Source organism: Battus philenor, unplaced genomic scaffold (assembly GCF_028537555.1).
Source record: "Battus philenor isolate CCGP_79_NKW_IND1 unplaced genomic scaffold, ilBatPhil1.0.hap1 SCAF_24, whole genome shotgun sequence".
Lineage (NCBI taxonomy): Eukaryota > Metazoa > Arthropoda > Insecta > Lepidoptera > Papilionidae > Battus > Battus philenor.
In genome coordinates, this window is record NW_027181687.1 from 1,548,742 (window position 1) to 1,692,920 (window position 144,179).

The 144,179-nt window shown below is 33.5% G+C and overlaps 4 protein-coding genes and 4 non-coding genes across 8 annotated transcripts; 7 read left to right on the top strand and 1 right to left on the bottom strand.

The window, feature by feature from the left end:
• Positions 1 to 1,023: 1,023 nt before the first annotated feature.
• Positions 1,024 to 32,357, top strand: LOC137924478 (odorant receptor 10-like). Its single transcript, XM_068767863.1, has 5 exons — positions 1,024 to 1,247; positions 27,582 to 27,678; positions 28,383 to 28,487; positions 30,825 to 30,980; positions 32,316 to 32,357. Exons 1-5 carry the CDS (start codon positions 1,024 to 1,026, stop codon positions 32,355 to 32,357), a joined length of 624 nt encoding a protein of 207 aa, XP_068623964.1.
• An 11,022-nt stretch (positions 32,358 to 43,379) lies between these two features.
• Positions 43,380 to 46,439, top strand: LOC137924479 (odorant receptor 10-like). The gene is made up of 3 exons (XM_068767864.1): positions 43,380 to 43,469; positions 45,112 to 45,267; positions 46,398 to 46,439. The coding sequence occupies exons 1-3, from the start codon at positions 43,380 to 43,382 to the stop codon at positions 46,437 to 46,439; spliced, it is 288 nt and encodes a 95-aa protein (XP_068623965.1).
• Positions 46,440 to 57,565: 11,126 nt separating this feature from the next.
• Positions 57,566 to 64,496, top strand: LOC137924480 (odorant receptor 10-like). Its single transcript, XM_068767865.1, has 6 exons — positions 57,566 to 57,776; positions 58,005 to 58,356; positions 58,764 to 58,860; positions 59,601 to 59,705; positions 61,566 to 61,721; positions 64,455 to 64,496. Exons 1-6 carry the CDS (start codon positions 57,566 to 57,568, stop codon positions 64,494 to 64,496), a joined length of 963 nt encoding a protein of 320 aa, XP_068623966.1.
• Positions 64,497 to 71,440: 6,944 nt separating this feature from the next.
• Positions 71,441 to 71,514, top strand: TRNAN-GUU (transfer RNA asparagine (anticodon GUU)). The gene has a single exon. It is a non-coding gene; the product is annotated as a tRNA-Asn (tRNA).
• Positions 71,515 to 74,507: 2,993 nt separating this feature from the next.
• On the top strand, positions 74,508 to 74,581 carry TRNAN-GUU (transfer RNA asparagine (anticodon GUU)). The gene has a single exon. It is a non-coding gene; the product is annotated as a tRNA-Asn (tRNA).
• A 2,544-nt stretch (positions 74,582 to 77,125) lies between these two features.
• Positions 77,126 to 77,199, top strand: TRNAN-GUU (transfer RNA asparagine (anticodon GUU)). The gene has a single exon. It is a non-coding gene; the product is annotated as a tRNA-Asn (tRNA).
• Positions 77,200 to 79,880: 2,681 nt separating this feature from the next.
• On the top strand, positions 79,881 to 79,954 carry TRNAN-GUU (transfer RNA asparagine (anticodon GUU)). Its single transcript has one exon. It is a non-coding gene; the product is annotated as a tRNA-Asn (tRNA).
• Positions 79,955 to 96,366: 16,412 nt separating this feature from the next.
• On the bottom strand, positions 96,367 to 103,848 carry LOC137924481 (odorant receptor 4-like). Its single transcript, XM_068767866.1, has 5 exons — positions 103,055 to 103,848; positions 100,782 to 100,878; positions 99,114 to 99,218; positions 97,451 to 97,606; positions 96,367 to 96,414 (listed from the first exon to the last, which is right to left on the bottom strand). Exons 1-5 carry the CDS (start codon positions 103,846 to 103,848, stop codon positions 96,367 to 96,369), a joined length of 1,200 nt encoding a protein of 399 aa, XP_068623967.1.
• Between the last annotated feature and the right edge of the window lie 40,331 nt (positions 103,849 to 144,179).

The following is a 144,179-nucleotide window of genomic DNA, read 5'->3' on the forward strand; positions in this document are numbered from 1 at the left end:
AGTTATTGGTGTAAAAATGTAAAGGGGTGAATGTAAATCACATTATTCAAATAATTTTAAAGCTTTTCCAATTTTTATCACAATTTTTATCACTTTATATAGGATAAAGTGATTATCACGAATTATCTTACGTAATTTTTTTATATCGTCTGCGGGGATAGTAAACAATGATTAATATTTATATGTAATAAACGGAATTTTTGAAATGTTACTTTTACTATATTAACATTATATTACATAATTTCAGAAAGCATTAATTCTTTGGATAGGGTGTACATTAATTGATATATTGTATGTAGATGCTACATACTATATATATATATTGCACAAAAAATAAGGTACGCTGATTTATTTAGTAGATATAATAAATGTTTTAAATCGCTAAACAAACGAGGTATTTGTTGTGTGCCATTAATTCCCGATCTCTCTGCGGACGATGCCAAATACCTCATGTACTTATTTATGATCAAACGGACAGTTGATTTATAAATGAAACGGAGTCAGCTAGCTTTTGAAACATAAACAGGGATTCGCGAAGTTCAAATCGTCTGTAACTTAGGTGAGCGATCAATATGCTAAGTTAATTTTATATAAAATAGGCTTCAAATAGATAAGAAATACATAAATTAGATATATGCCACGCCCACTATAAGGTATGTTTATTCCTCGAAGATATTTGTGGGGGGATGTACCATAATCGCCACGCATGGCAGGTGGAGTGATTGCGGTGTAGTATTATGATGCGTAGAGAACGCTTTTTCTCATCCTCTAGAAACTTGCCTGTGAGCAGTGCCAATTCTATATAATTAATGCTCAATTGTTGAATTATATGTAAAATTATAATCCCGGGAATCAAATCTGAAACCTGTGATCGCAAGTATCAGTCGAGGGAGTTTAGGGCCCCCAGAGTTTAGAGCACCATTCAACGCAGGGCCGTCGCGAGGCGCGTTCCTGCGCTGACGGCGACGTCTGTGAGCGGGATCTGTCCTCTGCCGATCCCGTTCGGCCTCCTTCTTCTGGATCATGACGGTCTCACAGAAAGAGGCCACGGCCCTCCAAGCCGATGACCTGCTCAGCATCGCCTACATGACTGCTGGCAAGGAAAGGTCCTGTCCGATTTCGTCCGTCAGGATCTGCCGCTCCGGCTGCCACGCCGGGCAGTCCGCGTGCAAGGCGGAATCCTGGGCGGCCCCGCCGCAAAGGAAGCAGCAGCAGTTCGTCATTGCTTGGCCTTCAATCCTACACAGGTAGTCTCCGAAGCAACCGTGCCCGGTGATCACCTGCGTAAGCCTGTAGGTGAGCTTTCCGTCTCGTCGATGCATCCAGGCCTCGAAGACAAGCAGGATCGCTCCAACGACGCATTTGCGCGTATAGCGCTTTTCCGACTACTAATAGTCTCTTTTAACCGCGCCATTACCATGCGGCACATTCGCAACACCAATGATGATGACTACACAGCTGAACGCGCAGCAACACACCAAATCAGGCTGATAAACTAATCCAAAGTCCAAATAGCCAATACAAATCCGACACCAATAATCAGTACCTGCAACTCAAGCGATAGGCGGGCTACTTGTCTTCGTAGTACCAAACCGCAATTTGTCATTTTGTTTAGATAATTACACTTGTAATATTCTCACTGCTAAAAGCATCAGCCAATAAAGTCTACCGACGGTAACCCACGCGAGAAAATTGCGGATTTGTGAATGTTTTATTCAGAAATAAAATAAAATTACGTCTCTGTTTTCTTTCACATCGAAACGCCAACTATTTGTTACCAAAAAGGTGTAACATATTGAGCGTGAAATATTGGCATTTATAGAGTAAAGATAGCTTTGTTTTTTATAGGTAAATAAATTGTATTGAGAGGAAAATGGTTTGGGATGCCATTATTATAGAAATATTGTTATTTACTTCCGGCATTTGTTTTACGACTCCTACCTACGGCAGAATATTCTTCTTCAATAAGTAGCAAATGAAGAACGAAAAAGAATGTTATGTAATTCAAAATTCGAAACATTCTAAATTTAAATTTTTTTTTTGAATTAGATATGCACTTTTGATTCGGCAATTATTAAAATATTATATATAGTAAGCTACCACCAGCTAAGATACTGATCTGATGAAAGGTCAGACAGAAACTCAACAGTTGCTCTTTTTAAACAAAATAAAACTATTTTTGATGCAATCATTATTATATCAATCATGTAAATGAGTCAACAAACCTGGGTACACACACTTCGAGTAGCTAATAAAAATCGGTAAAAAAACTTTAAAGTTAAACGGTTTTTTAAACAATTTTATTTGATACCCATATTGTGGTTGTTGTGGTAAAATATGTACCTAGTCCGCCATATTGGAACGGCGTCCATCTTGAATTTTAAATTTTGACATAATCATCGTGTTTTACTAGTGTAGCCCTTTCATTTGATACCCATATTGAGGAAAAATATGAAATTTGCCATTTTGTATCGGCGGCCATCTTAGATTTGTAATGTTATTGATTTTATTATATTGTATTGTCATCTAAATTAAATATGTGTACCAAATTTCAGATCAATCTGACAACGGGAAGGTGCTTAAATTTCAATTTATAATTAAGACCCAAATAAACAAATTCCGTACGGGTCGAACTAAATAAAACTGTTTAAAAATTCTTGAATGTTTTAAGACTTATTTAATAATATCATTTCAAAATTAAGAAAAACCAGTTTGCGATACGAAATCACAAAATAAAATATAATAATTCAAATGCCAAATGAACAGGGACAGTCTCAATTAGATCTTGCCAGGTTAGTGTCAATTGCGAGAATTGCTTTGCAATCAACCATGAAAAGGTTTACGAAGACTGGTTCCCGCGTAAATGAAAATGAAAACGGACAGAAGTCGCCTTTTCAGGTATATAAATATCTCACTTAATGTATTTAATACAAATAAATGTATTTAAAATAAAAAAAAACAATTATTATGTGACATTAGTAATGATGTCGCTTGCTTATTTTGTTTTAATTTAACCTATTTCTGACTATAAAGTATATACATAAATCAATATTGCTAGTTACGTTTAAAAAAGGCTCCACAACTATAACACTACGGATCTCTACTTGGGCTAAGTCATTCGGACTAGTAGTAAACCCGAAAAAGTCACAGGCTTTGCTTATTGGGAGCGCATATATGTATAAGCGTCTTGGCGCTGTCACTGCTATCCGTCCATTGCTTTACGATGGCGTTATTATACCTTTTAGCAAATCTGCAAAGAATCTAGGGGTAATCATCGATTCCAATTTGTCTTGGCTCCCGCACGTCAATGAGGTCAGCAAAAAATTACATTTTTCACTTCACTCGCTCAAATGCCTCCAGAACTTTTTACCTCTGAAAACCAAGATCTCCCTCGTACAGACTCTCCTTTTCCCCATTCTTGACTACGCTGACGCGTGCTACCTGGATGCCACTGAGAAGCTTCTAAACAAACTAGAGCGTCTCCAAAATGTATGTATTAGATTTATTTTCGGTTTACGTAAGTACGATCATATTTCCCAGTTCCGATCGCAACTCAAGTGGCTTCCAATTCGTCACCGCAGGAACGCTCATGTTCTTTCTACTCTCTATAACATCCTATACAATCCCTCTGCTCCTTCTTATCTCCGTAACCTCTTCCACTTCTCCCGGGCCCAGGACAAACCTTGTCGTACGAACGTAAGGACGTCACTGGCCATCCCCACCCATCACTCTGATTTCTTTTCCTATTCCTTCACTGTCCATGCCGCAAGATTATGGAACGCTCTCCCCTACAAAGTACGTGATTGTCCATCATTACCTGTATTTAAAAAGCGAGTCAAAGAGCACTATTTATCGCTAGTTGTCTAGTATATATAATATTTTTAGTTATATATGTTATATATGTATTTATGCTTATATTATGTATATATATTATTTATTATGCTTATTTATGTAAGTATATAATATGTAAGTATACATTTATGTTCATGTTAAGTATGTAATTATGGTCAAAAGTCGTATCTATTGTAAATATTTCAATTTAATTATTGTGCACGTTGTGTCTGCCTTACTTTTTATGAATCTCCTTCCGTAGGCCTACTGGAAGAAATTTCTGGTTAGAAATAAGTAGTGCCTGTTGTGTCAGTTATATTTGTATTGTTACTTTAATGTTTTTGTTGTGTACAATAAACTGTTAAATAAATAAATAAATAAAACACCTTGCGAAAAAAGTAAAGTTTAAAGATAAAGATAAAGATAAAGATAAAGATAAAGATAAAGATAAAGATAAAGATAAAGATAAAGATAAAGATAAAGATAAAGATAAAGATAAAGATAAAGATAAAGATAAAGATAAAGATGAAGATAAAGATGAAGATAAAGATGAAGATAAAGATGAAGATAAAGATAAAGATAAAGATAAAGATAAAGATAAAGATAAAGATAAAGATAAAGATAAAGATAAAGATAAAGATAAAGATAAAGATAAAGATAAAGATAAAGATAAAGATAAAGATAAAGATAAAGATAAAGATAAAGATAAAGATAAAGATAAAGATAAAGATAAAGATAAAGATAAAGATAAAGATAAAGATAAAGATAAAGATAAAGATAAAGATAAAGATAAAGATAAAGATAAAGATAAAGATAAAGATAAAGATAAAGATAAAGATAAAGATAAAGATAAAGATAAAGATAAAGATAAAGATAAAGATAAAGATAAAGATAAAGATAAAGATAAAGATAAAGATAAAGATAAAGATAAAGATAAAGATAAAGATAAAGATAAAGATAAAGATAAAGATAAAGATAAAGATAAAGATAAAGATAAAGATAAAGATAAAGATAAAGATAAAGATAAAGATAAAGATAAAGATAAAGATAAAGATAAAGATAAAGATAAAGATAAAGATTTTAACAGAACTCATATTGACCGTCAACATGTTTTGTAAATAATTTTTTAAAAATACCAAACTATTATTAATCTATATTTTATCTTACTAAAGAAGTTTTAAATAACATTTCAAATCTCTGCAATAATTTCCAATAAATTAAATTAAACCAACAAGAGCGGAGTAGGTGTCGGATTCTTGAGAGATTCTGAATATATAGAATTCCGAAGTAAGCCAGGAGCAACACTGTATCAAATTATTACGTTAATAGAATTATTAAATACGGGATATTTCAAATATCAACTTGCTAGTTAGTTTAATTGTGAGAGAAAGCTCACTGCGCCACCGGAACAATTTAAGGCTTTTCTTGAAGCCTCTCCTTCCACTGGGGAATAATTTTTGAGTATTTTGTTCTTTATTTTACTTCTTCCATCCTTCACATAGTCCAGCATTCTCTCTTCTATCTTCCGTAACAATATCTTTCACTCTATTACTTTTATTTACATTCTGTTCTTACATCGCCTTCTATACGTCGCTACATTTCTCACATTATATTTCTATAACTGTGAAAATTTGTTTTCTTATTACTATCATCAGCACATTTTTGGTCTAGTAAGTTCACAGTTGGACATAGGCTTCCATAGATTTCTTATAGAACCTGGAAGCAGTTTGATCTTAACAAGGTATTCTGTTTACCTTGTGCGTTTGTCAGTCATATTTTCAGCCGTAGGACTGCTACTGCTAGATATCAGACTCTTCTGTTGATTTGTACAAGGATCGGTAGAGAACGAGCAGCTGCAATCATAGTTCGAGAGTAAGATTCCCAGAATAAAATCATATATCTTTGATCATCTATACATAAAGCATTTGACTTATATCTCGTCTGGTATTAAACTATGAACCTTTTTACTCCTGATCTAAATTGTCTAGAAACAAGTAGTTTGTTCCACATATAGTACATAGTAGTAGAAATCCACCTAATATGATTCACCACTCTTTCCATTAATTACATATAATTGCCGACACAAACAAGTTTCCAGGCTAAAGATAAAATAAATGTAAGATAAAATTAAAGAATAAAAATAAATAAAATGTACCTAGCCACCTTAGAGTAAGAAGATGATGGAAGAAAGGCGAGGAAAGAAAGAAGGTATGAAAGAGCAAAACGAAAGATATTGTGAAGGACAAAAGTTAAGAATGAAAGATATTGTGACGCGTGAAAGAAAGTGATAAATAAAGAAAAGACTGAAAAAAATATATTATAAAGTCCCTGATACCAAAAAGTTAGGGGTACGAGAGGCCCCCAATAGCGGGGCCAATAAAAAAAAAACAAGTTTCCAGGGTATGGGCAGCAGCGTCTGCATGCCATAATACCACACTGCAATTGAAACCCGGCAGGCAGGTGATGATGGTATATCCTCCGAAGCTTAAATTTTATACTAGGTGTCTATGTGCTGAAACAACAATAGAAAGCGATCTGCATCGATAATTATCTCACGACCTTCACAATTATTGTTCATGACCTGGGTGGCGGTTTAATCATCACTCCTGATCTTTAAGACCTCAGTGACTGATGTTATAGATATTAAATCATCATTATTAACAAGAGATCGACTGCTAAATAAAGTTCTTCTACATAGATTCCCAATAACATCGTTTGAAAGCATTTTGCATTCAAAAATGCTTTTGCAAATATACAGTAAGATATAACCAGATTATTGAAGGAGAAAGTGTAAAAATATTTACACACGCACTTTAACATTCCTGCAAACAAAGCAGAGGGTGCGTAAATATTAAATAGACCTCTCCTATTACTGGTTCTATTGGAAAAAGAAATCTATTTGCATCAATAGATGTCTTTATCATTGTTCTAACTTAATCCAAGACCTTTATCTCGTTCTAATATTGTTGTATATACGCAAACATGGTAAACAATAGTGACTATTGTTGATACTTATTGTTTAAAACAAAACATTTTAATTACGAAGTTAGAAAACAATTACCTATGAAGCCTTAACCCTTTTGTTGATGTGGATGTTCCGTGGAAATTTTGTCCTTTATTTGCTTTAATTTAAACTGATAAATTACGCTTCACTCATAATTATCGTAAAATGTTTCAGGTTGATTTGGAAAACGATGAAAAAATTTTATGAAGTGAGGGCCGGTTTTTCATAGACCCACCAAGCTAAACCTAAAATTTACTGTACTTCTAATTTTCAGCCGATGGATGCCCATCTGCAAGGCACAAGCATTTCCTAAATATCGCAAAGGCAGCGACTCCCCGCAACTTTAATATCTTATACCATCTTGATAGCACTACAAGTCCTGGACGAGGTATCTATTATACACTGCAAGTTGTTCTTTATCATAATCATGTTACCTATAGGTGATCACTGCAGGCTTAGACCTTCCCCAAAGATAGCCACAATGGCATGATTTGTGCTGCCAGCATTTAGGGACTTCCCGGAACGTTCATTATGTCATCGGTCTATCTAGTTGGCGACGTATCCACGCCACGTCTACTAATCCGTGATAGCCTCTCGAAATCGTGTAAAAGCGTAAAATAATAAAAAAAGGTTCTATTTAGATTTTACTATAAAAAAGTAAAATTTTAACATGAATCTGATAACTCTCACAACTGTCGTAAATGAGAGATATTTAATTTAAATAGATTGTTGATATAAGTCGACAGACGAAAATCAACAGTTTTTAGTTAAAAGAAAATATACAATCGAGATAAGGCTTTGTTTATCACATTCATACTTTTAAGGCTTTTATCAGATCGAGGTACGTTTGGAACCTTTGTAGCTTTGAGTTGAAAGGTGCTTTTATAAGGTAGAATAATTTGAATATTTTTTTTTTTTCAAATTGGGCTCATCTCCTCAAGGTACTCCTTTCATGACGATAAAATATTATTAAAGTCCAGTCCTTACTTCGCAACACATACACCACACTACAGTGACCACACTATACACCTACACGGCTGCAGTCCCTCTTAGTGTAAACGACATCGTTGTAACTGGGACACCATTTGCACCATAAAATCTTTTAGATCGCGGACCACTGCACAAAGACAAAATGATTAGTTGCATAAATTCAAACATGTCACATACTCTCAATTTTATTGCTTTATATATTTCCAAATTTAGATCATCCTGACTAAGTCATCATCATTATTTAAGCCGTAAAACGTCCACAGATGGACAAAGACGTCTCTCATGTATTTTCAATAGGGCCGATACTAAAAGGCCTGAATCTTATGTCAGACGACGTTAATGAAGTCGTCTGTCCACGGATGGACGTCATGCGATTTTTTTGTCGGGCCATGATTTCCACTCCGTGATTTTAAGATTCCTATCGCTATTCTTTGATCTACTTGACCTTCTCACTGTTGCTCTTGTTTATTCGCTAGTCTGTGCTAGTTACATTCAAAATATATTCATTCAAGTGAACATTTACATTTGCTTTTAAATCGTCTATTGTTTTAACATTATTAGTAGTAAGCTACCGCCGGCTCTGAACGCTGTTTTGCTAACAGTCGGAGAAATACTCAACAGTTAAAAGATTAAAGTAGATTTAACAATTTTTTTATGTGTACATTATAATATCAATCATCTAAATGAGTCCACAAAAAATTAACTAAAAACTCTTGAACGGTTTAAGATTGATTAAATAACATACTTTCTATTTTAGATTAGGAACTAAGAAACGGAAGGTCTAATATATCTTGAACTTTGTTATATATGCGTACACCCTATGTATGCGTCGTGATGTTATCTCGACGAAATTTTATTCAATAAAGTTATCAATTCTCATATTATAGATTACACAAACTTAAAAAAGATGCAATATAATGTAGAAAATTACACAGAACATTTCTTATACCTATGATTTTTTTCACTGCTGCTCAAATATATATATCTAATATATGAAATTCTCGTGTCACGGTGTGCGTGATTGAACTCCTCCGAAACGGCTGTACTGATTTTTGTGAATGTTAGCGTGCATATCGGCCAGGGTGGAGAATCGGAGATTTTCATCCCCATAAATGTTAAAGGTGGTCTACCCCTTAATTTTGTTTTTCTTTTTTATACATGTAGTTGGTACAGCATACCAAAATATATGCAACCCTAAATTTTCATCCCTTCGCGATCAACCCTTATTATATATTTGTTTTTTTAATGTTTCCTAGAAATAACATACATGGTAAAACAACGTTTGCGGGATCAGCTAGTATATATATATATATATTTATATATATATATATATATGTATATATATATATATATATATATATATATATATATATATATATATATATATATATATATGTGTGTACAAATATAATGGAACTTCATTATGTATATAACAGAGTTTACTTTTATTACTTTTATTTATTTCTATTTATTTATTTTATCTAGTAAAGAAATCTCTGATGTTACAATCTACAAAGACTCAATCATCTATACGTATTTGTAAGATAAAGTGATAATTATTATCAGATAAAATTCCAAACAAAGAATGATGTTATAAAATACTTTTATTAATACAAGCACTTGCTTTTTAAAAGGTATTATCTTATTTCCAATACGTTAAATGAGGATTATCGAAACTTCAGCGTGTTCACAGATTACCGGAGCTTTGGCCCGGCATTAAAGCTCTCAGTTTCTGATGCCGGTGGATTAAAATGAAAGTTTCTCGTGAAAACACCAAAAATCTCTGTCATCGGCTTCATATTAAAAGTTCAGTTAACTTTAACTTTAATTTATTACCCGTAGATACATTAAACTCAAACTTGATTAATTTTTGAGATTATATGTAAATTTATACATGAATGTTTGTTAATTAAAACCTTAAAAAGGTTGTACATTCACCTTATGCTTATACCTAAAATGCTTTAAAATAACGTGATAACTCTGAAATTTGTTACATTTCTTTCGCGCCTTCAACGTGAAATTAATTCAGAAAGAATATTTTGTGTACAAAGTTTCACTTTTCGTTTATAATTTTTTAAAATAAAAGCAGCCTAAGTGACTTTATAACATCAGCTACCTGCCAGCATAAGTCTCGTCAAAATCGGTACAGCCGTTTTAGAGATTTACTGGAACAAACAGATGTACAGACAGATAGAGATTTAAAATAAAAAAAGTCACGTAATTTTTGTGTATGTACCGTATATATATATACATGTAGTAAAATGCGACTTTTTAATATTATAAACAGACACTCAAATTGTATTTATTTCTATAGATATTAGAATGCAACAGACTAATAACTATTGGCAGGGAGAATTCTGCAGGGAAACACAGAAAAGAATAATTAATTTTAATATATAATAATTCAAATTTCGAACGCATTTTCTTACTATATCATCATTACATTATTTATTACTTCTGCATTTATTTATTTTAATAGGGTGTCCTTTTAGCCCATAAATGAAGGCATATTCCTCTGTCCAAAGATGACGGGGAGGGGATATACCATAATCGCAATTCTAAGCAGGCGGGTTGGTGATCGCTATGTGATAGTATGGTACGCAGAGGACGCAGCTGCACATCGTCTGGAAACTTGTTTGTGAGCAGTTTCAATTCTATATAATTAATGCAATAGTTAGAGTTATCGTGTCCCGGGAATTGAACCCGCGACCTACAATCCTGCATATATCCTGCGTATTTAATCATCACGACTTCAACTATAATTCGTCTACTACTAGAAATAAGCTACCTCTATTTTTTTTCCAGCAGGACATATTGGAAGTGGCTTGAGTCCAATGTCTTTCAGCGACTTTAACAACGTCTTCGGTTCACTTTGCTCTCGATCGGCCGGGCTTACAGGCTTGCCAGTTTGTGATCTCCTATACATAACTGTATATACCATATAGCATGTCTACTGCCAGTTCATCTTGTTTCGCCGAACATACCCCTGTTTATGGTTCATTGGGCTTGCCAGTCAGTCTCACTGAGATACCGCTTTGGCGTAAGTCATGGCTGGCAACATAAAAATAAAAAATAAAATATTGTTGTACATTTATTAACACGTTCACTGCGGCTTGAGGTCGATTCAGCCTCATGGTAAACTTCGCACTGGTGCGGCGCGTAAAACTCGGATTTTCTCTCTAGTGCGGCGGCTGTTTACACTCAATCGTATGAGGTATGACAAAGACAAATATAGCTTTCTTTATGTCTGCGAAGCATTGACTCAATATTGTTAAAAAAATATTGATGAACATGAGGCAGAAAAGGCCTCAACCGCACTACTAGAAGTTCAGCTTGAGGCTGATTCGACCTCAGCCGCACCAGCTGAAAGTTCTTCAAAATTGGGCCCGCAGTGAACGTGTTAATTAAAATAATACAATATAAACATAAATAACAACATGTCGTCTCTGGTTAAAAGTTACGGCATCCTGTTCTTGTCTGGAAACATAATCTTTGTAGGATTTCCGTAATTGGTCTTCTTTGTTGTCGTGTTGAAAGCAAAGTTTTGAAGATTATTGTATTATTATAGCGAATCTGGCCTTCTCATTGTTACACGGTACGAAGTTAAAATAGCCTAACATTAAACTCCGTTCCTTTCTGTGTTTAAATGTAAGCATTCCCCCATTCAATGCGAGACATTTTAGATATTTCATTCCTCAAAGTGACTATATAAATAAAATGTAAATTTTTCGAGTAGCGAACATAAGCCCGTAGACGCGGCGTGGGAGAGCCCCTCCCACCCCCATTAGTGGACTAATGTCATAGTTAATGTAGCCCCAAGTCATCGTGGCGACATCTGGAGAAGGCCTATCCCTTGCAATGGGGGCCTATTAATTTAACACACCCATTGGAGCATTATAGTGAGCAGCAAGACGGGAGGCGAAGGCTAGTTATATATATATATATATATATATATATATATATATATATATATATATATATATATATATATATATATATATAACTAGACACCCTCTAAGATATGCAAACAACTAGACGGGGTAGGTAGAAAAACGTCAATCTATCTGTTCTTATATACCTAGTCTGCGTTCTTCCGCTTACATACCTCATGAGGTAACAATAGTACGTGCTAAAATACTAATCACCTCCTACCACACTTATTGGAGCAACATAGTGAGCAGCAAAACGGGAGAGAAAGGCAAACATAAAGCTGTCTGTTCTCAAAATCCTCATGTGCGTGTCGCCTCTTACATACCTCAGGGGGTAACTGTAGTATATGAGCAAATGCTTGACAACCTCTGATATAAAACAGCAGCAGCAGCAAAAGGGGCAGGTAATTAAACGTCAAGCTGCCTGTTCTTATATACCTCGTGTGCGTCTCACCGTTTAGATAATTCTGGCAGTATCTTTAACACGTTCACTGCGTGCCCAATTTTGAAGAACTTTCAGCTGGTGCGGCTGAGGTCGAATCAGCCTCAAGCTGAACTTCCTAGTAGTGCGGTTGAGGCCTTTTCTGCCTCATGTTCATCAATATTTTTTTACAATATTGAGTCAACGCTTCGCAGACATAAAGAAAGCTATATTTGTCTTTGTCATACCTCATACGGTTGAGTGTAAAGAGCCGCCGCACTAGAGAGAAAACACGAGTTTTACGCGCCGCACCAGTGCAAAGTTTACCATGAGGCTGAATCGACCTCAAGCCGCAGTGAACGTGTTAATGAATGCACAAATTCTAGTCCTGTTGTGGTATGTGGTATACAGGACAGAGCGAGTAGAAAAATGTCTGGCTGTCTGTTTTAATACCTCGTGTGCGTTGTGTACATCACGCATTTAACTGTGCACTTGAAAAAGAACAAATAATATGTATAAAAACCTTGTTATGTCTTCGATCTAATAAAATTTACTTTGAATTTTATTTTATACATTTTTAGTTTCGTGTAAATAATTCAAAAATATAATAAAATAAAAACCACATGATATCGAATACTAAAGTTTGCTTTGTAGAAAAAATACAAATTGAATGGGCTTATTCGTTGGATATCAAAGAGACTTTTTGTAATAAAAAACACACACGGTTCCATTAACGACTTATTTGTGTACACTAAAAAATTTTTATTCTAAAAGAAATTCTTACGTATTTCAAGCCATCTTTATTACAGTATGAATCCTATTTTTCGTACAACATATAAAATTCAAGTCGATGTAAAAGAGAGCAAAGCTATATTGATTTCAATATAAAACTAAATGGATTCGTATATTTGAATTATTTTTTATAGCATCTGTTATAGTTAGATCAGTTTCAGTCATCATTTCTGCTATCTTCTCGTGAACAAGAACCTTCGTATAGATTTTTTTAAATAGAGGATTAGATTAGATTCCATATAGAGGAATCATTCGCAGTACAATATAATATATATAATAAAATTATTTATACAGAGAATAAAGCAAAAAGAGATATCGTATTTAAAAATTTCAGGTAAATGTGTTTTTCAGGTTTTTAAATTTTTATTTATATACTCCTTCTTTTTTCATATCTTTTGTCCTTCTTATGTTTATTCGTCATTTGCAAATCTTATATACATCGCCTCTCTTTTCTTGTCTGCCACAGTTTTAAATTACATATCACGGATCTTTTTATCTATTTTTTATTTTGATACTCGTATTATACTGCTATTAGAAACAAACTATACCACATACCATTGTATATAGATCGCTTACATTAGGTTCCGTTAAAAAGACGTCAAACATTTAATGGAATCAGGCGTCACCTTACGGAAGTCCATCCTAAGTAAGAAAAGGACCAATATTTAGCCACTTCCGCACATGCAGTGGTAGTCGTGCAATAAAGTGCACCGCCCGCCAGCCCGCTGATAAATGCGTATGCGGCAAACAATGCGAATCAAACAACCGCCACCGCCAAATTACTCAACACGTGTTTCACCCCCCCACGGGGCATCTTCAGGAGTTATGTTACACCGATTAGTGCCAAACAGAGTCACGTCTCGTTAAACAACTTCAAACGTCAACCTTTGGCTATGATGTAATTACATTATCTTTATAACAGAAATTTTATCTAAAAATCTGTTACACTTTTTGAAAAATGGCACGTGAATGGAAATGAATGTTCTAAAAATGCGTCTTTCGTACAATTTATGTTATTTTATTTTTCACTTACACTTCGGACAAAGGCCACAAAAGAATTTTATTACTGCGGAACGTAAAACTCACCCATCGCGTTAGCTTCTTTGGGACAAAATTTATTTTAAGCATTCATGTTAGTTGTCCTCACATATTTGCGGCTTCCAGGCCACCGCCTCAACGCCGCGTACAATGTTTATGGTTTCTGTTCTCTCTCCTTTTGTGTGTGAAAAACTTTTCAATCTACCACGCGTATTTTAAACTGCATACATATTCTAGAAATCAAATTTTAAATTAGATTATTTCTTAATTAGATTCACTTATTTGTCACAAATACAAAAAGAGATTCTGAACAAAATTTAAGTAAACTTGATTTTTAATTTAGAATGCTTCATTTTCAATGTCATCAAAATCAGCCAATTACTAATAATACAAGTAAAAATATTTTATTAATAAATTAATACAAGTAACAATAAATATTAATACAAGTAATCGAGCTTACAAACTATTCGTGTAAAAATTTTCTCCAAACCTAATTTAAGTATAATAATCTGAAATTATATATATATATGGACTAGATTATATATATTTATCCCTATCTCTATTTCTACACATACTTATACAAATATAGCACACACACACACACACACACATATAAATATATATATATATATATATATATATTACGAAGTAATAGGCTTCAAAGATTGCCGCAGATAAAATTTAACTAACTTCACCTCTCTCTCTCTCTCTCTCTCTCTATAACAATCTTTGAAGCCTATTATTTCGTAAATTATTATGAAGTAATAATATAGTTAGGAAATGAATATATATATAATAACTGCTTTATGAATATTGTAAAGGTGTTTACATAAAAACCAGTCTGAGTTTGCTAAGGGATATTTTTAGATTAAAGCGTGATAGGAACCTTTGTAGGTTTAACTTGATGGATGCAATTATGGGAGAAGTTAATTTGATTCATGTTAACGTCGAATTGGGTTTCGTCATTTTATTATGACGTAGACAATTGATATCCTTCTCCTTCTTATTTTCAGTCGACAGATGCCCACTGCAAGGCAATGTCTAAGCCGTTCCTAAAGATCGACACAACCTTAAACCGTCTATCGCCACTTGAGAACCTTTCGCTCACAATCACCATCGGTCGCCCGAGCGATATGCCCCCTCCACTACAGACGACCAATCCTTCTACTTTCTTTTATTCGAGTGTTAAATAAAAGAAAGATGCGCAGAAGATATTGAGGATAAAAGATGAGGATAAAAATAAAATTATATAGTGATATTTAAGATAATATATAGTGATAAGTTAACATTAGTGTATCTATAAATATATGGTAAAATTATACTATGAATCTGTAGTGTATAAATATTTTGGACTGCAGAAAGATAAGCATTATTGCAATGCCGGAATTCGAAACTGTTTTAGATATAATATTATATACACTAAAATATATAAGCAAGGAAGTGACTAATATACAGCTACTTCCGCTATTCAGCAGTAGTCATGCAATGAAGTGCACCGTCCGCAAGCCCGCTGATAATTGCACGACTACTGCTACATAGCGGAAGTAGCTATACATTAGTCCCTTTCTTACTTAGAATGGAATGCAAAGTAACGCCCGAATATATTAGATAAAATATATAAAGGAAAAGATCCCCCGATCTACGAATATGTGTCACATTCTCTAACCTCTAAGCTAACACGGCTCTATTAATTACTTCCTTTGAAAACTGTCAAGTAAATAACTCGAACGCCGGCGTTGCGGTTTGCGGGTAGTCGGGTTTTTTATGCTAAGCGAGGGTAGAACAAAAAAGGAAAACACGATGGGAATGTTACTCTTTTAACAGTCTGTTAAAGTGGTCGCCGCATTTATTTGCGCCGTTTACATGAATATGTAAAAGTATTGTACATTGTTACCAGAGTGTCCATGAAACGATACGACATTTTCAGGATAATTGGCTCACATTTCAGGATGAATGACTTTTTTACTAGCACAGCAATATAATTGCAGCTAGTTATCAATGTTTGGCATATGATAGACCTCAAAATATGTTAATATTGCACAGTATACATCGTCGTAATGGTTGTTTCAACCCCTACACTTCCATTGGAGGCGGTATAGGCCTCTTATTACAATAATTCTTATTTTTGTAAAAAAAATTATTTATATACTGTTTCAACAATGTCTATTATCGTCGTCATTGCATCCTATAGATCTCCACTGCAAGGCACAGGGTCTTCCCCAAATATATCTCGAGGCACCATAATCGCCACGCTTTTCAGGCGAGTTTATCGTCGTTATATTGCTATTTAACTAACGCACAAAATGTATATATTATTGTACCCGAGGACAGCTGACAATGATCAAAAGTATATATATATTTAACAAATTAAAAAGTTACAATGAACATAATATATAATAAATATAACTAATCGCTCGCTTACTATTCCAGCTTTGTATTAGCTTAATTGTAAATAATATTTATAAAGAATATAAAATTTTGCTACAGTATGTATTTTCGTGTCGTCTGGTCTGAAATATCTCGTGTGCGTCTTGTTTATTGCGCTCTTCCTTCTCTCTTGCCGTTCACATATCTTGGGCAGTGACTAAAATAAGAAGCAAACTATAGAATACGATTATATCATTTAAGATTTGTTTAGTCAAATGATTCATCCGACAAAAAAGTACTGACGTAATCGGCTGATTTCTTTACTCTTTTATAATTTTTTGGGACAGGAAGTTTGATTTTACTAAGTTTTTTAGTACAGTTTTATTTATTTTTCTTCTTTCGTCTGTTACAATTTCTGACATCTTCTGCGTTCCATCACATTTTCTTTTATTCTTATTGCTTCTATTTGCATTTAATTTTATATCCCTATTTACATTTTCTGTTACAATGCATTTTTCTTTAAAAGTATTTATTCTCAATTCGAAATTGAATATATCTTCTTTCTATACCACAGTTAACTTTATATACCTGTTTATAATATTTTTACTACCTCCTTTATTATTATAATTTATTATAATTTTTGCATATTGTCAGAAAGTGTGGCGGTATACTACGCCCCTCGCCAATGAGGCGATATTGTCACTCTCTATTTTGACTCCCAATTGTATTTCCAGATCTATTCTCATACCGCAAAATACGGGACTGTAGGCGATTACTTCCACCACTTCTGGTGCACTGAAGGGTGAGTGATGCATAAGGGAGTCCCCTTTGAGTTTAAACCTATGTCGGCACTCGGAAAATTCACCGTGCCCAAACATTTGGGCACCAAACGTGTGCAGCTCGATGCTCCGAAGCGAATATTGCGAAAATTGTTCTCTTGCCCAGCGGATTAGCAAGAAGGAGCAGTGAAGAGTTCTGTAACGAAGACCACGGCCCAACAAAGGCTGAGTAGGCTGTTAAGGTCCCTGGATACAAGCCACCTGGATGTTCTTAGGCAAAAATATGATCATGGTACTTATGTATAAATATCTTAAGACTTAATTATTATTTAATACTCTTTATTGTACACGTTAGAAAATATATACATAACTACATAATCTTCTTCTTCTTGAAGTGCCTCTCCAACTAGTGGAGGTTGGCTATTAGCTTCCTGCTCTCTTCCTTATTTTTGGTTCTGCGTAATAGCTCAGCAGCCCTGGCGATTCCGGCCCACTCTCTAATGTTACGAAGCCACGACTTCTTTCTCCTACCGACCTTCCTTTTACCAGCGACCTTTCCCATCATGATAAGTTGAAGGAGATTGTATCGTTGGTGTCGAAGTAATACTACATAATAGTGAATGTCAACCAATGGCAGACGATGGCGCAAGATAGAGGAAAGTGGAAGTCTCTCGCTTCGAAGGCCAAGACCCACTTTGGGTCACTCAGCCAGCGGAGTAAGTATATAATGGTAAGGAAAAATCTACAATGGGCGGTCTTATCACACGATGCAATTTCTTTAAGACAGTGGTGATATATAAGGAGAAGTTAACGTGGACATGTTTTAGAAAATATTTATGTATACCTATAATAAATACAGTATAATATAATAAAGGGTGGGCCATAAATTGTTGCACTTTTGAATCATGTGTAGAAATAAAAGTACAAATGCTATTTTGTTTATGATTTATTTACCGTAATTATCATTTATTAAAATTTATTTTTTAGAAATTACATCGTCGAGATGTGCTCCGTCTCGCCGTTGGCACACGGTTTTGGAGAAATCAAGTGTTGCTATTTGCAAAAATTTTTGGCCCACCCTTTATATATTTATATTAAGTGGACGGGAAAGTAATGTTGGTTTCTTAAGTTAAATTCACACGACTATATTTTTAAAAAGTTTTTATTTCTAATCAACAATATATTCAACTCCATTATTAACAACTTGTTGCCATCTAGTATACATTTTCAATGCCGGAGCAGTAAAAATCAGTCGGTTTTTTAATTAAATATGTCGACAGAAACGACATTACTTTCTGGTCTCCCTAATAAAAACAATAATAAATAAAACTAGTCTTCAAAATAATTGAAAGATAAATAATAAATGGTATAATTACTATTCATATAGTTTATTATAAGATGTATAATATATAAATGAATGCAAAAATAAATCAACTGCGTTTGAATTTCGAACGGCTAACTTAGCGCATAACTTTGGCGTCAAATATGCACCGCATCTTCACTTGAATGCGCTCGTTAGTTAGGTCCTGTCACCGTTGTAATTTCCAAGTCTCCGGGAAGCTGCGAACTCGCAAGTCACGTGTCATTTATCTGTCGAGAAAATCCATTAGGGCGTTTTTTATTGCCCTCCTTTATCTCTCTGCTTTAATTGGCCTTGACCCTTCTTTGAGGTCACTGTTTAAGCAAAACATCAATTTTTTTAACATAATACCAGCAGTTGAATTATCTTTTGGGGTGTACAGCATTAAAAAAGAGTAGAAACAATGGTGGGGCCGACTTAGGACTTTTTTTTGGGTTTTTTCACTTATTTTCATAGTGTAATATTTGATTGACAATCACCTGAAAGAATAAAAATTGCATGTTTATAATTTTTAGATTTAATTATCTTCTCAATGGGCAACTATCGGTAAATGTTTACATTGCATTCGAGTAGTATTGTGGTGGAGTTTAACAGGTTAGGTAGGCAATGTTAGAGACAACATCTAACCAGCTGGAGCACAAAAATTAAAACGCTTGAACAAAGGTTAGATACAATTTATTTTAAAGGTCATCCGCCTACAACTTCAGATGCACCAACGCCGTAATAAATTATTTGTTATGCGAATGAAATAATAATTAAATTAAATTAAACATTAAATAATTCCGTATTCCATCACAGCACCAAAGATTTAATATATATAAATAACAACATGTATGTCACTTGACGCCGTTCGCCATTATTATATTATATAACATTTTCCGGCGTGAGACGCGGTTTTGACAACCGCCTACAAATCATACGCCGCGCGTCCTTAGTTTTTGCGCATGCGTAGACCGATGGATTGACAGATAAGCGAAAGAATTTTGACAACTTGTGTAAGGTTTCAAAGGTGGATCGATTTTAACTTAGCAGTAAATTACTTGTTTTGGTGCAGATCCCTAAACAAAAAAACTTAAACAATTTTTTTCTGAACTACCAGGTTTACAAAAATACACATAGAATAACTTCGATTAAGCTTTACTTGATCGATCGTTTAAAAAAAAAGTGAAATCAAAAAAGTCCCAAGTCCGCCCTATCATGGTTACAATCCACCGTGTGTTGACTTAGCATTCAAACGAAAAATAAAACCTTTTTTGTTCCGTTTGTTCTACTAATATTTGTTTTACTATTAGCTGTTTATTTAAAACATAACGATAAGTAAGAAATTAAATAAAGAAACTTAAAGAAAACTTACTCCACGATCAGACTGATGACTCATGAGTAACTGTTTGAAATTTTTATTTATTTTCAAGTTTATATCTCTATACATCATACAGGGTAAGTCACTGTACTAATTTATATGTAGAACAACTTTAACCCTTTGAGGTACAGAATTTTAGAAAATAAAAATACCCTTGTTGCGCAGAAATTTTATTTCGTTTAAAATTTAACAAAATTGACGTGTTATTATTAATAAGGATACACCATGATATAAAAAAGTAAAAAAATAATTTATTCTGTTATTATCTACTAAAAATTTTTGGTTTCAACACTTGATGAACCTGTCATATGATGATAAACCTTGCCAACGCAATCGAGTATATTTTTAACAATTGCTAATAGTGTTGCCAATTACTTTAAATAATAAAGTTCAGAAAAAAAATGTATGAGCGTGCAATTATTCCAATATTTACAGGTGGGTCGAGAAATGTCCCACCATGCGTTATTACGCATCAAAAAGGTGGGACATTTTTAATATTTAATGGATTCAGGCGTTGCCTCGCGGAAGTCCATCCTAAGTAAGAAAAGGACCAATATTCTGCCACTTCCGCACATGCAATGGTAGTCATGCAATAAAATGCACCGCTCGCCAGCCCGCTGAAAAATGTGTATGCAGCAAACAATGCGAATGACACAACCGCCACCGCCAAATTACTCAACACGTGTTTCACCGATTAGTGTCTGGCACTAAGCGGGCTGAATATTGGTCCTAAAAGGACCAATATTCAGCCCTTAGGACATTTTTAATACCAGCTTGCCCCAAAGGGTTAAACAGTTGATTGAACAGATCATTTGCTATCAATACATGTAATGGTACATGATAAAAAAGGCTTTCAAAATTCGAATATCTACATATTTAAATTGGTTATTGTTGACTATCTATCCCTGTAGTTTTTTTAATCACAAATTATTGTCCAGTTTTATTCCAATAGAAATAATAAATAAATGTAACATGTTTAGGAGGTTCATATACATCACTTAAAGCCTTTATTAATGGTCCAGTTTTTGGGAGCCTTCCTTTCCCCTTTACAGCTATAATAGGATCTTTTTGTGCAATAATTATTAAGTTGTAACTTACGATGAACCTCCAAAGACGGCTCAAGGTCATTCAGAAAGCAATCGAATTCGAATCGAATTCCTGCAGCAAGAACGCGTTCTGGATCTCTCTTTTTTTATCAATGGCTAGGACAAATATCGGTAAACGTGCACCCTTATACAGAATGTGTGACCTACACAATTCATATGTTAGTGATATTGATACATTCTCGTGCTCTCTCGTATCTTTTAAAAAACAATTTCGTTCGAAATTATTACAATGCAATTTAAACCATTATAAATATATAAACAAACATATAAACCATAGTCTTTGATCCCTATTTAGTAATGTTTTTATTTGTTTTTTCATTGTTTAACTATAAATCATTATATGTTCTCAGTGAGATAGTTATAAGGTAACAACTGTTACTAATTTTATATTTCTAAGCTTCTAAGTTTGTACTTTCTTACTGATGTTTGTTACTGTTTATCTCCAATAAAGTAAATAAATAGATAAAGCCTATCGAGACGGCAAATTTGAAAAAAAAAAGGCTATGCTTGGAGTTTCACTGCGGAATCGAATTAAAAATGACGAGATCCGCAGAAGAACCAAGGTCACAAAGGTAGCTCGAAGAATTTCACGTGTGAAGTGGCAGTGTGAGTATCATCATTCGTGCAACTAATAGTCATTGGGGCCTAGAGGTTCTTGCGGCGTGCGTAAACCCCCCCCCCCCACTAGGTAGACCGACCACATAATTAAGGGCGCGGTGATGTTTGTAGCTAGGTAAGAAAAAGGACCAATATTTAGCTACTTCCGCACATGCAGTGGTAGTCGTGCAACAAAGTGTACCGCCCGCCAGTCCACTAATAAATGCGTATGCGGCAAACAATGCGAATCACACAACCGCCACCGCCAAATTACTCAACACGTGTTTCACCCCTCCACGGGGCATCTTCAGGAGTTATGTTACACCGATAAGTGCAAAACACATAGTTTTTAGCTAGCCTATACCTTGCATTGGGCATCCATCGGCTGAAAAAGAAAGAGAAGAATGTCCCATTATTCGTTTCGTTTTTTTCTTCTTTTAAATTGATAATTATATGTAATTAACGCATTTAATCTACTATTAAAGCTTTATTAGCTTTTGTATGAATTGTCAGATGTGTAGGTTATGAAAATATTTAAATAAATTTACTAAGATTTCATCTTCTATTCACGAGGCTTCTATTTTCAAAATGATAAGTGGTTTAAGTTGGTAAAGTTACGCCGCGAACGTATGCCAAACCCGCCCAAGCAGTTAGGAAGCTGGGCGGACGTTTTGGATTATATCCAAAGATACACATGTATGTGGCTATCCACGGTTGTAAATTTTTACTTAGTGTTATAAATTACAGAAACGCAATGACTAACATCTAGTCTATTTTAAATTACTACATTTACTTTTGGATTCATTACCAATTTAACAGTTTCTGAAAGACTTATGTAGAAGGTTATGCCCAAGATACGTCGTACTAAATCTACATTTTGTGGGTTGGGCCGATATATTGTCCTAAACCTCAAGGCATTAAACTGTCTGTAACGCTTGGGCAACGACTTGAAATAAAATAATGCTGAAATTAATGTATAATAGACCAAAAGTCTTCAAATTATATTGTTTACATGTATTTAGCTATGTTCATCAATAAGAAAATGTTTAAATAATAAAACACGCCGTGACTTGCAGCTGGGAGAAGAAAGATCCGTATCGAATAGCAACAATCTCTCTCCTAACTGAATAAACACATGACGAATTACAGAAGGAAAAGTAAGAAATGGAGTTTGGATATTACGAAGAGAAAAAAAGAAAAACGAATAGAAGATATTAAGAAGGAAGAGAGAGCAGAACGAAAGGTACCCAAAAAGGAAAGCAATAAAAAAAAGTAAAATTAAACTCTTACACTTAGGTCTTTCAAACGAAGTATAGTCAGATCACCATTTCGTACATTCGTGGATGTTATGGTTATGACTGTACCAAACGTTTATTGAATAAATAATAAATTAATGTTACCTGTGAAGTGATAATTACATGGTGTCATACAAAATTGTTTGTTTTGTTAACACCTCAGCGCATAGTGTTGTATCCTCTTTATCTTACTTAGTAATTTACACATGTTTCTATCATTTTTTAAATGTACATTATATATTTTTAATTTACCTAGGTACAATCCTCGATGATCCCAAAAGAGCCTCCGGACAAGGAGGCTTTGAAACAAACATGGATAAGACGATGTCTAATATCCTTGTCTTACATGTCGAAGGTACTACACTCGAAGTTGTAGACGACTGTATATAACTTGAACAAACCTTCCAGCTTGATGAGTTAAACTTCTAGATATAGATTACCTATCGAATCAAATCGGATTCGCAGCGTTCAGAAAGCTCCGAAACCTCTTCTTGTCCAAAATGACCAAAGTGTTTTGCCGGTGATGACATACGGATTCGACATGTGGTCGCTTACGACGGACCTCGTACAAAGGCTCAATAGTAAGAAAAGGACCAATATTTAACCACTTCCGCACATGCAGTGGAAGACAAACACAGAGTCGATTGGCACTAATCGGTGTAACATAACTCCTGAAGATGCCCCGTGGAGGTGTGAAACACGTGTTGAGTAATTTGGCGGTGGCGGTTGTGTGATTCGCATTGTTTGCCGCATACGCATTTATCAGCGGGCTGGCGGGCGGTGCATTTTATTGCACGACTACCACTGCATATGCGGAAGTGGCTAAATATTGGTCTTTTTCTTACTTAGGATGAACTTCCGCGAGGTAACGCCTGATTCCATTAAATATATGTATATATAAATATATGTCACCCAGAGAGCAAAGGAGAGAGCTATGTTTAGAGGAGATTCGCATAAGAAATAAGATGACTGACACAGCTCGAAAAATTGGTCGCTTGAAATGGCAGAGGGCAGGTAACAGATGGACCGACGACATAGGTTACATTGCGGGAAATAGCAAGATGCAGTCAGCGCGGGATCGATTGTGATGTTTTTTGGCGGAGTCCAATGGCTTGCAGTGAGCGCCTATCTGCTGAAAAAAACATATGAAGAATTTACGAACGTAATTTTAACTAATCGTAACGTTTTATCTTATTAATTATATATCTATATATTACTTTAATATAAATCTCATGAGATAAACCGCTGGGCTACCACTGGTGTAGCCAAGTTTCTTTGCTTGATCATATGTTCTATAATGCTATTCGCAACTGCCTATGAGATTACAGAATAATTTTAAACACATTAACCTTTTTTATAATTATTCATAAATAAAAACTCACTGAAACTTAAGGTAGCTCCGATCCACAGCAAATTACAGGAAAATAGATTGCGACGGTATGGCCACATTCAACGAAAACCAGATGACCACGTGGTAAAAACTGCCTTAAGCCTCCCAGAATTCCCAAGAAGGAGATGGAGTCCAAAAGCTACGTGGTGGTCTAATATCGGAAAGGAACTGGAAACCCTTCAGCTTGATGCAGAGATAATCCAGGATAGAGTGGCCTGGTTGCCATTAATAAGGAGACCCGACCAAATAAAGGGAAAACGGAAGGAAGAAGAAGAAGAGAAAAACTCACTGGAACTATGGAGATAATCAATACAAAAATTGTTTTATAAACCAAATATAGCAGAACGGAATAGTGGTAGCTCAACGGTTGAGGATTGAGATAATTACACAATAGTAGGTCGCGGGTTCGATTCCTGGGTTATTATCTCAGATAATTAAAATTTTATGCATTAATTATGTAGCATTCCACTGCACCTAAATTTCCCGAGGATAGCCAGCAGTGTCCTTTGCGTACTATTATATGACATAGCAATCGCTAACCTGCTAAACGTAGCAATTATCGTATATCTTCCATAGATAGAAGAAGAGAGAGAGAAGACCTGTGGTTTGGAGTGGAACTATGGCCAGAAATAACAAAAGTGGCTGGTGGCCGCTGAGGTCGAGACGAGTGGTGAAAAACCTTCTTAATGTCGAAATCATGGCGGTCTGGGGGGAGATTCAGGTCTAGCAGCTGATATAATAATGTTGAAAACTTTTGTAGTATGTACTACTACTACTACTACTACTACTACCACCACTAGTAGTAGTAGTAGTAGTAGTAGTAGTAGTAGTAGTAGTAGTAGTAGTAGTAGTAGTAGTAGTAGTAGTGTCAACTACTACTAAGTAGTATTAAAATTAATATTATTAATTTATCGTCATTCACAACACTAATACAGCTATTATTAATTCTTAAATTGGTTTTGACCTATAAATATCTGTACAAATATCCAAATACCTATAAACCTATCCTACGGTCGCTATTAACATGGTATCACAGATTTTAAATAAATTTGAGAATACCAAACATCCTTTACTGAGTCCTAATTTATTATCATTGAAATATTGGGGCATGATAACACCGGAGAGTAAAGTAAAGAAAGCCTTTGTTTATTTTTTAGATTTACTTATGATGATTTTTATTGTAACTGAGTACATCGATATATGGGTCATTAGATCCGATATTAATACAGTGTTGAACAACGTAAAAGCCTCCATGGTAAGCTTAGTCACTGTGTTTAAAGTGATAACATTCTGTATTTGGCAGAAAAATTGGAAAAGTATCATAGATTATATATCAAGAACTGATCTGAAACAAAGACGTAGTAAAGATAGTACCAATATTAAAATAATCGAGGAGAATACAAAATATTGTCGATTTGTTACTTACATTTATTGGACGCTGACATATTTTACGGCATTTTTGATTATAATCAAACCTCTTATCAAATATTTAGTGTCCAAAACGTACAGAATGAATTTAAGAAATGGTACAGAAAACTATCAAGACATTGTGAGATCTTGGATGCCTTTTGATAAAACAAATATATTTGGTTACCTGCTCGCTTGCTTCTATCAAGCATATGCTACTATTCATGTAAGTGGTTGCGTTTCTTCCTTCGACACGGCAGCTATAGTTTTCATGAGGTTCTTTAAAACTGAACTTTTGATTCTCGAAAATGAAAGTTCTAAGATATTTAATTATCACCCATTACATGATGAAAACGTACAGATTAAAATTGAAAAATGCCAAAGAAGGCATATGGAATTAGTGAAGTAAGTTTTATATTTACCTATTATGTCATTCGAAAGTTTTTACATTTTAACACGTTCACTGTGGCTTGAGGCCGATTCAGCCTCATGGTAGACTTTGCACTGGTGCGGCGCGTAAAACTCGTGTTTTCTCTCTAGTGCGGCGGCTGTTTACACTCAACCGAAACATGAGGCAGAAAAGGCCTCAACCGCACTACTAGGAAGTTCAGCTTGAGGCTGATTCGACCTCAGCCGCACCAGCTGAAAGTTCTTCAAAATTGGGCCCGCAGTGAACGTGTTAATAATTGGACAAAGGCGTACCATAGATTTGTAATAGGTCTGGCTGAAAGCAGCCTGCATACAATGTCTTCTGAAGACCTCAGCAAGGACCACCTTGTTCATGGACGTCTCCCTAGCATTTATCTGTTTTGCACGCTATGTCACCTGCTTATTGCCACTTCAACCATGAGTCTGCCGTTTACTTATATCGATCTATGGTTCTCCTTATTCATGATTAGATTTCATAGAAAAATCCGGAGTAAGGCATTTCGTGTTACATTCGACTGTGAACTTACCCATTATATAAACATTATACAGCACAAACTACAAGTAAGAAAAGGAACAATATTTAGCCACTTTCGCACATGCAGTGGTAGTCGTGCAATAAAGTGCACTGCCCGCCAGTCCGCTGATAAATGCGTATGCGGCAAACAATGCGAATCACACAACCGCCACTGCCAAATTACTCAACACGAGTTTCACCCCTCCACGGGGCATCTTTCGGGAGTTATGTTACACCGATTAGTGCCAAACACAGAACTTTTAACTTTTCATATATAATTAATGCAAAAATTGTCTACTTAGTAAAAATATACGATATAATATATAGAAGATGCCCCGATGACTTAGGATGGACTTCCGCGAGGTAACGCCTGATTCCATTAAAAACACAAATTATAAAAACTCGTATACAAAAAAAGCATGGTGCGAAATTCACACACTTAGAAGACATAAAACAACGATAAACAATTATTTATAATACAAAAATTTTATCCAAAGCTACCTTGGTTATCCATCAACGCTATATCGCCTAAAATCTGGTACTTTTTTCCTTTATAGGCGAAGCATTTGACATTTCTTTCGCGTGATGTTAAGCGATGTCAAAGTCTACGATGGTTGTTTGTTTAGATGTAACCTATTCACTCATGTCTTGAAGATTCCTAAGTTGTAATTGTCTGGAAATAATGACGTCATTAGGGTACTGGACCCTCTCGTTTACTCCTATCTTAGGAGATACAACGGTTTTTTTTTTTAATTCAATATTTTTTTCTGTTCTATTTTTTTTAGTCTCTTATTTCCGTCACAATCTGAGTCATACATTTATTACATCTCGTCAAGACGCCTGCATGTTGTTCCACTCCTTGGCTGTTCACTTTGACTGATGAGAGAAAGATGTTGGAATAATTGAAGTTCAAGAATTAATTGAGTCAAAAAAAATATACTTAATGACTTTTTATCACGATTGTACTTACAGGTACGCCCGCTTATTCAACTCATGTCTATCTTCTGTGATGTTTTTCTACGTTTTCGTATGTTCGGTGATGCTCTGCGCGACTGCCTATGAAACGACGGTAAGTTATATTAACTTAATATTATTTATTTATTTATTATTGTATTATATTTATAATATGTATTAAACCTTTTTTATTATAAGTATATATGTTATATACGTATGTATGTATGTTTAAGTATGTATGTCTATGTATGTTTATGTATATTTATGTTCATTTGTCTGTGAATATGTATTTTTTTGTACACGTGAACTACCCTTCATAAGTACTATTACCTTTTCCATACTATGGTTGTCTGTAAGAGATTGCCTTGTATGATAAGACCGCCCATTGTACTTTTCTGTATATTATTGTATCTGTATATTATGTATCTTATCGTGTACAATAAAGAATATTAAATAAATATTCAACGCTTTTTCCATCCATCGAAATTTCTGACTGACAGTAAAAATATTTTATATATAAAATTTATTATAAAACATAACTATGCGTCTTTCTACTTCCCCGGCAATGCCATTCAAATACGACAGAAGATCACTTGCATTTGCACGCACATGAGACATGTGAACGGAGAAACACAGAAGACTACTATTGACAAGGTATACACGAGATATAGGAGAAAAGACCGCTTGACGTCTTGCTGGTTATGTACCAAAAGATTCAACAACCGTTTGCGCTCTCTACACGTGTAAAATAAATTCGTATTAGTGGTTTTAAAAACCGAAACCAGCACATTCGTTGTCAGGTTATATTTTAATTTTCAGATGGAGACCAGTAATATGAATCGGTTTATAGCTATGGAGTATTTCATTTTTGGTGTCGCCCAGCTGTTGATGTTCTGTTGGCATAGCAATGAAGTTATGGAGGCGGTAAGGTATTCTTAAAACTAAATCTAGAAAATCTATAAACCAGAGGTGACCAAACAACTTGATGGAGTGATTTCCCAAAATTTTTTAATTTTTGCTAGCCACAATTAAATACGTGTTTAAAAAATATACAGAATAGGATAGGATTGAATAATAAATAGAAAGAGAATAGTACATTTATGAAGTACCACTAGCATTCCTTCAAAGATCAGCATTTGGCTTGCGAGCCGCAGGTTTGACTACCCCTGCTATAGGCATTATTTATTTGAGTAAATTCAACTATTATACATGTACTTACAAATCACCTCTTCATGTATTTAATGACACTAATACTACATTCATAAAAGAATACAAAAATAAAGTTAAAGCAAAAGTTCCAGCACAAGCTTATCTAAGAATAAAACTGCCATTGTTAGCTGACTGAATCAATTAAAACCTCTTTACGTTTTCATTTGTTTTTTTATACTTTTCATATTGACAGTTAGTGTCGCGATGCAGTTTTGTTAGTTCGTTTGTTCTGTCAATTTATTATTTCGTATAATTTTACTGTCACCTACTTTTATATAATTATAATTAAATTACTAGTACGATTTTAATTTATTTATTTAATGGAATCAGGCGTTACCTTGCGGAAGTCCATCCTAAGTAAGAAAAGGACCAATGTTTAGCCACTTCCGCACATGCAGTGGTAGTCGTGCAATAAAGTGTATCGCCCGCCAGCCCGCTGATAAATGCGTATGCGGTAAACAATGCGAATATTGGTCTTTTTCTTATTTAATTTATTTATTCTGTTTATATAGTCCACACGCTCGCCAATAGCGATCTCTTAACAAACATAAAGCTGCCGAGTAGACAAAGGACAGCTAAGGATAAATAAAAATCGATAGTGAAAAGATTAGTAGTTTTCCAGTGAAAGTGTAAAAATAAAGTGTATGTGTATTAATATTTATTAAAAGATGTATTGTTGTGGAGTTTCTTCCTGCTTCTTCTCCACAACTATAAAGCGAAGCAGAGTAGATAATAAAGTATAATAGATTAAAAAAATAAATAAATAAAAAGTGGACGATCTATAAGAGTTCTGTTAAAAGTTCCATTGTTGAAAAAACTAATTATATCTTTATCTTATATAAATAAAACAATTTAATGGACTCAGGCGTTACTTTGCGGAAGTCCATCCTAAGTAAGAAAAGGACCAATATTTAGCCACTTCCGCACATGCAGTGGTAGTCTTGCAACAAAGTGCACCGCCCGCCAGCCCGCTGATAAATGCATATGCGGCAAACTATGCGAATCACACAACCGCCACCGCCAAATCACTAACACGTGTTTTACTCCTCCACGGGGCATCTTCAGGAGTTATGTTACACCGAAAAATAAAACAATATTGCCCATTAATTTTAAAAGTGAAAAGTTCATAATTTTTGATAAGTATAGTCTGTTCTGTCTTTAATGTTTCCTTCATAAATATCTATACTAAATTCAAAATGACCTAATATACTAAAGGAACTTGTGATCGTAGGTCGTGGATTCGGTTTCCGGGAAACAACCTTATATATTTCGCACTTTGTTTATTTTATTATACAGGACTCATTGTTCTGCATTACTACCAAATAGATCACAGTAAGAATAACTCTAAGCTCTTAGATTATTTTTTATAATTACTTGTAATTTGTAACTTACTAAAACTTGAGTTATTTAACAAAAATTTTGTTTGATATACCAAATATAGCAGAGTGGAGCAGTAATAGCCGCCATAGGTCATGGGTCCGATTTTTTCATTATTTTTTATATATTATTAATTAGACATTTATTTATATATCACATAATATACATATATATTATATTTAATGGAATCATGCGTTACATTGCGGAAGTCCATCTTAAGTAAGAAAAGGACCAATATTTAGCCACTTCCGCACATGCAGTGGTAGTCGTGCAACAAAGTGCACTGCCCGCCTGCCCGCTAATAAATGCATGCGGCAAACAATGCGAATCACACAACTGCCACCGCCAAATCACTCAACACGTGTTTCACCCCTCCACGGGTCATCTTTTATACATTATATTATATATTTTTATTAAGTAGACAATTTGTGCATTAATTATATAGGAAAAGTTTCCAAAGGAGGAACAGCAGCGTCCTATGAGTACCATATTATCACATTATGACCACCAATCCTTTTTCAAGTGTAGCTATTATGGTATATCATCATATAGATAACTTTCAGTGAAGCCTATGCCATGTAGTAGGCGTCTTTAGACTGAAACAAAGACATATAAAAAACAAAATTACAAAATTGTGATTATAAGGAAGGTGTTAAAAGTATATTGTATTTAAAGAGTGAAAAGCTGATGATTGGACCATACAAATCGATGTGGTTCGGCCAGAGGGGGCGGCACCTATCAAGCATGCGTATCTTGGTTTACCAATTCAAAGCTAAGATAAAATTCACAGCGGGTCCATTCACGGAACTTACATTGGCTATATTCATGAACGTAAGTACCTTTTAGTATAACATTTTGATCAAAAAGTAACGTGAATTTTGTATATAATATATAAATTATTTATTTATTATTCCAAATCGATTTCATCCCTTTCAAAGTAATACCCGTCTGATAAAATGAACTTTTGCTAACGCTTTTTTCAGCCATCAAAAAGTCGTGTCAAAATGGCGTCACCATATTGGTTTTTGAGTTTGCCATACAGCCAGAAGTCAGACGAAGTTATATTAAATCAGGCGAATACGGTGGTTGCAAATCAGTCGAGTTTTTGATGCTTTATTTTATAAAAAAATTGCGTTTGAAACACAAAACATTATTCAAAATGATATCCAAACTTTTGTCAAATAGAAGCTTGGACAATGTTATAGACAATCCTAAGAATGTAGGAAAATTTACCTGCATTCGTGCATTCTTGTTTGGTAGTTTTGAATGACAACACTACTTTACTTTTTGATTACAGTGCAGTATATATACTATACATACAAAATTTTACATCTACGTTTTGTTTATATATATATATATATATGTAAATATATATATATATATATATATATATATATATATATATATATATATATATATATATGTATACGTTCATTACTAATAAGAAAATTACTTTACTGTATATAGAATACAGTTTCTTCACCGTCCCATAGCCCGCGAATACAGAAGTAAGTAAATAAATATTGTGTTTACGAATATGTAATCTTGAAGATATATAATGTCTCCCTACTGTATATATATATATATACATATATATATAATATATACATTACTTTAAATCATATTCTGTACTATTTATACTGTGAAAGAGTAGCAAATACATACTGATATTTCGTAAAGGTATTTCATATTTCGAACACCTAGTTTAAATATTAATACGTTGGTAAAGTGTATTTCTATCAGACTAGACGTCTAAGCAGGCTTTTGTTTGTAGACGTCTGAAACGATGTTAATATTGCGAAACCTATATTCAATTCAATTTAACAAGACAGCATCTTTGTTATACAAAATTTCAACAGTACACTTGTGTTTAAATATTAACATATTGAAATAGTGACGACCGTATAAACCTACTTTGAGTTTGTTATAATCTGTTCTCAGACTATATCGTGTTTAAAAGTCTTGTATGTTCAAAATGAAGGACTCATTTATATGGGAGATCAATTTGAATTTATTCTCTATTATATTTTACTCTTTTTTTCATTCTACTCACAACAAAGTTTCAATGTCAAGAATAATATAAACAGATAAATAATTGTGTCAATTCGCAGTTAAAAAATATTTATTACTCTTAAACAAACTTTAAAAAAATGTTTTTTTTTTCAGATTTTAAAAGGAGCCTATAGCTACTATACATTAATAAATTAAGATATTCTGATAATTCGAATTCATAAACATTTATTGCAATCTTCACTAATAATCACTTAGACTGGCCATAAACACTGTTGTTATTAAAAATAAACGAAATTGTACTTTTTAATTTGGAATCTGTCATTTTTATATGACATTGTTGTTTTTTTTTATTTTTTCGTCACAATGTAGTAAAATATTTCGAAATTGTAAAATGCAATGGAGTGATAAAGAGAACCGAATTGCTGTGATTAAATTACATGAAGTAGGTATGTCAAATACAATTTTTTAAAATATTCCACACGCTTGGTATTAGTCAAATGTTTCTGTACCGGGATATTGATAGATGCAATGAAACCTCCTCTGTTTGTGACAGAAAAAGATCTGGCCATTCACTTCGTCTCGTACGAAAAGGAAGATCAAAGCAATTAGAAAAAAAAAAAATATTTTATCTCACTAGATGTAGATAGCACCTGGAACCTAGTCGCTTATTTTCCAAAATGACTTAGGCCTTGAACCCTATAAGACACGCACTGGTAATTTCTTAATCGTTAATTTAAAAAAGGGTGGTAAAATTAAAACAACTGCTTGGGCGATACACAAAGGGAGGTGACAGAAAAAATTTGTTTTCGTATGATAATTTTTTTACAATTGAGCAGTACTATAAAAAATTGGCTGCATTTATGCTAAAAGCTCTGAAGAAGTTTCCCAATTAGTAAACATAGTACAACGTGGACTTATCCGGCTTTAATGATGGTTTAGTGGGGTGTGAGCTATGAAGGAATGATTGGGCCATATTTTTTTTAAGAAGATAATTAAGACCATAAATCTCGATTCACGCAAGCTTAGTTAGAAACGAACATTCTGGACTTCATCAGAGCTACAGACTGGCCGTCATTTAGACCTGATCTTGAACCACTATGTTATAATTTATAATTAGTTTCAGAGAGCAGAGTTTCTAAAACAATCCATACCATTGACAGTGAAGAATATTTTCATATAAATAGTGCGTGCTTCTATTAACAACCGGCTTCATAGTTTAAAGAACTCTATTGTAGTAACCCTTTGCTTTATACATTTTTAACGGGATTTATAGTAATGTATTATATCAACACATTGTAATAATAATAAATGTTATGTAGAATAAAAATATTTTGTTTTTATTTCTAACAATACTTATGGCAACACTTAATATACAATTACAGGAGGTTTTAGAAATATTTACTTTTATTATGAAGCACTAGATTACATACCGTACCTGTACATAACCGGCTACAAAAACGTTGACATGCCTTTGGTGTTAATGAATTATTTCTCTAGAAGTAGTTGCTGTTAGCTTGGAAGCTTTTACAGCTTCCTCGAAACTGAGTTCACGGAACGGAAGGGTCCTTGAACTTTTTAAAAATTATTACTGGCCATTCACATTCCAGTGGCATGATGACGTTTGTACGTAGGAAACAGCTCTACCCGTGTAGAGCTGTGTGGTGTGGTTGTTGTGTATGCAGCTTTGGACGGCATGGAACACTCGGAAATCTGAGGAAGGTTCCGGTTTCTTTCTCGGATCGCCCACACTGTTCGTGGTGAGGAAGCCGGATACCACCCCTTCAACTTATTATTACTTCACATATATTACTTCACATATATTACTTCACATTATTCTTATATATATAGATAATGAATAAGAGTAATTACCACCGAGCTCACTAAGTGGACCGATGACATAATCAAGATCTGTGTCGTCGAGTGTGTTGTCAAGACAAGTCATTGTGACTTGGTTTAAGTTGAAGTTGATGCTGTTAGCCTGGGGATTTTTACAGCTTCAGGAACTGAGTTCACGGAGCGGAATGGTCAGTGAACTTAGTAATAAAACAGAAACTTGAAGGACGCATTCCAGTTGTACGATGATATTTGCACGAAGTAAACCGCTCTACCCGAGTAGAGCTGTGTAGTGGTGATGTTGTGTATATGCGGCTTGGTTCAGCAACGTGGACTACAGGCGAGTCCAAGATGAAACCGAATCAAACCTCAGTTCATCCACGCTGTTCGCGGTTAGGAAGCGGGCAGCCTCCCCCTAAGAACGGGTGTTTTGGTGTGGTAAATACTGTTTTGTTTTATTGTGACTGACACAATGTCCTGTGCGGAGTATCGCAGGTGAAGTGGCTGTGATGCTGTGTGATTGCCGCTTGCAGTGTTGTGAGTGTCTGCAGTCTGTTCTGTGGAAACCCTGTGGTGAGAGTGAAGAGTACGTCTTTGGGATGTCTCATGGCCTTTGCTGAGGTACAGGCGAGAGGCATTCGCCATGAGAGGGTTTGGGCAAGAAGATTCTGACTCAAAGTTAGTCTCTCAGCTAACTAAATAACTCCTGAAGATGCCCCGTGGAGGGGTGAAACACGTGTTGAGTAATTTGACGGTGGCGGTTGTGTGATTCGCATTTTTTGCCGCATAAGCATTTATCAGCCGGCTGGGGGGCGGTGCACTTTGTTGCACGACTACCACTGCATGTGCGGAAGTGGCTATGCCTTAAAGTGGGTGGATAGCGCCTGACCCACTACCAGCTCTTTACTAACAGCTTATCATTTGGTGCCATAATTATAAGTTTGTCAAACCACGGGCGTATGAATAAAAAACATTATACAAGTGGATCCAGTGGACATATATTTTACAGACTTGTCCGGAGAAATCCAAATATTTACATTTCACACGCAGAACTTGTATCCGATGACAGAGTACTATGAAAATATTGTTGATAAATCGCCAATAAAACTAAAAATATGTTCTTTGCGGACTCACGGGGCTTATCCTTTTTTTTACTTTTTTCCCTGACGTTGTGAATCCCGGATATGTAAAACTTTTCCGGCTTTTCTAGTGTACAGTTTTATTCACACTTTTTTCTGCCAGTATAATTTAGCCAATATTTTATTAACTACAATTATGTTCGTGTATGTGATATTTGAAACACAAAATCGTGTTCAAATTAAAAAAAATTAAAACCTACTTTAAAAAAATAAGCAGTAAAAAGTTTTAGTTGAGAATCCTGATACAAAGGTTCACAAAAATATAATTCTGTTACGTTGGCGACACTGAAAGTTTTTAAAACTGGTAAATTAAAACGTAAAACTTAAAAAAATATGTTTTTAAAATTCGAAAACGCTTTCATGTTACTTTTTTTTTATTTTGTATATTTTCATTCATGATAGTCGTCGGATATTTCATGTAAATGAAACTGTAAAATATTTCAGCCGACGGTTGTGAGTACATAATCCATCAAATAAAAAATTAAGTTAAAATTAATTTATTAAAAATTCTAACTTTAAAAAAACACTGTCGATTAATTATATAGGATTGATACTGTTCATAAACATTTTTTTTAATGAAATCAGGCGTTACCTCGCGGAAATCCATCCTAAGTAAGAAAAGGACCAATATTTAGTCACTTCCGCACATGTAGTGGTAGTCGTGCTATAAAGTGACTCTGTGTTTGGCACTAATCGGTGTAACATAGCTCTTGGGGATGCCCCGTGGAAGGGTGAAACACGTGTTGAGTGATTTGGCGGTGGCGGTTGTGTGATTCGCATTGTTTGCCGCATACGCATTTATCAGCGGGCTGGCGGGCGGTGCACTTTATTGCACGACTACCACTGCATATGCGGAAGTGACTAAATATTGGTCCTTTTCTTACTGTTCATAAACAAGTTTCTAGAGGATGGTAGCTGCGTATTTTGCGTACCATAATATCACACAGAGCTTACTAATCCACTTACCAGGCGAGTCAATTATAGTGTATCACCATAAATATATTTAGGGCAGGCCTACACATTACACCAGGTGTCTATGGGCTAAAAAGACAATGGTAATGATTTCTGTAGCATAGCAGTAAAAGAACAAAGTACAGTCCACAACCCTTTCGTTTAGCCGTAAATTATATGAAAATGAGTGTACCAGTGTACCGTTTATATGATAAATAATATATTAACGTGAATTACGTAGTAATAATTGTACGGTATCATAAAAACACCTTGTTAACGTTGTCAACACGTAAGTGTTTAGTGATGTTACGTTATTTGTTACGTTACTTATTTTTTTATTAAAATATATTTTGATTAATTTACTACGTATCTCACTGAATTAAATGATAATCGACGGTAATAATTTTTAACGAGTTTTTATATATTTGCGAAATACCAGTTTCAATAAACCTTGTCAGTTTATTTCATAATTTCTGAAAATGGCATGGAAATAAGCAAAGTTATCTCCTTTTTCCTCTAAGTAATTAATAATAAAAAAGATTATGTATAAATAAAAAACTTTATACCTATCAACATGCTGAGAATAAATACAATAATGTTCTTATAAACATTTCCACTGTTTTATGTAGCCAAAATTTTTGAGATACAAAAGTTGCATTTTCGGACTTATCATTTTATTTGCTAAGAGTGGCGATGTTACTGAATTTTTCAGATGAAGCAAAAAAAAAACACTTAAAAGTTAAAAAATATATTACAGACACTACATAAAACTATGATCTAAAAGTAAGGTGAAATTGTCATTTAAAACACGCGGGCGTTAGGTATACCTTTTCCTATGTTGGTAGAACTGTCTATAACATTTGCACCTGTGTATCAATGGAATATCCTTTTGCTCAGTCCAAATGATTATACAGGAAGGCTATACCGGAAAAAATACTATTCCGAATGTTGCGAGGATTGAAAAAAGCATTAGTAAAAGTGAGTTTTATTGGACGGGGATTACTTTCACGTTGTTTAAATTGATTTGGAACAATTAATAAAGAATTTACATATTACAAACAAATTCATCTTACTTTTTGATCATTGTATTACATATAGCTACACATACATATTATATAGGGTGATTGGTCCATATGTAGATCATTTATTATTATATATCTAAAATACACTCATCAATGTTTAATAAATAATAAAAAACGTAATGATATAAATGCATTTAAAAAACTTTTAAGTTAAACGGTTTTTTAATACCCATATTGTGGTGATTGTGGAAAAATATGTACCTAGTCCGCCATATTGGAACGGCGTCCATCTTGAATTTTTAATTTTGATATAATCATCGTGTTTTATTAGTGTAGCCCTTTCATTTGATACCCATATTGAGGGGGTTAAGGAAAAATACGTAATCCGCCATTTTGTATCGGCGGCCATCTTAGATTTATAATGTTATTGATTTTATTATATTATATTGTCATCTAGATTAAATGTGTGTACCAAATTTTAGATCAATCTGACAACGGGAAGGTGCTTAAATTTCAATTTCTAAATTTGATCCAAATAAATTCCGTACGGGTCGAACTAAATAAAACCGTTTAATAAGAAGCAATCGTTTTCAAAATTCGAATTATTAAAAATTAACTTTTGTTTATTATCTGTCCCTGCAGACTTTGTAGTTCCAGAAGTTAAATTAAGAGATATTAACAGAAATCAGTGAAGCCTTTTGCTGACTATTGGGTATATATTTATAACTTTAAAACCCTTTTTAGACCCTGTAATAGGTTATAAATTGAAAAAGAAAGAATACAGAATCTGTAAAATTAAATCAAGAAGCAAATTTTATTTATTATTTAGATGTAAAGTAATTAGATATAGATAATTGAAACAAAACAACCAAACACACGACCGGTCCTGTATACTGACCGTATCCAGCAAGTTCAACCTTTGCGATATTGTAGGTACACTTAGTGGATTCCAATTATCATAATTATCTACACTAGTTCAGCTGTATAACGTCCAAAGTTGGATGTATTGTCGAAAAAGTCCCTATAAAAGGTAGGAAGTGAACGAGCGTTCCCAAAAAACGTAGGTCATAAAAAACACACGTAGGCTTTCTTAATAGAATAGAACCTGTTAGAAGCGACCTGGATCCCGTATCTTTCAGTTACCTCAACAAAATTGTCTGTTCACCATTTATATTTAATGGAATCAGGCGTTATTTTGCGGAAGTCCATCATAAGTAAAAAATGGACCAATATTTAGCCACTTCCGCAAATGCAGTCGTTGTCGTGCAACAAAGTGCACCGCCCGCCAGCCCGGTGATGATTGCGCATTTATCAGCGGGCTGGCGGGCGGTGCATTTTGTTGCACGGCTATTCACCTTTTATTATAGATCACTTATTTTTTTTTGGTTGACAATTTTTTTTTATCATATATATCTATATATTGTAATGTTTAGACATTACAATATATAGATATACACTAGATTCTACAACATTATTTAAGTTAAAACTGAAAATAAACTTTACGTAATTAAGCTGTAAGACGTCCGCTGATATATAGATCTTGTCTATAAATTTCCAATAAAATCTGTGTGAAGCTGTCAGTTATAATAAATCCTGTATTATCTATGATTCTTCTATCGCCTCCATCATAAAAAGGAAGAAGGGTGAGAAACCTTACTCTACTTCTGCAGAAAGGTAATTAAAGATGCTATAAATAGGAATAAGTAAGTATAACAGTGTAAGAATGAAACGTATATTAGAAGTAAAGTATAGTAAGGAACAAACTAGATGTAAATAAAAATAATGTAACTGTGATAAAATAAAAGAATTGTGATACACAAATATAAGACAGTAAGTAGATCTAACTGCAGTGAAGATAGATGAAAGGTAATTAAAAGTGGAAGAAAGAAAATAGATCGAATTGTGTAATGAAAGAGTAGGAACATAAATATTTTGAGGAATGAAAGAAGAGAATGGAATTAAAAATTAAGGTAAGTGAAAAAATTCTTCGTCACCAACCAGATAGGGGTGGAAGTAAAGGTCCTCAATAGTGAGGGCCAGAAAATATAGATATATAAATTGAGAAGAAAATTGCGAGCACAGATAACCGTTAAACGTGTTTACAAAGGAGTAATTTATTTAAAAATAAATTACAATTTCAAAAATGGAATATTGCTAATATTGGTTTAGCGAAATCGATATATTTTAACTTAGACATCATTATAAAGTTAATTGTAAAACGTGTACAGCAATTAAAAAAATAATCAACAATAATTTTATTAATTACTTATCCTCACTTTGCTACAGTTATAATTAATAGAAAAAAATTGCTAGCGTATAAATATCAGTAAGTGAAAATATATTATTAAACCTTTCCGAGAAATACTAACAGTATGTTGTCAAGGTTGTTAAATAAACTGGAGGATGATAAAAATCCTTTATTAGGTCCTAATTTATTATCCCTTAAATATTGGGGCATGTTAATACCGAAGGATAAAATAATGAGATTTATTGCATTTTCATCAGAATTTTTAATGATACTATTCATTGTTACCGAATATATTGATTTATGGATCATGAGATCCGATATTAAGACCGTATCTAATAATTTAAAGACCTCTATGGTAAGTCCGGTCACGGTCTTCAAAGTTTCAACGTTTTATATTTGGCAGAAACATTGGAAAAGTATCATAGAGTATATATCCAAGACAGATATAATGCAGAGAGAGAGTAAAGATCCAATTAATATGAAAATAATTGAGATTAATACGAAATATAGTCGATACGTGACATATATATACTGGTTTCTTATATATTTTACAGCGTTTTTGATTATAATTAAACCGCTTGTTAAGTATTTACTATCTGAAACATACAGAATGAATTTGAAAGACGGTACGGAAAATTATGAAGATGTTATAAGATCGTGGATGCCGTTCGATAAAACAAAAATTCTTGGTTACCTGGTCGCATGCGTCTACCAAATATCCGCTACCGTGTACGTCAGTGGCTGTGTTTCGTCGTTCGATACAGCCGCAATAGTTATAATGAGATTTTTTAAAACGGAACTTTTGGTTTTGGAAAATGAAAGTACTAAAATTTTTGATTCCGATCAACTACAAGATGAAGATGTTGAAAGTAAAATCAAAGAATGCCAAAGAAGACATCATGATTTAGTGAAGTGAGTTATATACCTTTTCGTCAAGTGTCACTTGTACCTGATACATCTCAAGTAACACTAGCAAAACACTTTGACGAAATTTATAAATATAATTATAACACATACTACACTTCCATTAAATTCCTTTTATTCTTCTATGCCTTTACAATAGTTTCTTACACCAATGCGTATATTTGGCATCAAATTATAAAGACTGGATCTCCGGCGATGAAATTAAGTCTAGTGTGATTATTAGCACTTTATTCAGTGAGTATGAAATATTAACATCAACATGCGTGAAATATAACATTATTATAAGAAAATATCCTAATTTGAAAGTAAACTGGCGTTCATATGTGTACAAGCATACGTGTCGGCTTTGCTTATATATAAAACATCTATTAATATCTGTATTGAATTGTTTCGGAAGATCTTTATGCTATTGGCTCTAAGGCTTCATCAGTCAATAGTTCACGGAGCCGATGGGTCCGTGAACTTTAAATAATATAATATTATTATTATCTTCTGAATATCACTTACATGTCCAAACACACAAACATACACACATAACAAATTTACAAGATATTAATAGATGTTTTTGCTCGTTAAAATTACTTGGACCTTTCGTAAGCGTGTTTTTTTTATCTAATAGTTAGCCCAAAGATCATCACAATGACTGGTCCCGCGCTGCCCGTATTCAGCTAATTCCGGTGACCTAAACTATATCATCGGTCTACCTAGTGAGGGGGTCTACCTAAACGTCGTCTACCGGCTTGTGGTCACCATTGGAAAACTTTTTGACCCCATCACCCATCGGTGGCTCGATCAATGTGCTATTAAAACAAACAGATGAGCATTTCTCAGAGGATAGCTCTCTGTATTGTTCTCTGTGTGATATTGAGGCGGTTTACAAAGCGCATTAACCACGTCTTGGATCCATAAATCATCACCAGCAACACACACTGTTCAAAAGCCTTTATCTCCAGGCTTTGTTACACTATGTAACATTAATAATCTGATTTCAAATCTTCTTTTACAATCCGCTTTCGCTTATTAAGATTATTTTCTCGTAAATATTTAGTAATTGAATTTATATCATGAGTTTACTTCCAGGTACGCCGGCTTATTCAATTCCTGTTTATCTTCTGTTATGTTTTTTTACGTTTTCGTATGCTCTGTTTTGATCTGCGCAGCTGCAACTGAAACCACGGTAAGCTGATTGAAAAGGTTTTATCTTCTTATTTATTACTTTAATCGCCTTTCGCACTAATTTACTTCGATCTAGATTGAAAAATCTAGTATTGAAGATGTGTTACAATATACTTGGGAATTTTTTAGTAAAATGATGCTAAATTAGATATAGTTGTTTATAATACTGTACAGTACAGCGATAAATATTGAACATCGACCTTTGGAAAGAGACAATCTTACTTCGGCTTCGTACAGCACTATCTCTGTCGCACACTACCTATGTGACGTTTTGTCAGTCGTATTTCGTGCGACAGAGATAACGCTCTACGAAGTTGAAACTATCCGATTATCTCTTTCCAAAGGTCGATGTGCAATATTTATCGCTGGGTATTGTATAATTTTTTTTTGTGTATGTATTGTACATAATACTGTAATTAAAAATCTGAACTGATAAAGATATGTACTTCGCTATTGGTGTGGGTAATCAATGTTTATATTTTATTTGTTATGTACGAACCTGTCAGATGTGATGGACCTTGGAATAAATAAATAAATGATCAATTTTTCCACTCACTTCTGTATCCTTATACTCAAAATATATTTTTTTTATGGTAGGGGGAGAAAGGATAGTTATTTCATTTATTTATATTATTTCACATTTATAATCGTTTACTATTATCACCTATGTATCGGAAAGTGCAGCATAGGACGTTCAAACATAAACTGGACAGTCTGACTAGTTAAGGTTGTTGAAAGTCGCTAGAAGGCTTATGTGTTCAGTTTTCAATGCATTCTCGGTGATGAAATTATGTTAATGATGATGATCTAAGTATGTTAAGAGAAGAGTCAATTTCCTTAGAAATTTGAACCCGTACTATTGGAAACCTATGGAGTAAGCTAATGCTCAGCACTAAACATCTCGTCACTGAAATGATGACATAATACTGTGATCAAAAAGTAAGGTGAATTTGTTTATAAAATTTAAATTATTAATTTATCCTTTCAAATCAATTTCATTCCATTCACAGTAATCCCCTTCCGATAAAACGAACTTTTATTAAGTTTTTGTAGTCCTCGAAACACCTGGAATAGTAGTTTTCTTGTATGACCTTTAAAACCTTCTTGAATTCGGTTTTTATTTACTCAATCGTCTCAAAACAGCGTTTTTTGAGTTTGCTGAATAGACAGAAGTCGCACGGGGCTAAATCAAGCGAATACAGTGGTTGTAATATAATATATGTCGAGTTTTTATATTCCAACATTTGACATACAGACACTTAACAAACGGTACGAGTATAGACAGTCCTATCAACTTAAAAAAATACCGGCCTTCCTAATGCCAGGGCGTTTGAAATATCATCACCTTACGTTTTGATCACAGTAGTGTCATAAATTTAAGGTCCCTAAAGATTTTTTTTAAATATTATTAAATGGTGAATAAATATTAGAATATAATTGATTAATTACTGTATTAAGAATATAGTTCAAATTAAGACAAAAAAACTAGTGTGAGATTGTTTTGGATGCATTTCTCAAGTCGCTTTTAGATGCGTGATGCCATTAAAAAAATGAAACAAGAAACGAAATGTCAAAAAATATGTGGACCTTGATTATTTGCGTAAATACCGTTATGGGTATGGCATTGTATCCTATCTTTCTAAACCTATGTTCAAATTAAGTTACTCTGGAATCAGTTTAAATGATCTAAAATTTATATTCGCATATTTTATAAAATGTAATTGAAAATTAAGTAATAAATCTAGATTTTTGAACCCCACTCTATCATGAAAATAAAAACTAAAGTAATCGAATCATTTTTTAATATTTTTTTTTTAAATCACAAACAAAATAACATTTCGAATACACAGATAAAACAGAAATTGATAAAATAATAAAAAATAAAGTAATATAAAACCTCTTTTCGTAGATTGAGACATCTACAATGGATCAGTTTATAACGATGGAATATTTAACCTTTGGTGTTGCACAGCTGTTGATGTTCTGTTGGCACAGCAACGAAGTCATGGTGGCGGTAAGATGTTTTAAAGAAAATCAGGCTTTAATGCAAACCTAAATTCAATACTGTCTGGTATAAGTCTTCGTAAGCCATTAAGTGCAAAATTGTACAAAAAGACTGAAGAGCCTTGGTTACTAAGTAATTTTAATAACACAGATTGCTTATTCAACAACACATTATTAATTAAAATACTAAACTACTCAACAAATTTAGTTTTAACATAGGCCTATTGCAAGTTCCCCTAATTTATTAAAACTTAACTATTGTTACGTACTGTAGGTTCTGACTCGAAATGAAACACAAGTTCACAAGGAGTCCTTCTTTATTCACAAATCAGATGGTCACCCTACTTTAACCTCAAAAGTATACTATCGATTAGTCCAAACTACGCTTCCAAATCGCTTAAAAAATGACTGTCTAAATAACTTACTAAATAGTCACTTTATATCACTGATCGTAGATCTTAATATTATAACTCGAAAAACAACACTGAACTGTCGACATAGGGAGTACACTTATACTACAGATAAGGTTTTAGTAAGTTCGAGTTAGTACCCAGTTAGAATTTCCGAGAGCCGTACACAAAAAAATATAAATAAATTCAAGGTTACGCGTGTTTTTGATTCTAGAGTTCAGTGTTTATTGTTTAGAGGGTTCTGTAACTCGTGCTTTGTAACATTATTAATCGATGTACATATAGAATTCGACGGTTATCTACATTTTTTGTTACTAGATTAGTTTAAGTTACTAATTTAGTCAAAAACCACACAAAAGTCTACTAAACAAATCTTTTTTTCTTGCCTCTCGTTTCCTCTGCTCTGTGTGGGACAGAGACGTTACAGTTTCAGTTTAAATTATTTGAAATTTGAACGTCTTTTTTTAAATATCTCCTTTCTTTATTTAATTTTTTTTTTCTATTTGCTTGCATATTTCACGTTCTCTCTCATTTATCATTATCTAAAACAAATCTTGTTTACTAACGTCTTAACTACACAAATTGTTGAAGTGCTACCGAAACCGCTGTACTGCGCCTTAGGTTCATGTTCGGCGAGACGGGGGAGGGAAGGTATCAGTCCTTCTCGTTCTCTCTGCAGGAATTCAGTTAATTTAGTACAACTATTTAGGATTTTTACTGTGGTCGCCTTCATCGATTTTGATAGGGAATATTGTATGCAGTATATACTTTTATTTCAACATATAACCAATATATATATGCAAGTATAAGATGATGTTATTGGGGAAGAAAAATGTATATTGCTGAACGGCCTGGTTGTCCGGTGACGTGTATTATACTGTAGTCATCTGTGAGATGGACCGAAGTAACAGCTCGAAGGTTTGGACTCCATACAGAGACGAGCCAAGAGCTGAAGCATCGGCGAAAAGTTTCCAGTTTATCAGTATTCTGTAGACTGTATTTTGGTGAATATACGTCGAAAGTACACCAAATAAATCCCTCCATCTCTTTCTTCTAACTAGAAGTACGGATTCTCAACATCCAGGGTTGAAATCCAACCAAGTAGCAGAACAATCTATCGTCTTCATTGTATTCAACTTTAACTTAGGAGTCTTTGAAAAAAGAGTGAATAAGTATATTCTTGTATAATAAATCTGTGGTTAAAATATGGCCAATATTAATATGTTTATATTTAAATTGCAGAGTCAAAACCTTATGATTGGGCCGTACAAGTCTATATGGTATGGGCAGAAGAAGAAGCATCTTTCGAGCATGCGTATCTTGGTTGAACAGTACAACACCAAGATTATATTTACCGCCGGTCCTTTCACGGATCTAACTTTAGCTACATTTATGAACGTAAATGAATTTCATTATACTACACACACACTCGCGCACAAACACGCACACACACAAACACACACACACACACACACACACACACACACACACACACACACACACATAAATAAATATATATATATATATATATATACCTAATTTAGCGCAAGTTTCGATGTGGAAAGCGTCTTTGAAATGGATACGTCATTTTGATTTTTATATACAGGTTGATTGTAAATAGATATAAAAGCTTTAAAGGAGTAAATATGCAGTAAGGAAAATTAAATAGTGATGAGAATTTCAAAATTAATTATTGTTTACTAAAACTCTCTTTACTGCCAGAAGTTATTTATCTATCGCATTCCAGGAGAAAATATAAATGAATGTCTCATTTTTTAGGGTGGTCAGTTTATAAAGGTTGTTTGGTAATAGATCTACAATCTTTAAAGAGTTTTGCTGACAAATGAGATATCGATTCACCTTTTAAATCTTGTACTGTAATCAACTAGTTGACTCCGCTAGCTTCGTACAAAATTTCTTGTTAATTTTTAACATGCAATAAAAACATTTTAACCAAGTTTAATACCTTTATGAGATATACTTTAAAAATATATGCACTTTTAATGAACGTTCCATCAAACGCTGTTGCAGATAAAATATCGTAAAACCGTTCTTAGCTGATCTTTACTTGGCTAAAGAAATTTCATGAACAAATGTAGAATTTCTTAACTTTATGATTTCAGAGTTATCGTGATGACGTGATGAGTCAGTATATATGTAAAGATAAGAATAAAGACGTAATAGCGCATACAAGCTCGAATATTTATATATATATATATATATATATATATATATATATAAGTGTATATATATATATATATATATGTGTATGTATATATATACAAATTTTCATTGCCAGAGCGGTAACAAATTCATCGGTTTGTCAAGTATGGCGACAGAAACGACATTACTTTCCATTCTCTATAACATATATATATATATATTAGGGGGGACATTAAAATTAAAACACCTCATTATGAAAACTTTCGGAATGTAAATGTTGAGAGGCAGAGTTGTATGTGTCATATTTTATCATCCGATTTTGTTATAATATCGCATGACTATTTATTAATATAATTTTTTTTCAGATTTTGAAAGGAGCATACAGTTATTACACTTTAATAAATTAGGCAATTCGCAAATATTTAGTCTACACCTCTATTGCACCTTTTTAAACATCGTTTCAATCTGCAGTAATTAATACAGATTCAAATAAAAAGTGCTATCTTATAAGTTCAGTACTTGTTTTATTAAAATAAATAAATATTGGATCTGTTGTTTTATTTTATGGCTGCCATACTTGAAGCTACATGCAATCGCCCATTTACTTCTTCGAGAATCATTACAATAGGTATAGGCCGAGAAGTAAGGTGTGCTATGGGATGATCGCCACTAGCATGGCTGCGAATGTATCAAACCGTTCCTAGGACAGCTAGTAGCAATGATGGAGAAACTTTTTGGAGGTTTTAGTAGGTTTAACTCAAATATAATCCGTGTTTGTCAGCCTGAAAAACTGTATAATATAAGTATATTCTAGTATCACAGTAGCGAAAGATTTATTCGGTCGGAATGTGAAGAAAATCTTTCATTGATCCTGGATCGAAGAATATCCTATGTAGAATTTCTCTCGAGTGGTATTGGTCCGAACACATGACGTACAGAACAGTCGCCAATGTAACCTTACAGATCGACAAACGCAGCTTGGAATATAGACTTTAAATATGAACATACGACTGTAATATAAATATGTTATATACGTATGTATGTATGTTTAAGTATGTATGTCTATATATGTTTATGTATATTTATGTTCATTTATTTGTGAATATGTTTTTTTTGTACACGTGAACTACCCTTTATAAGTACTATTATCTTTTCCTTACTATGGTTGTCTGTTAGAGATTGCCTTGTGTGATAAGACCGCCCATTGTACTTTTCTGTATATTATTGTATCTGTATATTATGTATCTTATCGTGTGCAATAAAGAATATTAAATAAATAAATAAATAAAATATCCTTTTGTAAATCTATGGAGAGGTCAATGCTCAGCAGTGGACGTGATACAGTTGAAATAACGATGATTATGACATCCAAAAAATTCACGATGTCACAAATTATATTCTCTCTTATTCATGGTACACGATTAAAACTTAAAAATCTTATTAAAACATAGATCCGTCTAATTATCCAAGTTTTAGAGCAGTTCCGGCATAACTACGGAGCCAGTAATCAGTGAATAGTTGGGAAAGGAAATATAGGAGGAAGAGATTGCAAAGTGAACTTCACAGTTGGATAATGGTTCTACTGGCATAATGCTTAGTTTCGCTTATATAAGAGTACAAGTAATTAAAGTATGAAAGAATAATAAGAGATGATGTCTTGTATGAAAAGAGGCCAGTATCACATTGTACATAGTCAAAAACACTTACGAAATTTTTTTTTATATAAATATAGTAACTTACATTGAAGTTACTGTATTATGTATTCAATCTAATCTTTTCGAACTGATTGAGCCATCTCCATTCCTTTGTCGAACTACTAGGCGCAGGCAAAAGTTTCATCCATACGTTGTTGACATACCCAAAAGTCGAACTACACGGTTTGACAGTTCGTTTATGGTGAGAGTCGCCAAGATTTGGAACGATCTGTCTGGGTCTATTTTTCCTTATGAGTTAAACTCTGGAACCTTTAAGAGTAGAGTGAACAGGTTTCTTTTGGACGGGTGTTTACCACTTTCGTCTTCATCTACACTTTCCATCAGGTGAGATGGAAGACAAACGCCTATTCCATTACAACTATATAAAAAACATATCTTAGTATCGATAGGAATGAATTAATATTTATGTTAGCCTGGATACTATAGAAGCTAATAAACACTTTGTATCAGGTGAGATGGAAGACAAACGCTTATTCCATTATAACTATATTTAAAAAAACTATTATACACTTAGGATCATTTACAATCACTATTTGTAAATATCATAAAAATGCCAGAAGAGTTCAATTTACTACAAATTAGAGCCACATTGAGTTCCCTTATAATCTAATAGATTCAGGCGTTACTTTGCGAAAGTCTATCCTAAGTAAGAAAGGGACAAATATATAGCTAGTTCTGCTATGCCGCTATGCGGTGTAACATTACTCCTGAGGATGCCCCGAGGAGGGGTGAAACACGTGTTGAGTGAATTAACGGTGGTAGTTGTATAATTCGCATTGTTTACCGCACGCGCATTTATCAGCGGGCTGGCGGGCGGTGCACTTCATTGCACGACTACTGCTGCATAGTGGAAGTAGCTATATATTAGTCCCTTACTTCCCTTATAATAGCAGCGTTTAACTTTAATATTAAAATAAGGCAAATGATATAAAAATCTAAAATTAAAGAAACAAAAATAAATGAAAACGTGAGGAGATATATGAAAGGAAAGTTAAGAAAAGGAATGTAAGATATTGTTAAGAGAATTAAATGGGAGATATTGTCACGAAGACAGGAAACGTCAATATGCTGTCACACAGAATGTCTATAAAAGATTCAAGAAGTTGATATGACAACTCCATTAGAACGAGTATCCAAATTATAGTTTTGTAACGATTGCAGAGGTTTTATATTGTAGCTGGATTTCAAGAAAATTGATAATGTCATTTTCAAACTTTCAAATATCAAAATTATTACATTATAGAATGCAAGTTGACGACTATAAAAGCCGATACTGGGGGCATTCTAGGTCAGTCTACAACCTGAAAAGAAGTGAAGAACAATAAGACACATAATAGCGAGAACTGTAGGGAAAGTGTTGTTGTGGACAGAATCGCAGCCAGTTTCGTTGCCCGAACTCTAGAACCTTAAAATGCGTATTTTTATTGAGTCTACGTTTCTCTATTCCCAACCTACGGTAGTGATAATATTAAGAAGAATAAGAGAGAAGCATGATAATAATAATATTCAGTTTCGTTGCCCGAACTCTAGAAAGTTAAAATGCGTATTTATATTAAGTATACGTTTCTTTATCCCCAACCTTTGATAGTGACAATATTAATAAGAATGAGAGAGAAGCATGTTAATAATAATATTCAGTTTCGTTGCTCAAACTCTAAAACGTTAAAATGCGTATTTTTATTGAGTCTACGTTTTTTTATACCCAACCTACGGTGGTGACAATGTTAAGAAGAATGAGAGAGAAGCATGTTAATAATAATATTCAGTTTCGTTGCCCGAACTCTAGAAAGTTAAAATGCGTATTTATATTAAGTATACGTTTCTTTATCCCCAACCTTTGATAGTGACAATATTAATAAGAATGAGAGAGAAGCATGTTAATAATAATATTCAGTTTCGTTGCTCAAACTCTAAAACGTTAAAATGCGTATTTTTATTGAGTCTACGTTTTTTTATACCCAACCTACGGTGGTGACAATGTTAAGAAGAATGAGAGAGAAGCATGTTAATAATAATATTCAGTTTCGTTGCCCGAACTCTAGAAAGTTAAAATGCGTATTTATATTAAGTATACGTTTCTTTATCCCCAACCTTTGATAGTGACAATATTAATAAGAATGAGAGAGAAGCATGATAATAATAATATTCAGTTTCGTTGCCCGAACTCTAGAAAGTTAAAATGCGTATTTAATTGAGTCTACGTTTCTCTATACCCAACCTACGGTGGTGACAATGTTAAGAAGAATAAGAGAGAAGAATGATAATAATAATATTCAGTTAAATTTTATTAATTGTATAAATAGTCCTTTATCCTGGTAGGGAAGGACGAGAGGACGAGAGGTGGGATATAGCTGCTTGAATATGTTTATTGTAATATGTTAATATATTTATAAGACATGGAATAATAAATTAAATACATTGCTATTTTCGTCTTCAACCGCAGGTCTTTGTAATTAACTTAATAATTTTCCTTTAAATTTTCCCTCTTCCGAGTTGTATGAGTTGGTAATTAACTTTAGCAAGTTACTACTTCGTGGTGAGAAGAGAAAGAAAATAAAATTTTTATATTAATTATTTTTATATATTATTAAGTAAATTTAGTCCTTGACTTTCATATGTTATATTTAAGAACAATCAACTAATTGATATAGTTAAAAAAAATCCTTTGAATATATTCTCTTTGACAAGTTTTCCGGTGGTATCCTCTTAGCGGACAGCAAACTGGCAAATTTAATACGTTATGTAAAGTTCTTGTGTTCAAAATGTCAAAAAAATAATAGAATTTCACTAAAATCGCTTTTAAATAAATAAATAAATGTAACGTCATATAAAATTGCCCCGTATTGCCTCAACGGCCAAAACACTTTTAAAAATACGTATTTACTTTGATTGAATTAAATTTAAAAAAAAACCGGACGTTGACAATGATGTCCTTCTTCCTGGGCGTCGTAGCAGCCTATCGCGTACTCCGGAAAGTCGTGCAGGACAAGTCTGGTCTAGATGTTGACAATACCCTGGGGATTCTTAGAACACCTGCATAGCTTCAAGCTCATGCAGAATCCTATTGCATCTACTCGTATGACGGACGTTGACAGTGATGTCCTTTTTCCTGGGCATCGTAGCAGCCTATCGCGTACTCCGAAAAGTCGTGCAGGACAAGTCTGGTCTAGATGTTCACAATACCCTGGGGATTCTCAGAACACCTGCATAGGTTCAAGCTCAAGGGCAATCCTTTTGCATCTGTGATCTGGAGGTGGACTATATCTTGGTGCACATTACCGTTAGCTGTCTTGAGAATCCAGCTTTGATTTTAAAGTCGACATGGGGAGAATGATAGATGGAGCAAGCATCGCTTCCCTGATGGGCGACGACAATCTGCTACCTCCATTCCATGAGCTTTATAAAAAGATGGTGCAGATCACAGTAAATAGGACGAAGACTCGACACTAAATACTGAGGGTCGGTAAGACATGCAGAAAATAAACAAAACAACAATAAAAATGGTATTAAATGCAATACAGGAAAAACAATGATTTTTTTTTTAAAAAGATTGTTTTTTATCTCTAATTGTAAAACTAAAAATAAAATGAGTCATATAAAAACGAGTCAAAAAAAACTGTGTATATATAAAGTAAAATTGTGATCAGAGAATATACATGAGAGAACAAAGGCGACGTATTTAAGAGGATTTACAAATGAGAAAAGATAAAACATGTGATGGACTAAAGGAAAATTTATATGTAAAAAAATAAAAAGATCTAAAAAAGTATCCGCAATGTAATGTCCTTGCCCCACACATAGAGTAACGAATGTAGCGGACGAAAGGAAAATTTATATGTAAAAAAAAAATCTTAAAAAGTATCCGCAATGTTCCTTGCCCCACACATAGCGGTGGTGGAACAAGAGATATAAAAAAAAACTAGTTCCATGTAAAAAAAATCCTACTAAGATCGTCGAAAGTCGTTGGATGTAGACAGCTTCTGATCGATCCCATTGGAATTTTATAGATGAGAATATATCTCCACTAACCCATGGCATATGACTGGATGTCCTATGATTTAAAGAATAATAATAAGAAATAATTTAAAAACGCATATTTAGTGCTTTTTCGGTGTTTACCATAGAAATTATTCCAGGCAACTTCAATTTAGATATCTTCAAGTCTAGAACAATAATGTTTCTTCTATCGAACATGTAACATCGGTTTGATTATATAATCAGGTTAAAACAATTATTTAATTTTCCTCTTTCATTATTTACAAGTAATTTCACACGCAATTTTTCTTCCTTTATGATATCATTTATTTTTATCACTAAACATAAACATTTATTAACTTCTTTTATATTTATGCTCAAACATTGACCCTGTTTTTAACCCTTTCCACTCCAAGGCTGTTATGTATCATCGATAAAATTTAATTGAATTATAGTATCTTGCGATTCTAGAATATGTTTCATTCATTCATGATTCAAACATTTTAGTAACAAAAATCTTTCCTGTTTTAAAATTTTCCGCAAAAAGAAGTATTGCACCATGTCGAGTATCACTCGACAGTGGAGCTTATGGAACAAAATCAGTGTTGAGTGACACTCGACATTGGAGTGGAAAGGGTTAAACTGTTTTTTATACCTACATTAGGTTTGATGTATAACATAGACCTCTTTAAGCAGTGAACAGGCTACGTGGCGTGCAGAACAAGCAAGAAGTAAAAATGGGTAATTTTTCCTTCTTTTTTCTTTTCATCTGTCTGGCTTCATAAATCCACCCATCACCACCATTCCTAACATTCACAGCTTTTTTTGAAAATCGCAATACATTATATCACAGCCTGAGTTACTTTTTTACTAGTGCCTATTTTTAACTTCTTATTTGTATACACGTTATCTATTTATCTATTTAAAGTTATAATTTTATAGAATTTTATTACAGTAAGTTTTCCTCCTTGATTATGAGGTCTTATGTAACTAGGTTTTATTTCTATATATTGGACTCTGAATCCAGAGACTTTTAGCGACTTCAGATGATTTTAACATAATTGTATGTCCGTCCTCCTCTTGGTTGAAGGCTCTGTAGTGCGCTTACCGGTCCTTGGTCTTCGCTACACAACCTCAAGGCTCTTGCAGCCTTCTGTTATTAAACGGTTTTATCTAGTTCGACCCGTACGGAATTTGTTTATTTGAGCCAAAATTAGAAATTGAAATTAAGGCACCTTCCCGTTGTCAGATTGATCTGAAATTTGTTACACACATTTAATTTAGATGACAGTACAATATAATAAAATCAATAACATTATAAATCTAAGATAGTCGCCGATACAAAATGGCGGATTACATATTTTTCCTTAACCTCCTCAATATGGGTATTAAATGAAAGGGCTACACTAGTAAAACATGATGATTATGTCAAAATTTAAAATTCAAGATGGACGCCGTTCCAATATGGCGGACTAGGTACATATTTTTCAACAACCACCACAATATGGGTATCAAAAAACCGTTTAAGTTTTTTAAATGTATTTATTAGTTAATAAAGGTGTTATACTTTTATGTCATATTTAATATTAAACGGATTATAATTGAAATATATTTCATTAAGTATATGTTACCTGATTACCTTTGTCGACCATTGAATTGTAACAAAGTTTCTGATGGCTTAGTGAACTGCGATTAAATGCGATTGTACTGTAATGTCCTCGTTGTCGATTCTACGTTTCCTCTCCTACTATTTGAACTACATCGCTTACTCAAGTTCTCCGCTGACTAATGCTAGAAACGCTTAAATGTAATTAAGTTGCGCGTTAAGTTCAGTCTGAGTTGGCCACGGGGAAGTTTCTTCGTGACGCGATGAAACTGCTAGATGTTTCGTCGCAGTTGTAAACTTTGGAGATAAATTTATCTCACTCTGCAAGCCGGATTTAGATGACATTTGCAACACTATAATGTTTTTTTAGCAGGTACTGTAGAGTAATATGGAATATGCTTTTTTATATCATATCATCTAATAGACGCCGATTACAAGGCATAGTAAGACTCTTATTGATCGTCTTATCGTTTATTTTTGGCACTACTCTACTTTGCAAGATGTTATGCTTGTGGAGAAAAAGCAGGAAGATACTCTATCACAACACATATTCTAATAAAGTTTAACAATACAGATTTAAACATGCACACTTTATCAGATATAGCCTTAATGAAATTAAAATAAGCAACATTACTGCCAAGGATTCTTATCATTTGAATATTCATTTATTCTAAAAAAAATTGTTATATAAATCGACCACGTTTACTAAATATAAGAGATACATAAACAATCTATTTTTATAGAGAAATAATAATCTCAAGTTCGAGATTTACGATGTAAATAGACTGACGATAAGTAAGAAGCACTTTATTTAAATGTTTCCACAATAGATTAGTACACAAAACTTAACTTAAAATGTACTTACAGGAATTGGATATAGGATTTATTAAAAAAAGTGCTTACTAAAATTGATTTTACGCATAGAGATAGGTTTTGCAATCACGGGTTGTTTGAATATTATTAAATCGAAATTGTTCTCTTGGATTTAGATGCAGCCGGAATATATGAGTCATTGCAATGTTTATTACCAGTACTATCTTTCTTTGAGTATTCCAAATTGTATTATTAATATATATACATTTTAGCTGTATTTACCCATAAGAGAAAATTGTGTGAGAAAAATTGTAAAAAATTATAAAACGCTGTCGTGCCTCGCAGCTGGGAGAAGAAAGATCCGTATCAAATAGCGGCAACCCTCTCCCAATTGTCTGCGTTTAGTTTAAGCGAAAAATAAATATTGTTAAAAAAAGCACTAGCGATACAAATTAGAATTAAAAAAAAAACCATAATTAAAATATTGTAAATGGTAAAAATTATATCATTTTTATTAAATAGTTTACGAATAAAGTTAGTAAATAGTTTAAGAGGCTTAATAAACACTGCCTAGAAAAACTTAAGCAAAAAAAAAATATTAAGCGTAATTGTACAAATAAAGGCACAGACGCTAATGTCTGTGAAATATAGATCCTAGCAAGAAAACTGTAAACAATTATAGAAATAATCTAAGAGTTTTTGAGAATTTATTGTTATTATTAAATGAGCCTTGTTTTTTACATCTCGTTCCCCTTGCGTTACGTTCGTATAAAATGAGTTCTTCTATTACTCTACATTCTCTTTCGTCTTTCTTATTATCTTTTATTGACTTCTTTTATGCTTCATATGATCTGTCATTCTTCGCTTGCAAATCTTCTTTCTTGCATCTCCCTCCTTCACCTTCATTCCTATAACAGTTTTTTACATTGATTACCACAGATTGTTTTTTATCACAGACTTCACATTTACGTTGTAAATTTCCATTTCTTTTTATATTTCAATATTGGCAATATGTTACTACTTTTTTCTAAAAACTATATACTCGATACTTCTTCCCTGGGCCTAAATAATGTTTATGGTTTAAAGTCTTTGTGTAGTCGACATAAAAGTTGATATCGATATCTTTTAATTTCTGATTTGTTTCAGTAAAGAAATTTCAGCATAGCTTGCCTTGTCTTCGCTTGTCTCCACTGTTGGTTTCTATAACCAAACAGCAATGCGCATATTTTGCCATCGTAGCTGGTCTTAAACAAGCCAACCCAACTTCTCGACAAATACCAGCAGACCTATTGAAAATAGCATTCTTCATTGTTCATTTATCGATTGTAAATTTGACAACGAGGTCCAAAGTAAGAAACTTCAATTCAATTTTTACGAAAAAATACATTTATTTTGTTAATATGGTATATAAATTCGTAGGCAGATGTTTGCTCTTACGTCTATTGTTTCTGAAGATGTTAATGCTGTTAGCCCTAAGGCTTTTACAGCTTCATCGGTACTGAGTTCACGCAGCGGAAAGGTCCGTGAACTAGATTCCTCTTACGTGCGATCACTTTTCTCTTCAATGTTATTCAATCAATTTATTTTCACTTAGTCTGATCTTTCTGAAATGTTGTATTTAGTAATTTTTTAATAATGTGTCACCTATAAATGAACATATTACAGAACCATTATACGCAGTTACTTTTGATATACCTAAATAAATAAATACACAAATATCTATATGTGTACTGATCCATCTGACTTTGTTATAACTTGTGCTTAAGATTTTAAGTATTTCTAGAAAATTTTAAATAACTGAATATCATGTACTAAAAAGTCAATTTAGTTTAAACGCTAAGTAATATATACCTTTGAAAAGAATAAGCTTCAAGAGAACATGTAAATGTTGCCTTTACAGCAAACTTTTGTATTAAACCGATTTACTCTATAACAAATATCTATTGTGAATAAGAATGATTTTATTTTCAGTGTAAGTAATGTTTATTTTTAAAGACTTATGGACTTAAAAAATAAATAAGCGATAAGTAAATAAATCACATGTACAAAAACTTCGTGTAAAACAAATTATAAAGTCATGTCGAGTCTTTCTAAAACGAGGTGTTAAAAGTATACTTATTTTAAGAATAATAAATTACTTAAAATTACTTAATCTACAATAGATAGATTGAAAATTATAGATCTAGAACAATATTTAAGTTGTTACGAAAGGTGTTTAGTTAATTGGCTGCATTTACTTCATAGTGATGTAAGGTTTGTACAAAGTGTATTAACATGTAGGGATTTTTTACATATTATTTTAATTTATCATCATTTCAGCTGATATATGACCCTTGGACATAGGTTTTTTGGAATATATTTCCAATGAGACCAGGATAAATCAGCCTTTATTCAATGCCCCTCGACGCTGAGTGAACGTTCTATGCTACACTCGCTGGTGTGGTCTCTGTTCCAAAACTTCAGAATCCCTGCGACCAAATGTTTTGCGCGTTATGTGATGTATCCCTTGTCATTTTGACCCGTGGGCCCATGTCGGCTATTTTCGTTTCTTAACGGATATCTTTTTCTAGTTCAATCTCATAGAAGAATTCTTAGTCCTCTAGCTCTGAGTACAAACTCGTTGAGCGACTTTAAGTTTGGCAATGAGTCCCGAAGTTCTTCGTTCTTAATCTCGAAGCTCAGAGCAGGGGTGTGCAACATGCGGCCCGCGCTAAGCATTTCGAAAATTTATTTTATTTATAGACTTTCTTCCATTAGTTATAAAATTATTTATAACAAAATGATAGTGCGTACTATACCTAAGCAATGTGTCATTTAAAAATGCAATACGAACCCGACAATTCTTCGTAATTTTTTAAACTTAAAATTATATATTTAAAAAGATAACACTCGTAATTTAACATTTTTTAACTAATGTTTATTATAAATATAGTTTATTATAAATAATAATGTGTTACATTTTGTGCGACTTGCCAAAAAACAAAAAAATTCTAAAATTTAAATGGCTCGATGATTAAAAAGGTTGCTCACCCCTGCTTTAAAGTACTTCTGGGAGCCCGGGAGGTTACCTATATCACGCGTTTGATCGTCGTCGTAGTTTTAGACAGAAGATATCAATAAAATACGCGACAATCCCTGGCGACCGCAGTGTGGTATTATGGTATGCAGAGGAAGCTGCTGTCAATCCTCAACTTGTTTATGAGCAGTGGAAATCCTTGACCTTGGTTCTTCTGCGTAATAAGGAACTTGATATCTCAGAATCTAAGTCTAGAATCTTATTCCATAATCATACAGTTTATATATATTTACCAGTTTTAAGAACATCACTATAACGATTCATAATTAATTAAAACATTGTATTGACTTATATATTGCTTCGTACAGAACCAATTACATTCAAACCTTTACAAACATTGTTCCAATCATGTTCCGAAACGTGTTAAATAAATTGGAGGATCCTAAAAATCCTCTATTGGGTCCAAATTTGAAGTCACTTAAATTTTGGGGAATAATTTTACCGAAGAATAAAACAATGAGATACGTATTATATGTTTTAAATTTTTCTATGATGTTCTTTGTTGTTACCGAATATATTGACGTATGGGTTGTTAGATCTGATATTAAAACTGTACTGAGTAATTTGAAAACATCTATGGTGAGTCCGGTGAATGTATTTAAAGTTACAATGTTTTATATCTGGCGAGAGAAATGGTGGAAAATAATTAACTATATTAGCAGAGCAGATATTAAACATAGAATGAGTAAAGATGCGAGGAGCATTAAAATAGTCGCAGACAATACGAAGTATTGTCGAACTGTTACTTACACCTATTGGTGTTTAACATATTTTACAACAACCTTAGCTATTATTGCACCTGGCATTAAATACCTGGTATCCAACACATATAGATCTAACATCAAAAACGGTACAGAACATTACGTTGAGATCATTCGATCATGGGTACCTTTGGACAAAACCCAGCTGCCAGGATATCTTATGGCTTGTTCATACCAAGCATACGCCGTAGGTTACGTCAGTGGATATTTATCCTCATTTGACACTTTCGCGATAGTTGTAATGATGTTTTTTAAAACTGAATTCTTGGTTTTGGAGAACGACAGTTCTAGAATATTCGATTCAGGCGAATCAATTGATGATGTTAATTTTAAACGCAAAATCAAAGAGTGCCATAAGAGACATGCGGAATTGTTTAAGTAAGTACTTCTTTTAGTAGTGTCTATTATAAGAAATATTTCATTTTTTTCTTCCTTTTTTAAACCAAAATTTAGGTTAAGTCATCTTCATCACCATTTTGATCAGAGAATGTCCACTATAAGTTTTTTTTTACATACTTTTTGTTTTCAAAAATCCAGAGACTTGTTGCTATAATAAGAGACTAGAGTAGACTAGAATAGACTATGATGATAATCCAAAGGAATTACGGTAGAGCCAAAAACCGGACAGATTAGTAAAATAAGAAATAGTAATAATGTTAACAAAAATCAAACTGAAATATGATTAACCCTGTATTATAAAAAGTATCTGCTAATTAACGGTAGAGTTGAGAATGTGTGAGAAAAAAAATAGTGGTATCGATGAAAGCCTTTGTATATATTTACAGGTACGCAAATTTATTCAATTCATGTTTATCCTCCATTATGTTTCTCTACGTGGTTTTATGTTCCGTGATGCTATGTGCTGCTGCATATGAAACGACAGTAAGTATATATATATATATATACTTATATATATGTGTGTTTAGTAATTTAATACTGCTAATTAGTTAAAGTAAGATTCAGTATTGAATGTTTATATTTACTAACTTCTTTTACTTCTATTTGTTTTGTGTGTGTGTGTGTGTGTGTGTAAAACAAATCTTCCGTCAGATTTATAATCACATAAAAGTAATTTATGTAATTACATTCTGTTCTGTCCTGTACCATTTTATTAAAAAACTAAAATGAACTCTAAAATGAAACGGAAATGAAAAACTCATACTCAATGTTGTAAGAAACAGTGGACTTTTTACTCTTGATAAAAAAGGCTTTTATCGCCCTATGCCCGCGATCATTTCGTCATTGCGAAACCGATTCTTGACAAGTAGCTATATATTAGTCCTTTTCTTACTTAGGATGGACTTCCGCAAAGTAACGCCTGAATCTATTAGATCAACTTACAAGATAAAATTGAGTTACTGATAAAAATAGATTCTCGAAGACTTTTACTATTTAATAATTCGCAACCCAATTTTAGTATGAAACATAGGTTATATTATCTTATTAAAAAAATCAAAGAAGTAACTTGGGCGTGAATTCACGCCCATGAGATGCAACAGTTCTTTACCTTGGTCGTGAATTAACGCCCGTGGACGCAGAAGGTTTAAAGGAGGATAAAATTTTAATACGTACTAATCTTTTACGTTTTATTAAGATTTTAATATTATTTTATTTATTTGCAGATTATGACCACCAAAATGAGTAGGTTTATCACTCTTGAATATCTAACATTTAGTGTTGCCCAACTGTTTATGTATTGCTGGCATAGTAATGAGGTAATGGTGGCGGTGAGTTTTATTTACAAACTTTTCCCGCGACTTCGTTCGCGTGGAACTTAACAAAATAATTTTCTCAAATAAAACTTGCCTTAATTACCCCTTATAAGATCAGATATCTGACAGTACAAGTTCCGCCAAATTGAGAGATAAACCGCACCCGCTGCAGACATTCACACCACAGCAAGCGACATAATAGAACAAAAATCTACTCACCACACCACAACACCAGTTCTTAAGGCCGCCCACTCTATAACCGCGAACAGCGTAGGCGAACTGAGGTTTTCGGTTTCATCTTGTTTGCATTGGACATGACGCCAACTTAGATCAGCTTACCCAGACTGGATTTACGACGAGAACTAGAACCCCAGGGTGAACTGAGGTTGGATCCGGATTCTTCCTTGGCTCTCCTGTGATCCACGCTGCCGTCCCGTATCAATACTACCCAACTCTACTCAGGTAGAGCGCTTTACTACATGCGAACATCTTCATGCAACTGATACGCGCCCGTCCAACTCTGTTTATTTTTTTGTTTTTAAATTCACGGAACCTTCCGCTCCGTCAACTTAGTTCCGATGAAGCCGTGAAAGCCTCCGGGCTAACAGCAATAACTTCAACCGAGGATAAGTAAGAGATTTCCCGGAAGAAACAGACAGATGGATATTTAAAAAAAAATTGGTATAAATACCGTTTATATATTCATATGCATTTATTAAAAAACCATTATTTTAATATTGTATACAGACACGAATTTTAATTTATTCTCGTCTCTTCTAGTTTTAGCACACTTTTCCCTTTATCTCTTAAATTTCAATGTTAAAAACGAAGATGGATAGAACAAATTAACAATCTCGTAATACAATTATAGAAGTTTCATTATCTTATTAAAATACAAAGGAAAGAATATTTTCTTCCAAAAAGAAAGGAACCTTGTTTAATTTTCTCGATTTTGTCAAAAAAATGTAAACAAACATTTACTCTTTCGAATAGGCATAAATTATATAAATAAGTTATAGGTTTAAAACCTTTAAAAAGATAAATGTATAGCTCACTCTCTGCAAAAAGTCCTTGAAATTTTTATCATATGCATTTATTAAAAAGCGATTATTTTAATATTGTAAACAGACACACCGATTTTAATTTGTTCTCGTCTCTTCTAGTTTTAGCACACTTTTCCTTTTATCTCTTTTATGTCAATGTTAAAAACGAAGATGGATAGAACAAATCAACAATCTCGAAATACAGTTATAGAAGTTTTATTATCTTATTAAAAAACAAAGGAAAGAATATTTTCTTCCAAAAAGAAAGGAACCTTGTATAGTTTTCTCGATTTTTCCAGAAAAAAGCAAACAAACATTTACTCTTTCGAATAGGCGTATATTATATAAATAAGTTATAGATATAAAAGTTTTAAAAGGGTGAATGTATAGCTTATTCTCCGCAACAAAGCCTTAAATTTTTTCACCTATTCAAAATAATATTGTATAAATTTGTTATTCTGAAATATGTCACATCACTATTATTTGTAATAATCCAATTATTTCTGGCAGTAAAAAAACTGCAAGGACAGACAGTAAATAATAATTAAATTTTAAATGTAGTAATTCGTATTTTGAAAACGATTTTTCTCACTATACTATGATCACATAATTCATTATATCTAAAACTAAGCATAAAGTATTCATTTACCCCTTTTTAACTTATTTATAAAATAAGACTAAACTTCATAACATATTAATGTAATGCACACTTATATATATATATATTTTTACATAGTACGTAATTTTATGCACATACAATTGGCAGGTTAGAAATGTTGACTATGTCAAGAAAAAAGAAAAAAAAAGTAATTGTTTTTTTTTAATATTACAGAGTCAAAAGCTTATGATGGGACCATACAAATCTATGTGGTATGGTCAGAATAAACAACACCTCAGAGACTTGAGCATTTTGATTAACCAATACGAGAGAACTTTGAGGTTCAGCGCTGGGCCATTTACCGACCTTACGGTAGCAACTTTCATTAATGTAAGTTCATAGATCCTTTATCAATTGATCAGTGAAACCGATCTTAGCTAATTCAAAAACTCATTTAATTTATGAATTAAAAAGGTTAACATCGATTTATATTAAAAAATATTTATATAGAATGTAACAATGACATTTGAATTACCATGAATGATGAATTACCATCATGTGAACCTATAGACGCCCACTGCAAGGCTTAAGCCTCCCCCAAATATCTCCCCAAGCAGCCTTCGCAAGGCTCCGTTCTGCATGGCAATCACGGAAACTGACTAGGAGAGTTAAACTCAAAATATTCCGGTCCAATGTGAAAACCGTGTTGCTATATGAATGCGAGACGTGGAAGACGCTTCGGCTCCAAGTCTTCTTTAACAATCGTCTTCAACGTAGTTTTGGTATATACTGGCCTGAGAAAGTCTCCAACGTAGATCTCTGTAAACGCTGGTGAATACCTATCGACAAGCAGATCAAACGCCGCAAGTGGAACTGGACAGGCCACACGTTCCAAAGGGAGCATCATACCGAGGCAAGCCCTAGAATGCAATCCTCGAAGAAAGCGAAGACGTGGCCGCCCAAAGTAAACATAACAGAGGACGATCACAGCAGAAGTGAAGGCAGTTGAAATGACGTAGAGCGAAGTAGAGGGCGAGGCTAAAGACCGCTCGGGATGGCGACGTACTGTGGACGCCCTCTGCCCCATCTTGGGGACAGGAATAAATGATGAAATATCTCCACGATGACCAATCACGTGTTGCCTCTATTCAACATGAGTCCTTGAACTAAAGTCAAGTTGCATTTATTTGAAACAGACTACAATATATAAAAAACTTACAGATTAATAACAATTGTTGTAAACCTTCATAAACTAGCATATATACTTGCAAAATACGTAATAACTTTTGTGTAAATCTATCACTAATAGTTTTAGCCTTTAGATGCGCACGACTTATCCCCACCAAAGATATCTATAGTTTTGGAAAGCAACAAAAGATATTTTGTCCGAAACTTAGGGAAAGAACAAAAGACAGAAGGTCGAAAGATGAGTATGGAAAGTAAAAAGAAAACTAAAATTATTACGTAAATAAAGATCCATGACAGAGGTTAAAAGAATAAGAAAAGTTGTCTATAGGGGATATACCATAATTGTCACACTTGGTAGTTGGGTTTTTTTTTAATGGCCCCCGCTATTGGGAGCCTCTCGTACCCCCTATCTAGTTTGTGACAGGGACTTTATTTACACATAATTTTTTCAGAGATTTATCTTTATTCGACCCTCACTTTCATACTTCTCAATTTTTTTTATTCTTTCCTTTTATCCTTCACAATATCTTGCAATTTTTGTTCTTTCATTCCTTCTTGCTTTCATCGCCTTCCTTTCCTCATCTTTTTTACTCTTAGGTGGCTAGGTACATTTTTATTTTCCAATCTTTATCTTTATTTTTTGATATCACAGATTTGTTCGGATTTGACCTTTTTAATACATTGCTAGACATGTCTTATATTCTATTATTATTTGATAAGTTCGTTTACATTTGCATTTATTTTATTTTTGGTTTCAGTTTTTCTATTTGGTTTTGTTACTTTTAATAGCATTACTTACCACCCTGCGAGCAAACGATAGGAATGATGGGCGAAGGTTGTCGTCGCCCATCATTAAGGCGATGCTTTCCATATCTACTTTAAGTTTAGTCGACGTTTCCAGGGTAGTTCAAGGTTGGTAGTTGGGATCGCAATTGCAGTGTGGTATTATAGTATACCCATCCTTTGTGAACTTGTATGTGAGCAGTGCGTTTCGTTTATATATTATTTATCAAATAAACATATAATAGTACACTCACTTTCATATATTCTACGGTTGAACGAAAGGGTTGTTGACTGTACTTTGTTCTTGTAAGCTATGGATTCCATTTTATATCTTATTAACTTATTGCTATGTTTACAACAATCATTCTTATCGTCATTGCTGCCCATAAACGCCCAATGCATAGCCCTCTCCCAAATATATCTGTATGGGATATACCATAATCGCCACACTTGGTAGATGGGTTAGCGATTGCAGTGTGGTATCATAGAGCGCAAATGACCCTGCTACCCATCCTCTTTCAACTTGTATGTGAGAAGTGCGTTGCGTTAATATATTATTTATCATATAAACATATGCTAGTACACTAATTTTCATATATTCCACAGTTGAACGAAAGGGTTGTTGACTGTACTTTGTTCTAATAAAGTGGATTCCATTTGACTATTTTATCTTATTAACTTATTGCTATGTTTTTAGCAATCATTATCGTCATTTCTGCCCATAAACGCCCAATGCATAGCCCTCTCCCAAATATATCTGTATGAGATATACCATAATCGCCACACTTGGTAGATGGGTTAGAGATCACAGTGTTGTATTATGGTACGCAGAAGATGCTGCCGCCCATCTTTTGTGAACTTGTTTGTGAGCAGTGGCAATCCTATGTAATATATGCACAACATGGCAATTATATAAGTTTGTATCCCGGGAAGTCTCATACCTTACCGCTCTTAATAAATACTGTTTAAGTCAAGTATATATTTATTTGGAACTAAATAATAATAGGTTTTAAATTTAAAATGATTTCTTTAATTAATCATGACAATATTGATGTAAAATTTTGCAGGGTATTGATCACAATATAAATTAACATATTATTAATTAAAAAATTGTTTTCATTTGTGTTTTTATTAAATTAATTTTTTTTTCAGATACTAAAAGGTGCATACAGTTACTACACATTAATAAATTAGTTCACGAAGTTTCTCTTTCACCTCAATTTCTTGATTGGTTATTAAAACTATTATTATAATTTAAAAAGATATTGTCATTGCTTTTTAGAAGCTGTAGACATAGATGGCCATTAACATAAAACGTATTTATAGTAAGTACAAAATGGAACTTCAATGAATAAGCAATTGACTAAAGAAACCTTTTTCAGTACTTACATCTCGAGATTTTACAAAAATTCTGTCTGTTATAATTCGGAAGATAAAATTTATGTAAATATACATACAGATCACATTTTATTTATTATAATAAATACTCTTTACTGATTTATTGTTCAATAAAAATCATATACTCGTAAAAAAAGTGTTGATTTTTTTTTTAATTTTATTAAACTTTCCGTAGATCCTGTCTAGTCATAAATTCTGTTACTGGCTGTTTACATGTATTTAAAAAAAACATCAATTTGAATATCGAACATTAGCTTCTACGATAAAAAATAGACCTCATTCTAATTGTGATTTTTATTTAGAAATTATTTTTTTCAAAATTATCGTATATTTTTTTAACAGAACTTATGGCAAGACTGTGTATTTAAAAATTCAATTTATTTTACAAACCAAAGAGAGTAATTATTATTAAAAATTGACAAACAACAGATTTTTATAAGTATTATCTTCAAAAATTAAAATTACTTTGTTATAATTATTTCTAAACGGTTTTATTTAGTTCGACCCGTACGGAATTTATTTTTTTTGGGTCAAAATTAGAAATTGTAATTTAAACAACTCCCGTTGTCAGATTGATCTGAAATTTGGTACACACATTTAATTTAGATGACAATACAATATAATATAATAAAATCAATAACATTATAAATCTAAGATGGCCGCCGATATTTTTCCTTAACCCCCTCAATATGGGTATAACACGATGGTAAAACACGATGATTATGTCAAAATTTAAAATTCAAGATGAACGCCGTTCCAATATGGCGGACTAGGTACATATTTTTCCACAACCACCACAATATGGGTTTAAAAAACCGTTTAACTTAAAAGTTTTTTAAATGTATTTAACTAATTTTTCTTATATTTTAATGTTAGCATCATAAGTTGAATGTGAAAAGTTGCATCGCGGGTTCAATTCCCGGGATACAGTCTTATATAATTCACAGTTTCCATTAAATATGTAGGATTGCCACAGCTCACAAACAAAATTTTAGATAATTAGCAACAGCGTCTTTTGCGCAATATAATATTACACTGAAATCGCACAACCGCCTGTCAACTTTGGCAATTATGGTATATCTTACTCATAGATATTTTTGGATACTCGTTTCTTGCAGTGGGCAAATATAGTCTGAAACATAGCTACTCAATAAAAGCAAATAACATAACGTGATTTTAGATATTCTCTGTTCCTTCAGGTGAAATATTCCACTCTGCTGAAATCAATATAAATTACAAGTTATTTTACTTAAGTAAACAAAAATATGTACATACTTATATAATATAGTAATAAATCTTATAATTAAATACAAGATATAATTAATCTTTAATAACCTAGAGTTTCAATTTTGATACCAATCTTTTAAACCGAATGTTCACATTACTATTAGTTTTTTTTTATAGGTTGGCTGTACGTATTTTACTGTTGTATAATATTCTTTCCAACGAAATTAAAAAAAATCTATTTTTCCCTTCATCTAGACCCTCAAGCAAACACAGTAATATTAAAAAAAAATCACTTTCGTAAATCAGGCTACTAAGGATTAATGTATTTCTCACCAATACGCAACTGTAAACACTATACTTCTTATGTCATTGCATACTTTGAGCATTACATGCTATACAAAGTTCATATATACCGAATTATGCCTAATTTTGTAATTTAAAATATATATAATTAAATCTAATTTTGTTGATTTGTATACAAAATAAACGCTTCATCTCTTATGTCTATTAAAAAACTTAATTTCGCCAAGCATACCTCGTATTATCATAGTTATGTGACATAGTACCTTCCAGTGGATGTCTATGGGCTGATACGACGACAATTGGGACATTATATCTGCAGGTACACCAAAGTGTAAAAAAAAAACTGTATGTCGATCTCACAAAATAAGTGATCATAAATTTTATATTGGTTGTATCTTTGTATATATTAATATTTATTAATAATAAAGTCCACAATTAAGTAGATATTTTTAAATATTAATTTAAATAAAGGAAAGGTATTTTCTATAATAAGCTAATAAAATAGAGCTTAACCTCCTAATTCAAGTAACAAATTAATTAGTCTGCACTAAGTTTACATTATTATAACATTACAGAGAGATAGTTAATTCCATTAATACCAAGGGGTATACGGGTATATCTCTAGAGAGATTAAACGTACCTTTTGGGACGGGAGATGAACAAGCAAGAGATATAACATCACTAAATATCCGATGATATTTAGTTAAATTGTTATTTTTACTAAGTTAAAAAACTATCTAATATATAAAGTTCTCGTGTCACGGTGTTCGAACTTGAACTCCTCCGAAACGGCTTGACCGATTTTTACCAAATTTTATATGCGTATTCAGTAAGTCTGAGAATCGACTACTATCTATTTTCCATACCCCTAAGTGGTAAGGGTGATCCACCCCTAAATTTTTATATATTTTAGACATTTTTTTTAGATTTTTTTTCTTTTATTATGATACAACATACAAAAATGCATACAACCCTAAATTTTCACCCCTCTACGATTAACCCTTATTTTTTATTTGTTAATTAAAAACTTTAATTTTTTTTGCAAAACAACGTTTGCGGGATCAGCTAGTATTATATATAATTAAACGATGGGCCTGATAATAAGGCTTAAATGTCACAAAGAGATCAATGGAGAGGGCTATATTTTACAGCGAGATGCGAGAAATGAAAAGATACGCAGTAGAATTAATATCACCAACGTAACTCTAAGAATTGCTCTTCTGGAGTAATGCGCGGGGCACAATCGCTTGATGACCGTTGGGGCTGAGAGGTTTTCGAGTGGAGACCACAAGCCTGTAGATGAGGCATGGGTAGGCTCTCTAGTAGTTGGAACGATGACATAATTAAAGTAACTGGCAGTTGCTGAATGCTCAACCATCGGCTGAAAAGAAGAAGAATAAAACAATATGAGGTACTTTCGTATTAATGCAACCGCGGCATAAAATTTACCTTAAAAATCAGATATTTTTATTTATTATTGTATTATATTTATAATATTTATTAAACCTTTTTTATTATAAGTATAAATGTTATATACGTATGTATGTATGTCTATGTATGTTCATTTGTTTGTGAATGTGTATTTTTTTGTACACGTGAACTACCCTTTATAAGTACTATTATCTTTTCCTTACTATGGTTGTCTGTAAGAGATTGCCTTGTGTGATAAGACCGCCCATTGTACTTTTCTGTATATTATTGTAGCCGTATATTATGTATCTTATCGTGTACAATAAAGAATATTAAATAAAAAATAAAAAGGTTCTACCGTGACACATCACTGTAACTGTACTGTAACTGATGAATAAATATAAAATGAAACACTTATAAAAGGAAAGAATAAAAGAAATTGAGAAGAATGGAAGTGAGTGTAGAATAAAGATAAAACGATGAAAAAATTATTTGTAAATAAAGTCACTGTCCCAAACAAAACAGGGGTATGAGAGGCTCCCAATACCGGGGCCAAAAAAAAAATGAAACACTTTTCATAAAATCAAACACTTTAAAAGTCAAACCTACACCTGCCTTCTTGTTTTATCGGCTTGTTAATAGAATTTTTTCCGCGGTGGCTTTAATACGTTAGTACCCAATATGATATCTAATAGATTCAGGCGTTACTTTGCGGGAGTCCATCTTAAGTAAGAAAAGGACTAACACAGCTACTTCCATGTTCGATTAGACTCGGTGTTTGGCACTAATAAGTGTAACATTACTCTTGAGTATGCCCCGTGGAGGGGTGAAACACGTGTCGAGTGATTTAACGGTGGTAGTTGTGTACTTCGCATTGTTTGCCGCATGCGCATTTATCAGTAAGCTGGCGGGCGGTGCACTTTATTGCACGACTACTGCTATATAGCGGAAGTAGCTATATATCAGTCCTTTTCTTACTTAGGATGGACTTCCGCAAAGTAACGCCTGAATCTATTAGATATTTAAGGGTTTATAGTGCAGGAAGTCTGAAAGATAAATAACTCCAGACTTATGAATAATGTTAGACGGAATATCATTAGCTTTAAGATTTTTCATTTGTTTTTTAAAGGCACTAGAAGGCCAAAGACAGATTAACATACTATGTTTAGCAAGGTTATTGCAGAGACTACGGAATCATTTGATATTGTAAAATATGTATTATTTTTACTAATCTCTATCGTCCTAAGGATTGCATATTGTACACAAATGTAAAGTATTTTTTGGATAATTATTATATCTTACTATTGACGTTTGTACAAAGTAGTTCAGAGCTATGATAACAACGGCAGAGGACTGAGAGTTGCGATAGTCGATCGCAGGTTCTATTTCTGCGATACAACCTTATATAATTCACATTATGTGCATGTTATGTATGATTACCACTTATCAGAAACATGTTTCCGGAGGATGGCCAGTAGCATCCTCTGCGTACCATAATACCACACTGCGATTGTCAATCCCTCTGCCAACCTTGGCGATTATGGTACATCCTTCCATAGATATCTTTCTGGGAGGCCTAAAACATGCAGTGGGCGTTTTAAGGGTTGAGAATAGAGCTTATTGTAAAGATATTTAATCTTTGTTTATACGTGAAGGCGTTGAGAACTTTTTGTTGTATGAAATTGACACCACGTACACATTTATTATAAATTGTTTCTCTATAATTTGCTATAGTTTTAAAATAAAAACCCACTTGACAATTCATCAGGCTTAATATTAGGTCATAAAAGCCTTTTATTTTCTTATCTATCTACTCCCATCGTAAAATACGGACTTGTAGTCATTCAACGGCTTTAAGAGCCCATTTAACTTTAATTCTATAAACTTAATACGTTTTACTTTCAACGTTACTTAACCTATAAATCTAAATTAAAAACTAACTAAGATAACTCTATCTCAAGGAACACATTTGTATAAAAAATATTTTACAAGTACAATACCAGGCGATAAATATTGCACATCGATCTTTGGAAAGAGACAATCAGCTAATTTCGGCTTTGTAGAGCACCATCTCTGTCCCACACCACCTATATCACCTCTTGTCAGTTGTTGTATTTCGTGCGATTGAGATAATGTTCATTCAGAAAAAGACTAAATGAAACTAATGTTTATGTCGATTCGCTATATTCGTAATGTAGAAAAATGTTGTCGACATACCTAAAAGTTGAACTAAACGGTTTGAAAGCTCGTTTTTAGTGAGTCTCCAAGATTTGGAACGACCTGCCTGGGCCTATTTCTCCTGATAAGTTAAACTCTGGAGCCTTTAAGAGTAGAGTGAACAGGTTTCTTTTGGACGGGCGTGTACCACCTTCGTCTTCATCGACACTTTCCTTCAGATGTGATGGATGACAAACGCCTATTCCATTACAACTACATAAAAATATTATATTATAATTTATGATTGGTAAGTATTTATGTTAACCTATCTCACACATTATCTTCTTCTCCTGTTCTGCTTTCTACTGTATTGTGGAAAGACATACATACGACTTCTAAACCTGCTTTATCTTATATGCTAACTTAATCTATCTTTATACATTACAATTCACTTATTCTATAACTATTTTTATTTTTACTTTGTGTGAGTGCGATCTATTTTCAAAATTGATGGAATTTGTCACACTCCTACATTTCAGACGATCGACGTCGACAAGGCATCTGTCTCATTCAAAGATGGCACGGTGACAGGTCCTGTGCTGCTCGAATCCAGGGAATTTTCGAGACCTATGTGTCCACCCAGAAGGCAGTCTATCCACGCATCTAGCAACTCATGGTTGCTACTCGATAACCTTACTACTCCAAAGCATATAAAACGCTTACAAACTAAATAATATCGTTTATGTGCATTAAATTGAGAATATAGTGGTGATATTTAATATATAGCCTCATTTAGAAATGGAAATTGTATTGAACTATTGTTTAGGTCGATTCCCTATAATTACAGTGTTGTAATAAATTACCGTTTATTTTGGGGTTTTAACATACAGAATGATTGTAAATAAGTAAAGTAAATTTAAGCTTGTTTGCTGACAAATGATTTATATATTTACACTTTTAAAGCTATAGCTTATTTTCAATTACCCAGTATAAAGTTATCACTCAAAAATACATGAATTGTTTTTTATTGTGACGATCTTTCGAGAAGGCCTATGACTTGCAGAGGGCGTGTTTCAGCTGAAAAGAATATGGCTTGAAAAATTTATTTTTTCTATTGACATGTGATAGACTAAATACTTCTGGCACAAATTATATAAGAAAAGGACCTATATTTAGCCACTTCCGCACATGCAGTGGTAGTCGTGCAACAAAGTGCACCGCACGCCAGCCTGCTGATAAATGCGTTTGCGGCAAACAATGCGAACTAAACAACCGCCACCGTTAATTCACTCAACACGTGTTTCACCCCTCCACGGGGCATGTTCAGGAGTTATGTTACACCGATTAGTGCCAAACACAGAGTGAATTTTTGAGTGCATGTGCGGAAGTGGCTACATATTGGTCCTTTTCTTACTTAGGATGGACTTCCGTAAGGTAACGCCTGATTCCATTAAAAAAATATAATATGCAGAAATCTGAATTATTGAAAATTCATTTTCTTAATATATTTCCAATAAGTCATTAATAATTTATATTATAATTAAATTTTGATGATTAGTACTATATGTCAATTGTCAGCAAATGGGTATATATATGAGATGAACTATGAAACTTTTATGATCATTTATAAACACTCTGTATAAGCCTCCGTGGCGCAATGGGTTAGCGCGTTCGGCTGTTAACCGAAAGGTTGGTGGTTCGAGTCCACCCGGGGGCGCGTTCTTTTTTTAAATACATTAACATCTCGTGCCTTTTCGTACCTTGTGACGTCAATTTTAAATGTAATATATTGTTTATGTGACGTCATCGTCAATGGCTTCAGAATCTTAAGGCCACCTGCTATCTGTTCCGCGTGCCACTGCTGCCCGCTGCCACTTGAACCACTTTTTTCATTCTTTAATACGAATGGCTCTGATGATGTTACAGTTCAAAATATTTTAATGTATGCGGTAGATGAATGGAATTAAACACCGGTGTCAATGCCAATACGAACATGAAAAAATACTACGTTTTTTGTTCTTTTTTTATGAATATTTTAAATTATTCATTATCATTATTTCAGTTGTAGCACGGCATCACTTCGGCATTATGTTACGAAGTATACCAGAAAAAAGTTTTTTGTTTATACAAAGTTGTCGTATGCGTAAAAAATCAGGAAGCACCGGCGGATTTATGGATGCATGACATTTTAATGCGTTTGCCTTAGGCAAAGCCTGAATAAATAAAATATAACCTAACGCCGGAACAAGATAACAGTATTTTCAAAGTAATAAAATAGACCCACTCGCATCCTATCGAAATTTATTTAGTTTCGGCTAAGTCTTTGCCATTTTCCGGTTAATATTTCACGGTCAATAGTTTCCTATTTGATAAATTATAATATGAATTGTGTAAAGAATAAATATACTTGTAGTTTTGGTGTATAAACGCTTTGTATTTGCCAGAATTGAATTGGATTCGGGTCATGTGGAACCGGGCATTTTGTCGATCATTGGTAAAAGCTTAGGCCTTGTGGGCGACCATCGGCTAAAAACAATAATAAACAAGGATTACTAAAAAAAAAATATAAAATGTATTCATACATAAGATTGTTTATTGTTTTAATTCAGGGCTTCTTAAACTATGGGTTGCGTAGCAAAATTCTGGGGTCGTAAGATTTTAATGTCAAATATTTATATATACCATTTTATAACATCACTAGAGTTGACGGAATACACTGTACTTGCAGCGTCTAGACACGCGCATTCGTTGAAGGTTTTAAACTAATATAAATACAATTTCCATAATTTTTGGTACAATTTTTTATTTCAGATTTTTGTATGTTTCAAAACGAATTCCAAAACTATATATTTTCATATGTATATTTATATTGTTACCTAATAAATAAATTATCAAAAAATGTTAATAAATTTTTCTTTTTTATTTGTATGGGGTCGTCAAGAAACTGGCGACCATAATTGGGGTCGTGAATGACAAAAGTTTAAGAAGCCCTGTTTTAATGAAATATTTATCATAATGATAAATGATATACTACACTGGATATTTTTGGCTACATCCATTCAAGCCGAGGTTGATCATCATTGTTGGAAACATTCAATTTTTAATAACATTGTTGCTGTTAAAACATTGTATGTTTTTAAATGGTTTTATTTAGTTCGATCCGTACGGAATTTATTTGATTATTTATTTGGGTCAAAATGAGAAATTAAAATTTAAGCACTTTCCCGTTGTCAGATTGATCTGAAATTTGGTACACAAATTTAATTTAGATGACAATACAATATAATAAAATCAATAACATTATAAATCTAAGATGGCCCCCGATACAAAATGGCGGATTACATATTTTTTCTTAACCCCCTCAATATGGGTATCAAATGAAAGGGCTACATTAGTAAAACACGATGATTATGTTAAAATTTAAAAATCAAGATGGACGCCGTTCCAAAATGGCGGACTAGGTACATATTTTTCCACAACCACCACAATATGGGTATCAAAAAAACCGTTTAACTTAAAAGTTATTTAAATGTATTTATTATGTGTTACATTGCCTTTTATTCAACATCGCCAATTACTGAGGAAATACATTTTCGTTTTCGTTTTTTGTATCAGGTCACATAATCTTGTTATGGTTGGCGGAAAACACTGGATGCGGATAGGTATAAACGGTCTTATTCAAAATCAATGAATATTATGATGGTGAAGATGAAATAAAGCCTTTAAAGATTTTATATTTTTTATTATCTGATCGTCTGATCGATTAAATTCAGAATATTGTAGTGATATTTAAAATACAGCCTCATTTAGAAATGGAAATTGAATTTAACTACTGTTTAGGTCGATTTGCGATAATTATAGTGTTGTAATAAATTACCGTTTATTTCGGGGTAACATACATACAGGATGATTGTAAATAAGTAATAAATGCTTTAAATAAGTGAATTTAAGTTTGTTTGCTGGCAAATGATTTATATATTCATACATTAAAAGCTTTCACGTCTATTTTCCATAACCCTGTATAAAGTTATCACTCAAAAATACGTGATATGTTTTTTATTGTAGCGATCTTTTGAGAAGGCGTATGACTTGCAGAGGGCGTGTTTCAGCTGAAAAGAATATGGCTTGAAGAATTTATTTTTTCTATTGACATGTGATAGACTAATTAATTACTTCTGGCAGTAAAAAGTATACAGGTGCATATAGCAAACAAAAATTAAATAAGAAAAGGACCAATATTTAGCCACTTCCGCACATGCAGTGGTAGTCGCGCAATAAAGTATACCGTCCGCCAGCCCGCTGATAAATGCGTATGCGGCAAATAATGCGAATCACACAACTGCCACCGCCAAATCACTCAACACGTGTTTCACCCCTCCACGGGGCATCTTCAGGAGATATGTTACACCGATTAGTGCCAAACAAAGAGTGACTCTGTGATTGCATGTGCGGAAGTGGCTAAGTATTGGTCCTTTTCTTACTTAGGATGGACTTCCGCAAGGTAACGCCTGATTCCATGAAACAAATTAAATATAATATGCAGAAATCTGATTTTGAAAATACATTTTCTTATTATATTTCCAATAAGTAATTAATAATTTCTGATATAATTAATTTTTGATGATTAGTACTATATATTAATTGTCAGCAAATGGGTTTATATATGAGATGGACTATGAAACTTTTATGATTTATAAACACTCTGTATAAGCCTCCGTGGCGCAATGGGTTAGCGCGTTCGGCTGTTAACCGAAAGGTTGGTGGTTCGAGTCCACCCGGGGGCGCGTTCTCTTTTTAAATACATTAACATCTCGAGCCTTTTCGTACCTTGTGACGTCAATTTTAAACGTAATATATTGTTTAGGTGACGTCATCGTCAATGGCTTAAGATTCTTAAGGTCACCTGCCATCTGTTCCGAATGCCACTGCTGCCCGCTGCCACTTCAACCACTTTTTTCATACTTTAATACGAATGGCTCTGACGATGTTACAGTTCAAAATATTTTAATGTATGCGGTAGATGAATGGAATTGAACACCGGTGTCAATGCCAATACGAGTATGAAAATAAAACCTATGTTTTTTTGTTCTTTTTTATGAAGATTTTAAATTATTCATCATCATTATTTCAGTTGTAGCACGGCCACACCTCGACATTATGTTACGAAGTATTCTAGAAAAAAGTTTTTATTTGTTCATACCAAGTTGTCGTATGCGTAAAAAATCAGGAAGCACCGGCGGATTTATGGATGCATGACATTTTAATGCGTTTGCCTTAGGCAAAGCCTGAATAAATAAATAAAATATAACCTAACGCCGGAACAAGATAACAGTATTTTCAAAGTAATAAAGTAGACCCACTAACATCCTATCGAAATTTATTTAGTTTCGGCTAAGTCTTTGCCATTTTCCGGTCAATATTTCACGGTCAATAGTTTCCTATTTGATAGATTATAATATGAATTGTGTAAAGAATAAATATACTTGTAGTTTTGGTGTACAAACGCATTGTTTTTGCCAGAATTTTATTGGATTCGGGTCATGTAGAACCAATACCATAAAAACAATATTTAACAAGGATTACTAAAAAAAGTATAAAATTTACACATACATAATATGTTTAATGTTTTAATTCAGGTTTCTTAAACTATGGGTCGCGACCCCACATGGCTTCGCGTAGCAAAATTCTGAGGTCGAGAGATTTTAATGTTAAATATTTATATATACCATTTTATAACATCACTGGAGTTGACGGAATACACTATACTTGCAGCGTCTAGACACGCGCATTCGTTGAAGGTTTTAAACTAATATAAATACAGTTTCTATAAATTTTTGTACAATTTTTAATTTTAGATTTTTGTATGTTTCAAAATGAATACCAAAACTATATATTTTCATATGTATATGTATATTGTAACCTAATAAATAAATTATCAAAAAAGGTTAGTTTATATTTCTTTTATATTTGTCCGTCGATGGGGCCGTCAAGAAACTCGCGATCATAAGGTCGTGAATGAGAAAAGTCTAAGAAGCCCTGTTTTAATTAAATATTTATGATAATGATATAAGATACATTACACTGAATATTTTTTGGCTACCTCAGGGCATACAATCAGCAGATAGCCCGCGATCATTGTTGGAAATATGCATTTGATTAATAACATTGTTGCTGTTAAAACATTGTATGGTTTGTATGTTACATTGCCTTTTATTCAACATCGCCAATTACTGAGGAAATACATTTTCGTTTTCGTTTTTTGTATCAGGTCACATAATCTTGTTATGGTTGGCGGAAAACACTGGATGCGGATAGGTATAAACGGTCTTATTCAAAATCAATGAATATTATGATGGTGAAGATGAAATAAAGCCTTTAAAGATTTTATATTTTTTATTATCTGATCGTCTGATCGATTAAATTCAGAATATCGTAGTGATATTTAAAATACAGCCTCATTTAGAAATGGAAATTGAATTGAACTATTGTTTAGGTCGATTTGCGATAATTATAGTGTTGTAATAAATTACCGTTTATTTTGGTGTAACATACAGGTGATTGTAAATAAGTAATAAATTCTTTAAACAAGTGAATTTAAGTTTGTTTGCTGACAAATGATCTATATATTCACACTATAAAGCTTTTACGTCTATTTTCAATTACCCTGTTTAAAGTTATCACTCAAAAATACGTGATATGTTTTTTATTGTGGCGATCTTTTGAGAAGGCGTATGACTTGCAGAGGGCGTGTTTCAGCTAAAAAGAATATGGCTTGAAGAATTTATTTTTTCTATTGACATGTGATAGACTAAATACTTCTGGCACAAATTATATAAGAAAAGGACCAATGTTTAGCATATTCCGCACATGCAGTGGTAGTTGTGCAACAAAGAGCACCGCCCGCCAGCTCGCTTATAAATGCGTATGCGGCAAACAATGCGAATCACACAACTGCCACCGCCAAATCACTCAACACGTGTTTCACCCCTCCACGGGGCATCTTCAGGAGTTATGTTACACCGATTAGTGCCAAACACAGAGACTCTGACTCTGTGAGTGCATGTGGGGAAGTGGCTAAGTATTGGTCCTTTTCTTACTTAGGATGGACTTCCGCAAGGTAACGCCTGATTCCATTAAACAAATTAAATATAATATGCAGAAATCTGAATTTGCAAATTCATTTTCTTATTAAATTTCCAATAAGTAATTAATAATTTCTGAAATATTTATTTTTTGATGATTTGTAATATATATTAATTGTCAACACATGGGTTATATATGAGATGTACTATGAAACTTTTATGATCATTTATAAACACTCTGTATAAGCCTCCGTGGCGCAATAGGTTAGCGCGTTCGGCTGTTAACCGAAAGGTTGGTGGTTCGAGTCCACCCGGGGGCGCGTTCTTTTTTTAAATACATTAACATCTCGAGCCTTTTCGTACCTTGTGACGTCAATTTTAAACGTAATATATTGTTTAGGTGACGTCATCGTCAATGGCTTCAGAATCTTAAGGTCACCTGCCATCTGTTCTGCGTGCCACTGCTGCCCGCTGCCATTTCAACCACTTTTTTCATACTTTTATATACGAATGGCTCTGACGATGTTACAGTTCAAATTATTTTAATATTTGCGATAGATGAATGTAATTGAACACCGGTGTCAATGCCAATACGAGCATGAAAAAAAACCTTTGTTTTTTTGTTATTTTTTTTGTGAAGATTTTAAATTATTCATCATCATTATTTCAGTTATAGTACGGCATCACTTCGACATTATGTAACGAAGTATTCCAGAAAAAAAAATTATTTGTTCATACAAAGTTGTCGTATGCGTAAAAAATCAGGAAGCACCGGCGGATTTATGGATGCATGACATTTTAATGCGTTTGCCTTACGTAAAGCCTGAATAAAATATAACCTAACGCCGGAACAAGATAACAGTATTTTCATAGTAATAAAGTAGACCCACTCACATCCTATCGAAATTTATTTAGTTTCGGCTAAGTCTTTGCCATTTTCCGGTCAATATTTCACGGTCAATAGTTTCCTATTTGATAAATTATAATATGAATTGTGTAAAGAATAAATATACTTGTAGTTTTGGTGTATAATCGTTTTGTATTTGCTAGAATTGTATTGGATTCGGGTTATGTAGAACAGGTCATTTTGTTGATCTTTGATAGAAGCTTATGCCTTGTGGGCGACCATCCACTAAAACAATACTAAACAAGGATTACTAAAAAACTATATAAAATGCATACATACATAAGATTGTTTAATGATTAAATTCAGGGCTTCTTAAACTATGGGTCGCGTAGTAAAATTCTGGGGCGAGAGATTTTAATGTCAAATATTTATATATACCATTTTATAACATCACTAGAGTTGACGGAATACACTGTACTTGCAGCGTCTAGACACGCGCATTCGTTTAAGGTTTTAAACTAATATAAACACAATTTCTATACTTTTTTGTGCAATTTTTAATTTTAGATTTTTGTATGTTTCAAAATGAATTCCAAAACTATATATTTAAATAAATTATCAAAAAATGTTAGTTTATATATCTTTTATATTTGTCCGTCGATGGGGCCGTCAAGAAACTCGCGATCATAAATAGGGTCGTGAATGAGAAAAGTCTAAGAAGCCCTGTTTTAATTAAATATTTATGATAATGATATAAGATACATTACACTGAATATTTTTTGGCTACCTCAGGGCATACAATCAGCAGATAGCCCGCGATCATTGTTGGAAATATGCATTTGATTAATAACATTGTTGCTGTTAAAACATTGTGTGGTTTGTATGTTACATTGCCTTTTATTCAACATCGCCAATTACTGAGGAAATACATTTTCGTTTTCGTTTTTTGTATCAGGTCACATAATCTTGTTATGATTGGCGGAAAACACTGGATGCGGATAGGTATAAACGGTCTAATTCAAAGTCAATGAAAATTATGATGGTGAAGATGAAATAAAGCCTTTAAAGATTTTATATTTTTTATTATCTGATCGTCTGATCGATGTTCACTGCAAGGCATATGTCTCATTCAAAGATCGCACGATCACAGGTCCTGTGCTGCTCGAATCCAGAGACTTTCCGAGACCTATGTGTCCACCCAGAAGGCAGTCTATCCATGCATCTACCGGATCATGATTGCCATTCAATAATCTTACGACTCCAAAGCATACAAAACGCTTACAAACTAAATTATTTCGTTTATGTGCATTAAATTCAGAATATCGTAGTGATATTTAACATACAGCCTTATTAAGAAATGGAAATTGAATTGAACTATTGTTTAGGTCGATTTGCTATAATTATAGTGTTGTACTAAATTACCGTTTATTTCGGGGTAACACACAGGATGAGTGTAAATAAGTAATAAATGCTTTATATATATGACAAATTATTTATATATTCACTCTAATAAAGCTTTTACGTCTATTTTCAATTATCTTGTATAAAGTTATCACTAAAAAATACGTGATATGTTTTTTATTGTTGCGATCTTTTGAGAAGGCGTATGACTTGCAGAGGGCGTAAAAAGTATACAGGTGCATATAGCAATCACAAATTAAATAAGAAAAGGACCAATATTTAGCCACTTCCGCACATGCAGTGGTAGTCGTGCAACAAAGTGCACCGCCCGCCGGCCCGCTGATAAATGCGTATGCGGCAAACAATGCGAATCACACAACTGCAACCGCAAAATCACTCAACACGTTTTTCACGTTCCATGGGGCATCTTCAGGAGTTATGTTACACCGTTTAGTGCCAAACACAGAGTGTCTCTGTGAGTGCATTTGCGGAAGTGGCTAAATATTGGTCCTTTTCTTACTTAGGATGGACTTATGCAAGGTAACGCCTGATTCCATTAAACAAATTAAATATAATATGCAGAAATCTGAATTTTTTAAATTAATTTTCTTATTATATTTCCAATAAGTAATTAATAATTTCTAAAATAATTATTTTTTTAAGAATTGTACTATATATTAATTGTCAGCAAATGGGTTTATATATGAGATGGACTATGAAACTTTTATGAACATTTATAAACACTCTGTATAAGCCTCCGTGGCGCAATGGGTTAGCGCGTTCGGCTGTTAACCGAAAGGTTGGTGGTTCGAGTCCACCCAGGGGCGCGTTCTTTTTTTAAATACATTAACATCTCGTGCCTTTTCGTACCTTGTGACGTCAATTTTAAATGTAATACATTGTTTATATGACGTCATCATCAATGGCTTCAGAATCTTAAGGCCACCTTCTATCTGTTCCGCGTGCCACTGCTGCCCGCTGCCACTTGAACCACTTTTTTCATACTTTAATACGAATGGCTCTGACGATGTTACAGTTCAAATTATTTTAATGTATGCGGTAGATGAATGGATTTAAACACCAGTGTCAATGCCAATACGAACATGAAAAAAAAGCTATGTTTTTTGTTTTTTTTTTTTATGAAGATTTTAAATCATTCATTATCATTATTTCAGTTGTAGTACGGTCAGACCTCGACATTATGTTACAAAGTATTCCAGAAAAAAGTTTTTTACTTGTTCATACAAAGTTGTCGTATGCGTAAAAAATCAGGAAGCACCGGCGGATTTATGGATGCATGACATTTTAATGCGTTTGCCTTAGGTAAAGCCTGAATAAATAAATAAAATATAACCTAACGCCGGAACAAGATAACAGTATTTTCTTAGTAATAAAGTAGACCCACTCGCATCCTATCGAAATTTATTTAGTTTCGGCTAAGTCTTTGCCATTTTTCGGTCAATATTTCACGGTCAATAGATTCCTATTTGATAAATTATAATACGAATTGAGTAAAGAATAAATATACTTGTAGTTTTGGTGTATAAACGCTTTGTATTTGACAGAATTGTATTGGATTCGGGTCATGTAGAACAGGTCATTTTGTCGATCTTTGGTAAGAGCTTATGTAGGCGACCATCGGCTAGAACTATTTTAAAAAAGGATTACTAAAAAAATATAAAATCTATACATACATAAGATTGTTTAATGTTTTTATCCAGGGCTTCTTAAACTATGGGTTGCGTAGCAAAATTCTGGGGTCGTAAGATTTTAATGTCAAATATTTATATATACCATTTTATAACATCACTAGAGTTGACGGAATACACTGTACTTGCAGCGTCTAGACACGCGCATTCGTTGAAGGTTTTAAACTAATATAAATACAATTTCCATAATTTTTAGTACAATTTTTTATTTCAGATTTTTGTGTGTTTCAAAACGAATTCCAAAACTACTATATACTACTACTATATTTTGTATATTTATATTGTTACCTAATAAATAAATTATCAAAAAATGTTAATTAAATTTTCTTTTATATTTGTATGGGGTCGTCAAGAAACTCGCGATCATAAATAGGGGTCGTGAATGAGAAAAGTTTAAGAAGCCCTGTTTTATTTAAATATTTACCATAATGATAAATGATATACTACACTGGATATTTTTGGCTACATCCATTCAAGTCGAGGTTGGTCATCATTGTTGGAGGAAACATTCAATTTTTAATAACATTGTTGCTGTTAAAACACTGTATGTTTTTAAACGGTTTTATTTACTTCGATCCGTACGGAATTTATTTGTTTATTTATTTGGGTCAAAATTAGAAATTGAAATTTAAGCACTTTCCCGTTGTCAGATTGATCTGAAATTTGGTACACACATTTAATTTAGATGACAATACAATATAATAAAATGAATAACATTATAAATCTAAGATGGCCGCCGATACAAAATGGGGGATTACATATTTTTTCTTAACCCCCTCAATATGGGTATCGAATGAAAGGGCTACATTAGTAAAACACGATGATTATGTCAAAATTTAAAATTCAAGATGGACGCCGTTCGAAAATGGCGGTCTAGGTACATATTTTTTCACAACCACCACAATATGGGTATCAAAAAAACCGTTTAACTTAAAAGTTTTTAAATGTATTTATTATGTGTTACATTGCCTTTTATTCAATATCGCCAATTACTGAGGAAATACATTTTCGTTTTCGTTTATTGTATCAAGGCACATAATCTTGTTATGGTTAGCGGAAAACACTGGATGCAGATAAGGTTTCAAACGGTCTTATTCAAAGTCAATGGAAGCGGCCTATGACCAGTAATGGGTCACTGCTGAAATTATGATGGTGAAGATGAAATAAAGCTTTTAAAGATATTATATTTTTTATTTCTTTTTATCTGATCCTAGGTAAAGAAATATAAATATATAAAAGTAAAGAATTTCGAATTTTCGACTGTGAAATATTTGATATCAAACAAAATGTTTAGACTTTGATTTCATATTTCTTTTCCTTTGACCCTATTTAACTGAAATAATTTGTTTAAATAAATTCGTCGAGACATTTACAAATTTTTCGCTTATCAACATATTTGTCAATTTATTTTTTGTATATAAAAAAGCGCTTAAAGAAATTATCGTTCGTTTTCTTCTATTCATTCTCTCCTAAGATCAGTGAGCTGTACGAAATATCAAAATAAAATTCATCATTTAAACAATATTATTTTAAAAAAAGTTAATCCGCATAATTTTTATTAAATATTTTATTTTTAAAAGTTAATTATTTATTAAAATTTCTTTATATTTTATTTAGAAATAAAAATTCTGCCCTCGGACACTTTTATAAATATTAGGGGGACCGGATAGTAGTGCCACATTCTTAAGTTAAATTCACACGACTAGTTTTATTTATAATGAACAATATATTCACCTTCGTTTTCAACAACCTTTTGCCATCTAGTATAAATGGCGGAGCGGTAAAAATCGTTCAGTTTTTATGTAAAATACTAGCTGATCCCGCAAACGTTGTTTTGAAAAAAAAAATTAAAGTTTTTAATTAACAAATGTAAGATAAGGGTTGATCGTAGAGGGGTGAAAATTTAGGTTTGTATGTATTTTTGTATGCTGTATCATAATAAAATAAAAACCAAAAAAATTGTCTAAAAAATTAAAAATAAAATTTAGGGGTGGACCACCCTTATCACTTAGGGGTATGGAAAATAGATAGTAGCCGATTCATACTGAATACGCATGTAAAATTTGGTAAAAATCGGTCAAGCCGTTTCGGAGGAGTTCAAGTTCGAACACCGTGACACGAGAATTTTATATATTAGATGTCGACAGAAACGACATTATCTTCGGGATCCCTAATATTTAGTTTTTGTTTGATATTTAGTAAGTTTCAGTGTAATGTATAATGCATAGGGGGATAAGTGTTTAGTCGTTACTGAAATGATATCAAAAGGACAATTTCTCACGACGAAGTCGTTGACTTTAATAGCTTCGAAAACTGACATGTCACGGTCCATTTACTTAATGTTCACTTCGCAGTGCGCTACATGAGAACTATGTTTCTCAAACTATCGCGAGCATTGTTTATTTGACTTTTATTAATTACGTACAATTTAAATTGTACTGTGCACTATTTTTAAATTATTCATTCAATTCCATTTACAAAACTGACGGGCTTCTACGTTTATTTTTTCATTTATTTAAAAACATTTCATACATATATCTTATATATAAAATACTCGTGTCACGGTGTTCGAACTTGAACTCCTCTGAAACGGCTTGACCGATTTGTACCAAATTTTACATGCGTATTCAGTATGTCTGAGAATCGGCTACTATCTATTTTCCAAGGTTGGTCCACCCCTAAATTTTATTTTTAATTTTTTAGACAATTTTTTTGGTTTCTATTTTATTATGATACAGCATACAAAAATACATACAAACTTAAATTTTCACCCCTCTACGATCAACCCTTATCTTACATTTGTTAATTAAAAACTTTAATTTTTTTTGCAAAACAACGTTTGCGGGATCAGCTAGTATATATATATATATAACGTCTTATGCCGATTGCATATTATAACAGTTAAAAGTTGCAGCGGTATAGAGATAAATTATCACGTTGACTGTCACGGCAATTTTCAGAAATCTAGACTAAAATGACAATTTGATTTAATAATATTATGTCATTAAAAATCTAATTCTAGTGTACAGTTAACATCAAAAAGCATGAAAAAGTTTTTATTTTATTTTAATTTTCTGCTTTTAATCTAGTTTACTTACATTTTTGTTCATTATTAAAGTAAGTTTTCTGTTCGTGCAAGCTAGGATTGATTTTCTTTCTTTTCCCAGAAGCCTTCAATCGATATTAGCTCTGATATATTTGTTATATAATTGTAGCTGCACAAAAATGGCAAGTAAATACAGGACGACATAACTCGCAGTTGGCAGTCAACGTGTAAAATGAATTCACATTTTAAGATATTATAGAAAATATCATAAAAGAGAAAAAATTAATAAGATAGAAAAAAATAAGATAATAAAACACCTAACATAAACGTTTATTTTTCATTTATTTCCATATAATCAATGTGAAGTCCTTCTAAGTCCTTCTGAACCTATTGTTTTTAGTATAAATCACAATGCGCTTCTTCAACTCGATTTGATTCAATTTTCCACGTCAATGCTACCAAAATATGAAACAATTCAGGGTATAATAAGTTATTTAAGTGGATTATTCTATACATAGGCGAATTTTAACTTGTTTTTTCGGCACCTTGGTAATAAAACGGTTGTATAGTATTTTATATATATACTTTATTTTAATTACAATAATAATTCCGACAACACCGTGATTACTTTCAACTCTTAATTTCTCTCGTAATTATGACCATAATTACATAACAAACATTGCAATATCTCTCTAACGATATATTATTAGTCCACAAAAACATCTAAAATTATTAAAAAACAAAGATACTTTATACAAGAAACAAAAATAAACTGTATACTCTTAGTTTTAGTCTTGAATATTAAATAAATCACAGGCACAAGGTATGCGTATGTACAATAAAATTTCAAAAACAATTTCAGATCTGCCACTTAAGAGATTTAAAACCAATTAAAAAAAATATTATGGAAAAAATGAAAATTATTCTACATTATACTATATTGATGTTAATGCATGGAAATAAATGTTGTTGATGTTCACTCAGGAAGATAATTATTTTAAAGCGTTCTTCATAAAACTATATTTGTAAAGAGCAACTATTGAGTTTCTCGCAGGCTTTTAGCAGAGCTGCCTTCCGCACCGGTGGTAGCTTCCTGTAGGGACAACAATGCTGACATTTTATGTTAATTAAAGATTCGAAAGTGATTGTAACAGCCTATTCGAATAAAGAATATTTTGATTTTGAACAACATGGTCAAAAGAATCTAACATCTTTTTTTATTTATTTGACACTTTATTGTTAATAAAGACAAAGGAAATGCAGATAAATTATATGAAATACGCAAATAAAGAGGTACAAAACGCGGTCTTATCGCAAGCGGTAATTTCTTGCGGACAATCATTGGATGGACTTAATTATTAAGGTAATAAACTTGATGAAAGTGCTTGTTATATAGCCTATTCGAAAAAAGAATATTTTGATTTTTCAACACGGGAACACACGAGATATAATCGACATAAGAAATACAGATATCGATGAAATGATGAATAAAAACTTGTCGAATGCCAAGTTATGGAATAGGTTAGAAATCTGACGTACATAAATATTTAAATACAGAATGCTTTTACGGGATGAGTGGCTATTGGTGTAAACATTTTAATGAATATATAGGTTATACATATATATAATATATATCTATCTATATCTAATCACCTTGCATAAAGTTATCACTCTGAAATACGTTACATTATTTAATTTTTTTCTATTGGAAGTCGACAAGGTGATAACTTCTGACGGTACAAATTTTGTAGCGACAGATAGAAAACATTAATCAATTTTAATACGCTGCTATCCGAATTTAAAAAACACTTTTTTATTATTTTTTTATCATTATGTTCTTTATTATTTCTGAAACCTTTTATTTTATAAAGGGTATATCACATATTCTTTGACAGTCATATAGCTATGCATTCATCATTTTCATATTCCTATGTCCCCGAGATGGGGCAGAGGGCGTCCACAGTACGTCGCCATACCGAGCGGTCTTGAGCCTCGCGCTTTACTTCGCTCCACGTCATTCCAACTGCCTTCACTTCTGAGTTTGCTTTAGGCGGCCACATCTTCGCTTTACTTGATGATTCCATTCTAGGGCTTGCCTCTGTATGTGATCAGTGTCCTATCGGAGCATGTGGCCTATCCAGTTCCACTTGCGGCGTTTGATCTGCTGGTCGGTAGGTATCTCATCGCAGCGTTTCCAGAGATCTTCATTGGAGACTTTCTCAGGCCAGTATATATCAAGATTACGACGAAGATAGTTGTTAAAGAAGACTTGGAGCCGATTTTTTTAATAACATTCCACGTCTCGCATCCATATATCAACACGGTTTTCACATTGGACCGGAATATTTTGAGTTTAACTCTCCTAGTCAGTTTCTGTGATTGCCATGCAGAAAGGAGCTGTGCGAAGGCTTCCATTCTTTTGGCTTTCCTCTGTGCTAATAAGTAACGGCAAAGAACTTGTTGCTCCACACCTCAGTTCTTGGGTGTTACGGATGGTAATTTTAAGTCCCTATGCATTAATCATTTTAAATATTTCACATCTTTAAAAAATTACCTTTAAGTTCACGAACCCTTCCGCTCCGTGAACTCAGTTCAGATGAAGCTGTAAAAACCTGAGGGCTAACAGCACAAACTTCTACAGAGAAAATGCATAAATAAAAAACCGTGTACAATATTAAAAATTAAATCAACAATTTAATGGAGTTAGGTGTTATTTTGCGAAATTCAATCCTAAGTAAGAAAAGGATCAATATATAGCTACTTCTGCCATGCAGCAGTAGTCGTGCAATAAAGTGCACCGCCCACCGATACTACTGATACATGTGCATGCGGCTAACAATGCGAATCACACAACTACCACCGTTAAATCACTCAACACGTGTTCGGTGAAATATTACTCCTGAGGATGCCCCGTGCAGAGTGGAACATGTGTAGAGTAGAAAGTGTTTAGGTAGTTGTGTTTCGCATACTACTCCTGTATTGGCAGAAGTAGCTATATATTGGTCCTTTTCTTACATAAATTAACAATTCAATCATTATAATTTTAGCCGTAATATTTCCACTGATGGACATGGGCTAAGCCCAAAGATTTCCAATAGATGCTGTATTCAACATAGATTAAATATACTTATGTGTATATTTTAAATAAATTATCATCAAATTAAATATATTGATATATATGATAAAATATTTATTGTGTGTTGAAATCGGACACGGTTATAAAAACAGTATTTATTTGCTCCAATTTAACAGGGAACTCAAAATCGCTTGTCTATTATAAAGAAGGTAAACTGTTAGATGAACGTTGAACAAAGGGGTTAATTGCTTTGTGTTCGATAGGTACGACGATTGAAATACTAAAGGAAAAAAATTTGATTCAGAAAAATAAAATCAGTTTTGTAAATCGTGAAATTTCACGCTCTTTCTCAGATATAACTAGATCTTTACGTATTCTAGATATTAATTGTTAACAATTTCGTCATTGTAACCATTCTAGTCGGTATCTATAGGGAAGGCCTATGCCCAACAGTGGACATTGTACAGCTAAGACCCTTTTAATGATAAACACGTACGTACGTACAATTACGAGGAAGAATTGAAGCGGTAGTAAATGGAGTACATCGCCATATAATAAACAAATGAAAATCTGCGAATATAAAGTTGCTGACGTCATATCATCGCATTTCCTAACAATTTGACTGTCGGTCAATTTATTTACGTTTGTGTTGTACAAGGAAAGAAAAGAGATCATCAATATTCCGACGGAACCACGTGCCATGTTGGCGAAATTAAGGTTTTTAGTATTCATAGGAGAAGCGCCACAGCTGTTGCTGGCTGAGAGAATATAATTTAAAAAAAAACGTGTTTACTTTGCATACAAATCAACAAAGTAAGGCATTTTTTCATAATTTTTTAATTAGTTTATGATCAAATCGATGCATTTTCAATTTATATGTAACTTATAATGTTTTTTTTATATCTCGAAATGACATATACAGTATAGTGTTGACAGTTTTGTGATTGTTAACACGTTCACTGCGGCTTGAGGTCGATTCAGCCTCATGGTAAACTTTGCACTGGTGCGGCGCGTAAAACTCGTGTTTTCTCTCTAGTGCGGCGGCTGTTTACACTCAACCGTATGAGATATGACAAAGACAAATATAGCTTTCTTTATGTCTGCGAAGCATTGACTCAATATTGTAAAAAAATATTGATGAACATGAGGCAGAAAAGACCTCAACCGCACTACTAGGAAGTTCAGCTTGAGGCTGATTCGACCTCAGCCGCACCAGCTGAAAGTTATTCAAAATTGGGCCCGCAGTGAACGTGTTAAAATAATTTTAGTCGTGAAACGCCATGTCCAATCCAACATTTTTTAATAAATTACAAGATTTTTTATTTTTTGCTTACTTAAGTAAAGTAACATATTACTTTAGTTTTAGCAGAGTGAAATATTTAATCAGAAGGAAAAATGAAAATGTTGGATATCACACTATGTTGTTTGCTTTTACTAAGTAGGCATCTGTGTAGAAAATTTTGAAAGGCGAAGTGTGTAAAGGAATGAAAGAAAGGTAGAGAAACGAATGAAATTTAATGAGAAGGATGAAAGAGTATGGAAATAAAAAAAACCTTGTCTTCCCATGATCGGCGTTGAACGAGATGCCACAAAATTGGGACATCATAAAAGAGTCAATCAAGTTATTAAAAAAACAAAAGTAAACTTTATTTATGTCCACATTTTTATGTCACCTAGTGTATGACAGTTCGTTTATAAATACAAGTTAGTTTCTATATACACCAGTGAGCAAAGAGTCGTATTTGATATCCGTTCAGCGACATTAAAAATTTAAATAATCGCAGAACATGAGTGGCCCGCGGTGTTTATCTCGGAATTTATTTCGTCCACGTTTTCGCTTCGCCGTGATAAAACGGAATTGAAAAGTTAATACAAACTTTTATATATACAAGGAAAGAGACTGTTTATTGTGATTTATTACATATACATTTGATGATATTTTTTATATAGTTGTAATGGAATAGGCATTTGTCTTCCATCTCACCTGATGGAAAGTGTAGATGAAGACGAACGTGGTTCACGCCCACCAAAAGAAAACCTATTCACTCTACTCTTAAAGGCTCCAGAATTTAACTTTTCAGGAAAAATAGACCCAGACAGATTATTCCAAATTTTGGCGACTCTCACCAAAAACGAACTGTCAAACTGTTTAGTTCGACTTTTGGGTATATCAACAACATATGGATGGAACTTTTGCCTGCGCCTTGTAGTCCGATAAAGGAATAGAGATGGCTCAATCAGTTCGAAAAGAGCCTTCGTGCACTCTCTAGTATATCATATAAAAAACCGATAAGCTGGCAACTCGACGACGATGCTCAAGCGTGTGTAGTCTGCTATTTGAGAGCTTTTCGTTGTTAATTAACCTACGGGCTCTTTGGCGAACTGAGTCCAAAGCTTCCAGATGATATTTGGCTGCACCAAGAGGTGGCTGTAGTACTCCATGCAGGATCGAACTTGGGCAGTGTAAAGATTAAGCAGCTGTTCAGAGCTGAAGTACCGCCAAACGTTTGAAAGAATTGATAATTTCTTCGTAAACAAACCAATATTTATAAACTTATTCTATGAATACTTACTATATGTTAAAGTTATTAACAGATTAAAATAAAAGTAAAGTAGTAAGTAATAGGGTATCCTTCCTTAGATTGCCGAATGTTCCACGCTGCTCTCCAATTTTCACTCCACACTACACTTATACCAACACCCACACAGATTCGACCAGGAAAGCCTCCTCTTTACAGCCTTATCCTCCATCAGAGTGTCAAATGTAGGTTCGGAAACCCGAATGCTTTAGTTTTTAGTACAGTTCACGGACCCATCCGTTCCGTGAACTCATTTCCTTTGAAGCTGCAAAAGCCTTAGGACTAACAGCAAAACACATTACAGAAACAATAAAATAAAGAAAATCCAAATAATAGGTTACACACAACGTAAGTATTCCTGGGATTATCACGATAAATTTGAAATAGACAATTTATAGTATGAATAAAAATGTAAAACTAGCGTTAAAACAGTATCAATGGAAGTACAACTGAACAAAATCAAAGTTCTAAACTTGGCTTTAGTCTATATATAAATAATAGGTGGCGCAAAAGTAATGTCATAATGGAAAAGCACTTTAATTTATAATAATTGCACAAAACATCAGTGCACTTTTGTGTTTATGATGTATATATACAAATATATATATGTCAATAAGCAATGGGCTTGATTTTACATTTCCATCATGATATTTAATGGAATCAGGCGTTACATCGCGGAAGTCCATCCTAAGTAAGAAAGGGACCAATATTTAGCCACTTCCGCACATGCAGTGGTAGTCGTGCCACAAAGTGCACCGCCTGCCAGCCTTGTAATAAATGCGCATGCGGCAAACAATGAGTGACCACTCTGCGTTTGGCACTAATCGGTGTAACATTACTCCTGAAGATGCCCCGTGGAGGGGTGAAACACGTGTTGAGTGATTTAACGGTGGTAGTCGTGTAATTTGCATTGTTTGCCGCATACGCATTTATCAGCGAGCTGGCGGGCGGTGCATTTCATTGCACGACTACCACTGCATGTGCGGAAGTGGCTAAATATTGGTCCCTTTCTTACTTCCCATCATGACTTTACTTTTGTATAACCTGTCACACATTTCAGTTTGTTATATTGACTTCTTGATTTTTATAAGGTGCTTATTAAAGCACTCCAACGGTCTTAATAAGGTTTTCTCTTTCTATTCTGTAGATATCTCCAATAAAGAACCTGGAAGTCGCAATGGTCAACTAATCAGCAGATCACGTGACATGCCCAATGCCGCTACATCTTTTAATTCTTGATCTAATTCTTGTAGATTTTCCGAGCATAGCACTGCATAGCTCATTGAATAACAGCGATCCTGGCAAAGATATCTTATGAAATGCACATCACCAGTGCGATATTGTTATCTTTTTTTGTTTATAAATGTTTTAATTGTTGTTGAACGTTTTGAAAACCATATTTTGGTTGTATGATACGGTAAGAAACACATTCGCGTATATTAAAACCTTTTGATGGTGTATATTATATCACTTTGCAAGAAACGTCAATATAGCTGTCACACATAAAATGTTTATAAAAGGTTCAAGAAGTTGATATGACTAAAATCCATTAGAACGAGTATCCAAATTATAGATTTGTAACGATTGCAGAGGTTTTATACAGCAGCTGGCTTGCAAGAAAATTGACAACGTCATTTTCAAACTTTCAAATATCAAAATTATTACATTCTAGGATGCAAGTTGACTATAAAAGCCGATACTGGGGGAAATTTAGGTCAGTCTACATCCTGAATAGAAGTGAAGAACAATAAGACTCATGATAGTGAGAACAGAAGAGAAGGTGCTGCCGTGAGCAGAATCGCTGCCAGTTTCGTTGCCCGAACTCTAGTACATTAAAAGGCGTATTTTCGACGGAACTGCGATATATATATGAAGAGTTCTACAATCGTGTATTATTTATAATTAAAAAAAAAACACAATGACAGTGACTATCTCATTGATCGCGTCCAAATTCAAATCGGCGTTCGAATTTTAATTTATGCGTATATTTTAACTCAACTACTGTGCATCCAGGGATATCCCGTGATCCAATTTATCGTCGTTCTAAAAAGTTTGGTCTTACCCACGTCTACTAAATAGTGTTTGCCAGGGGTTCTCTGAGTACCTTCACAGGTTCAAGCTCAAGGAGGACCCTCATGCTACTGCGAACCGAGCGTGGGCCAGACCATGGCCCACCTTGTGGCCTATTGTCCCACACATGCAGGGATGCGCAGTGCCCTGGAAACGGAAGTAAAGCTAAAAGTAGATTTGGAGAGCATCGCCTTAATGATGATGAGCGACGACAACCTTCGCCCATCATTCCTATCGTTTACTCGCAGGGTGATAGTGATACTGTTAAAAGAAATAAAACAGTATAGATAAGTAGGTACAAAATAAACTGCACAAATAACTAGTCAATTAATAATAGGAAAAATAAACTAAAAATAGAATAAGAAAAAAGTAGTACTGTATTAAAAAAGTCAAACCCAAAAAAAGAAAACTGTGATATAAAAATTAGAATAATTAATAAAATAAAGAATAAAAGAAATGTACCTAGCCACCTAAGAGTAATAAGATGGTGGAAGGAAGGCGATGAAAGCAAGAAGGAATGAAAGAACAAAGTGAAAGATATTGTGAAGGAAAAAAAGTAGGAACAAAGGAAATTGAGAAGAATGAAAGTGAGTGAAGAATAAAGATAAAAATTTGAAAAACTTATTTGTAAACAAAGACCCTGATCCCAACAAATTAGGGGTACGAGAAGCCTCCAATAGCGGGGGGTTATTTAAAAAACAAAACTAGTTTTTGCAACTCAAGTATCTTTCAGCCCCAATACATTGACACAACAAGCTTGTCATAATTAAAAAGACAGCTTCATTAATGTAATTGGTTTAAAAATAAAAATGTACTGATTAATACGTACAAGTGAAATGTGATAAATTAAAACCGGACCGCGGGTACGGGACAGCGACGCAATAAATTGTAACACAGGCCCAAAATAAACAAGTTCGTTGAAGAAGATGTATTTCGTTCGCATGTTTGTTCCCACATTAAAAGTCACGCGTTCAACGGAAACTGTATATATCGTCGAATTATTTAGTCAGTAAATATACAAAAACTTACATGTATAGAGCTGTGTTTAATCTAAAAAATATTCAAGGCAAACACTAGAATAAAAAAGGAAAAGTCGAACTTTTTATTAAACGGTTTTATTTAGTTCGACCCGTACGTAATTTATTTGGATCAAAATTAGAAATTGAAATTTAAGCACATTCCCGTTGTCAGATTGATCTGAAATTTGGTACACACATTTAATTTAGATGACAATACAATATAATAAAATCAATAACATTATATATCTAATATGGCCGCTGATACAAAATGGCGGATTACGTATTTTTCCTTAACCTCCTCAATATGGGTATCAAATGAAAGGGCTACACTAGTAAAACGCGATGATTATGTCAAAATTTAAAATTCAAGATGGACGCCGTTCCAATATGGCGGACTTGGTACATATTTTTCACAACCACCACAATATGGGTATCAAAAAACCGTTTAACTTAAAAGTTTTTTAAATGTATTTATTGATCTCGACTCTACACAGGATGATTATTTATAGGTGTAAAAGGTTAAAGAGATTATCTACACGAGGTAAACATGAGAAAAAAGAAGAAAAGACTACCTTTTTATTGATCTCTGTGCGGTATTATCTATATATTACGCAGAGGACGCTGTTGCCCACCTTCCGGAAACTTTTTTCCGAGCAGTCGAAATCCTATATCCTAATCCTAATATTGTACCCCGGAAATCGAACCTATTACATGCGATCGCGTCTCAGTTCTCTATCACTGGACTATCACTGCTCATGTGGTCAATGTAAATATGAATAATGAAGCTAATACAAAAATTTTAACCCTTTCCACTCCAATGTCGAGTGTCACTCGACACTGATTTTATTCCACAAGCTCCACTGTCGAGTGATACTCGACATGGTCTAATACTTCTTTTTTGAGGGGCTGAGGAGGGCAGGCAAGGACCTGAACCTTGCAGAGGTCAAAAACAAGGACCCACTGGTGCTGCTCAGAGACGTAATGGCCTATAATACTAACGAAGAAATAGTAAAGGCCATTAAGACCCAAAATAAACACCTGCTGGTCGACGTCTCTGAAGAGGATCAGAGGGCGGAGGTAAGGTTCAGGAGGAGGGCGCGAAATGTGCAGACGATCCATGTGGTCATGCGCGTGTCGCCTGCGCTCTGGGGACGGCTGACGGCTGCGGGCTACATGCACGTGGACCTCCAGCGAGTGCGGGTGCATGATCACTCCCCGCTAGTCCAGTGCACTCGGTGCCTAGGTTACGGCCACACCAAACGGCATTGCACAGAGAGCGAAGACCGGTGCAGCCATTGTGGTGGCCGGCACCTACGCGCCGAGTGTCCGGATCGGCAAGCCGGGAAACCTCCCGCCTGCCGGAACTGCCGACTAGCTAAGGCAGACCGGTGGGACCACGGCGCATTCGACGAAGACTGTCCTGTGCGGAGAAAGTGGGACACCATTGCACGGGCGTCCGTAGCGTATTGCTAAGGGCACCCAGGTGACTCACCGCACTCTCCGCGCAGGGCACCACCAGTACCGCGTGGCGCAGCTAAACCTGCAAAGGTCCAAGCTCGCTACTGCCGAGCTGATATGCGAAGCGCCGAAGAGAGGCTGGGCGTTCGCATTGGTCCAGGAGCCGTATATCGGCGCTATTGGCGAGATGAGGCACTACCCAGGGACAAGGGTGGTACAATGTGTCGCGCGAGGCAACGGGGAGGTTGTCAAGGCGGCCATTGTGCTATTCGACGACACTATCGATATCACTCAATGTCCCCAACTCACGTCTGGCAACGTTGCTGTGGCCAGGCTGAGGACTGGGGCTTGGGAGATAGGGGTGGTGTCCGTCTACCTGGAGCCTAATACGCCCGTCGGACCATACCTGGACCGGATCGGCTCGGCCGTGGAGGGCTTTGTACTTGAAACGTTTCAACAATTACCGGCCAATTATATAAAACTTCTTAAACATACACCGTGCAAACGGTGCAAACTTCATTCGAGTTTTTGAAGTTTAGTGTCGAATCCAAGCGCTAAGTTCCGTGTATCTTGAGTGTAACTTACTTCTTAGTTATTTTAATTAGCGCACAGAGTTCCTTAAACGTAATGTTATACGGATTTTTTTAGCTATTAATTGTCTTGTATGTTGAAATGCTTGTGTATGGTAGACATACAAACAGACTCCACGACTAAAGCAGACGAATCGAAGTGTTCTCGTGTTTAATGGTTTAAGAAGTAGCATAAAAAATGCACATCCCGGAAAAGGCTTTCCAACAATAGCACACTAAACTGCGGCAAGAAATAAAAAGTTCCTTTTTATAGGACTCCTTCACAGAAGAGGGAGAAACAACTGTAGGGATTTTAATGGGTTCGTTTCTCCTATGCCCTCTTATATTGCAGATGCAGAGTCACTAAATCATTCAGAAGATTCGTCGGTGTGAGCGGCGCATCGAAAAGGGGAATTCCACAGAAATAAAATTGTTCAATTACGTCGGTATAAATACGGGCGAAACTCGATTGAATACACACTTCTACTTCCGACTTCGTGCTGTTACTATCTCAAGATCTACTAGACCTAGGAAGAATCCCACACTCTCTTTAAGTGAAGGCGTTGAGAATTAAAATGTAATTGGAAAGGTAAAGAGAGACAGACATAGGACATTAAATAAATTAAATAATAAATATTTGTTATAATTTTATTTATCGAAGCATTACAAGATTACTTTATTTAAATTAAAAATTATTAATACATAATTTTGTAATTATTTAATCGTGTTTTATTATATATGTTATAGACAGGTGACATTGACCCTGAGCAGGCATATGGAACCCAACCCCACGTCCTGCGTCATTTGCCAAAATGACCAAATGGCGATCTACCACCAGCGTTAGGCCCGAATAGATGAAAGTAAATACTTGTGTAAGGCATTCCCGCGCAATCTCTTTCAGATACGGTATCTCGTTACAAAGCATAGTTAGTTTGCATTAATTAAAACTCACCGGCGATACAAACTGATCCTCTCTCAACTCTGATATCGATTCAGCTAAAATACCTTCGTAGAAAAGGTTCACACCTTTGTAAAAAAAGGACCAATATTTAGCCACTTCCGCACATGCAGTGGTAGTCGTGCATGCGGCAAACCATGCGAATCATACAACCGCCACCACCAAATCACCCAACACGTGTTTCACCTCTCCAAGGGGCATCTTCAGGAGCTATGTTACACCGATTAGTGCCAAACACAAAGTCTTCAGAGTCCTTTTCTTACTTAGGATGGACTTCCGCGAAGTAAGACCTGATTTCATTAAATACTTAGGTTCACACCTTTCTCCGAAAGGCTGGCCCCGTGCCCACGCGCATTCTCTTTCAGATATTCCTTAACATAGCATAGACAGTTTATAATAATTACGTTAATTTTATGTATAAACTGTTATATAAATTAGTTTTAGTGTGTGTTCAAAGTGTTAATAAAAGTGTTTCTTTGTTTCAGCGAGTTTCTTTTGAGAGCTATTTTCACGTGTCGCGCTAAAGTCCGGTTAATATTAAAGTGAATGTGCCTCTGTGGAATACGGCTGAAGGCGTCATATCTCTATCTATTCTCTCTGTCTACTGTGAATAAAGCGCATCTTTAATTGTCTGTGGAAGGTCCATTTCCTTTCTTTCGAAACTATTTATTTTACGTCACAAAATCTAAAAATTACGGTTGCTCATACAACATAAAATCCGTATAAGATGAGAGTATTTAAGAAAAATATTATCATTACGCTGGCCTCAGTAAAGTGTAGTAACTGTATGCGCCTTTTAAAATCTGAAATGTAAAACAATTCCTTTTAAAGTACAATTTCAAACAATATCTCTCTAATATGTTTACACGCACGCACACACACATACACACACACGCGCGCGCGCGTGCGCTCACACACTCGCACACACATGCACACACACGTACACACACGCACACGCGCGCACACACACACATATATATAGGTATATATATATATATATATATACACATATATGTGTGTGTGTGTGTTTCGTAAATACTCTGCATTTTATATCACTAGGAACTGACCACCGGTAGGTCTATTTTTCTTTGTTTAACAATACACAGGCCTCTTAAAGAAAATACAGTTTGCGATTCCATTAATTTTTCTTCTTTTAGTTATTATACTATTAAATTATTAACTATTAAAATAACACTGTTTTATCTGTGGGACACAGGCCTTCCTTATTGATTTCCAATAGTGCTTCTGACTTTGATATTTTCAGCCCATAGACGCCCACGACCTTAAGATACCTATGGGATATACCATAATCGCCACCACCACCATGTGAAGGTTGGCGATCACAGTGTAGTATTATTATACGCAGAGAACGCTGCTGCCAATTTTCTAGAAACTTATTTAAGAGTGAAAATCCTATATAAATAATTTATCTTCGGAATCGAACCCATGACCAACGATCTCAAGTCTAAGTACCTTTACCGTTAAGATACTCTTAGGTTTCAGACAGCACGTGACGTCACGCTTTCATTGTTGCTCCTTAGGGCGGTTTTTGAACTTATTTACGCAGTTCCAGTTAACCCTTAATAGCCTGATTTACAAAAGTGATTTTTTTTTAATATTACTGTGTTTGCTTGAGGGTCTAGATGAAGGGAAAAATAGATTTTTTTTTAATTTCGTTGGAAAGAATATTATACAACAGTAAAATTCGTACAGCCAACCTATAAAAAAAAAAACTAATAGTGATATAAACATTCGGTTTAAAAGATTGGTATCAAAATTGAAACTCTAGGCTATTAAGGGTTAAGTCTATTTTAACAAATATTAAAATCAAATACTTACATTAATAAATGTAGCTACAGTTAAATGTGCGAAAGGCCCAGCTGAGAAAACAATAGTCTTATTATACTGACTGATTAATATTTGAATTTCTTTTTGTTGCGATGCGCATCTGTTCCACCATAAGCTGTTATACGGACCGAACATTACATTTAAGCTCTGAAATTAAAAAGTATATTTACTTTATAATAGTAGAAGTAGAAACAATACATTATTTTTTAAATTGGTCGCCGATCATTTTTATTCGCCTAGTATTCGAAATTTGAAAATTACGAATAGTCATTATTAAAAAATAAATCTATAAAATTTTGTTCGAAATATAAGTAAAAATATTCTTTATAATGAATTACAGATTGTATATGAAATTAAACTTAAATAGATTTTTGTAAAATTAGGACAGGATCCGGCGATAAATATTACGCATTTCGCACGAAATACGACTGGCAAAATGTCTCATAGGTAATGCGGGACAGAGACAGTGCTCTACGGAGCCGAAATTAGCCGATTGTCTCTTTCTAAAGGTCGATATGCAATATTTATAGCCGGGTACTGTAACTCTTTGAAACATGTCACTGAATTATAAAATAAATAATTAACTCATACATATATTGAAATATAACTTGAAAATACTTCTAATACAGTCAATAATATTTTTGATTGAAAATAAAGGTCGGATATGAATTGCTTTCTTGTATAAAGGTTATTATGATCTAGATGCAAGTAGTAAGACCGATAATTGTGTTGATTGGGGAAGGCATGATAATGATGATGTGAGCTGGCCATTTTAAGTAAGAAAAGGACCAATATTTAGCTACTTCCGCACATGCAGTGGTAGTCGTGCAACAAAGTGCACCGCCCGCCAACCTGCTGATAAATGCATATGCGGCAAACAATGCGAATCACACAACCGCCACCACCAAATTACTCAACACGTGTTTCACCTCTCCACGGGGCGGGCATCTTCAGGAGTTCTGTCCATTTTCCGATGCGACGTACACTAGATTTATTAAAAAATCGACACGTAATTCCACTACCTCTGAAGGTAACTAGTACTTACTACTTATTACTGACAGTAACTAAATAGGTTACTGTTTAGTAAAGAACACAAAATAATATTAAGGTAAATTATTTAGGTTTTAATTGTAATTTATTATTTAATGGAATTAGGCGTTACCTTGCGGAAGTCCAACCTAAGTAAGAAAAGGACTACCGCCAAATTACTCAACACGTGTTTCAGCCCTCCACGGGGCATCTTCAGGAGTTATGTTACACCGATTAGTGCCAAACACAGAGTCTCTCTCTGTGTTTCTTGGCGATGGCGGTTGTGTGATTCGCATTGTTTGCAGCATACGCATTTATCAGCAGGCTGGCGGGCGGTGCATTTCATTGCACGACTACCACTGCATGTGCGGAAGTGGCTAAATATTGGTCCTTTTCTTGCTTGTAATTTATTAGGTAAAATATTATGGAATTCTGGCAACATAGACATCAGCGGAAACATTGACAGCTGTCATTTCTTCTCTAATTTTCCTCTGTATCGAAATGCGTGTCTTGTTTGAATAAATCAATATTTATTTTTAAAAGTTAAAAGCAATTTTATTAAACAGTTAATAATAAATTAAATGGAATGTTAAAAAGCGTGACGTCACGGAAATTTTCAACTGACCGCAAATAAAACGTCGTTGCTGTGCCAACAGTAAATAAATAACTGCGCCACTCCAAATATTAAATACTCGGAGGTCAGGAAGCGCTGCATAGCGCTTGTCTCCACCTGGAACGGTCGTAATTCCCTTTGACAACATCAAAGAACTCGCTATGTAAGATATAAATGTAGAGAGCCGAGAAAATTTAACTTTAGCTTCCATTTTCAAAATGAATGCGCAATGTTTACGAACTTGCTGTGACAGATGTAATGTAACTATGTGTGTAAATTTGAATTTAGAATCTTATACATGCATAAATGTAAAGACATATAAATAAATATATAATAATAGGACTAGGAAGTAATGTCGTGTCTGTCGACATATTTTACAGAAAAAAATATTGATTTGTTTCCTCTCCGGCATTGAAAATTTGTATACTAGATGGCAAAAGGTTATTAACAAAGAAGGTGAATATATTATTGATCAGAAATAAAAAAATGTTAAAAACGTATACGTGAAAAATTAACTTAATAAAGCGAAATTATTTTCCGGTCCCCCTAATATATATATATATATGTATATTTGTCACCCATGTCGGGGTTGTAAAATCATTTTATGTTAAACATTGATTATTGCATGGTATATATTTTGGTACTTATTTATTTATTCACACATTTTTTACATTCTATGTATAACGGCGAACTTAATGCCGAAGGCATTCTCTGCCAGTTGACTGTTTTGGCGGAGCAAAGATAAATTAATAAAGGTACGTGAAACAAAAAAGGTAAATAACATAAAAGATAAAAACACCTTACATAAATATACTAATGGCTACTACTATCTATAATTATATCTTATATATATATATATATATATATATATATATATATATATATATATATATATATATATATATATATATATATATATATATATCGTGATGATTTCGTTAGCTTGACAAGCAACAGCTATCGAACCTTCGCTTTAAAGGCGCAACGATGCCTGATCATCCTAATATCGAGGGGGAGCGCGTTCCAGAGAAGAATGGATTGTATTGCGCAGGAGTGGGTAAAGTCGGTACTATGAGAGGGATATTGTTAAAAAATAATAGTTTATCATAATATTTTTATGTCTTGTTGGTGGATTTAAAAAAGAGTATAAAAATAGTCATTATTTTTATAAACAGTTAAAGGAGCAATAATCATCAACATTATCATTCCATCCGAGACGTCTACAACTGGACAAAAGCCTCCTCTATATATTTCCAACTAGACCAGTCGGAATCGGCCTGTATCCAGCGCTTTCCGACGATCTGAACTTGGTAAGAAAAGGACCAATATTTAGCCACTTGCACATGCATATGTGCGGAAGTGGCTAAATATTGGTCCTTTACTTACTTAGGATGGACTTCCGCAAGGTAACGCCTGATTCCATTAAATAATAAAGATCTGAACTTGGTCCTTTCCACCTTGTATATCCTTGGAAGGCGTCGCGTAATACATTAGGTTTCCGCTCCGTGACTTCTACACCAGAACTTCAAAGCTCCAGAGACATACAAATACTTCGATATAAAATCTTAAAAGGTGGGTTAAATTTCCTTTGTTGAAAAACTCCTAAGTTGTTTTAAATTTCAAATTAAAATTAATTATAAAAGAATCAGCCAGTTTAAAGTTACTAAGTTACTTGCTTACTGTGATCTGGTAGGCAGTGGCGCATAGCATTATAGAACATACGATCATGTAAAGAAGCATTATTGGAGATAGACACGAATCAAATAGGCGAGTGTATCTGAAACAAAAAAAAAAGGATTTTTTTATTATTAAAATATTACCGGACAGTGTTTACAGTTGATTTAAAAAGGTTTACTATTATCCTTGCGAAAGGTAACTATTAATATAGTAAATATGTAAAGAATAAAATAAAAAATGTATATTTTTTAAAAACGGTGAAGATAAAGACCAGTCAGGAAACAGATATATCTTTCGACTAGCTGGCTTCGCAATATATTTTGTGGAGGTGTAATTTTATAACATAAATTCTTGATAACTTTGTAACGTGCTAAAAATATTAAGGTTCAAGTTTTAAACATATTAAAGCACCATCAACCAACTGGTACACTAGCTGACATATATAAGATATAATAAATATTAATTCCAAATTTGAAATCTTTACGCCTTATAGTTCTAGAGATATCGTGATGAGTAGTATACATATATATATATATATATATATATATATATATATATATATATATATATATATATATATATATATGAAACACGTCATTACTTTATTTTTAATTTTATTTTAGTTAGAAAATGTTGGCCCCATATATGACCATTATAAATGTACACCTTTACATTATTCAACAAACAATACGGATATAGTTCGCATATCTGCAAAATAATTTAACCGCTTCTGACTTTAGCTCCGAAAAAATAGTTTGCGTGGATCAACATAGTATATTACAATTCAAATTAAAATTCAATTGCCTCGAGAGTGACTCTCATTTTATTCAATTATTTGCGTATTCCATCAAAATTATGTTAAATACATCATTTATAACTCAATAAAGGTTAATCATTTTTTTTTTCTTTGTTTTTGGATTGTTCATCGTCCGAAAAAATTATTTTGGTTTCAGCCCATAGACGCCCACTGTAAGGCATCCTCACAAAAGATGTCTTTGGTGGGATATACCATAAATCACACTTGGCAGACAGGTTGGCAAGTGTGGTATTATGGTACGCAGGGTAGGCTGCTAGCTATCCTCTGGTAACTAGTTTGTGAGCAGTGGTTTTTATTCCAGGAACCGAACCTGCGATCTACGATCATAAGTCTCAGTCCTCTACCGATGGGCTGCCATCATATTAAAAGTGATATTGTGTAATAATCATAAGTAAAACAAATAATCATTAGTAAAGTTGTTAATCTAAATCAGAGTTCCCCAAACTTTTTTGTGTCGTAGACCCCTGGCCATGTTTTTCCGTGTCGGGTAGACCCCCTACTTACCTGATATTAATTTCCTGTAAATTTCTAACTGTAGTGAAGTTAAGTGTATGTTCAAAATGTATTGCGACCACAAAGCGAATACCAACATCCTACAACTTACACAATTTTATAAACATATATTATATAATAACTTTTTTACTTCATAGGTACTTTTATAAATAATGTAAATGTTTTGATATTATAAGATAGTATGATGTAAGTAAATAGGTACTATCAGTGTATGTGTTGAGATCCACTATCGTGGACCCCCATTTTCATTTCATGGACCCCCAAATTTTTTTTCGCTGACGTAGACCCCTTGCAGGTTGTTCTAGACCTCTAGGGGTCGATATAGACCACTTTGGGAATCACTGATCTAAATGTATAAGACAATATCTTGTTAGCTAAACCGTTAAGTAAAAAAATATGGTAATAAATACACTTAAAAAACTTTTAAGTTAAACGGTTTTTGATACCCGGTTTTGATATTATAGTGGTTGTGGAAAAATATGTATCTAGTCCGCCATATTGGAACGGCGTCCATCTTGAATTTAAAATTTTGACATAATCATCGTGTTTTACTAGTATAGCCCTTTCATTTGATACCCATATTGAGGGGGTTAAGGAAAAATACGTAATCCGCCATTTTGTATCGGCGGCCATCTTAGATTTATGATGTTATTGAGTTTATTATATTGTATTGTCATCTAAATTAAATGTGTGTACCAAATTTCAGATCAATCTGACAACGGGAAGGTGCTTAAATTTCAATTTCTAATTTTGATCCAAATAAATTCCGTACGGGTCGAACTAAATAAAACCGTTTATATGAACATAATATTTTTTTGTTAATTTGGATTCATAGAATGTTAGATGGATCTAATATTTACATTAGTGTTGGCTGTAGGCAGATATACTCTTGGAATTTGGAAACTTTTAATAAAAATAATGTAATGACAAAGTAAAATTGTCTTACTTGATCAATTCCACGTGACGTCTATAGCATTCGCGCAATCTATTTGCAGCTACTTCATCCGACACAGGTTCAGCTTCTGTTCCGAATATATCAGCGCAATCCAACTTCAACAGTTCAAGCTCTCCTTTAAAAAACACCATTATCACCATTGCATTAGTGTCGAACGATGTAATCCAACCGCCTCCATATATAGCTGCATAGCTTTGTAATAAAGAAGCGGCCACATGACCTGGAATAGTGTTTTTGTTGAACGGAACCCAAGAACTTACAACTTGCATGTAAGATTCTGTGCCGTTTTCAACAAGCTTTCTATAAACGGGCGAAGCTGCGAATTTATACAGTGGTTGCGCCATTACAATTATTACTGTTGTATACATTAATGCCCAATATAAATATGTTATTCTTCTGCAATAATTAGTATTCTTCTTGATTATATTATTTTTTGTGATAGAATTATCGATACGCTGCTTTATATCAGCAACGGTGACGTACTCTATAATTCTTCTCCAATGCTTCTGCCAGAATAGGAATGTTGAAACTTTTATAACGCTTACCGAAGCCAACATTGTAATTTTTAAATTGTTCAATAGTAAATTTATATCAGATTTTATGAACCATATATCTACATATTCAGTGGCGGTAAAAATTATAACAGATAAATGTAGAAATAAATATATGTTTCGCTTTGTAGTATTCTCGGGTAGTAACAAGCCCCAGAATTTCAAAGCCTTTACATTCGGACCAAGTAGTGGTCTTTGTTTCGATTCCAATTTATCAAAAATTTTTCTTAACATTTTGTACGAATGTAATCTATAGAGCTGATACAACTGTATATATAGTGTAATAGCGTACATAATTTACAAAAGCAATTTAAACGTGGAAATAGTGCTGTGACATATATTTCCATTACTTTTATTAAACATGTCTGTCTTTTGATTTTTAAAAATTATACAGATTAAAATCAATAATTATTTATTGAGTTTCGTGTGCGATGTTTTTTTTTTTTAATTATCTCTCTAACTCTTTAATATTTGTTTTTATTTCCATAATCGCATTTCATTAATAACTCTTATATGTGTAATACTAACACTAGTTCAATGTACTATGATGGAAGATTTATTTAGACTTTCTTTACCAGATCTGACTAGAAATTAAATGAAAGCAACCACCATAGCCAAGTGGATTATAAAGTTGACGTAGCTATTAGTAGGTACACATTGCTCAGAACGTAGACCCCAGGGCCTTATTTTTCATAATCCTTCATACCCCCCGTTGGGGCCTCTCATACTTCCTCTTTCTTTGGTACACAGGGACAATTTTTTACACAATTTATGTAATAGATATTATAATTTGCGTTTTTTTCCAACTTACCAACCTACATTTTATTGCGTGTATTAACTTTATAAAAGTCTTACATCTACTTTTGTTTGTAATGTACATTTTGTTAATTCAATTTAATTTAAACTTTAGTTTAGTGAATGGAATGAAAAAAAAACAATAAAAAAATATATATATATCTATATATATATATATATATATATCAATTGTTATATGAAAAGTGGAATATTTATTATTGAACTAAAATAAATAGGAAATGTTAAATTACGAGACATTCGTAGCAATAAGATCAACCCTCAGACATTTTTCTTTAATCGAAGATAATTTGATATGTCAGCGAAATCCCTCCGGGGATTGCGGATACAGGTGCAAACTCTCATATTATTGTAAAATCAATATAAACTACACGAATTCTAGGTATTAGTTTATATCTAGCTACATTTGTAATTTTCCCAATATGTAATCAACCGTCTGCAACATAATATTTTAATTAAAAATATTATTAATTACATTTTTTTATTTATTTAATTAAAAAAATTCCTGGCAATTAAATTGCTTGTGTTATTAAGTATTAATTTTCAAGCTTAATTTTCAATTAACGAATATTTAAATGACTAGAATCCTTGGCGACATCACTGCCTGATAATTTTGATATCATTTGAGCTATGTTTGAAAAAGTGTATGTGTATAAATCTATGTTAAACTTTATTAAAAGATACGTTAAGGAGTTTCTTCCTGATTCTTCTCCACAACTATAACACCTTGCGAAGCAGAGTAGAGTAAAAAATAAAATACCTTAAAAAAATTGTAAGTCGAGGATCCTACCATAAGCATTCCATAAGCTGCCGGCTCTCAAATGCTTTGCTCCGACTGTCGCGACCCAGACTTCGTTTGGTGACAGGTGGTGATCATGATCTTTTTAATAAACATCTATTTACATCAGGCGTTACGGACAGTCCTTTGTGCAGAGCGTGCCTGGAAGAGAACGAGTTTGCTGCTCACATACTACTTAGATGTTTGGGAGTAGCACCTTACAGGGCCACCCATCTCAGATCGCCGATGTGTCTCTCCAATCGCCGGGAACATCAAGAGTCTGCTGGTATTTCATGAGGAGTTGGGAAGGTTTCAATAAGACCAACTGCGCAAGATGAAAGCTTTGCCGCTTAGTTAAAAGTTCCTATATAAACGAAAAATATATTTTTCCTTTATTTTATTGCATATTTTATTTTTATTATTGTAGTTAGATGATAGTCTACAAGCAATGTGTGACTATTGATGAAGAATCGTACAGTTACGTGATCTCTCACTTTAAGCCCTATTGGATAGCTTACCAAGCCATATAGAGGTTAATGTTTCTGGCTATTTTTCAACGAGATCCGATAGACGGCAGCTCAGCAAGTTGAAGAAGCAAAGTTAGTTAGTTATTATTTAAATGGTTGACATGATATTCGAGTTAATTTATTTAAAAAGAATGACTAAAGATACCAATGAGACAAAAATCAAATACAATCTGATGTCTTGTATTATAAGGTGCTGAAAATTAAAATGAAACTTCTTGGGTTTATATCAGGTACTGAACTAAATTGCCCAGAAAAAAAAACATTGTTACATCTTAATATTCTTTGTATATTAGTAGGATTTTTTACACTATTAACCAGGTACATCTTTTCACGTTTGAATAATTTAAAGCAAATAAAAAATGTATTTATATTTAATACACACATATAAATGATATAAAAAAGTTACTTAATAAATTTAACATATTATAGTATTAAAAATAATATAAAAATGTATTGTTTTTCCACCGTACAAATTAAATAACTGTCGGCATTGTACATCACTAAAAAAAACAAATCACTTCTTATGAACCTCATTATATAAACATAATAGACAAAGCTACTGCCTCGAATCACAGAGAAGGTAAAACAAAATTCAGTCATTTAATTATTATTAATTTTAAATTTTACACTTTTTCTTATTGCAGACGATGAAACGTTACTCTTCAAGGTCCAGGAAGATAGAAACACAATTTTTGTGATACATAAGTATTTGTTTATTGGAGCACGTATTACACGAATACAGAGTGGTTTTAGAGATAACAAAACGTCGGTAAAACAGTACTAGGTGTATGAGGCTTAGTAACTAGCGCCATCTATTTAATGGAATCAGGCGTTACCTCGCGGAAGTCCATCCTAAGTAAGAAAAGGACCAATAATTAGCCACTTTCGCACATGCAGTGGTAGTCGTGCAACAAAGTGCACCGCCCGCCAGCCCGCTGATAAATGCGTATGCGGCAAACAATGCGAATCACACAACCGCTACCGCCAAACTGCTCAACACGTGTTCCACCCCTCCACGGCATCTTCAGGAGCTATGTCACACCGATTAGTGCCAAACACAGAGATTGACTCTGTCTGTGGCGGGCGGTGCACTTTGTTGCACGACTACCACTGCATGTGCGAAAGTGGCTAAATATTGGTCCTTTTCTTACTTAGCCCCATCTAGTAGGTTTAAGAGAAAATATGATAAAACAGTTGGCGTCAAAAGGATCATGAGCGGTGATCATGAACTAGTAGATACGGAGTGGATAGGCCCTCAACTAGGTAGACCTACGTCATAGTTTAGGTAGCAGGAAGTAGCTGAATGCGGCCAGCATAGGAGAGGTCATCATGGAGTGATTTAAGACACGACTTCCTCTTAACAGGCGTCAATTGGATTTTAAAAAAAGAACAAAACCTCTGTCGATGTCTAGTCTGTGAGTTTTCAACTATTGCATATGAAATACGAAAATCGAAAGTAACTTAATTACAGTGTTTGTTTATATACATCAGAAGCGTGACAATAATTAATAAATTACAACATTGTAAAGTAATTAATACGCTGTCGGTATTCGTTTGTGAATAAATAAAAAGGAAATCCATACTTTGATGGCTTTGTTAGTGTTTTTCGACAATGAGATATGAGATTAACCTAAAAATATGTAAAAAATATATGATATATATTCGTAAGTAGCAATGTTTGAAAATAATATAAAAATCGTAAAATAAATTTAAATAAAACTTGTAAAGATCTTATTACTGTTTACAGTACCCGACGATAAATTTTGCACATCGACTTTTGGAAAGAGACAATCGGTTAATTACGGCTTCGTAGAGCACTATCTCTATCCCACACTACCTATGTGACATTTTGTCAGTCGTTGTATTTCGTGCGACAGAGATAACGCTCTACGCAACCGAAATTAGCCGATTGTCTCTTTCCAAAGGTCGATGTGCAATATTCATCGCCGGGCACTGTAAAGTATTTTAAAATGATAATAGAGCTTAGAAATAAATTTTATAACAAATTAAAAGTAATTTTAATTTGTTGGGTGCTCTTATCAAATCAGAAAGTGTTTGGAACCATAGTTTCATTTCAAAACTGTTATAACCATCATTAAAACGATTATACATGATCCTTACCAAATTATTTCTAATTTGTTGATAATACTGTGACCAAAGTTCCCAACCATGGGGCACAGTAAACCTGCCCGAGGGCTGATACCTGTTTACGGAAGGTCATGATTCCTCAGTCTCTGACAGCAGAACTCTTCAATATGAATACCCGTGCGCAAACGCACTACCTGACTCTCAAAGCAGGTGATGGAGTTGTAAGGCATTCTCACTTCCCGAACGCCAGGCAAGCTGGTTCCCATATTATCCAGATACGTTAGCAAAGTTTCTAGCGCACTAAGATCCTTATTACCATCACGGGATCTAGATAGCTGAGCAAGCAAACTACCGCTAAATCTACGAGGTAGAAATATAGTCAGTAGTGTAAGTCCGACTTGAAACTATGTTGGCAATCATCGATTAGTGGTGTACAAAAAAATCTTTAGTTTTTTGTAAGTTCTTCTCAATTCAATGAGTTGTTCGCCGAACACTTCTACCCCAAAACGGGAGATGTTGTACTTACAGTTTTTTCTTCTCTTTTTCAATTTCCTTTTTTATTTCGCTGGAGCGCTTATTGCGAGGATCTTTGGGGTAGACCTTTTCCTTTCTGTGGGCGTCGACCAGCTGAAAAGCAGATGTCTAATCACCTATACTCTACCTCTTATCATATTTTTTAATATATCATAATTTTAATCATAATGCCATGTCATGATTCGAGTACTCAATTTGATTTTATTTTTGAGTAGCAATTAACAAGTTGAAGTAGCAGTGAGCTGATCACATAGCGGAAAGAATAGAAGGCTTCAGCGGCATCAAGGCTTTAAGATTTTAAAGTAAGTACTATGCAAATGTAAGCGCAGTGTACCGTCTATGAGGAACACGACTTTTATTAAAATCGTCACTTCAATCCGCTCTTTAAAAATCTTGGGTGTGGGCCTGTGTCCAGCCGTGGGCGTCAATGACTATTTAATCGATTGTGACTTTACTAACCTTCTTTCCTTTACGCACACAAGTGGTAACTATATATGTATTAAAGTGAATTATATTATAAGTAAAAAAAAGTTACGAAACGAAAAATGTAATTTATTCCGACGAATGAAAATTAAGTAAAGTTTGTAATGGGGGTTTTAACTTCCAAGCACCTGTCAGTTAACTTTAAACTGTAGTTAATTGCATATTTGCCGAGCTACTCGAGGCGGTAGAAGTTTGAAAGGTGGGTAAAGTATACATTTAATATACATTACCTTTTACACATAGTTTGTTATACAATTTATTTATAGGCCCGAACGCTTGTGGTTCAGTGATTAAGAAGACAATCTACGGAACATAGTTCGTGGATTCTGTCCTCAATCATATACTAATATATATTACTACTATACGTTAAAGGTAAGTTATATTCAATTATATGATAATCCAGAAGATGTGATCCAAGCATTGGAACCTACATTCTCTTTCTCTAACCTAACAAGACAATTATTAAAAATAAAACAAATTAACTAAGAAAGGAACTAATATTTAGCTACTTCCGCTATGCAGCAATAGTCGTGCAACGAAGTGCACCGCCCGCCAGCCCGCTGATAAATGCGTATGCGGCAAACAATGCAAATCACACAACCGCCACCGCCAAATTACTCAACACGTGTTTCACCCCTCCTACCACTGCATGTGCGGAAGTGTCTAAATATTGGTCCTTCTCTTACTAACGATGATAATAATTGCTATAAACATAGTAATAGTGTTATACCAATCTTATAATGTATTCTTATCATTAGATAAGACAATAAGATGTAAAAGTAATATGGAATATATAGTTTACGGGAACGAAGTACAGTCAACCCTTCAGTTTTACTGTGTATTACATGAAAATGAGTGTACCTAAGAAGTTAATAATGCAGGTGTAACGTAATAAAAATCGTTTTCAAAATAAGAATTGTTATGAAAAAATATTTATGGTTTACTCTGTACTGCTGGGAGTTATTGACCTTTCGAATTCCAATAGGCAACATAAATTAAAATACTTTGGAGTAATCATCAGTAAATTGCAACGAGGGTAGGATTCCACTAGCTGGGCCAACGACATAGCTCAGGTCAGAAGTCATCGTGGCGATCTTCGAGGAAGTGGGCGTCCATTGGCTGAAAAGAAGAGTCTCTATACAGGGTGATTGGAAATATGTGAAAGGTCAAGTACGGAATATCTATCCCGAGAAAAGTCACAAACAAACTTATTAGTTACTTTTATAACCGCTGATTTCTATTATAATCATTTTGTAATAAGAATGTAGTGAAATAGAGTCGCGAGGTAAGCGAAAGGGTCAATCGCTATTATATATATATATATATATATATATATATATATATATATATATACATATATATTTCGTAAATTAATTCAAGACATGGTTTTATGTAAGCTTTTTCATTTATTTCATACAAAAGACTGCAAGGATATGATTTAATATCCGGTATATGAATAGCAGCTTTGAATTCCTAAGTCGTTGAATTTGCTGAATGCAAATGTAGTCGAAATAAATTTACAGGCACGTTTGGCAACAGATCACGTACGCAAAGTTACTGTCGCGTAGTTTTTAAACATTTTTATTTAAAAAAGATAATGCTTTTCAATAAAGGTAGATAGTATCAAACTTCGACGTAAGAAATAGACTAATATTTTGCCACTTCCGCACATGCAGTGTGTATGTATGTTACACCGATTAGTGCCAAACACAGAGAACACTCACTCACACTAATAGGTGTAACATAGCTCCTGAAGATGCCCCGTGGAGGGGTGAAACACGTGTTGAGTGATTTGGTGGTGTCGGTTGTGTGATTCGCATTGTTTGCCGCATGCGCATTTATCAGCGGGCTGGCGGGCGGTGCATTTCATTGCACGACTACCACTGCATGTGCAGAAGTGGCTAAATATTAGTCCTTTTCTTACTTAGGATGGACTTCCGCAAGGTAACGGCTGATTCCATTAAATATTGAAAATATATGTTGCCTAAAAATAATATTTCATCAAAATCCAATCTTTTATAGAAAATGAAATGAATCCATACATCAGTTATCCACATATTTGTGATTCTATTAAATTCTCTTATAAAAGAACATGTGTAAATCAAATAACGTATTTTCATATACAATATCACGAACGTATTGACGTATGTCTACTGTGATAAATTAATTCTCACGATCCTTCAATTTTTTTCCGTGTTTATATGATATATGTATGTGAATGTATGGTTTGGATATCTTCATACATAGGTTCATACATAAGTTCATACACGACTACCACTGCATGTGCGGAAGTGGCTAAATATTGGTCCTTTTCTTACATACATTTTCGTTTGAATTTTCAAAATGCTTGGAATCACTCTAAAAGAGAATTGGGAATAAGGATCGTACACCAGCGTATTGGAATGTCCAAATGACAGCTGGCAGAAAAAATCGCCGCTATTTTTTGGCATTTATTTTATGGCAAACTCGGACTGGCAAGCCAAGCGTATGACGTCCACTCACAAGATGCACAGACGAACTTTTTTGAGGTCGTGATATATGCAGGCCATCTTCAACAAGTCTTATTGAGGATAGGTAAGACTATAAATGGAGTGAAACAAAAGAGTGTGCAGCGAAATAATAACAGTTGTCAAAATGCTTTCGCTTATCTGTCAATCCGTCGGTCTAAGCATGCGCAAAAACTAAGGACGTGCGGCGTATGATTTGTAGGCGGTTGTCAAAACCGCATCTCACGCCGAAAAATATTATGAAATTAATAATGGCGAACGGCGTCAACTGACATATGTGTTGTTGTTTTGTGAATTTGTATTAAATACTTCGTACTATAATGGTATATGGAATTAAAGACTATCTTATATTAATTTTGAATCAATGTTTAATATGTACAAATGAGTGGTGAAAGTTTTATGTATAAATTATTTTATTTGTATGACAAATATTTTTTACTGCGTTGATGTATCTGAAGTTGAAGGCGGATGATTTTTAAAATTAAATGTGTCTATCTTTCATCCAAGCGTTTTAATTTTTGTGCTCCAGCTTATCTCGGACATTGCCTAATTGACCTGTTAAACTCCACAAGTGAATAGGTTTCTTCTAACAAACATATACCATCGTGGACCTCGTCAAAGCTTAACATCAGAGGAGACAGAGGTCAATGCAATGCCTATAAAGTATAAAAAATAGACTGTTTAAAAATGATATAAAAAACAATAAAGGTAAAAAGTAATCAGGGAATGTAGGTGAGAGAAGAAAGGCAATATATGGATGAAGACTTGCAAAGAAAAGATTGAACACGTGAAGGGTAAAAGGAAGACATAATTTATACTGTGAAAGAAGGAAGAAGTATAACAAAAATTTAAAAGTAAGAAAAGGACCAATATTTAGCCACATCCGCACATGCAGTGGTAGTCGTGCAACAAAGTGCACCGCTTGTTAGCCCGCTGATAAATGCGTATGCGGCAAACAATGCGAATTACACAGCTGCCACCGTTAAATCACTCAACACGTGTTTCACGTTCCACGGGGCATCTTCAGGAGTTATGTTACGCCGGTTAGTGAATTAGAAAAATATAAAACCTGAAAAAATCACCAGATTCATAACGTCCCCATTCTAAAAAAGGAGCTATAAAAATCACGGTATTATTGTAAATAAATAAAGAGAAAGCCCATGTCCTGTAGGGAGCATCTACGATTGAAACTATGGTAACCATTAAAAATGACAATACTTAATACCAACTGTGAACGCTTCAAGCATACATCAAGTAACAAAAACTTGTCCTGGCAATAATAATAATTGTTAATAAATTTTAATTTTACGGAATTTTATCGCTAACCAACTCTACCATTCCGTACAAAAGCAAAGTAGTAAAAGTTATAAAGTAGCGAATATATATCTCAATTGTCAGTTAAAGGCTTTAAATTTTTTACACTAATCTCTATGTACAAAGTGTATTATACTCTGAAATAAATTACTAAAATTTATTTTTTCTAATCAAATGAAACAGGCGAGAAACTTCTGGTAGTATAATGCCAGCAAGAACAGATAATAAATAATAATTAAATTTGACACATTGTTTCTATATTTATTATTTATTATTTCTGACACAATTGATTTTTGTGCGTTGTAGAAAATAATATACGAAATCCTGATGTAAGCTATATTAAAACATAAAATATGTACAGAAATAATAAATTTATTTTATATATTAGAGCAGTGGTAATCCAGTCCGTAGAGTATTGAGAATTGTGATTGTAGGTAGCGGATTCAATTCCCGGGGTACAGTCATACACATTTACACTTTGTGCATATTGTGCACACAAATAAGTTTCCAGAGGGTGAAAAGCAGCGACCTCTTTGTACCACAATACCACACTGCGATTGCCATTCGATCTTTATATAGGGTGTACACAAATCAATTGATAGCAAAAGCTTTTACACCTATTTACAATCACCCTGTATATATACAATCACCCTGTATATTTACATACATTCAATAATTTATTTCTGAATTGGTAATTAACTTCTTGTTTTAGGTTATCCATTGTAATTTGTATAGTATAAAAGCATACTATGAAAGTATTAATAAATATATAATTTTTTAGACACTTTTTCGCGCAACTGTACATTATGATAAATCATCCGCAAGTCATATAGGCATGTTGCTTAAACACGTAAACGCCTTAATATAATCCCTGAAAGTAATCAATCAAGTGTTGCGCGTAAATTTACCGGAACTTTAATTAATTACTTTTTAAATATGTGGGCCGAGATATGTAGGCTTTTAAATTGATGTTTTTTAACGGACTCCCACTGTTGTCCAAGTGGTATGAGCTATGAGTTGGCTGGGCGTGCACCTAGTCGGATACCTCTTTAAAAGTATAGAAGCTTAAAGGCTCTTTTCCCAAATTGGGTGGTACTAGGAGACCAGACCCACTAGGAGACCTCAACTTGGGATGTAATTCGTCGATATCCGCTTAGCATTACTACACAAAAATTTATAATTAGACCTATATGTTGGTAAAGATATCATCATCACCATTATGTCAGCAGATAAAGGCCTACTGCAAGGCATAAACCTTCAAAGATCATCATGATGATCGATATTATCGCTGCCCGCAACCATTGACTTTCCTCGACCTTGATTACCTCATCGATCTTCCTAGTGATGGGCCTATTAGAAAGTTTTAATAATCATAATATCAAAATGACAGCTACACATAGTCAATATCAAAAACCTCTGTGTTTGGCACTAATCGGTGTAACATAACTCCTAAAGATGCCCCGTGGAGTGGTGAAACACGTGTTGAGTGATTTGACGGTAACAGTTGTGTTATTCGCATTGTTTGCCGCATACGCATTTATCAGCGGGCTGGCGGGCGGTGCACTTTGTTGCACGACTACCACTGTATGTGCGGAAGTGGCTAAATATTGGTCCTTTTCTTACTTATATCAAAAATCGGTTGAAAGCCAGCCTGCACCCAGCGTCTTTCGAAGACCGAATCGGATCGGCTTCTGGACAGGCCTATATACAGGAGTGGACGTCCTGTGGTTAAACTGATGATGATAGCTGTATCACCAATTAAAAAATCCTTAACGCTACAGTAGGATTTCTTTTTCTAATTTTATTCTAAAAAACTTTTAAATTTATTGCAATATATCTGTAATAATATTTGACTGTAGAATCATTCAAAATTTATAAAAAAATAATCGTAGACACAGTGTTAATACAAGGAATAAAAATAATATGTATAATCATAGTTTTTGTCTTGCCATACGTATGTACAATAAAATTTCATTATAATTTTTTACATCTGCTACTGTAGACATTTAAAACCAATATTAAAAACATATTATTGAAAATGTATATTGTTCTATTCAAGAGTACTATAGTGTTGCGTATGCTCACTCAGGAAGCTAATTATTGTCGCACTCTTTATAAAACTATATTTGAAAAGAGCAACTGTTGAGTTTCTCGCAGGCTTTTCTCAGAACTGCCTTTCGAGCCAGTGGTTGATTCGTGTAGGGATTACAATGCTAACATTTTATTTTGATCGACGATTCGAAAGATCTTATAACAGCCTATTCGAATAAAGAACATTTTTAATTTTGATTTTATTAAATTTTTTTGTCATTATAAGGTCGTTTAAACGTTGCCTACAAAATGGTTACTATCTTGTGTTATTTATAATTCTAATTTTAAATAACGTAATGGGTAAATACTGGCAGAATAAGCGAGTCAATTCGAAATGTTTGTTTTTTTTTAAAAAAAAAGAAACTAGTTTATGGTTTGAAAAGTAGAATAAAAAAACACAGTTGAAGTTACCAAAGACAAAAGTGACATTGCGGAACGCTGGCAACAGCTGCGGCAACACGGCTGGCTTTTATTTACCTTTCGATGCCGTTATTTACTTCATTTTTAGTTTCCGGCGTTGCAGTTAGAAAAAAAAGAAGAATTAGCCAACGATACAGCTGGCTTTTGTAGCAGATGTACCGGGATTATTTCAACTCAAACATTTGTGCATGAACGCCAAGCAAATTGAAATTCTAGATAACTTTACGGTAAAAACTTTTGTTCGTATATGAAAATGAACCGAATAATTTATATAAAATGATGGTAATTGTTAAAAAATATATATCTTTTAGATTCTATTAAGTGGCACTAATCTGTTAATCTCCATCGCGGGTGCTGTCTGCAAGATTAGATCACAGGTAATGAAATTCACATAAGATCACCGACACTGACGAAGAATTACTTATGTGAAGTATCAGATCACGTACACAAAGTTACTCTTATGTAGTTTAAAGTCATTTTTATTAGATGAGTAATGCTTTGTAATTATGAAGGTAGGTAGTAAGAAAAAAACAATTTTTAGCCACTTCCGCACATGCAGTAGTAGTCGTGCAATAAAGTGCACCGCCCGCCAGCCCGCTGATAAATGCGTATGCGGCAAACAATGCGAATCACACAACTGCCACTGCCAATTCACTCAACACGTGTTTCACCCCTCCACGGGGCATCTTCAAGAGTTATGTTACACCGATTAGTGCCAAACACAGAGTACACAGGCATAGGCACTAAGTCGTTGTGTAATTCGCATTGTTTGCCGCATACGCATTTATCAGTTACTTCTACTTCTTTGCAGCTGGTGGACGCCCACTACAGGGTATAGGCTTCCCACAAAAATTGCCACGCTGATCGGTCTTGCGTTGCTCGCATCTAGCAACTTCTGGTGATCTTAATAATATCGTCGCTCTATAGTGGGCTTAACAACGTCTCTACCTTCTCGTGGTCGTGGAGAACTTTTCAATCTCAAACATCATTGGTTAAACGAGCTATATTCCCGCTGCCACTTGAGATGATTAATTCTAATACCTACATTGATGACCTAGGTTTTTCAGATCTCATTTCTGACTTCATTGTTCTCTGGGTGATCTTAAATGAGGCCTCATAAGCGACCACGTATCGGATCCGTATGCCATCACTGGCAATACATATTCCTCAAAAGCCTTTGTATTCAGACATCAAGGTATTTTGGATAAGATGTTATTGTAAGATACATGTTATAAATCTAAAATATACCCTCAAATTATGTCACCTCAAAATATTTTGTTTCATTTATTAAATATAGAGTAACACCTATCAATACTAGCAATTATTCATATCAGATTACGTACTCATACCTAGTGTTACGCAATAAGCCTTTTAATGTTCGATAATGTGTCTATTGTTAGAGTTCAGGTTACTTGAAGAAATAGTTAATTCTTTTGTAGTTATCACTAGTAACAATTAATAGAATATTGGTAGAGCAAATAGTGCTTTGTGTTATAATAAATTCAGCCGCAATGATTTAAGAAGAACTTGTACAACGTTCACTGCTCGTGATAGTTGAAAATGCCAAAACGTTCAATGTGCCTGGTTTCTACGATCGTATACTTGGGTTAGGAAGAATATTTTCTTTCTTTACCCGTCCTCATGACATTCAGGGCTACAATTATGTATTTACACTTGTGCAGTCGCATTAGATAAGGCTGTCATGCAGTCAAGTTTTGGAAGTAGAGGAGATCCTTAGAAAAATAAGGTCATATACGTAGCTGGAATTTGCCCTTGAAATGGGAGTGGGAGGATCAGGTCGCATGATCATTGGGGTCAAGAGGCTCTCGAGTGACGACCACAGTGCTGGTAGACCCCTCACTAGTTGAACCGATGATGTAGTAAAAGTTGGAGGAAGTCTCTGGATACAGGCATCGCTAGATGATTCATTGTTGTGATCTTTGGGGCAGGCTTTGCAAGTTATAAAAGATAAGACGGAATTGGAATGTTGAATGTGAAGTTCTAGTAAAAGAATGTAAAATATGTCAGCTGTACTAAGGCGTCATAGGCGATAAGTTCGTGACGTAAGATCCAATCCGTCTCACATTCTTCGGAGAGAGAGCGACATTTGTCTTCCTCAAGACGGGACTGGAATTGTACTTCGATCTTCTACTTCCCATTTGCGACTGAAAAGGTCTTCTATTTTGCAATCTACCAACCAACGAAGAACCTTTTGAAAGTTTAGGTCAGGAAAAGTTTGCCCTTGCAAGGTCAAATAAACTAAGGCATTTGTCCCAGGAATAAAAAATACATAATATTTTTATGTATAGAACACAGTTATATTTCAGAAATATTGAAACCAACTGCAGGCTTCAACTAAAAATACCGGTTACAAATTGGCAATAAAAAACAAAATTCCTTCCTTTGTTGTCCGACGTGACGAATCCTGAAATGTTTTTTGTTTGAAATTTTAAAAATGGAATCTGTTCCGTATGTCCTGTTCTAATACGAACATAGATATATATATATATATTTTTTTTTTTTTTTAAATTAATCGTCTGTGTTTATACACTTTCTGCTCTATTACCAGATTTCAGACGTTATTTTTTTTAAATCTATATTCCGAAGACACGAGAGTCCGTGCCATTGTTTTTACAATTACATGTAATGTTTCTATTTTGTTTTTAGTGCTTACTATGCTAAGTTACTCAAGTGTCTTAAATTATTTCTTAACTTAAATCTCAAACTATTTTAAACTAAATTCAAGTAAAGTAATTTTTTTTTCCTATCAATGACCAAGTCGAGTAATGGCTACGTTTCACTGTTTACTGATTTGGAGGCTTCGTTAGAATTTTCAGCACAAATACGGTCGTTTGCTAAAATAAAGTACAATTCTAAAAATTTTCTCATACGTAAACAAAATGTTTCTGCGAGCTCCTTTCTTACCGCTTAAGTAGTTGTTTTTATAAGGGTGATCAGAAAGTAATATCGTTCCTGTCGACATATTTTTCAGAAAAATAGATTGATTTGTTACCGCTCTTAAATTTGTATACAAAATGACAAAAGGTTGTTGACAACGAAGGTGAATATTTTGTTGATTAGAAATAAAAACTTGTTAATAATGTAGTCGTGTGAATTTAACATTAGAAAGTTACGTTACTTTCTGGTCCTATTGATATTTTATCTCTCTTTTGTTTAAAATGTCAGCCAAGAAAGAACCAATGCGGCTCTTATAGACTGCAAGTCCTGATTATTTTAAAACGCGTCATGGTTCTAGGTGTTACCTTCATATCTCTAAAAAAATATTTTGCTCTCGGACAGGATTTCTTCAAATTCTTTCATTCACTGCTTTTTTTTGTTAATTCTAATAGGTATCGCTAGTTTTTTTTCCCACAATATTTATTTTTCGCTTTAACTAAACGCGGACAGTTGGGAGAGGGTTGCCGCTATTTGATACGGATCTTTCTTCTCCCAGCTGTAAGGCACGAGTGCGTTTTATATTTTTTTACAATTTTTCTTACACAATTTTCTCTTACGGGTATATACAGCTAAAATTTTTACATATTAATAATATAATTTGGAATACTCAATTATATATTAGTTGCTACATTATTTTATTTCAAGTCGCTGCCCAAGCACTACAGATCGTTAAATGCCTTGAGATTTAGGACAATTGATCGCCTTTTTCGTACGAACTCTACGAGAACGGTCAAATCTTTTTCTGTCACAAAAAGAGGTATCATTGCACCTATCAATATCCCGGTACACGAATATTTGACTAATACCAAGCGTATAGAGGATTTTAAAAATTGTATTTGGCACCATATGTACTTCATGTAATGTATCGCAGCGATTCGGTTCTCTTTATCACAAAATCTAATATATCAAATTCTCGTGTCACGGTGTGCGTGATTGAACTCCTCCAAAACGACTCGACCGATTTTCGTGAATCTTAGCGTGCATATCGACCAGGGTGAAGAATCGGTCAACATCTATTTTTCATCCCTTCTAAATGTTAATGGTGTTCCGCCCCTAATTTTTTTTTATTTTTTAGACAAAAAATTTTGTTTTTATTTTTTTATGATACAGCATACAAAAATACATATAACTCTAAATTTTCACCCCTCTACGGTCTGAGAGAATTTTTTTTCGCAAAATAACGTTTGCGGAATCAGCTAGTATTTTATATTGACGCGAAAAAAAGAAAACAAAATGAATAATCATATAAAAATGACATATTCCAAATTCAAAAGTTATATTTTGTTTATTTTTTAATTATATCTGTGTTCATGGCGAAACTAAGTATTTGTCTTCTACTTCTTTTGTTAGTTGTGAATTTTTTTCGTACCGACAGATTAATGTTTCTCGTATATGTTCAAAACTTTATCGTAGCGTGAAATTAGTCTTGTTAGGATAAATTAGCGCAAAAATTTACAAGTATGCAACGCTGCAACAAGCTTAACTCGTCAGGCGTGGCTTGCAACTGTTAGATAACGCTTTGCTTCTCATGTGGTTACTTGCAACGGGTGTGGTCGTAGTGTAAGCGGGAACAAAAATATTCATAATTAAAATTATTTTAAAAATTTATTCGAACCAAATAATAAGTAACGGATTTTAATGATATTATGTATAAAACGCACATAATACCGTTAATTTATTTTATAGATGTCATACAATCTGAGTTTTCAAAAGATTATAAAATTCGTTTATTCAACATAGGACGTAACAGAACTCTTATTGATAGACAAGTTCTTATCTATTTTTCATCTATTTTATTTTTGGCTCTTCTCTGCTTCCGATGGTGTTATAGTTGTGGAGAAGAAGCAGGAAAAAACTCTTCAATATTACACCTTTTAATAGAGCTTAAGTTTAAGTAGTCCGTAAACAAGTTCTCTGACGATTTCTTAACTTTAATTATTAACACCTAATTATATTTCTTCTTTACTTTAAGCTGAACGTATATTCGTGACTACATAAAGAAATATATATATTTTAATTGACAAGTTACCAGCTATATCACACATCAAAGAACATATAAACAAAGTAACTAAACGTGTCATTATACGCATACACGGTTACTTGTTCGAAAGCCGCTTAGTTAGCCTACTGGGACATTACATTACAATAGACTACGTACTAACGTTTGTCTGTAGCGACAAAACACTAAAAAGTCTCCTAGTAGCAGTATACATATAATCATCAGAAATATATTTTTTATTCATACCGGTCTTATTGGAAATATATAGCGGAGGCATATTGGAAGCGGCCAGCTTCTAATGTCTTTATGCGACCGTCACAAGGTCGCCTATCCTCTTTGTTGTTAGCAGTTCTATGCTGCGCTTGCCCTTTATGTCTTGCCTAAAGCCAATAATGTTAACATGAGCGTCACCTTCGCCAACGTCAGTGATGGTAAATTAAATCACCTGAAAGTGATTCAGAACACTTCACCCGGCCAATAACCAGAGCGGAGCATTACCAGAGAGTAGTCGACATCCAAAGTGATTTAAACCTCCCGACCATAACGGAGTACTAGAGAGAGGTGTTACACAGATCCTTCCAAGACGCCGCACACCACTCAAACCTTCAAGGGGCCCAAGCCGCCAATTATATACCAGAAAATAACCCATAGAAAAGTGTAGATCATGCCACATATTTCGGACCAAGACACACCTAACTCAAAAAGGATCAAAAGGTGCCTTCTGATAAAACCAAGAACTATGTAAGTCACGTCGTTTCACTTAGTGGGAGGTCTATTCACGCTTTATCTACTGGCTTTTGGACCTCACTCAAGAACCTCTCGGCCCCAACGGCCACTGCCACTTCAGACCGGCTATTTTTCAAGCTACGTCAGTGATCTTGATTCTTTAACGGATCTCATCATTTCTTATTTAATATCGCAGTGAATCTCCAAGTATAGTGCTCTCAATTGTTCTTTGAGTGACATTGAGCCTTATTATGACGCCCTACGTAAGTGATCACGTTTTGTAGCCAGATGATGACATTTTGAACATAAAGATTCAGTCAGTTTTTGAAGTCTGTAGTGTAATATATACACATAAATATCTATCTTTTTTAAGTATATTCCGTAAATGATTGTCACAAGGAATAATGAAACATAAATTTGTGACTACTTGGTAACAATAGTGAAACGCTAACAGAGAGACCATACCCTAATAAACCAGCACTAACCAACATGCACGAGGGATAAGATCTAAGACGTTTTGTAACCCGCAAAACCGTTTTGCATGTTACAGTGTTGCAAATCTTCTAAATCATTTGGACGCGTGTTTTATACAAAGTATATAGTAAATTTAAACTTATTTATAACTTTGAAACTGTCTGAAGTGGAGAGACGGCTAGACTCATATTAGGTTACTTATCCATTTATTTATATAACCTCTTTTAAAACTATTTATAATAATAAAAATTAAATATTCTTAGTATGTAGATTTTATTTTTATCCGTCCGTGCTTTTGTTTTTATAATTACGTTTTACATTTTAAACATTATTTTTTTTGCTAGCTTTCATGCAAATTAGTGTTTAAAGTTCTTCCTGCTACACTGGCAAAAAGTGCCAGAGCCGATATCAGCCCGCGCCTCGAAGCTACTATTTCCATTGCGGAAATACTTTATTTCAAAATAAATTGGTAATGCGTTATAAATGATCTAATTTCATTATAAGAGAATTAAAAAATATAGTTTCTTATTTTAACTCTGTGGAAGACCGAATATGGTACCGAGATTTAACATAAACACCGATGGTGGCTGCTCCAGCGACATTCAAATGAATGCGTCATTTACTGTACCTTTTCTATTTTTGATGTCGATATAAAATTATGATGAAAATATGACATTTTGTATATGCAAATATATTATTATATGTGTAAGAGAGAACTTAATTTCTAGTATTTTAATGGAAATGCACCTTCTTTATTTATATAATTTTTAATAAGTAGAGAAAAACTAGACAATGATTTGTTCTCCACTTCATCCAACGTACACTGCTATTTAAATCATGTTAATATTGTTTCTCGTTAGGTTTTTATGCGCATTTTTCCAGACCCAAATAAAACTGTGAAATTCGGCCGATTGTTCTCTCATAGGTACAACATTTTCTCCCGGCACTAAAAGGGTTAAACTATTTTCAAACTTAAATCTTAAAACATTTACAACTAAGTTAAAGTCAACTAATTATAATTATTATCTTTTTTAATCAATGGTTTTTATTTTTTTTACGACGCACCAACACATATAAACGCATCCATGCGCACACATACCCATACACTCACGCATAAGCGTACACACACACACACGCACGTACGGATGCACGCACACAAGCAAGCACGCGTGAATACACGCACACTAGAAAAGCACAATATTCCGAATGCGACATCTAAGAAATGTTAACATTTAATTCCTACAAGAAGTAAAGGTGTCTGGTGGCAAATTTACGTTTTTAAATACTCTTTTTTTTAAATAATAAACGGTGTGATAGCAAGAGACATTTGTCAGCGGGCTGGCGGGCGGTGCATTTTGTTGCACGACTATCACTGCATGTGCGCAAGTGGCTAAATATTGGTCCTTTTCTTACTTACGTACGCATTAGACGCAGCTGCCTATTCTCTTTATTAATGAGTTACAAAGATGTTTCATTTTATATCGAAAAGAAACTATTTGTTTTTGTATAAACACATTTGCTTGAATGCTTTAAATAATAACTTCAAAGTATTACGTATAAATATGAAGAATCATAAACCATTAATTGAGTTAAAACTTAACCATTGAAGCATAAAATCTACTGCAGGTTCAATCAATTGCCAGTTAACGACGTAATCTCGTCCATTCAGCGGAGGCATCGGTCAGTAGCTGTTTAATTAGACTATGATTGCACTTCCAGCGCTTGCAGCGCTTGCTTGTGGACGGATGAAATTGCAAATAATTAACATAATCTATTCAAAGTGAGAGGAATGCTGGATTATATACGGTTTAGCTTGATTAGATGTATTAGAGCTTGATCTAAGGCTTGTTGGTGTGGCTTTTAACTTGTTTATATTTACAGGATGATTTATTATTGATGTAATATCTGTAAAAGAATGATTTTTAGATTTTTCTCAATTGTTAATAAAAGAACTATCTAACAAAAGACTTTAATACAGTGTTAAAGAAGATAATTTTAAGGCTGTATTTACGGCTGTATTTTACGGCTGTATATATATATATATATATATATATATATATATATATATATATATATATATATATATATATATTACACGAGATTTTTAAATTTATTTTGAAAAGGTTGAAATTCTTTATACAATTGCTTATAGATGTAAAAGATTTACACTTTCTTTTATTATTTCTTTTCTTATATCACCATGTGTAAAAGATTTTGAAATATGTCCTATTTTTTTTGTTATAAAATCCAAACAATCAATTACATCTGACATTGCTATTAATTTTAATATTCAATAATTGTTATTTAAGAAATAAATTTTTACAATATTATTATGACATTGCATTATTTATGAAATCATTGATATTTGGATACATATGCATTTAACCACTTTAAAAATATTCACCGAAGTGATCTAAAAGGTTTGCGACCTCCCAATCCCGTAAAAGAGTAATATACAGCGACCCGAACGAAGCCTACCCTGGAAGTCTTCGAGCTTCGCTACTCAAAGAGGGCAGCGGTGAGATTCCATTAAAAAAACTCTTAAACCTTTTACACATATACGCAATCCTCCTGTATACCATGGCTGCACAAACTTATTAAGACTAGGGGCCACACGGGCAAATGATGAACTGATGGCGGGCCGGCCGCCAGAAGTATAGGTAATAAAGTTTTTTGGTTTTATTCTGGAATAGAATTCAATATTTGTCGAATGTACGAGAGTATTATTTTTGCTGTCGGCGGGCCACCAGTATTCGACCGGCGAGCCACGGTCTGTGCATCCATGCTGTATACTTTAATAGAAGCTAGTATACGTAATTACACTGCTTTAGTGATGTATCTCCTATTATCATCACGATCATCGGTACATCATCTTTTGCTGTACAAAGGCTTTAATGGAATCAGGCGTTACCTTGCGGAAGTCCATCCTAATGATAGATAAATGCGTATGCGGCAAACAATGCGAATCACACAACTGCCACCGCCAAATTACTCAACACGTGTTTCACGCCTCAACGGGACATCTTCAAGAGTTATGTTACACCGATTAGTGCCAAACTCTGTGTTTATCAGCGGGCCGGCGGGCGGTGCACATTGTTGCACGACTACCACTGCATGTGCGGAAGTGGCTAAATATTGGTCCCTTTCTTACTGTACAAAGGCCTCACCTACATATTTCTAATAGGATCGGGATCAGCATACATCCAACTGTTTCCTACCACCTTAACAATTCATCACCTTATTCGTGGACGTCCTAGGCTGTGTGTTCCCGGTACGTTATTTAGTTCAATTTAAAACTGTGAAGATGTAACAGATTGCGCAGTGAAACTATGACAATGTTTAACACAGTTCGTACAAATTGCTCTGATTAATGTGAACTTTGCTATTTAAGGAGAAAGCTCACTGCTGAACATAAGCCTCCTTCATAGATTTCCGATAAGACAGCTTGAAAAAAAATTCTGATAACTACAAATAATGACTCATCTCTTACTTCTCTTGGTTCTACTGTTAAAAGAAGTAGAAAAAAATTGCACATAGAGTAACATCGCTTGTCAGCGTTCAAAAATAAATATGCATGGAAGGAATGTCACATAATTGGGCACGATACATCTCAAGTGGCGGGGAGTTGAAGCATGCTATCGGCTTAGCAGAACTTTGTTTATAACAGACATTCCAATGCGCCCGCGCACTAGCCACAAGAGTTTAGACCTATTGAGAAAGAAGGACCCTGGCCTCGGTCGCGTTCAATAGCTATGTGACGTCTCACGCGCCGACGCTAATTCGAATTTACGTTATAAATTCTCGTCTCGATCCTTCAACTGTATTCTCGGAGCATCTTTAAATTCATGCCACAATATTTATATCTTTGTTTAATGGACCAATATTTAGCCACTTCCGCACATGCAGCGGTAGCCGTGCAACAAAGTGCACCGCCCGCCAGCCCCCTGATAAATGCGTATGCGGCAAACAATGCACACAGCTACACAGTTGCCACTGTTAATTCACCCAACACGTGTTTCACCTCTCCACGGGGCATCTTCAGGAGTTATCTTACACCGATTAGTGCCAAACACCTAGTGAGTTTCGTTTAGTTCGGTTAGTTTCGGTTAGTTCGCATTTAGTTAGTTATTTCTTACTTAATATTTATATCGCTTTGCACCCCAATTGGGTGTATAACTCATTATTAAAAGCCTTCGGTCATTAAGGTTGTATTTATTTGTACCTCGTACCGGTACGATCACTACATACCTCTTACTACCAGTGGTCCCTGTTCCGACCTGCTGCCGCTTGACCTGGGAAACCAAGCGGTTCCTTACCACCACCATCATCAAGGGAGTACAGATCTGCGGTGTAACATCACATTAGCCTTTTAATTGAAACATATTTTTATTCTGTTGCCTGAGTTCGCTGTTTTTTTATCTTACCACACACAGTAGAAACCGATACAGTTGCGCATCTCTTATTGTTTAAATCATATGAATTATCTATCTATACTACATAGGATGTGTTTACAGTAACCAAAAAAATATAATAATATTAACAAGTTTGTTTGTCCACTTTGTCTATGTTTCGGAGTTTCTACAATAATAAAACGTGTTATTATATAAAATAAGTAAGTCAAAGTAAGTTAGTTTATAGAAAATAGGTTTCATACAGTTGCGAATTTGACTTCCCGTATGAATAACTTAATTATCGTAACAGGAAATTACGTAACCATTTTGAATTTTATCCATCGTCACGTATCTTATTGTCATTTTATATTCATTGCTGTCTTATGCCTTATTAATATTAATGTTATCGCCCTTTTTGTAATTTCCCAGAAGTAATTCTCTTTCTAGTTCATATTTTTTTAATATGATGTGACTGAACGCGTACATATATACTAAAGTTTCAAGATGTCTTACTTAGACGTTACTTTTTTTAGTCTTAAAACGTGTATACCTAAATAAATCCTATATGTTTTGAGTTGATTAAAATGTGCTCAATATAATTTTTGACTCCTTTATATTATTGATATTATAATATATAAATCAGATATTGTTAAATTACTTTTAAAAAGATAAGCCTTTGAGTTTCAGGGTAGCTTTTTTTCAGAGCAGCTTTTTGAAATGTTACTAGCAACTTATAAATTTAAAATAACAGACTATTAAAAAATACGTGTAAAGATATGTATTTTGCAACTCGAACTAAGATATTTTAAATTTGGAAATATGTTTGAGATAAGCTAGTTATTGTGGCAGTCTTGTAAATATATACCGTTTTGACAATGACTCTCAAATTATATTTCATTTTTTTAATTTATTTTAGCACCAAAAAATTATAGTTTTTTTTTATTAGGTGTAGAATTTTACAAATTAAAATTATTGTATGATGTAATTTAGCCAATTATAATCTGTGTGGAAAATTTTCCTCAAAATGTCATCGAACGATCTGATCACAGTCGCGGGGTGAAGCTGGACCTTCGGCGAATGCCTAACCCAATTATAATATAAATTTACTTCAGTTGAATTGACGACACGACCATTCGCTGTACAGTCCGTTCTCGACTTCCGATGGGGTTCAGTTCCACAACTTCGAACGTGAGTCGAAATGGTCGTAAGTCGAATTTCATACAAAAACTAGCTAAACCCGTAAACGTTGTTTTGCAAAAAAATATAATGTTTTTAATTTACAAATAAAAAATATGGGTTGATCGTAGAGGGGTGAAAATTTAGGGTTGTATGTATTTTTGTATGCTGTATCATAAAAATAATAACAAAAATTTCGTAAAAATTAAAAAAAAATTTAAGGGTGAACAACCCACTTATGGGTATGGAAAATAGATAGTAGCCGATTCTCAGACCTACTGAATACGCATATAAAATTTGGTAAAAATCGGTCAAACCGTCTCGGAGGAGTACAGTAACTAACATTGTGACATGGAAATTTTATATATTAAGATATATAATATAATATAATAGACAAATATAATGGCTTTTATTTATGGTTAATTAAATAACTACATACATAAATAAGTATATATATAAATATAAGCATTATTCTGGCTTATGGTCGATTCATCTGAGCTACTGATATTAAAAAAAAAAACTTTTGAAATAATCAATCGTTAAAAAGGATAAATAAGTAATAATAAAGCTTGAAAATAATTGTTGTAGTTTTAATAATAATAATTACTATAAAAACACGCCTGTGTGTACTGAGGATTGTTTTCAAATCAGAGCGAGTCAGAAATTCTTTTTGATTCAAGTTAAAAGAAGACTTTAGAAGATAATTAAATTTTTTCTGAAAAAATTGCGTACAAAATACTTTTAAATTTCAAAACAATATTTTAAATTTCCAAATCACGAGCGTTGGACTAATAATTATATTTCATCGTTAAACTATCTAAAGGGAATGAATATTTTCAAATATCAGACTAACTATTGAATAATTTTATCTGGGATTAAATATATATGTCATCATCCCTTAAGTTATTAATAAAATATGTATTATAAATAAACGAATTTCGTTATTTCACATTCTATATGTTCATTAAAACTGACATGAAACCATTCTGAACTACGACCATTCACGCCGATGTCAAGTGCTGTCGTGTACAATGTCGTTCAGAAGTGTTTTTGTATCGCTTCTAGATATTCTCGTATATGTATTTCTAGGTCGATTATTTATTTGTTGAAGCAGACATTCTTGCTGAAAACCATTTTTAGCATCGCAAAGACCATTAGGAATTTCTGTTAATGTAAATAAATGTATTTCACACAATATACTGTTGAGTAGCGGTACCCTAGTGAGAACTGAGATCTCTGATCATAGATCTAAAGTTCAATTCCCTGGGATATGATCTCATATAACTACCAATTTGTTCATTCATTTTAACCCTTATTAACCTAGAGTTTCAATTTTGATACCAATCTTTTAAACCGAATGTTCACATTACTATTAGTTTTTTTATAGGTTGGCTGTACGTATTTTACTGTTGTATAATATTCTTTCTAACGAAATTAAAAACAAATCTATTTTTCCCTTCACCTAGACCCTCAAACAAACACAATAATATTAAAAAAATCACTTTCGTAAATCAGGCTACTTAGGGATATAGGAGTATCCAGATGATATGCAGCAGTGTAATATGCGTACTATAATACCACACTCTAATCGCCGTGCGTGGCGATTATTGTACATCCAAAGATTTTACTGTGGAGGCCTATACTTACAAATGCCTTTTAGAAATCAAACTGTACGTAAGCAATAACGGTCCTCGTCAAATTTAAATGAAGGTTTTTTTTTATATATCTAATTTGTATCGCTAGTGTTTTTTTTTTTACAATATTTATTTTTCGCTTAAAATATACGCAGACAGTTGGGAGAGGGTTGCCGCTATTTGATACGGATCTTTCTTCTCCCAGCTGCGAGGCACGACAGCGTTTAATAATTTTTCTTACACAATTTTCTCTTATGGGTAAATACAGCTAAAATTTATACATATTTAAATAAAGCTGTGATACTGCAATAGAAAATACAACTAAAGTGTTTGAGGATGGATGAACTGAATGGAATAATTGAGAAAGGAAGACGGAATTATGGAATGATAGAAGGAAGAAAAAAGATATTGTGAACTATGGAAGACGAGGACGAAAATAAAAAAAAAATTCATGTGAAAAAAAGTTAAGAAATAAAAAAACCCTGTTTCCATCAAAATAGGGGTGGAAGGAGAGGTCCCAATAATTTGGAATACTGAATTATATATTAGTTGGTACATTATTTTATTTCAAGTCGCTGCCCAAGCGCTAAAGACCTAAAAATACCTAAGGATTTAGGATGGAGTTAGAGTCCTAACAGAAGAAACTAATCCGACCAAAACCATAACAATCAAACAGAAACACCAAAAACAATATTTCAACCAGACTGAGTCCGCTTCTAGGCAGGAACTTACTTATAGATATAGTTGTACTATCTTAAAAAGGTCATACATCCACTTTAAGGATGAACGTACTGCTTAGTACGTTGTCTTTGCTACAGTATCTTAAAGTTCCACCGGCCATCCGTCCTGCATGCTATATGACAACTGCCACTTTAAGTTAAACTGTGGTCTTTTGGAAATGTACGATAATACATCAAGCTTTTACTAAATTGGTGTTTTGTCGTAGCTTAACAAATATAAGTTTACTTTGCGGACCCAGTTAAGATTTTTAGACCTATTCCATCATTATTTCTCAGCAAATAAGGTTTGTGTGTGAACATCGCTTTATTTAATTTACGCATAAAGTTTATTATGCAATAAACGAATATTTAAATGATAAGAATCCTTGCAGTGAAGTCGTCTGATTGTTTTGATTTAATTTAGGCTATATCTGATAAAGTGAGTAATTCTGTATTATTAAACTTTATTAAAGGATGTGTTGTTGTGGAGTTTCTTCTTGTTTTTTATCCACAACTATAACACCTTGCAAAGTTAAATTAGAAATAAAATAGAGTAAACAAAATAAATAGATAATAAGTTGACCATCAATAAGAGCTCTGTTAAAAGTTCCAATATTGAATAAACGTATCTTATATTTATCTTTATCCACGTAAACGTCTACAATTCAATGTAATATTATTTACTTACAAATTCGCTAGTTTATGTCGTGCAAGTACAGGACCAATATTTAGCCACTTTCGCACATGCAGTGGTGGTCGTGCAACAAAGTGCACCGCCCGCCAGCCCTCTGATAAACGCGTATGCGACAAACAATGCGAATTACACAACTACCACCGTTAAACCACTCAACACGTGTTTCACCCCTCGACGGGGCATCTTCAGGAGTAATGTAGTAGGAGGGCTAAATATTGTTCCTTTACTTGCTTGGGATGGACTTCCGCAATGTAACGCCTGATTCCATTAAATATAAAAGTTTACGTCGTGTTTTTTTGTTTGTAGACGGATTTTCTCATTATAATTCTCAGATATATCTCTAACATAGCCCTCTCCATAGTTTTTTTGTGCTTGGGATGGACTTCCGCAAGGTAACGCCTGATTCCATTAAATATAAAAGTTTAAGCCGTGTTTTTTCGTTTGTAGATGGATCTTCTCATTATACTTCTCAGATATATCTCTAACATAGCCCTCTCCATGGTTTTTTTATGCTTGGGATGGACTTCCGCAAAGTAACGCCTGATTCCATTAAATATAAAAGTTTATATCGTGTTTTTTTGTTTGTAGACTGATCTTCTCATTACACTTCTCAGATATATCTCTAACATAGCCCTCTCCATAGTTTTATTGTGCTTGGGATGGACTTCCGCAATGTAACGCCTGATTCCATTAAATATAAAAGTTTACGTCGTGTTTTTTTGTTTGTAGACGGATTTTCTCATTATAATTCTCAGATATATCTCTAACATAGCCCTCTCCATAGTTTTTTTGTGCTTAGAATGGACTTCCGCAAGGTAACGCCTGATTCAATTAAATATAAAAGTTTATGTCGTATTTTTTGGTTTGTAGACGGATCTTCTCATTATACTTCTCAGATATATCTCTAACATAGCCCTCTCCATAGTTTTTTGTTTCTGTTTTTGTATTAGATATACTATATAATGATAACATGTTTAAACCACTAACCGATTCGTTGTGTTATTTATATGAATTATAACAGCTAAACTCATATTTGTTCAAAGCAGATAACATTATCCATAGGCGTTAGTTTGCGTTAAGTGGTGTACTATATAATAATAATCAGGAAACGTAAACGCAAATGACGTTCGTAATGGTCCTAAGAGCGAGGCGGGTTTAGAGCATTTAGTAATAATGTAGGCATGCCCTTATCAAATGCCTGGATAATTGCCTATATATAGCGATAGCTTAATGGTTAACCCTTTCACGACCACGGGGACACCGGTGTCCCAAGCAAAAATCATGGATTAATTAAATATTTACGTAACCATTGTAAATTATTTTTTTGTTTTAATATTTCGGAAAGTACCTTTTTATTATTTTTTACTGGCAATATAGGATAACTAACACCGTTTATTGTTTATCGTCATTGGAACGTTGAGTACTTATGGCGCGAATGATCTGCTGTTTGGAATAAATAATAGATATTGTAAAAGTGCTTTTCAAGTTTTTACAGTGTCAAATTATCATTACCTGTTAAGTAAATTGTTATTCTAAATATTCAGAAGTAATGTATTTATGTTGTATTCTGTGATAAATCGTTATAAAGATTATGGGACACGGATGTCCCTGTCGGCGTAAAGGGATACTTTTTATACGGAATTTCTTAACTTTTGACTTGGTGATATACCAAAATGCTATCATTTTCTTATTCATATTTTTCTCAGAATATGTTTCGTAAGGGACTTGGAGTTTTTGAACTTCGAAAAAATAAAATTCTTCAAATGTTTGTGGGCGACAATAGCGATGAGGAAGATGACTTAGTGCTTGATGACGAAGACCAAAGACTTCTAGTACAGGATGATGACCAAGGGGTATTTGATGTCGAGGTTGAAGAAACAACGACTCTTCAACGGCAAGAATCACCTGAACCTTCAACGTCTCAAAAAATCAATCCATCTAATCATTAACCAATCCATCAACAACAGGAATTGTTTCGCCGAGTACCACAAATAACTTGCCCTATTATATTTATATTATTCATAAAAAAGTAAAAAAGAGTACACTAAGTAACAAATGTACATTATTTACAGCAAAACAGACTTACCAACAAGTAAACCAAAATTTAGAGTTTAAGTAGAAAGTAACCCTTAGCGACCATAGGGACATATTTGTCCCATAAATTTCCAAGAAAAATGTAAAACTTTTTTGAATTTTTAGTATAAATTATGTTTTTAGGATGCCTATTAATTCATTACATCTAGCTAAATTAATTAAATAAGGTACCGTAACCTTATGGTCCTGAAAGGGTTAAGCTCTATGACGACAGTGGGTTGCGAATTCGAATCTCAATTGCTCACAAAACGGAAAACATTAGTAGAGAAACTGTAACATTTCAATCATATAACATTTCTTTTTGTATATATTACACGTTTAGTAATATATATTTCGTAAATTTTAACATATCTACAACCAATGCTATGGTTTTTAGGCAGAAATCAGACCGCCTATCAAATCAGGTTTAAAGATATTCGTAAACAAAAGAATGTAACCGACATAGCACAGTTAATTAGTTAAATTTGCTGTAGGCTGACCACATAGACAACAGATATCTGCTGATACCTCAAGGTGCTGTTATCATCCAAACATGTTCAGAAGGTGGACAGCTTTTTCAAGGTGATTAAAAGACGCTAGATGGAGTTATTGAAAATATTAGCGGAAATAATGAAAGACATTGTGAACGAATGATGAGTATGTATATATATAAAGACACTGTCCACTCTTGACAGGAGTTCAATGAGACCCAAAAATGAACAATTAAAAATGGGAATACTATATCCAACGGTGGACGTGCTTAAACTGAAATGATGATGATCACGAAAAATAACTAATAATATAAATAAAAATAACTATAAATAAGTCTTTGTATTTGGGCTAGTTTTTGAATGTGTAAATTAAATAAGAGCTTTTAAAATTATATTTTTACATATATTTTCAAACATCCTGTAAAGTGATCACACTATGATATATTTACATACAAAGTATATAGTAGCTGATGTAAAATAATTTTTGATGTATTCTCATTCGTAAATATTCCAAATTCGACACGGAACTAACGCCTTAAAATATTAACCTTTCCGCAGTGGAGGCAAACGGAATATTTAACTCTAGAAACGACATCGGACGCCGATTTAATATTTCGTGAACTGAGAAATTTCAAACTTACAGTCAGTTAATTCCGATGCCGCGAACGATCATTCGAAGTACAATGGTTGAATACCAGCAAGTTGAAACGCTGAGTAATAAACTGTTTGAAATTATGTGACCGCCTTTGTTTACCGATTCAGTCCGACTCTTTTGATGACTGTGCCGCTGATTGAAATCAACTTCATGAATTTGAAATAAAAAAAAAATCGTACATCGTCTGCTATATAGCTTTTAAGTTATTTATCTGTTATAAACGCTATTACTTATGGAATGTTTGTTATTTTTATTAAACGGTTTTATTTAGTTCGACCCGTACGGAATTTATTTGTTAATTTATTTGTGTCAAAATTAAGCACCTTCCCGTTGTCAGATTGATCTGAAATTTGTTACGCATATTTAATTTATATGACAATACAATATAATAAAATCAATAACATTATAACTCTATGATGGCCGCCGATACAAAATGGCGGATTACATATTTTTCCTTAACCCCCTCAATATGGGTATCAAATGAAAGGGCTACACTAGTAAAACACGATGATTATGTCAAAATTTAAAACTCAAGATGGACGCCGTTCCAATATGGCGGACTAGGTATGTATTTTTCCACAACCACCACAATATGGGTATCAAAAAACCGTTTAACTTAAAAGTTTTTTAAATGTATTTATTTTTAGTTCTTTATAACATTTACGATTGTATATTTTATACTGTAGCGTGTATATAGGAAGATTGAATATTGGTGTTAATGTGTATCATTTGTCAGTTAATGTATGTACATCTTGTCTAAAAATAAATGGTTTCACAAATAATAAACAACGTAAGGATACCATATATAAAAATGAATTATTGTTTACTAAAATTCCCTGTAGACTTTGTTTGACATAAGTCATTGGCGTGTCGCATTCTTATATAAAAGAATATTTAAAATATTTCATTTTAATAGCTATATATAGGACGATTAGAAATAGGTGAAAAACTTTAAATGTATTGCTGACATACGAACTATACATTCACTCACTTTAAGCTTTTACATCTATAATCAATTACAGTGTTATTAAACACTAGAATTTAAGTGACACGGGTTGAAATTCTTTAAATATTTCGTAAGAAAACTTATGTTTTTGTTTCATTGTTAAACTTCTTGGAGAGATAGAACAGTAAACTATTTTCTAAATGTTTCATTTTTCATTTTATGATCACCGTTTTGTGGGCGTATCTCGTTCTACCTTGTGTGGTGCAGACATGTTACAAAATCTGGAAAATGAGTTTTTCAATTTTTACTCTACATTCTCTTTAGTCCTTCTCATTATCTTTTATTAACTCCTTTTACGCTTCACATGATCTAACATTCTTCACTTGTTGATTTTTTTTCGTGCATCTCCTTTCTTCCTTCATCTATACCGTAGATCAAAGGTTTTTACATTAATTATTACAGACTCTTCATATTTTTTTTATTAATTTATATTTACTATATATATTTATTTACTACATTTTTTCTAAAAGCCTTACTCTTTATATTTTTCCTCATTGCCTAAACTAGAGTATACATTACTTAATTTCATTTTATTGACTTTAGCAATTCTTACCTTTTTTTTCTATTTCAGAGTCTGGTTTCCTTTTATTGCAGTCTGCATCGCTTTTCTGCCAAATTCTAGGAATGATGAGCGCAGGTTGTCGTCGTACATGAAGGAGGAGATACTTCCTTCTACTACCTTTTTTCCTAATGTCTTATAAAATTATAATAGTAAGTTAATACAATGTATTATACATTTACAATTTGGTGCAGCGTGGCGCATAATAGCGCATTCTTACATCCTAGGTAAAAGTCACTTTTCCTCGATCAAGGGCCTATTTATGAGAAAAGGTGCATCATTGACGTAATCCACAGCAAATAAGGCTATTGTAACTATTTGCAATAGTTCGAATTGTAGTCTTTGTTCAACCCATAGAAGTCGACTGCAAGGAGTAGTCGTCTCTCAAAAAAATAGGGCGAAGTAGCATTATCGCTACGCTTGGCAGGCGGGTTAATAGTCGTTGTAGTATTACGCAAAGGATTCTGCTGCTCATCTTCTGGTAACTTCTTTAAGAGCAGTGACAATACTATTTCACCGGTTCTGCAAACGGACCGCATGGTGTGTGTTCACGGTCGCGGTCAGGAACGACTGTTAACGTTTTTTATTATGGCCTCCGTTATTGGGGGCCGCTTGTTCTCCTATATAACATCCTTCTTTTTATTTCTTTACGACTGTTGGCATTTTTTTATTAAGGCCACCATTATTGGGGGCCGCTCGTTCTCCTATATAACATCCTTCTTTTTATTTCTTTATTCCTCTTTCCGCCTTCTTAAGACCATTAATTCTGCCTTCTAATATACTTCATATGATCTTACATACTCATCCATTTTAAGTTTCCTCCTTTTCATCACCTTTCATCCTTCATCTCACTTCTTAAATATCACAGGTATTGGGTTTCTTTTCCTTTTTATTTATTTTATTTAATATTCTTTATTGTACACGTTAAGATACATATAATAAGTTTTACAATAATATACAAAAAAGTACAATGGGCGGTCTTATCACACAAGGCAATCTCTTACAGACAACCATAGTATGGAAAAGGTAAAAGTATTAATAAAGGGTAGTTTACGTGTACAAAAAATACATATTCACAAACAAATTAACATAAACATACATAGACATATATACATACATATATAACATATATGGTTTAATACATATTATAAATATAATACAATAATAAATAAAAACATCTAACTGACTTCGACCTTATTATTACAATTTATTTAGCCATTAGTATTAGCTTGCTGACTGGCAGCCTGTGAGTTTCCGCAGCTCGGGTATACTTTCCTGTCCAGGTATAAACTAGAAAATACCCACCGCAGCCGGGTGTAGTAAGTATACTAATAATTCCAGCATCATATTCGGATAATATAGCCAGCTTATCTGGCATCCCGGTGAGATTTAAATCGTTAGTGCGTTCTTGGTGATGTACAAGAAGTGAGTGTGCCTTACAACTCCATCACCTTCTTGGGGAGTCAGGTAGTGCGTTCGTAAATGGGGCACTCGCCTTAAAGAATACTGCTGTCAGAGATGGTGAGGGTAAGATCTACCATAAATATGTTTCTATCCTCGGGCAGGTCTACTTTACCCATTAGTATAACCTAACTGTTGGTAACTTAGTTATAGGTTAGATAGGTGTCTGGCTAACATTATTACAGCTTTGAAAAGCGTTTGTGGAATAGATTGTGATAATATGGCTTATACAGGATGATCTGAAAGGTGTAAAAGAGCTGAAGCTTTTACATTCACCAATAATAAGATCATTATAAAAAGGACAGTAACTTCCTGCAGTACAAAAACTGCAGGGACTAATAGTAAACCAACAATTTATTTTAATTTGTAGAAATGTTAATTTTAAAGACATTTTTCGTAACTATATTTATAATTTCTGTAACCATTGATTTTTTGGAAAGATTTTACTATTAATTGACAGTAAATGAGCGATATATTTACAAATTAAAAGTTTTTGCACTTATAATCAGTACGTATGAAACGTTTTTGATAACATCGCTTTGAGATAAGAAACAATTGAAAATTTAAAAACCGTTTCGAAATCTAAATTTCCCATTTGACAAGTTTCACGCATGCGCGACAGATACAGTGCCAAAGCCTTAGGGTGGGGGTTAGAGGACCTTTTGATACGGCAGGGGATGCACGACTCCCGATCCGCAACATTACGCGTCTGTGGTGATAAAAAACAGTGAAGTGTTGATGAATAAATACGCATTAAAAAAATTATGCAGTGATACATTGGACAAGTGATGTGTATAAAAATATAATTATTTGAATAATTTTTATACTTTTTCAACTGTATACGTGTTTATTAAAGTACGATGTGCTCTTATCGAAAGTGAAAGGGTAAGTTCTTATCATATCTCTATTTTTAACTAACTTACGTAACGATACAATGCAGATAATAAATTTATTTTTTTATTTATTTACTATAATACAATATTCTTGAAAAAGTTTTTATTATTTTTAATATAAACTTTATATATATAATCGTAGAGTACTCGTGACAATTATATCGGAAATTTAATTTTTAACTTGTTATATATAAATTTACGTATGTATGTATACATTTTATATACGTAAATCATGTGATATTTTAAAATATAATTTTATTACCATTTTTATTACCGTTTTGTGTATATTATTTAAATAATATATTAATATATTAATTATCGAGAAAATTATAGAAATAGAGTAATATTTATACAGATATTTTAGGACAATAATATCATTTTTAATTTGTATTTTATTTGGTTTTACTTATCGCCAATCGTATATATGAATATTTTGTCGATTCTAGAATGAGATTTATTTATAAATCTTATATAAAAGTAATATGAAATGTTAATAAATGAATATTGAAGACTGATGTTTCGACTTTTTTTTAAATTGTTAATAAAATCGAATAATCTCAAAACTATTGATTATGGTGATAATAATATTATTGGGGTTGTTATATGGTGCTGGATACACGTGGTTCCTGCAGAGTCCTCATAGAAATCTAATGGGGTAGCAATATATCTGTTGGGTGGTTAGCAAGCCGTCTTACGGATATATCTCTTCCTTATGACATCCTATACTTGAAATGATCATTGTAAAAGTTATATGTATAAACTATTTTTATTAGATTCCATAGCGATATACTCGTATATATATATACCATTTGTAATAATTGAGTTTTAATTTATTTATATACTAGCTAACTCGCTAATATACTCGCTAATATAATACTTTGTAGAAGGTTCTTCATCATCATATTAGCTGATAGCCTTCCACTACGAGGCATAGGCCTCCCATAGAGATCCCCACGTCCGACCCCACGATCCTCGTATCCAGCGACTATACTATATATATATTTATATATTGAAATATATTTGCTTATTAAAAGCGTTTATAGCAATGACTACTATTACACGAATAAGTATTTAAATATACGACATATTTTGATATATATTTGCCTATTATATGCGTATAAATCATTAACCAGTATGATAATAATATACATTAAAATATACGATTTGTATTTAAATATATATGCCTATTAGAAGCGTATATAATACAGGCCAGTATGATGCTAATACACATATAAATATACGATTTGTATTTAAATATATTGGCCTGTTATAGGCGTAAAGCACTCGCTTATATTATGTGAATAGGCATGTTAAAATGCTTTATATATTTATTTGCTTACTTTAAATGTATTTGCCTACTTTAGGAGTACATAACATTGAACATTATTATGTGAATAGACATTTAAATATATTTGCCTGTTATAGGCGTATAGTAAAGGCCATTATTTTGACAACAGGTATTTAAATAAATATTTATATAAATATATTGGCCTATTATAAGCGTATATAACACAGGCCAGTATGATGCTAATATACATATAAATATACGATTTGTATTTAAACATATTTGACTGTTATAGGCATATAGCAAAAGCCATTATTATGATAATAGGCATTTAAATAAATTTGTATTTAAATATATTTGCCTATTGTAGGCGTATATAACAATGAGCATTATTATGGGGATAGGCATTTAAATAAATATTTATTTAAATATATTTGGCTATTATAGGCGTATACAGCACATGTCTTATGCGAAAAGGCATTTAACTATATGTTCAATACTTACAGAATAATAATTGTTATAAATAAAATAATGAATGGCAAAAGAGCATTGTATACTTATATAATAGTGATATAATTAATAAACTAAAATATACAATTTTCGTGTTTTACAAAATTTTCACCGATATATATTATTGTGTTAAATTAATTGAATGGGTTACACATTCTAGGATTCGAGCTGTGATAATATAAAATAAATTGAAATAACGAATTTTATTTCGAATAAAATAATTATAATTAAATTTCAGAGCCATCTATATTTCCCACTAATAATATTTAAAATTCGGGTTAGTATAAAGTCATTTTTTTAAACTCTCCCGTATATTGTTACGTTAATTAGAAATTTTATTTTATTATATTATTGGACATTATATAGGTACATATAGGCTTTGATTTTAAATCATATTTTGTGTTTGAATTTGATATTTATAATTGTTGCTAATGGAATAAAGGAATCAAATGGAAAAAATATCAGTGCTCATCAGGTGCTCGCTGCGGTTTTATCTGAGTAGGCTTTTGCAAATTAAAACTTTTCGTCCAAGTTTCTCTTTTTATAAAAAATAATATAGGTCCAATATTTATGTACGAACTAGAAATTTGTTTTCGAATTAAAAATATCTTTATTTAAGTAGACATTTACATGCACTTTTGGCTAAATCATGTTAATATTATTAGAATCCAGATCTGCAGAGAAATGTCGACCACAAACTTAATAGTTAAATGAGTCAATAAACTAAGTTTAACACATTTCGTTCAAATAGAATCCCTTGAATGTTTTAATAGAATTTATTCAATAACATATTTTTAATTTTTACCGAAAAATACTTCTGCTACTTCTCTCATAGTTTTGTAGACAATATCTTTACATGCTGTTGTTCTTGTTATATTTTATAGCCGAAAAATTTTATAAACATGATACCAGGCTGATGTAACCTCATGTAAAGTTAACGCAGTGCGTTTCTCGTCCGTTTATGGTATGAAAAAAATTTATTGAGTCATTTTTGGAGTAAAAACAGTTGAATTAAAAGTAATTAATTGGATAGGTGATAATTTAACCATTCAACTGTGATTGACGAGTATACTCGTCAATACAAGAAAACACACTTCTCGGTGACGAGTATACTCGTCGAATACAGTTAACTGATTAAGAAACAGAAACACGGTGTCTCACATTGGAGCTTATTCACAAACTCACAGTCGCTTATCTTCGCGAGTACCTGAAAGGAAAAACATCATTAACGTATCGGTTCTTAGTCTATGAAATGTAATCAGAAATGACAGAAATGTGGTTCAATAAATGAACGAAAATAATATTTATCTCCCAGCGGATTGGAATGTTGTAGTGACAGTGGGCAAGCTACGTACAAGCACAGCGTTGGACTTCCTTCCACAATGTGAATAGACAAACTTAAAGCCGTCGGATGAAGCTGGATTCAGTCCGCTACCAAACGGTCCAATCTATGTGAGAGGCCTAAGTCTATTAGTTGATGTCCTAAAATGATGAAGATGATGAATGTGTTGGGTTCAAAGCAAAGGATGAACACGTTCGAATGTTTATAACTCCGTGGAGAACGCTCCACACTAATTTGTCTATCGTCAAAAAGTTTAAATTAAGAATACAGAATCTTCTAGCTTATTCCACAGAGTAACTCAATCTGAATAAGTAATATTCCCCTTTTTTTAATTATAAATATTTTTTTTGTATTGCGACGGGTCAATAGCACCTGGTATTAAAAAACAAATATGCAGGAACAGATAGTAAAAAATAGTTAATTTATATTAGTCTGAATTTCAAAAATATTATGATTACGTTGTTTGTTTTTTTCAAACCATTGATTTTTATATAGGGTGCTTTTATTTTTTTAAATGTTTACACTGTTAAAAAATCAGCCTATATATAATACCTAGGCTTATTCTAAAAGGTCTAATACCACTTTTATTTATTGGTAGTGTACATTTAAAACTTTATTTATTAAATTTATTAAAATATAAAAAAATGAGCTAAACGTTTATTGCTTTAAATTTTTTACACAAGTAATTAAATCATCCTGTATATCTAATTATATATTTGTACGGAACCGCTGACTGTACAATATACATTTAGCTGTATATATATTCATCTACTTAGAGAAAATTTATCTGTTAGAAAAGTCCTCTGGAAATATGACCAATACTTCTGTGATGGAAATTCTTATAAATTCTTTCTCGTGTACGTATTGCGGCAATTTGTACCGCAAAACAGCAAAAATAAAATATTACTGTATTGCGACTTAGAGATATCACAGTGTATTTAGTTTACTTACTATTTATTTATTTATTTTTGATAGGCATGTAAGTTTTCATTGATTATTTATATTTTAGAAATTTTGAATAATTTTACATATTCTAAACGTACATATCTCTGGTCAAATTATGTTATCTTATAACTAAACGTCAATATTTGATTTAATATCTTCGTAACAGTAATATTAAATAAAAAGGAGTAAAAAAATATGTAAAATTTTACTACCTACATATTCAATATTTTATTAATGTCTCAGATAGACGCGCATTCAAATTTTTATATCTATAAATTCTGAGCAACATTGCAATTGGTCGTGTTATAAACCGACTAATATCTAAATGTAACTAAGATTAATTGTTTTTATTTTTACATTAACATATTTTGTGATTATTTTCACTGTTAAATATGCTTTACAGTGGATAAAATAATCAAAAATTAATAAAAATAAACTAATAACTAGGTTTCGGTTTTGCCTATCACTTAGTCTTTCTGACACTACGGAAGACCTAGGTACAATGCTCGATGACCCCAATAGAGCCTCTAGACAAGAAGGCCTTAAAATTAATATGAAATAGACCAAGTTGATGTCTAATTTCCAGGTCGAACCTACTCAAGTAATTGTCGAAGGTGCTACTCTATAGGTTGTAGACCAGTATTTTCGAACCTTTTTTATCATCTAATATATAAAATTGTCGTGTCACGGTGTTCGAACTTGAACTCCTCCGAAACGGCTTGACCGATTTTTACCAAATTTTACATGCGTATTCAGTATGTCTGAGAATCGGCTACTATCTATTTTCCATACCCCTAAGTGATAAGGGTGGTCCACCCCTAAATTTTATTTTTAATTTTTTAGACAATTTTTTTGGTTTTTATTTTATTATGATACAGCATACAAAAATACATACAAACCTAAATTTTCACCCCTCTACGATCAACCTTTATCTTACATTTGTTAATTAAAAACTTTAATTTTTTTTTGCACAACGTTTTGCGGGATCAGCTAGTGTCTTTATAAAATTCTTACACTCTCGTAGCATACATAATTATTGAATTATAGCGAAAGGGTTTAACTCGTGACAAATTCACTTTTGAATTGCCTTCCTTATCAATAAAATTTTCCCAAAGGCTTCACGTTAGGAAAAACCGTTGAAGACGATTTTATATATCTCGGAAAAAAAGTAAGTCCAACTTTGAGAAAGAGATCACTCGCCGAATCCTACTCAGGTAACGTTCGGAAAGCTCTGACACATCTTCTTGTTCAATATATCACTAAGTGTGAATTATATATGAGACAGTATCCTGAGTATTGAACCCGCGATCTATGATTGCAATTCTCAATACTCCATCGCTGAGCTACCATTTATTGAAGACTCATTAATATAGCTTATTATTGTATTAAAAATTATTTACATTAATAAGTCTTTGACTAGTATTATTATAAAGCATATTTGAAAAATAGTTTAAAAAAAACAAAACAATTGTAAAATTAGCGTTAAAAGAGTAGCTACCAAGTTTTTTTTCAAGTTTCATTTCTAGAATTAACCTTCCGAACCTGGTTATGTTATATTTAGGAATACATAATTAACAAAGAGTGAATTATATAAGGCTGTGTCTTAGAAATCGACCCCGCTTTGCGATGAACGTAATAATGATAAACAAATAGTATCCTGTAAACTTATATATAAAAAACAATAAGTAAATGCAAAACTAAACATTTTGTTTTTCTCGCCAATAAAAATATATTTTTTTATATTTATAGATGATGTTTTAATAAAGTTAAGTAGCGTCACAATTTAACCTCTAGGATGTTTATCTAATAAACAAATTAAAATAATCAGCTTACTTTTAAACAGCCTCCAAATATCTTAGTTCAAATGAACGCCGATTTATAACTTAATTTCATATAAGAAACGAAAAATTACTGCTTCCTCGCGCCGTGTTTCTTCGCGTCTCGATCTAAGTAAACTCGGCAAATTAGAAAATAAATTACTTTCTCACAGAGACAGAGAAATATTAAATATGAACAAATATTTTTTGGCAGTCCTGTCTGATCTCTTTATAAGCTGTTTTATTTATATGCTATAATTAATAGCAGTGTGTTATAAATAGCACATAGCTATTTTAAATGCTCATATTAATTTAAAAAGTTTTTACTTTAAATTTTGTTATCCTGATTTCGTAATGTGAATTTTTTTCTGTTCTACTCTATCGCTATTCTTCTTTCCTTTTAAATGTTAAATTAAGAGGATTAAAGAATTACGTAGAAGAACAAAGAGTAACTGTAACTTGGATACACCATGGTATTTACCATCATTATATAAACCTACTGCGGAACCTAAGCCTCATAAATTTAATATAAAACCAGTTGAACCGACCTTTATTCAGCGTCATCGGATGACCTCAACAAGGTTCTTCCACTTTTAGGAGAAAATTCTGTGATACGCTTCTTATTATTCTATTCTAAGCGCTTTGTGCGTAATCTCTGCCAGTTTAAACCTTCCAAATTTGAACACCAGACGAGGTAAACGATCACCATAGATCTCAATAGTGTAAAATCTACACTACTGTTTCGTATCCTAACTTTAACCTGTCAATGCGATTGGGTAAGTAGAGTACTTACTTAATAGCATACAATAGTATATTTATAATAACAGTTTTCGATGTTTAGTTTTCAAAACAGACATTGTAAGGGCGTCATTAATAATAAACAAGACAACAATGGAAAAATAGTGGACTACAATTCAATTTTAAGTAATTTACGATTTAAGTTAGTAAAAGTTTAACACGTTTACTGCTGCACGCGGCCATATTGACCCACGCATACCTTTCATCATTTCCGTAGAGAAGTTCTGCTTTCTCTCTCTCATTGCGACAGTAATATCTCAATGATTACTTTGAACTAGAAAGAGATCACTATTCCATTTATTTATATTTATGTATCAAAAACAATAATATTTCAATTCGTTATTGATTGAATATGACGACAGTGTCTGTGGACAAATATGACTTCACGTCGCAATGAAAAAGGT

Excerpts from the sequence above, each read along its gene's own strand:
- LOC137924478 (XM_068767863.1), top strand. The coding sequence starts at position 1,024 with ATGACGGTCTCACAGAAAGAGGCCACGGCCCTCCAAGCCGATGACCTG. Across the intron at positions 27,679-28,382 it reads CGACTGCCTATGAAACGACG|ATGGAGACCAGTAATATGAA; the intron begins GTAAGTTATATT and ends TTTAATTTTCAG. Across the intron at positions 30,981-32,315 it reads CATTGGCTATATTCATGAAC|ATTTTAAAAGGAGCCTATAG; the intron begins GTAAGTACCTTT and ends TTTTTTTTTCAG.
- LOC137924479 (XM_068767864.1), top strand. The coding sequence starts at position 43,380 with ATGGATCAGTTTATAACGATGGAATATTTAACCTTTGGTGTTGCACAG. Across the intron at positions 43,470-45,111 it reads GCAACGAAGTCATGGTGGCG|AGTCAAAACCTTATGATTGG; the intron begins GTAAGATGTTTT and ends TTTAAATTGCAG. Across the intron at positions 45,268-46,397 it reads CTTTAGCTACATTTATGAAC|ATTTTGAAAGGAGCATACAG; the intron begins GTAAATGAATTT and ends ATTTTTTTTCAG.
- LOC137924480 (XM_068767865.1), top strand. The coding sequence starts at position 57,566 with ATGTTCCGAAACGTGTTAAATAAATTGGAGGATCCTAAAAATCCTCTA. Across the intron at positions 57,777-58,004 it reads TGATATTAAAACTGTACTGA|CTATTATTGCACCTGGCATT; the intron begins GTAATTTGAAAA and ends CAACAACCTTAG. Across the intron at positions 59,706-61,565 it reads GTAATGAGGTAATGGTGGCG|AGTCAAAAGCTTATGATGGG; the intron begins GTGAGTTTTATT and ends TTAATATTACAG.
- LOC137924481 (XM_068767866.1), bottom strand. The coding sequence starts at position 103,848 with ATGTTAAGAAAAATTTTTGATAAATTGGAATCGAAACAAAGACCACTA. Across the intron at positions 97,607-99,113 it reads GCAACGACGTTTTATTTGCG|AGCTTAAATGTAATGTTCGG; the intron begins GTCAGTTGAAAA and ends TTTTAATTTCAG. Across the intron at positions 96,415-97,450 it reads CTGTAGCTACATTTATTAAT|ATTTTAAAAGGCGCATACAG; the intron begins GTAAGTATTTGA and ends TTTACATTTCAG.